The 144,179-nt window shown below is 35.3% G+C and overlaps 1 pseudogene; it reads left to right on the forward strand.

Annotated features, from left to right (window-relative positions):
- Positions 1-28,061: 28,061 nt before the first annotated feature.
- On the forward strand, positions 28,062-115,229 carry LOC101702792 (heat shock protein HSP 90-beta pseudogene; annotated as a pseudogene).
- Positions 115,230-144,179: the final 28,950 nt, after the last annotated feature.

Below are 144,179 nucleotides of genomic sequence, written 5' to 3' on the forward strand. Positions count from 1 at the left end.
TTTGCTCTACCAGGCCCTTCTACCATGATGTTTCTGCCTTGGGGCCAGCTAACCATGGACCAAATCCCTGAAACCATGACCCTAATAGATCCTTCTTCCTTGTGTGGGTCAGGTATTTTCATCACAGTAATAAAAAAGCTGATCAATATGCACTATTTATCTTTGATCACGGACTTCTTTGTGAGTAAAGTTTCTTACAGGATTTGAGATGCACTGGTCATAAACTCTGAAATGCTGATGTAGTATATGTAGAACTTTAGAGTTCTACATATCTAATGGTAGTTAAAGTGGATATTTGTCTTCTACTTGTTTAAAAAGTGAAAGAGCTTGGGAGAAACTGTAATTGGCTACATAAAAGGGATTCTGGGTCATCATGAAATAAACAAAAATAAACCTATGGGAAGAGATGGAGGGCAACTTAGAAAGGCTAAAAATGAGTTTGGTAGAAAGCCAGCTAATTTTAGATTTTAGAAATCAGCAAATGTGAGATTTGAATTGGCAGTAGACTATATGGAGATAGAACTGTAAAAAGGGGCACATAGAGAGGAGAGGAGGAAAGGCAATAAAGAACTAACAGCAGTATCCCAGGTGAGCAAAAAAGCTGAAAATAAAATAACAAAGAAGATAATTTAGACTCCAATGTTTCCATAAATGTGGGCAGAGAATGTGGGTACTACTGTGACTGAAAATGATTAACAAGAAAATTCAGTCTCTTGAATGAAATTAAATTAGGTCAGGTGGTTTTTGTGCATGGACCCAAAATATTGAAAAGAAACAAACTTAACAGAAATTGTGGGGAAGAACCAAGAACATAAATATGTCAATAAAAGTTCAACAGCCTGAGCTTTATCTTAGAAGAGAGAATTTGTGCAGTATAAAAGGGAGAATATAAATGATTTCACTGCTGGAAGTAGACAGTAGGCCGCTCATACTGTGGCTCATGAGCTCTAAAAAGTGTATTCACAGTGGAGGGCATAGGTGTATCATATGCCCAGTCTTCAGCAGTGAGTGGCACTAGGGGACACACTTATCCAGATGACTGTTGGAAGTGATTGCTAAAATAAAAATCTGATCAACTCTGGACTTGCCTTCCTGACAATTTCAGCTCTCAAGAGGGCTAAAAAGGCAATGAGGAGAACTGCTACTCTGAAATTAATTTTGACTAACAAGAAAGAACTGCTTGGTGAAGCAGAAGTGACAGGTACCCAGGGAGAAAGTGGCCATGTCATCTCAGAGTTCATAATAACCTGGGAAGGGAATGGTGAGTGGAGTGTAGGATACCTAAATCACATATGCTGGTCAAAGAAACTTCAAAATATTTCAGAAAGCATGGTCTCTGAAAGAAAAATAAATGACTATAAATATAAGTGTGAAAAGAGAATAACAATTTAAATTCAAGTTAATAATCCGTATATTATGTGTACATATATTTTATGTACTATATGTACAAATTATTTTTATACTATATTAGCATATACATACAGTGTTTGATGAATTAAGCTTATGTAAATTGGCTCATTAAATAACATTGAGGTAGGTATTATGTTTTGCCATTTACAAATGAAGTAATTGATTCTCACCAAAATTAAGAGATTAAATCGGGGTCACTGAGTGGCAAAGTTGATTTCTATGACTATATCTCCTCTTCTTGAAAGAGCACCTCTTTTTCTACAAACAAACACTCCCTCTTAGAGACTATTTTATGATCAAGTAGAGATATATTAGAAATAAAATCAACATACACAAAAGACATTAAAGGATGCCATAAAATGGTCGTAAATTGTCATAAAGACAAAAAACTAGGATGAACTTGAGTTTATGCCAAGGATAATTAAGAAAAAGCAACACTCTTAAATTTCTAAATAGAACAAGATAAAGAGCATATAAAGAGGCAAGTCTACCCCTTAAGAACTGATGGTGTCATGTTGATACATACCAGAGCCAGCAGGGTTGTTCAGTTTCACCTGCTCTGTACTCAATCCAGGAAGAAGCTCTTGTACTTGGACAGGAAAGAATAAATAGGATTATTACTGACTTTAATATCCAGGAGAAAGTAAGATATTATTTAATATTTTTATGTTCATTCAAGTTTCTATACTATATGAGTTAAATTTGAATACTACGATAATTTTCAGTTGTAATTATAAAACCATAAAGGAAGATCCCTAAATAATAATGGGAGAATCGAATTAGTATGATAAAACTGCAATTGGGACCAAAACATCTATACATGAGGAATACGTGGAGGGCATGATAATGGGTGCTGTACAAAAACAAACCAGAAAAACAAGGAAAAGGGAAATTAAGTTCAAGTCTTGGGCTGAATTGTTGAAACAATTCCGTAGTTAGGAAAGGAGCCATGATTATTAAGGGCCTACCCAGGTTCTCAAGAATTGTGTTTATTTCACACTTGCTTTAATTAATAGTGAATATAATTTGATAGTTTTTAGATTGGTAAACAGGGAAATGTCCTAATTTGGTTCTTAATTTCCAGACATTCACCATGAAAGAAAAAAATAATTTATTTTTTAGAACCCAGTATGGAAAGTTTACTCTGGGCAGGCCCTCCAGAGTACACAATGGGGTCATATTTATAGTAACCAATGAAGCTTGGAGTTTTTCAAATCATGGTCTTAATATTTATCCAGTGACTTTTTAAGATACTAGAGAGGTAGCTCACATATGAGGCAATATGCTTTTTAAGATTTTTCACATTTATCAAAATATAAATCACATAGAAGAAAGTTCCCAAAGTGTAAGGGTACAAATCAGTTTTCAAAATTAAGTATATTTCTGTAACCAAGTTGTCAGATCACTAAATATATTAACGGATCCCAGAAGCATCCCTTATGCCCTTTCCTAGTGATTGCCTTCCCCAGCAGAAAAATAGCCTGAGGTTTAACAGCATAAATTAATGTTTTCTGGTTTTGAACTTAATGTAAGTAGAATAAGAAAAATATACAGTCCTGTATTTGACTTCTTCGTTCACTATTATGTGCAGAAGATTCAGACAGCTAGCTCCTTATGGCAGTAGTGTATTTGTTCTCAGGTGCATATAGTATTATTTCATTTGATTATGTAGCAATTTATATAGCCATTATCCTGATGAATATTTTAATTCTTTCTAGTTTAAGGCTATCATGAGTTTCCCTGTGATGAGCATATGTGTACAAACAAACTATCAATGTTCACATAAGATAAAAAGTATGACCTGAATTATCTTCTAGCTATTAAAAATGAATTTATAGTTTAAAACTCACAAAAAATAAACAGAAAATGCTGCAGTTAAAATCCACTGATGACTGCTTAAACTCATGAGGCAACCCTTAAGGAAAAACAAGATACATATTTGTATAGTCTTAGAGTATCCCACTCAAAATATTTTATTAATTACCATGTTTGCCTTAACACATGTTTAAACATTCTTCAGCAGAAGGGCTGGGATAGTGAATTGCTCCTAATGCATAGCACATGGAAAGGAGAAAATTGTAACTTAGTAGTAAAACCAGGCAGATTTTACGTTAACTAAATGACCAAGGTTAACATATCAATGTTTTCTGCCTACTGAAGGGAAGCACCAAGAGGAACACAACAAAAATCCTATCCTAGAACCAATAAGCTAAACTGAAATAAGATAGCAACAGGCAAATTGATATTAAGGGCCATTCTACAAAGTGTCTCTTCACAATTACCCAGGGCATGAAAATCAAAGACATAGAAACTGTTACACATTGGAGAACTCATAACTAGGGTGGTAGTTCCCTTGATTGGATCCTAAAACTATATAAGTATAATTTTTAAAAATGAGTAAAATGGAAGTAAACACTGTAGTTTAGTTGTGGCTCTTTTGCCAATGTTAATTTTAGTTTTGGTTGAATGTGCCTTGGTTTCATAAGATGCTGATATTAACTGGAAGTGGATTGTAGAGTTTAGAGGTACTCCGCTATCTTGGTAACTCTTCTGTAAACTTTAGTTCAAAAACAACAAAAAAATTTTAAAAAGAGGAAAAGTGATTGCAAATGATCTCAGAAAGAAAAAGAAGTTCATTTATTTTCCTTAGGGAGATTTTGGTTGTAATGGTGTGTTTCTCTCTCACTTTGCGTTTGAGTTGCCAATTGCCGGCTCCTTCCTCTGTGGCAGCGTTAGGAAGTGAGTTCAGAGCTGTGAGCTGTCCCATTTTAAAGCTCTGTGGTTAGGCTGTTTGGTTCTCTGTGATGGCACTGCTTGTGCCATAGCCTAATGATGCTATGAATGTAACTGTTACTATAACCCGCATGCCATGAAGCTTAAAGTCACTTCCACCACCTTCTGTATAGTTCTCCTATCTGATGTCCAGGAATGTTCATGCACTCATTCTTTCACTTCTCTAGCCAGCAGGAGAAACATCTGAAACCCCTAAAAACAGATGTCAGAAGGGGTCACAAGTTTCATAACCTTCAAGGACTCCTTTACAACTATTTGGATTTAGCTAAAGCTTCTTGCACTAATCTAAAAGAACAGGGATATTTAACTAACTCATTAGTTAATTAATTAATGAACACATTATCATAAGCATGCAACCCATTTAATATTTTGAGTTTATAGTTAACCTTACAGCATCTCGCTGATCAGAAGTTTAAAATGATATGATTTTTAGAGCAAAACAATGATGTTACCATATTGAGTGGTTTTTTTTTAATTTCCCTATGTTATCTTTAAGTAAAATAAATGCAAGCAAGTTATATTAGAGGAATAAGCTATCACTCTATAAATACTAAAGAATTCTAGGGGATGAAATAGCCTCTAGTAGTATGGACAGATTGTGACTGAAGACAACTTAATACTGCTTTTCAAGAGCAGAGTAAAAACCTCAGGCTAGATTAGGTACATCTGGAGGGATAGTTTTTTTAGTCAGTAGGCTTTTCAAGGAAACTCTTAGAGAAGGTTTCTTGCTGAGCATGAGGATGTGAAGGAGCTTGTGTTGAAGGTACCGTGACAATTATCGGAGAGCGATTACAAATGTCCCCTGGGGTTGGGAGGCCTATAAAATTGAGTGAGAAAGGGCTGGGGATGTAGCTCAGTGGTATCATGCACAAGGTCCTGAGTTCAATTCCAGACACTAGGAAAAAAAATTGAGTGAGAGACATTGTTCTAAGTGCTTTATGTATCTATCCAGGCTATTCTATGATTATATTGTTGGGGAAATGGAGACCTTGAAAAGCTATATAACTGGTAAATTACTGAGTCAGATTTTGAACCCAACAACAGTACTTGAGACCCATTCCCTAATTCCCCACATATCCTACATTTTGAATAGATCCTTATTTCTCTCTCAGAGTCATACACTGAAGGCAATCTCCATGCTAAATTGTTCATATGAAAGCCTCAATTTTCAAATTGCTCTTTGCCTCTATAGCCCATTGAGAAAGATGGTTTTCCTATAATAGATACTCATTTTGTATCACAGGGTTGAGAATAATGCGAAATAAGAGATATCTTAAATTTCTAAGACTGTTAAAATGTAACAAGGGAGCTACCTTAGATGTCTAGAAGGAGGGTTCATTATGACTGAAAAGGTTCCTAAAAATAAATAAAGCTTTGAGAGAATGGTAGGGACTCTTAGAGTAAGGGAATCATAATTAGTTAATGACTAAAGCTAGTAGGAAACTCATGCCTTTGGAGGTTGTTCCTGTTACATATTGAGAGGAACTTTTTCATCTGAAAAAACTAGTCTTCTAGGGAAAGTTTCTTTGCTTCTCTTATAGCAACAAAAAGGGTGGATGCCATGTAAATATAGAGATGGGATTTTATTTCAACTGCATGTGCCATTAAAAATTAGGACTCTTTTATAAGGTAGAGAACTTTAAAAATGTTACATTAGTACAAAGTAATTAAAATATACAACTAAATCTAAATCATGTGGGCTGAGATGAATTAGAATCAATGTCTTTTTTGATTAAGGACAGGATTTGCTCAAAAAACTAATGAATGCACTGACTATTGAGTGCCACTAACAGATGATTATAGTGATGATCTTGTAATTTAGTGCTCAAAGACCTGAAATGTGAATATCTGTGTGGTTAATAATTTTTTGTAATTATTTTAGAAGCATTTTTGGTCTATCTTTCTAGCAGAACTGCTTCAAAGTTAAAGGTGGATGGGCAAATGCTTTCCATATCAAAAGCAAAGTCTATTAAGTCACAAAGGAAAGGAGGGAAATAAGAAGCCCATCAGCACTGATGCCACATTTTGAGCCAAAATAAAGAGAAAATATGCCTTAAGATCTTTGATTTTTTTTATGAATACCTACTTGCAAATATATCTAAATTCATAAGAGCAGTTATTTTATGAATCAACAAACCAAATGAATGAGTTTTTTTTCACTTAGAGGACTTTTTCCCCCTTAAAAATAACTATTGCTAATTTCTCTTCACAAGCTCCATCCTGTTCAACCCCTCATTCATCTTCAATTTGCTTATCCAGGCAATCACTGAAGCCTATGAATTACACTCCTGGAATAGTCTCATCTTCTTCAATCTTGTGCTGTTGCTTCTATCACAGTGAAAGGCCCATCACCCCCAGTCAGTCACTTATCACTAGTTTTATCTCTCCCTCATGTCCTCCTATACTAGTCCGTGTTTTTATCACTGAGAAGCAATACTGGACAGCCACAACTTAAAAGAGGAGAAGTTTAATTTGGCTTATAGTTTGGGGAGGTTTAGCCCATAGTCGTCTGGGTCCAAAGAAGAAACATATGGGAGAAGCACGCGAAAGAGGAAAGATGCTTCCTTCAAAGTGGTTGGGAAGTAGAATAGGGGAACAACACCAGATAGGAAAGGGTGAGTGACCAAAGATAGTATTCAAGGTTGTGCATCCATGAGCCACCCAGACATAACCAATGTGCTACATCAATCCCTGGGCAGCTCCCTAGCCAGTCTAGACACAATAAAACTTAAATTTCACACACTCCAATTCTGTCACCAGGATATGCCCTAGAGCATTTTACAATGTCTACATCCTGAGTGAGTGTGAACTACCTTGGCAACGCTGGTCCTGTTCTCTCTAGCACCATGTCTTATTACTGTTGTACTGAACACTGAATCTACTGAGTTTCTCAGCATCCCTGAACCTTCAAATATGCAGTGATGCTGGGCTGGGGCTTTAGCTCAGTGACAATGCACCTGCCTTGCAAGCACAAGGTCCTGAGTTCGACCCCCATTACTGAAAAAAAATGCAGTGATCCTGTAACTGTTGCATTTTATACCTTAATTATCACTAATTTTCAATGCCTTTAGCCCATTTCTTAAATCTTTCAGGACCCAGATGTAATCAGTCTTTGGTTTTTCGCCTTTACCTTTTGTCTCTCAAAGTCCACCATTAGCCCTCAGCTAATTCCTAATCTAATTCCTGATAGCTTTCCTATTTGTGCAGCAATAATTGAGCTCTTTCTTTACATTCACAATATTTTGTATCTTATGATACTTGATGAACTTCCTCATTCGCTATATTTGCATTTTGTACAAATTTCATCACAGGTGACAGAATCTTGAGGAAAGGACCTGTGGTTTATTACTCTTCACTACTTCCATAAAGTGACCTTTGATGTCTTATAAATACGAGTTGCTCTGTAAATAAGCATTGAATTTAAATAGCTTTGAATGATTACCAAAGGAAAACAGGATGTCATCCTTTTGGCACCATTTCTTATGCTATAATAAGGACCTCTTCTGTTTACACATTAAACAGAGGAGTTTAATCACACCAGCAATCTCTTTAACTTGATAATGAAGACCATACATTAATTTCTGAGCAAAATTAAAGAAGATGGGTTGAAATATAAAATAAAATCATCATCAGAATCTTCCCAGGCAACAATATTCTTGACATCAAATCATGACATTATGGAACTCAGTTGTTTATTTGTTCCTAGGGCAGCCACTTGTTTTATGTGCCGAATAGCATTTCCCTAAATAAAGCTGCATGAAACAAAATGCCATCATGATTTTTAACATTCATTTTCACTGAAGTTCCTGTTAGGTTGCAGCCATAACTATGATGGAAGGGGTGTGAGGAAAGCCCGCTGCAGTAATAACTGCGTCTCCATACATCAAACCAGGGGATTATAGTAGAAACATCTACATAGAACAGGAAACTAACTGGAGAGGGAATCAGGCTGGTATTAAAAGAGGATGGAAAATGATCAGAGAGACCATGTAGAGGCTTTCAAAGTTAGAGGAAAGGTAGGTCACTTTCTATGTATAAAAGCAGGGAATCTAATGTTTTTATCTCTTCTATAACTTCTGCCAACAGATACTGTAAGCATCACCCTGCAATCGCAGCTAGTTTATGAATCCCATAAAAGTGAAAAAGTGAATCTAGTCTAAAGGCAGACAAAAGACCATAGTCTCTGCAACACATATAAGTCTCAAAGCTCAAGAGCCGGACACAGAAATGATCTTTCTAGACTCCTGAAGGGAATTCCATGATCCCTTCTCTGTAACTTTTATTCAATGGCTAAATCATAAAAAATTGTATTTCTAATAAGCCTTCAGATTAGTCCTTGATCCTTCCTCTGTCTTGCTGACTCTTTAACTATTTTTCATGTTTTCTGCACTGTTACATCACTTTTAGCCTTCAATTCTGACTTCATCACACACAGTGAGGTCACTCTTATTCCAAAGTCTCCATAGGACCAGATTCTGGCCTGACTTACAGATTCTTACAAGTTTTCCACTGTGGAGGTCCAAGGCTGGGCCTCTTCCGAAGGCCTATCAGAACCAAGTCTTTGAATATCTTCTTTCTTCCTTCTTTGTCTACAGCTACTCAAGACCATTTTAGGTTCCAGAAATATTGATCTACCCCTAGCACTTTTCTGTTTCCTTAACACCTACCTGAACTCACTGTTGCTCTCTCTGTTCCTGCTATAGTCTAAGCTTAGAGTGGCAGTAAGAAAGAGCAAATTAAAAATTAGTTCCCATTTATCTCACAATCAAACCAATATCCTTACTAAAATCTAAAGAGTTACAAGAATTTGCCCTTGCCTACCATTTTTACTTTATATGCTACATTGACTAGTAGGTCTGCCTCAGGGGCCTCTGCCATTGCTGTTTGCTTTGCTTGGGAGGCTTTTCCTCCATCTAATTCACAGTGGTGCATTCTCAAGGGTTTCAATTGTCTACATAAGGCTTATCACAGAGACCTTTGCTGACACCTCTGTTACCCATCTTAGAATATATTTGTTTATTTTTTGTCTTCCTGCATGCTTTATGCAGCCAATGCCATTTTGTTCATTCTGCTGCATATGTAATGCTAAGTTTTAGTGCATGTATGTGCTCAATATATTTTTATTGAAATGCAAAAAGCACCTTTACTTATTGGTTTCTTAATATTTACTTTGTTAACTGATATCCATGACTTCAAAATACAATGTGGTCCATTCATTATCTCCCCTGTTAATTCACCTATGCTCAACAGAATTAAATATTCTAGCACTGCATCTCTACTTTTTCTATACATATCTATTGTGTGTGTGTGTGTGTTACCTGTGTTACTTTCAATTTGTTGTTTACCTTTGACCATTTGCTATACCCCTGAAATCCTTATTGAGAAAAAGATGATGTGCTTTATTTATTTTTTCCAAAATATAAAGCATTCAGTGGCTATTTTTAATTGAACACAATAAATCATGGCTATAGTTAAATAAGAAACATTATCTCAAATAACTTTGATTTGCCAAACACATAGTAATTACCTCTTCTTCTTATTCTGTGAAGCAAGTAAAATCACAAATGGGAGTAAAGAATTAGGGACAGAACTGTCTTTCCAGAAGCTGTAGTCAGCACCAAGTGACCAATATCTTAATACTTCTGAAGCAAACCGAAGTAGCTCCTTATATGGAAAGGTAAGGGATGATGACATTTGAGAATCCTCTTTTAAGGCAGACACTTGCCCTGAAAGGTGTTGCCCATCTATATATCAGTCTCCCAAAATAGGATTAACATTAAACTCCTTCATGACTATAAGGAAACAAAAACACTGGGCTAGTCTTGTAAGATAATGAGTGAAACCTAGATATAAGAATGATATAGGAGAAATATAACTCCCATACTGTTAGATGTCAGATGTGCTGAGATCATGTCCCTTGAAACAGATGAACTGCAAGGGGCAGTGGAGGTTAAGAGCAGGAAAGGTTTATTGAGAGATAGCTCTTGAGAGACAGGAGGGGTCCAGAGTAGGTGGCCACTGAGGCCCTATGTCAGGGGTGATTTGTACACCAAAGTCACAATGTGGGTACAATGTGGCTCAAACTATAACTAACCAATAAGATTATGATACAGACAGCTAGCTAAGTTGGGTAAAAATATTGTAGGAAGTCAGACAGGACTGGGCCCTCCAAGTCAATGTGGAGGATGAGAACATGTCCAAACTGTGGCTTAGAGGCATATCTGAAGAAGATTAAAGTCACAATGGCCAAATTTGCATACTTCCCTAAGGGAGGAACAGAAGCTTGAGATTATTAGTACCACTCTTTTGAGCTTTTCCATATAGATAAACCATTATCTCATTGGCAGTGAGCCATCCTTCTCTATCCACTAAGAACACTATGACTAAAACTACTAAGCCTAAGAAGACTTAAAACTAAGTAAGACTAAGAAGATTTCAGACTAAGACTACAGATTATTGGCCAAGGTTAATGATGTCATCCATATACCCTTGTTACTATTGGGTCAATGTTACCTAAGGCACTATACTTGTAATCTTATTGGTTGATTATAGTTTTTACCTACATTGCACCAATCCCTTCTGACTTTGCTCTATAAAACTTCCTTTGAGAAATAGGCTCATTGGCAACCCATTCCAGACTCTTCCTGTCTCCCAGACTTCTTATTCCCCATTCCTGTTCCCCCCGCCCCAATTTTTCTACTCTTAACCTTCATTGTTTCTTAGAATTCATTCTTTGACTTTGGGGAACATGAACTTGACGTACCTGATATCTAGTACAATGGGAGTTACATCTCTTCCCCCTATATCAATTAGAAGTATAGCCGCTTAGCTAATATTAATCCATTAGGAAAGTGGGAGACATAACTAGTTTATATGGCTAGCATCATTAACCTTGACTTACCTATGACTTCTAAAACAGGAGCATTTTTGGGAGGGGATGAGTCCAGGTGTTCTGGTCACCAACCCAGAATGGATTTAAAATGACCAATTGGGACTCAGACTCCCTAGTACAGTTCCTTCACAGTATTTACAGTAAACTGGGATCTCAGAAGGAACTAGTTAATTTGCATTATTTCCTCAAACTTCAAGGAGTAGGGAGTGGCTATACCTCCATTCTGGGAATTTGAGAAGGGAATGAGCTGCATTCTGTGCTGTCTGAGGAAATTCATCCTATGTCCAAAGTCCTAGTTCACTGTCTATTTTTTTTTTTTTTTGGTACTGGGGGTCAAACTCAGGTCCTTGCGCTTGCACAGCAGGTGGCGAAACCACTGAGCTAAATCCCTGGCCCCTCACTGTCTATTCTTAATTTTTATCAATATGCCTGGTCACCCACTCTGCTTCAGACCCTTCCAGTAGCTAGCTGACTGACACATCAGCCAGCTAAATAAACTTATCTTCTGTAAAACCACTTGGCACCATAGTAATGATAGCAAGAATGAGTGGCTCTTTCTAATCAGCTCCCTCTCTTCAATCACTTCTCAAACAGTGATGTCAGAGCTGCCTTTAAAACTGACTCAGTGAGAGTCCTTTGAGCCCCCTTCCTAGATCAGATGGAATATCAGATGGTTTCTGTTTTGGATTCTGTCATTCATGTGAGTGGAGAGTATAATTATGCAGATAGGAAAAATACAAAAACTCCCAGAAAGCACACAGGGAACCTCTGCTTGGGGGCAGGAGAGCTCCTCATCTTCCCTAGAGAGTGAAGATAGGAGAAATTGTCACTTTTTATTCCCCACAATCCCATGAATTACAAATCTGTAGAGTTAAGAGGTTCCTACTTTTCTCCAACCCAATGCTTTTTACTGTCTTTCTGTTAGAACTGGAGAGATTGAAAAAAAAAGGCCTAAATAGTACTAAGTACACTCTTTATTTTTGTGCTATCTTGACATCAGATAGTATGGTGTTTTCTATTGTACAAGCAGGTCAAAGACAACCAAGGAGCAGTCAGCCCAGTCACTGAAGATAACTATCATGAACTTGGTCAGGAACAGAGTCAATTTATGTTACAGGCTTTTCTCATTTCTGAATGTGAATATAATGGCATCAAATAGTGAGACCAGTGTTAACATCTGGGAAACCATGAGAAATAATCTGCCTTTTCTTCCTATTTCACATTATCTATTATATATTTTGATCCTTATTTACACTTTCAGTTTCTCACACCAGAGAAACTATTAGGTATTTACACATGTGTGTCCTATTTATTTCACTTAAGAGTATCACCTCAATGTGCATCCATTTAGCTATAAATATTTCTAGTTTCTCATTCTTTATGGCTGAGTAGTACTCCATTTTATATTTTTAAAAAATCTTATTTATCCAGTCTCCATTTGATGGGCAATTGAGCTGTTTCCAAGTTTTAGCTATTACAAAACTGTGCTGCTACAAACATGGGTGCACATATAGCCCTGTGGTATGATTCTCTTAATTCTTTTAGGAAGTTACCCAGCAGAGGAATAGCTGGGTCAAATGGGACCTCTAATTCTAATGTGAAATAGAAAGAAAAGGTCCAAAGGGGAAGGGGAAGGCAGAAGGGTAGGGGAAGGGAAAGAAGGGAAAAGAATAAATATAAGAAAAGGAAAAAACAGAAACAAAGTCTTTGTAAATAGGGAGGGGTGGAGGGGTTCAAGGGAAGGCAAGGGAATGGGGAAAAAATAAGAACCAAGATATATCATGTAAAGGTACAAATTCCCAATGATGAATGTCCTCATATTTTACACCTAAAATGTACCAGTAAAATTAATGAATAGAAGAAATGGAGAGTGGCTAAAGATTTTTGACTTGAAAAAAGTATATACTTTTAAATAAACAAATAAACAAACAACAGAAACCCAAACTGAAAATCTACACAATGTGGTTGCCTCTTTGTCCTATGAAGAGGATATTTTACAGGGGGAAAGAAATGTTTATTAAGAAAAACTTAGCAAGCTGCTTTCTCTTAGGAAGGAATGAAGAGAGGTTTGGGTCAAGAAAATCCTTGCATGTTGCTTTTGCAAAGCCTGAATATATATAAGAAAATAATGTTTCAAAATATCTGGGTCATCATCAGGTGGTAGGGAACAAGGGTAGGAGAGTGTCTCTAAGCAACTCCCCAAGTTGATTTAAAAGTAATACACTGTTATGCTTCATCCTTGATAAAACAAATGCTAATTTTTTAAAAAAAAATTCTGGTACACAGGGAAGTGATCTGAATCCTCTATACCTTTGAGAGATTTTTATCTTTTACATATTTCAATTCGACTTAAAATACTGTGCAGTTGCCAAACCTCATATTTAAAATATGTGCTTATCATTCAATGTGGGGTAATATTAGCACAGTGAAAATTGCATTCTAATTAATAAATCAGAGCCTTAACCACTGAAACATCATTCACACTTATAAGATAGCAACAGTGAGAACCATTAAAAATGGTAGCATGTTGTCACCTTTTCAGGAAATATGGAAATATGCCTTTTCGAGGTTATTGGTCTACATTATTTATCAATGTTTCTCTTTAATATATGGATTTATTCAACATTGAATGAATATCATATTTCTCCTAGAAGATACAGCATTAATTTGTGATCCTCAACAAACATGTCAATAGGATAACAAGCCCACTAGGGGTGCATGCAATCAATAATTTGTATCCAGTGATTTCTTCCCTTAGGTTGTTTTAGGAAAATATTGCTTTTCCACTTTCACTCTTGCTCATAAGCACAAAACAAGCAAACACAGAAATTACAGAAAAAAACCTGAACAAAACAAAAATACCTCTGGTCTGGCTAGATGAGATTTCAGAAAGCAAACTACAGCTTTTACCAATATAACAGAAGCTGGTAGTCAATTCTTGTTCTATCTCAAAGGAACAAACAAAATAAAATGAAATGGAAAGAGAATAGAACAAATGAAAAGATTGGTACTAAGAGAGAGAAATCATTGAAAAATTGGAAGTAAACCTAAGCCACTCGACTACATTATAGAACAGAAAACAAAACAGAGGTAATCAATCCTTTTGTCTTCGTTCTTATTTCCTCTCATCAGCCTTCTAAGGCTGTGACTTAGGTGTGGGCTATCAGACTTTAGCCTCATCTATAATTCTTTCACCCAAGCTTATGTTCCTCAGACTGCTTGTGTTTCTGTTGTCGTAGCTAAGCTCCCAAACCTAGGTGCCCTGCCTAGATCTTGAATCTCCAGTTGGTTGTTGCTTATATTTCCTGGTTTCTCCTTCCAAAAAACTGTTCTTGGACTCAAGATCACTGTCAGCTTGGCTCCACCTTGCATTACTCTCAGTATCTATCAGGACCAATTCCACCAGTCTAATAACCTGCCCAAATCTCTTGAATAGAGTTTTTAATGAGTTCTATCTTTTCATCTGGAGGTAGAAAAAAATTGAGGCATATACACTAATAAAAAAAATAACAGTTGTTACAGAGTTATTGCTTACTCAGGTAGATTTGGGAACATGGTTGACACCCAAAAATGTGGCTGTCCTATGTTCTGGTACCCCATACGCCTAACCAGGAATGACAGGAGGGGAAGCTCACTTTGCCGTTAGACAGCTTCATGCCATCACCTCTCCAAAGGAAATACATCAAACAAACACAAGCAGAAGACAATGCCAGATACATAGACAATTCATTTTTCACACCTTTCAGCAGCTGATAGAGAAATGTGGATTGTTGCATACTAACACCAGGCTTTTACTTTCTCACCTTATAACCTGTGATTCTTCCCTGCAAAAATAATAAGGGAGGGAAGCAGGTTCTTTTTAGTACTTACTCTAGAGAGTAGGAAGTATTGGGGGAGATTTCTGTTTCATAGGCTTAGGGATAAATGCATGGAGAAATTAAGAATGATTTTCTCAAACCTTCCAAACAAATTCACTTGACCTTTCTGCTGCTCTCTCTCTGGACATAAATGCATTTGTGTCTACTGAATTACTTCCAACTTCAATTTGACCACAAAGCATTTGAGGAGAACAGGTACTCAAATAGCCAGTAAAATTTCACTCGATTATAACCCTAAGCAGAATTGAAACTCATCTTCTAATTCTTCTGTAACATCCACAGTACACTTATGCAAAAATGTGTACATAGAAGAGATCTTTCATAAATTATGAGAAAAAATCCCCCTAACTCAGTGTCTTTTGGCTTATAGTCAGTTTTGGTATAGGAGTAAAGAGTTACTGAAGTTTATCCCACTGAGAATCTGTGTGTAAGATCATCCCAGGATGAGTAGGAGCACCTGCATAGGAGCTGGAGGAAGGGCAGGGATTACAGTGAGTCAGGCTGCAGGTCTTTCCTGCTGAACAATGGTTTTCAAGGTGTGCGCTGTGGGTCGGCAGCTTTAGGGATCTTCTGAGAATGTGTCTTTCAGCTTCTAGTGATGTCTGGTCTGTAGAGGTACAAAAATCACTGCTCTGGTTCATCACCATTATTTAGGACAACTCAGTTATTTTCTATAGATTTGTTTCTTTTCCATTTAGACGTAACCTGCATTTTTCTAATGGCTGGGGCTATATTAGCATGGGTGGTGGACTGAATATATTTTGGTCTATCTAAATGATAAATATTGACACTTTCAAGATCACAAGCATATCATACAAATATTGTATGAAAATGTTTCCTAGAACATAATGGGTTTGGGACTGTTCACCCTGCCTTCTTTCTTCAAACAGTGTGGATAATTGAGAGTTTACAGTAATTGAACACTTTGAGCCTGGCCTCCTTATAATGGAAGGCCTCACTTCTTCCATTGCAAAGGGTTGTCTCTGTGAAGGAAGCTGCTTTGATGTGTAGGGAGAACTGTCCCTGTGGAGGAAAGACATTTGACAGGCATATATTTTAGAAATGTTTTGCAGGTAAAATTTTCATCCATAAAATTGTATTAACATTTCAAACATGCAACCTTCCAGAATTCAAAGATGTAGTCTCCAGAGAGATTCTCCTGCCTTGTAGAGAGCTATATTTTTTCTAGGGCAGAGAGAACGTGGTTTTCTTCAATTGCTTTAACCACACTCTTGACCTCCATTTCAAAGGTGAATCTTTAACAAGCTGAGGGGTTCTGATATTTGGGATGAAGAATGAGGGAGGGCAAAGACAGAAAGAAATGCCCCCCCCATTACATTGTCTTTCTGGATGACAAAAATAAAGTGTTGCAAGATCTGCATGGTATCATTCAAAATGCTTACTAATAAATCACAATCAAGAAGCAGCAGACCAGAGTCCTACCAAACTTCCAGCTCTGCCATGTTCTGCTGTGAATCTGTTGAACATTCAAAATTGCTCACTTCATCTCCTTTGAGCACCTTATAAATTATAGACCTATCCACCATAAGATTGCTTTGTAATTGTGAACAAATAGAATGTGGCTGCCAACAACTAATACCCAGAAAACAGAATAAGGAAGGGACATAGCTCAGGTACAGATGAACAGAGCTTATTTGGTACATAGAAGAGCACATTTTATGAAGGAAGCTACCCTGCTGTTGCAGAAGTGACTGATGTATTTCTCAAAGCCAAGTTGAAATTATTAATTTTAATGTGGATATCTTGGTTTACTTAATATTTTTGACATCTATTATGATGAGCCTATGTTTTATTGGTCTGATTGAATTAAAGAAAAGAAAATTGCACATGTTTGAGTTTGGTTAAATAAACCAAGTAAAATTTATTATTATAATTTTATTATAATTAAAAGCACTATCCCCTTCTAATGACATATTTCCTTTCTTTATGTAGCTTACTTAGTACTGTGTGGTCAAAACTAAAGAGATGCTAACTGAGGAGGCAAAATAGTTTGGCAAATGATAATATTGGCTGACATTCTTAGAATGCCTTCTCTGGGCCAAACAGTGCTAAGAAATTGGCATACATTGCTACTCATCTTTATAAATGTATCACTTAGATGTTATTGTCTCTGGTAATATTGAGATGTTATTGTCTTCTGGTATAAATGTCCACCTGTGATTGTGCTTTCCTTCACTGTATAAATATTTACATTAAGCCCCTACCAGGTGCCAAGCACTGTTTGAGGCACTGCTCTTGTTAAGCTTATAATACCACAAGTTATAAATGAACAAGTGAGGTAGTATCTGTTAGTTGTAATCCCATCTAGAAAATCGCAAAAAGACAATAATGGAGAGTAGGTGGCTGAGGCACAGTAGTGGTCAGGGAAAGCATCTTTGAGATTTTGAGATAAGGTGAAGCCTGTAGAGACCTGAACAACTAGAAAAAACAAAACAAAATAAAACAAAACAGGAGGGAAAGGACAAAGGGCCTTTTGAAAAAGAACATCTAGGTCCAGTTCCTTAAAGGAGAAACATCCTTTTGGATGCAGAAGTGGTAGCTATATCTTTACACACCCTAAAGAAGACATAGTTAAAATTCTGGCTAAGAGATAGAGATTTTAATAAAGAGACAAATAGAAATTTAACAACAAGCAAATATGACAATAGACATGAAGGACTTTTCTGATGAGCTTATTGTAGATTCTATCAAGTACAGGAAAGAATTATGAATCTTGAGCATAATTTAATACAAATTATTCCCACTAGAATTCACAGAAAAAAACTAAAAAAGTGAATAATGAAACAGAGGATGGGGGCAATAGGGCTGGCTTGTTAGTGTTCAGACTTCCATTCATTGTGTGCAAGCTCTGAGAATTTTTAAGTTATAATTCTCTGATTCTTTTTTTACCTGGATGTGTGAAGATTTACATTATATATGTGCAGCATTGTATCAAGCAAGGTATCCCTAAGTATATTCATACAGATCTATTTTTCCTGCATTTTATTTTCTTTTTCAAAATTCTACCTTGCAAATTATCTTGTAAGTTCCAGCCTCTGTAATCTTTGATCTCTGCTCCTTAATTCAATGAGTTGATAGTGTTTTAACTTGGTTCCCTTTATTCTCAGGGAAGGAATTACAGTGTTTACTTATCTTTCCATGAGCTTTATAATCATGCACTGCCTTCAACAAATCTCTAAAAAAATTTCTTTATATATTTTGTGAATATGGCTTTTTGACTATGCTGGGATCAAGTCCAGCAATTTGACTGCAACATTCCTAGGAAAAAAAGAACATGTTGTACTTTCTTGTTTGGAATTATGTTATTAGCACCTTAAATTTCTACTAGGGCTGAATATTACCTGGGAGGCTGTGGAGAAGTCAGAAGTCCTGGGTTGAAGCCATGGTTTCCCACCTTGCCAGCTACCTGGCTTTGAGCAAATGTGATGTCCTTATCACAACTCAGTTTCCTCATGTGTAAGCTGATAATGTTGTACTTAATTGTTTCTAAATTTCCAAGCTACCCTGAATCTAGCGTAGTGAACCATTTGTAAGTCTTTAAATTGATAGATTGACCTTTGTGCTGCATACCTGATGGTTGATTTTCAACACCACTGTTTAGAGAGAGACAAATATGAGGCTCCCAAACAGCTCTGCTGCTGCTGAAACTCCTGCTCACACTGATAGGAATTACACACCAGCATCTCAGATAATGGAGCCGTCAGTCTCTTTTATGGACCATGACAAGTATCTAAGGAATGGTCAATTTTAAAATAAACACCTAACATTTCAGCACCGAGTCACCAAGGATCAGTTCCCAGCCTTTTCCACTACTTCTTCCATCCCCTCCAAAATCAAAACAGCCATGAAATTCATCTCCCTCTCAAGCACCTGTTGGCTGTCTCTATTGGGATAAAGTTAACAAAAAGTAAAAGGGCAGTAAAGCTGGAAATAAAATCCAAATGGTTAATGACCTTCCTCTCTGATTTCAGGTTCCTGCTAATCAGATGATTGCAGATTAAAGGACTCACTCTGTCTTTTTGAGGTCACAGCAAAAGCATTCAAGCATTTCTGTTGCTCCTCAGAGCAGAAGCCAGAGAGGAAATCACATGTGATGTGAGCTGTCCCTAGATGCCATTTCCCAGTGCTCTGGCAAACTAAACATTCTCTGATTTTGCTGCCCTTCTATGGCCTCGCTGAACTGTGTCTGAGCCTTTGCATTCTACTCTGCCACCTTCTGAACTGCAGAGAACTTGACAAGACACTCTTTTAAATAAACCTTGAATGGAAAAGTTGTTTTGAATAAACATGGTATTGTGGAGCATGTGTGGGGTTTTTCTTATCTCTGTTAGGTTGTCTATGGTGTCAGAATCACACAGTACTCAATATGGCAAGGAGTTCACAGATAATTTGTCCTACTCTATCACACTATAAAAAAAGTTAAAGTGAACTTTGGGTTACAATTTTAATTCATAAGAGAAGAAAGCATGCTCATACATTTTAAGCAATAAGAATAAAAATGAAAATGTTTTCTAGTTAACCCACAGCTAAAGCAGAAAATTATATTAATTAGATTTTTTTCATCCCTGGCTATTCCAGCTAATTTTCCTTTAACTGAAATAAGACACAAAACAAATCTCAGGAGAATTTTTTTCAAAGATTGCACAGTGGAAATGCACTGCAGGTTGAGATGAAAGAATGGGCCCGAAAACTTCCTAAAGTTTTGCATAGAATGGGTGACGGTGACTGGGGAGTATTGTCCTATTTGCCCTATTAGCTCACTGTCATCATTTGCCCTATTAGCTCCTGAGATCAGATCTGACTTTTTTTTCTTTACATAGAACACCCTCTTAATGTTGCCCCATTTTGGAAAACTTAAAACAAAGTTGTTTAAATTCTAAGAAAGCTGGGTTACTTTGGATACTTTAACACAATAAAAAGCTCCCAAAGAAGAATCCTACAAGGAGAGAAATAAGCAAGATTTCATCTGTTCAATGTAAAAAAATGTATAGTTTACTACAACTTTGGATATATAAACTTGAGGTCAAGATGCATTCTCTATAATTTATGTGCATCTTACATGTTAGAACTGTTTTTCATGAAAGATGCCTGTTTACCTGCTTGAAGAAAGTATATTTTATTTTAGTATATTTTATCAAATAACTGATAATTCTTTAAAGAAATCTGTCTTTACATTGCCTAGTAGAAAAATAGAATCTTGGAAATGAGTTTCCAGTTTTATATAATCCCAAGATCATTATAGGCTGAAAATACAACAATTATTGTGAATAATAACGTTTGAAATAATGGTAATAAATATTATTGGTACATCTATGTTTGGAAATTTACCAGATGTTTTATTTATATTATTTAATTAAATCCTCATAAATATCCAATGAGATAGAAGCTAGTATTTGACCAAGAAGTTCATTGATGTGTCCTGGGCCAGAAACTCTTAAATAGCTGAGTTGTGATTCCAACTTGGCTCTGGCAAATCAGGGAATCATGATGGGATGCTGATGCTTTAACAGTTTAGGGTAGGAGGAAGGAAGAGGCAAAGGTGGTTCTGGTGAAATTTAGAGTAAAATAACGTTGTGCTACCTCTACTGCACCTTAATTTCACAAGAAGTACTCTGACTTTAGTGAAGATTTTTACTCCCAAATTTGTAAACTTGCATAGACCCAGTCAGTGGGATGCAAAGCCCAGGAAAAGGAGGACATCCATGAAAGCCTATTTCCAAGGTCAGAACTTGGCATTTGGAATTTCTGATTGAACTACAGGATGTTTCAAACCTCCCTCTCAGACAACTCCCTTGAGGCTGCCCAAGCTCTAGGGCATAAATTAGTTGAGTGAGTTTCTGCTTTAAATTACCATGCACACTTTGTCATTCCCAATTGCCTTGATTTTCATGCTTACAGGAAAGAAATTTTATACATTTGGTGATATAGCCTTAATTTTAGCCTAACAAGTCCTTCACCTGGAGTTTTTGGAGGTTAGGTAATTTAAATCCAGTAGCCAGCAGTATTTAACTCCATTGTCACTCAGATAGTATTCTAGCAGGGTCTTGCCCTCTATGCAAAATTTGTTAAAAATGTACATCTATGAGGAATTTCCATTGCCCTCTTGGAGCCACAGGTGGCCTTGACAACCTCTGTGCTCCCTCATTTTCTTCCTTTGAATATTTATGATTCTCTTACCCATTGATTTTGAGAGAAGCGTATAGAAATTCATTGGCAGTGCCAGCAAATAGCTAATGGGAGAATCTGGCCTCAGAATTCGAATGAGTCACTAACGGACAGAACTGTGCCTAGTGTGACTAATGCATATGGAGTGAGGAAGCTCTAGGGCCTGCTCTATGCATTCAGTCCTTGGCAGTGTTGATGTCATCAGACAGGAAAGAGTACCTTCTTCCACTGTGAAGAGGACTTAAGGATGTTCATCATTCTCAGTATTCAGTGGAACATACCAAGTCAAGCCTTTAATTGCAGCATGGAGTAGCTCTATGGAATTCTCAGAAACATTAGTTCATTTGAGGCATTTTCACTGCTAGGTATGTTTGTAGTCTGATCAGTAGACTTAGGATAGAAGCAGTATGGCTTGCTATAATTACAGGGCTTAATTTTCCATGCAGAATACATGATCATTTCCACCACTGAAAATCCAGCTGTTTCTCACCTACTTCCCTTTCAAACTCTGTATTTTCCATAGGATTTTTTTTTCCTTTGGTACCAGGGATCAAACTTGAGACCTTGTGCTTGGGAGGCAGGCGGTGGAACCACTGAACTGAATCTCCAGCCCTTCCATAGGTTTGTTGAAACAAAGAATAATTGTTGCTCACGTAACTCTGAACATAATAGTGAACCTGGTAGTCACAATATGTGAAAAGCGAAAAACTCAGTCCACGAATCAGTGGTTCATTTCATGGGGATCAAAGGAAGCAAACAAAATGCTAGATGAGAGTCCCTTCTCACAGTCCTACATTAAATTAAAGAACCACAGTATTTATAATGTAGTCTTTCTATCTTACAGTCATTTTTACATCATTGGTACTTCATAAGCACTGGTTGAGTGGATAAGTAAAAACACACATGCATTCACATATAAATTGGTATCCTCTGGGCCTCTGGTTGGGGGTAAATTGAGGTAGGGAATGTAAGCATTACTCTCTATACAGAAGAAGAACAAACATGAGAATATAAGGCCACAGAGGAGGAAAGCAGCAATAGGTATTTGTTCACAATTGCCCATTGTGTGTATGGAAGTAACTAATTATCCAGCTGAACAGTTATTTCAGCAGCACAGAGGTACAGCCTATGTCCTGCTGAGGGAAAAGCTTACAATGCTAGAACTCCTAGCATTGGGAGAAATTTGGACAAAGACAAGAAGCAAAGAGGGGGAAAACAAACACACCAGGTTAGTAGGAAAAGGAGAATGTGGAATGACAGGAAGAACAAGTCCCAGAAAAGAAAAGATGACAAGAGACTGAAGAGTTGTATATATTGACTTCATGGGGCTGCAGACAAGTGACTCTTGAACAGTAGACATCATTTACCAGCTGCCTCAATTTTTTCTTAGAACCATCAGCTGCATCAAAAACTTGTACCTCATTATTCATTGGGGTTGTGACAGAGTCACCTCTAATTTCTTCTGTCTGTTTTGCCAAAGGAATGAAATGGAGATTCCAGGAAGTTCAATGACATAAAGAAAAATGACAATGTCACTATTTGTACTAGGGACACATGACTTCTCCTTCCAGTTACAAGGACATCTCTGTGACACTTTGCTGTGTGGTCAGGCCATGTTGGAGTGCATCACACATTTAAATCCATGATAGGACTAGGGCAACTTCAAAACAGTGTCAAATGTTGAAAGTGTCCTTAGAAAATATCATCTGGAAATAGAATGAATGGCTTCAAATTCAGAGAGCAAGATTTTAAAACAGAATTAGTTCAGTGCTCTTCCCAGCCACTGCTGTGCTTTTTTTTTTTTTTTTCCATAAGTAGAATTAAAGCATAATGTCAGGCCCTGAACATAATTTTAAAGTAGGCAAAATTAGCTCTTTTATTTTAGCCCACTAAAGTGGGAAATGACATTTGCCTTTATTCTCATATCATTGATTTCTATTTTCAGAGCCAGTGCCAAATGCCAGATAGAGCAGAATACAGTCAAGTGTAGCTGGGCAGGCTGAAGTTGGTCCCTACTGTGAAATAAATGTCTGCCTCGGACAACAGGTGACTGCAGAGTGCAATGTAGGAGTCAGGTTTTAATGAATGGTATTGGCTAGATTAGGTCCAGAGAAAATGTGATACATTACCTTTCTCTGCTACCTAGTCTTCTGGGAAGGACATCTTTATACCTTTTGGATAACTTCTTGGCAGGTTTCAGCAAGAATGCTTTCATAAACATGACACTGTTTAAAGAGGGATGTCCCTTCAGACATGAGTTTTAGTTCTGATATTTTCTATCAATATTGTGTGTACTTCACATTTTAAGGTCCTCAGTTTCATCATCTTTACTCTGAGGATAACAATAACTTCTTGGTTGAATGGTTGTATTAATATGAATTACACATGAAGCACTGAAAGAATAAAATTGGGTATCAAAAATCATTTTCACTAGGACTATCATTATCATTGTTATATATTCTTCTGACTTGGTACTTGGCTTTGTTTCCTTTTATTTTATTTTATTTTATTTTTAAAAAATTCATCTCTCTATTGGTACATGCTTACAGTACATAATGATTATATTCCTCATGGGAAGTTGGCACATGTGCATAACTCAACTTAATTCTTTTTTTATTCTCTTCCCCTTCTCCTCCTCCCTACCTATTTCCTATTATCTGTCTTTTATTTTTGTCTTTATATTTAGAGTTTCTCATATAATAGAAATCATGTGATATTTAAGCTTGCATGTCTGATTTAACTCACTTAACATTATGGTCTCAAGATACATGTATTTTTGCACAAATAACTCAAGTTTATCCTTTCTGAAAGAGTAGTACTCTACTGTGTATAAATGCCACATTATCTTTATCCATTCGTCTGTTGTTGGACATGTAAGCTGTTTCCAAGATATAGATATTATGAATTGTGCTACTATAATCATGGATATGCATACATCACTGTGGTATGATGTCTTTAACTCTTTTAGGAAGATACATAGAAGGGGAATAGCTGGATCAAATAAAATTTCTATTCTTAGTTTTTACAAAAAGTGAGATTATCATTATGTATATCTAAAATGTACCAATAAAATTAATTTTAAAAATGAGACCATGTCAAATTAAAAATCACAACAAAGGAAACAACCAACAGAGTGAAGAGATAACCAATAGGAAGGACTTGAACTCATGATCCATCTATTTCTGCTCCCTATCTGATACGATTACAGGCTTGCCACATGGAGCTGGACTTTCAGAAGTGCTTTTAAATTCAACCTTTAACATGTTTTAAGAGTTGTTTCTTTTGGTTTGCCCTGGGATTGGTTTTCAATCCTAATCCAATGAACTTCCAAGGACAGTAACTATGCAATGCCTAAAATAGAATCCAATATGGAGTTGAATGTTTTCTTAATTTTTTGTTGTCAGATTAGTATTTTGTTATAATTAGCTGCCCCATAATTATTATGCTCCAAGCACTATGCTCAGTGTTTCAATTATATTTATAATTACCTTAACTGAGGTTTCACTTTAAAATAAGAAATCTGAAGCTAAGAAAATTAGAGCATATTAAGCCCAAAGGTCATGCGGATGATCCATGACAAAGCTTGAATCTGAACCATGATCATCAATGTTCTCATTCAATTCTCAGATCAGAAATTGTTTAAAAATATAAAATTCACAGTTCAATAATATGAATAGCTGCAACTTTTATTTCTCTGATCTTGTTCTTTTAGTTTTGTTGTTTATGAAAGTTTGGCTGTAGTGAAGGGAAAAGCAGTAACAAGGAGCAGCCGGGCATGTATCACAAAAGCAACATCAAGCCTCTGGGGAAAAAACATGGGAAAATACATGGGGCATCCTCTAGTGACCCTTCTATGCCACTCTCCATCACTGTAGCTTTCTCCTTTTTTGTTTTCCTCCTGTGTCCTTCAGTTCTTGGAGAATTTTAATCCCAATTTTCATAAACTACCCACTATGATTTTAAGTGATAATAGCTTAAAAGTTTCTCTATCCCTCAAGGGGCACATTCGTTTTAATAAAAGATATTTTGCACACTAAAAATATCTCTAGATCAAATGGAATGAGTATTTGATGGTGGGCTTCTGGCACCAAGATAATTTGTGAAGAGTAAACCTCGGCACCAATGGCCAGAATATACAGCACTTTTTCTTGTTATGATCTTGGTCATGGCTTTGAAACACAGAATTTAAGCCAAGGAATCAGATGAAGAAAAAGGAAGAAGAACGGAAAAGAAAGGAGGAGATCTGATAAGACTGAGTGGTCTGGCTTCATGTCCTGATGATTTTCCAATATGCACAGCTAAGCCATTTTATCCCTTTTGGCAAACTGAGCCCTACACAAAAACTAGAACCATTCCCATTCTTAACCAATGCTGGAATCCCGGGCTGGCCAGGAGTCCTGTGTTTCAGCATCACAGATGACATGCTCCTGGTTCTCAGTCCTAGACCCTTAGCTTGTTACCTTTGCATGTGCATTTAATATCATTGGGACACAAGCAGATTTGGGTCCCAGCTATACCATTTATTAGTTGAACAGACTTGAGTAAATTACTTGTTCTTTTTCAGCCTCAGTTTTTGGATCACCTTAATGTGGAAAATAATCTGCGAATTTGTATAAGTATCAGTTTCTTTAGAGACCAGAATACTGGAGTGAAGATAGACTTAAAAGCTTTCACCAGATCATACAGCTAGGTGGAGGCTTTGTTAAGATATATTGAGGTCTGTCTGGCATCAGAGTCCAGAACAGTACAGACTGGTGACTGGCCACTACTCTTCTCTACCAAAGCTCCATTTCATTACTTCAATCTGGCAATCTGGATACAAACTGGCCTTACCCAATATAAATGTGCTGTCCTGTGGATGTTGGAGCTCTGTGCCACTGATCATCTGCCTTTTCAGATGTCACTCCTGATCCATGAGACTTGTCTTGGGACTACGTGATCATACTATCACATACACCTCATTCTAAGCAAAGAGTAGCTTGTGTTTGCCCCCAGCTCCACAAATGGGGATGAGGGTTGGGGGAGAGGGAGGGAGGGAGGAAGAGAGAGAGGGAGAAGGAGAGAGAGAGAGAGGGAGAGAGAAATTCTGTATGTTTATTTGTAGACCACAGAGCTAGAAATCAAAGATGTAAAATTAAATCACAGCATGGTCTTTTGCCTTTAAGTTATGACAATCCAGTCAAATAGGCAAGATGGTAAGGAACATCTCACTGAAAATCTGAATGATCACAAAGGACATCCTGTAGGAGATGGAAAATTATTTTGATCTCAAAGACTCAATAAATATTAGACAAATGTAAAAAAAAAGTCACTGATTTTATAAAACTTCTCCCCCTTGGCTTTTGTGGGAATATGTAGTAATTACCTGAGAACAGTATTTCCCAAAATGTGAAAATGTGTTTCTCCTCAAAGAATCCTTTTTCCTGGGAAGAAAATGAGGCAGACCTGCAAAGCTGTGCTTGGAGACAAGTACATAGACTTGGAAAGAAGACAATCCTCAAAAGTTCCAAAAAGTTTTTACAAAGATGAATCCATTTTCTTTGAAACATAACACAATCAACATTTTTTTCTACCTATGCAATTATATCCCAGACCCTGTAAATACTCTTGGATAATTGAAAAGTGAACTACACTGGTATTTAGACAAACAATATATTTTTAATGAAAGTCTTCAAAGTGAAATTAAGCCAATGCACAGTTTCTTTGAACAAGCATGTATTAAGTGAAGCCAACACATATTTGCCACCGCAGACATCGATACTGGAGCAGATACAGTTATAATCAAAGCCAGAGCTCTCACTTTATTTTTTCAACTCAACCCATGCATCCTAATTAAAGCCATATGAATGAACTTCAGCTATTAATTTTGCATAACTTGATATACATGCACTTCAGAATAAACCTAGGTTCCTTTAACCAAATTAGAGAAGTTAACTGCAACCAATATATTTGTTGGCTGGGGCCTAACATACAATTTACTTAAACCAATATTAGAATTGAAACCAATGTATCTGTATTTCAACCACATACATTTTCCCACCATATGTTATTGTTGTATAAATAGATACATATTCCTCTAGGCCACTTTATATTCATGAAACCAATGAATTAACTGCATTCAGCAGATGTGACAGAACAATCATTCCACCTTCCACTTCCTTTTTTCCATATTTAAATGCAAAGTTTACAAAAACACTTTTGAGAAACACATCAGCTAGGGAAACAGAACAGAGAATATGATGCCTCGGAATTAAAGTGAATGCTGCTGCCTACAGTGCAGAATGCAAGGTTGGGATTTGGAGGTTACAGGTTCTATTCCAAATTTGCAATGAACTTGTATGATCTTGTATAAATCACTTAACTCAACTGGACCTCATTTTTCTCATTTGTGAAATTGGACCTTATACTTCCCTAATCAAGTAGAAGACTGAAAAGGAGGTAAATATATAAACTTTGAAACAGCCTTTTAAATCATTACACAGATAATTGGTTTATTGTTACTGATAATTCTCACATCATTAGGTTCAATAAATAGTTGTCAGTGACCAAATAAAGTCATAACTTAGAAATCATATCAAATTCCATTGTATGTTTCTCCTTTTTCTATGACAACTTTAGGGTAGAATGACATTCAGAATGGCCAGCTGTTTGCACTGTATCTATTCGTTTATTTAGCCTTGCTGCACGTTTCCTTGGCCTCTCCAACAGGCAAGAGTCTCACAGCCAAGACCAAAGAGCAGCAGGTGATCATTACCTATTATCAGTCATCTTTATGGGCTCCAAATGCGTGGAAAATGTAACAGGATATTTTTTCCCTGAGCAAGTAAGAAAATAAAAAGCATATATCTCAGCGAGTCTTGAATAAATGATGAATATGTTCTTCAAGGGAGAGAGAATAAGAAATGCCTCATCCATTTTGGACAAAACCTGATAAAGAAGAAGAAGAAGAAATTGATGTTGATCCTGCATGTACGGAAATACTGAAACAGTCTAATAGGTAGTTAACAGAAGATCCAGGTGCTCCCAAATGATCAGTGTCCTTGGACTTCAGGCTGACTTTGCCACAGAAACTTTCCAACTCTTCCTTTCGATGATGTTATTAGTGGAAAATGAGGGAAATGACCCTTCCTCACACCCATAAACTCTGAAACTTCACAATGTTTTCTGTAGTGTTTCTTCTTTTATGACTTTTCTGCAGTTCTCTTTCTGAGAAAAATCCCCGCTTTTGCAAGATTCTTTTTTCCAGTCCAAGCAGCTTCCAAATTTTTCTTTTTCACAACCAATGAGATTAGAAAGCACATTATATCTTCTAATTCTTTATACATATCCATGTGTACATCCATGCAATTGAAAAAAATTATTTCTATAACAATTTTTATGCTTACTGAATGTAATACCTCATGAATTTTAAAATTTGATTACATTTCATTGTATATTAATTCATTAAATATTATGAATTGATACCTAATGAAGGTCATGATTAACTAATGAGTAAACATCTATAGTTAAAAGAAGAATGATCTACAAAAGAGTTGCTCTTCAAAGTATCTCTCAAGTCTGATGAAGAATCAGAAGCAAATATTCTTTCGCATGAGCATATTGAACATACCAAATCAATGGTTTCATTCCTAGGAATGCTTTTTATTCAAATATGTATTCTATAGGAATGGAAGAGTAATGGTCTTCAGGGTGAGGCTTAACCAGAATTAAATTGAAAAATTATTCAAATAATTTCTGAGTTTCAGTAATCTCATCCACAAAGAAGAAATTATGCCTACCTAATTGTATTATTCTGAGAGTAGTTGTAATAATATGAGAAGGTACATAAGATATAATATGTGGTCAGTAAATAATGGTTTATATCTATGTAATCCTCAATTTTTCCCTTTTCTTTTTTCATTCTTTTTTCCTTTTTAAGAAAGCAGTGATGTAGAAAAACAGAAGGACTGAATTTGGAACAATTATAATGCATGTAATATAGGTAGTTATTGCATTTGGAAATAAGTAAGGCCAACTTTTCATGCAGGATCTCATCAATTAGAAACCGAAAGAAGCAAAGGAAAATATTCTGTCACTGATCTGAGAAAAATCTTAATAGAAAATGTGGTAGAGAAAGAGCAAATGGCATTTATGGCTTTGGATAACTACAGTGGTAGAAGTTACAGGATCTCCTGTTTGCTTTATATTTTATACTTACTATCTTTCTAGCCTAGTGGAATCTCAAATTGGAAGTAAGTCCTGGCAGTAATTATCTTTAAACTGTACTAATCCAAGCAACATGATTCTCAGAAACTTTTAGCAAGGGTTAGTCCTAGAAAAACATGAGATATTTGTTTTCCTACAACCCTTTACTTGAGTCTCTCTCTCTCTCCCTCTCCCTCTTTCTCTTCTAAGACCCCAGTGTTTGTTTACTGTCTTGAATTTTTGCTGAGATTTTTTTAAGACTTTTAATCAGAATCCAAATCTGTGTCTCCCACATTACCAATGAAAACTTAATTTATTTTCCTGCCCCACATGCACTTAAATGACAATTTTTTCAAGATTCTCTTTAAGAGTTAAAAGCAAGTACGACAGTTTACGCGAATGAGGAGATACGTATATGATTACAAGCAAAAATAGTTTTTCAATTTTTGATGGAGGGGATGCAAAACAAGTTGTAGTTCTTGAGCTTATGTTTGCTTCTGAATCACCTACAGAGCTGCTTTAATTCTGGACTTTGCTCAGGTTACAGAGTTGGAGCTTGAAGGGTACTGGAGAATTTATCTTTTTCGCATTTTTTACAAGTACTACCAGGTTGTTTTGATTTTGTTTCTGATCAATACTTTGAGAGTTTCTGCCTTATTGATGTGCCTTATTTATGAAAGAGTATATGGAGAAATATTTAGGGAGTCTTTTTCCTAAATTTTCACTAGGAAAGCGCTTACAAGATTTTCTTGGACTCTGTCCTACCTTTGGGTTTTCAATGTGGATAAAGAAATCAGGTTTGCCTGTTATGTGCATGTTAAGACCTTCAGAGGGGATCTGTGTTGTAACAGAAATGACTGCATCAGGACTCCTCAGAAACTTCTGGGACAGGGGATGTACCCTGAACTAGATGCTTCAGTGAGACTACCGGCATCACCACAAGTAATCATATCACAAAATCTTGGAACCAGATTAATCTTTGAATATTCGGTTGTGCAAACCATAGAGTCTCCTAAGTGAGAAAACCAACACCAAGAGAAGGCAAAATGGGTCTAAAGCCACACAACATAATTTCAAATTTAACTTTTCATTTACATTGCTTTATGCAGCAGGATAAATTATGAATTCTTTTATTTAAGAACAAGTTTCTGGCAGAACAGCAAAACTGATTATACAATATCTACCTCTTGGTGTCTTTCAACAAAGTAGATTTAGTTTATGATTTTATGGGTTAACAATTTGGGTTCAGCTCACCTGGGCTGGGTTTTGGTCATGGCTTTCTTCAGCAACAGGTCAGGTCTCTGCTCTGGGAATTGGCTGCTGTCAGTCAGGTCAGTGGAAACAAGTAGGCCAAATATGTCATAGTGGTCCATGATGTTTACGTGGAAGTTTAATTGTTCTTAGAAAGGGACAGAAGCTGTAACAGACCTTCAAGCATATGCTCAGAAGTGGCACATTTTTGGGGGAACATAAAGGTGTTGAATAACACTAAGTTCAAGAGATAGAGAAGTAGATTTCACTTCTTGTTGGAAAGAACTTCAAATTGTAAAAGAATGTAGAAGGAGAAGATTTGGGACCACTGTGCAATTTACTACAGCTGATTTAGAAATAGTATATAAGTGAACAAAGGGCTTATAAGTGTTTATATATAAATACACCTATGTACATATATGTAGATACAGGTAACTGGTCAAAAATTATCATTTTATGTATTTTCCTTACTACTTTTCTTTTCATCCTAATTTTCTACAGTTAAAAAGGTGTATTAAAACCATTTAAATTAGGGTAATTTAGATTATTATTATTATTATATTTTTGGTAGCCGGGATTGAACTCAGGTCATTGAGCTTGTGTAGCAGGCGGTGAAACCACTAAGCTAAATCCTCGGCCCTAATTTAGATTATTGAATACAAGAAAACCCTGAAGTGTGGCTGGAAAAATCTTCATAATTATGAAGACACACATTAACCTTTATTTTATTGTTATGATGGACTAAGTATAAATATGATTCTGTGCACTAAAGAATGTTGAAGTTAGTGTAGACATTCTGATGTGAAGTTTGTGAAATTCTTGAGTGGGTTATTGGTGGTATAAGTGGGTAGCAAGTGGTGATTTTGCATAATTTTACTTTTATTTTCATCTCTTTGAATGTAGGGATGCTCAAAGAAAACCCTTATGTAGAAAGAATTTGGTTTAATTGACATCTGTGTTACCTGACAGTTGTGTGACTTGCCCTCATTACTCCATAGATGTGAATGTTAGTTTTCTCATCTGTAAAAAAGGGTTAACTGCTCCATCATGTTATTATAGAATTAAATGCAATTGTATACAAAAGGATTTTATAACCTAAAAAATACTATGAATTGTAAGTTATAAATTTCATCAGAAATTATTTCATCAGTAGCAACAAGTAATATTTTTCTACACTTTTAAGGTCATAATAGAATTATTAGGTATAAAGTGGCAGTTTTTAACATTTTTATTTGTGGACATTTTGCTTGAGGACAAGGTCAGTTTGTCTACTTTCTGAAGATGAATATTTTATTTTTTTCAAACTTATTTTTGTGCCAAATGTCCCAACATAAAGACTTTTTGTTTTTTTGTCTTTATCCAAGACTTATATAAATTATATTTTCCAAGACAAAGTCTCAAAACATTTCTCCCTATGAAGCGTTACCTCCAATTACAGTCCTAAAAGGGGGCAAAGAGTCTTGACTGGTCTGGAGATGAGACCCTGGAAAGTCTTTGGATCAGAATTACTGTTGAGATCCTCTTCTATAAAAAATCAAATTGTGACCCAAGTTAAGTAGATAAGATATCCAGGGTCTGTCTACATTAGCACTGACCAAACCAAGTTTTATTATGCTGCTTTATGCCCTGTACAGTAAAGGAACTGAAGGAAAGGGACAAAGTCTAAGGAGAGTAAAGTAGGAGGCTTAATGTAGATGGGAAGTAGGGTTAGGGAAGTCTACTTTGAATGGATGACTGGGAAAACAGAATCTAGAGAATAAGGAAAAGCTTGGTGACAAGATAGACATAAGTTGAAGGAAGGATATGTAGCATGGAACAGCTTTGACACTGTAAGTGAAAAAGACTCAGTGCTGAGGAAGTACAGAAAGTGAAAAATTAACACAGTACTTGGTCTTTAGCCCAAGCTAAAACAAATAAGAGACCTTCAGAAGAAACTAGATGTATTTTGAAAAGTCATTCTTGATAGATATTAGGAAGGGGACAAAATGGACTCAGGAGAAAGTACTGTGTAGCATAAGCAAGTGATGGATGAATTGTAGTGGGTTAGTCATAAGCTCTAAAGTGACAGGAAACTGGGTGAACTGAACATTTACTTTAAAAATGAAATTGATGGACCTTTTTGAAATGTTGGAGTTCTAAAGTAATTTCCCCTCAAGTTCTTTCTCTACTAATTATCTAACAAATCTTGTATATTTTTCTAATACCCTTATAATCCTATTCTTTTTTTTTGTATTAAATTCTTTTATTGGTACATTGTAGGTATACAACACAATTACATTTCTCATTGGGAATTGTACCTTTACATAATCCATCTTGGTTCTTATTTTTTCCCCATTCCTAGCCCACCCTTCATGCCCTCCACCCTTCCCTATTTACAAAGATTTTATTTCCATTTTTTCCATTTCTCATCATTTTTCCTTTCCCTTCTTTCCTTTCCCCTGCCCCTCCCACTACCCCTACTGCTTTGGACCTTTTCTTCCTATTTTGCATTATCGATTATTCATTCTAATCATTGGTACATTTTAGGTATACAATATAATTACATTCATCATTGGAAATTTGCACCTTTACATAATCTCTCTTGGTTCTTATTTTTCACCCTTGCCCAGCCCTCCCTTCAACCCCTCCAGTCCTCCCAATTTACAAAGATTTTGTTCCTATTTTTTCATTTTCTCATATTAATCCCATTCCCTTCTATCCTTTCCCCTAGCCCTCCCACTTCGTTCCCCTTTGCCCCTTTTCTTCCTATTTCACGTTACCTATTATACATTTAGTCCTTATTTACACTTTCAGTTTCTCACACCAGAGAAACTATTCGGTATTTACACGTGTGTGTCCTATTTATTTCACTTAAGAGTATTGCCTCAATGTGCATCCACTTAGCTATAAATGTCTCTAATTTCTCATTTTTTATGGCTGAGTAGTACTCCATTTTATTAAAAAAACCACATTTTCTTTATCCAGTCTCCAGTTGATGGGCATTTGGGCTGTTTCCAAGTTTTAGGTATTACAAACTGTGCTGCTATGAACATGGGTGCACATATATCAACGTGGTATGATTCTTTTAATTCTTTGGGGAAGATCCCCAGCAGTGGAATAGCAGGGTCAAATGGGACTTCCAGTCCTAGTTCTTTGAGGTATCTCCATACTGATTTCCACAGTGCTTGCACCAGTCTACACTCCCACCAGCAGTGGACCAGGGTTCCTCTTTCCCCACAGCCCCACCAGCATTTGTTATTGGTTGATTTCATGATAGCAGCCATTCTTTCTGGAGTGAAGTGGAATCTCAGGGTTGTTTTCATTTGCATCTCTCCAATGACCAGTGATGTTGAACATTTTTTAATGTATTTATTTGCTATTTCTACTTTGTGTGAGAAATGTCTGTTCATTTCAGATGCCCATTTTCAGATTGGGTCTTTCCATTTGGGAGGTCTGATCTTTTTAAGTTCTTTATAGATTCGAGATAGTAGACCTTTGTCTGAGGAAGAGCAGGTGAAGATTTTTTCCCACATTGTGGGTTGTCTCTTCACACTGCTGGTGGTTTCTCTTGCTGTGCAGAAGCCTTTTAATAAGAAGAGATCCCATTTGTTGATTGTTTGTGTTCACGGGCAACAGAGGTTTTGTTCATAAAATCTTTTCCTACACTGATGTCTTCAAGAGTTCTACCTAACCTCTGTTCCAACTAGTTCAGATTTTCTATTTTAAATTTAGATCTTTAATCCATTTTGATTTTAGTTTAGTGCATGGTGAGAGATACAGGTCTAGTTTTAATCTTTGGCAAGTTGAAGCCCAATTTTTTCATCACCATTTATTAAAGAGGCTATCTTTCCTCCAGTGAGGGTGTTTGGCTCCTTTGTCAAAGATGAGATGGCTGAGTGTGTCTGGTGTTGCTTCTGCATCTTCTAATCTGTTGCACTGGTCCTCAGGTCTGTTTCTTTGCCAGTACCATGCTGTTTTTATCACACTAGCTTTGTAGTATAGTTTCAAGTTGGGGATTTTGATACCCCCTGCCACGTCTCTGTTACTTGGAATTGCTTTTGCCATTTTGGGTCTCTTTTTGTTCCAAAGGAATTTTTGGACTGTTTTCTCAAGTTCTGTGAAGTATGCTGCTGGGATCTCAATTGGAATTGCATTGAATCTATATAGCAGTTTTGGAAGTATAGCCATTTTCACTATATTAATCCTTCCTACCCAGGAGCAGGGGATGTCTGTCCATTTTCTGATACCACCTTCAATCTCTCTTTTCAGAATGCTATAGTTTTCAGAGAAGTGGTCTTTGATTTCTTTTGTTAGGTTGATTCCTAGGTATTTCATTTTTTTGGATGCTATTGTGAAAGGAATTATTTGCCCTATTTCTCTCTCAGTGAGTCTGTCATTGGTGTAGAGGAAAGCTATTGACTTTTGTGTGTTGACCTTGTAACCAGTTACTTGACTGAATTTGGTTATTAAGTCTAGAAGACTTTTGGTGGAGTTCTTGGGGTCTTCTATATAGAGTATCATGTCATCTGCAAATAATGACAATTTGACTTCTTCATTACCTATCTTTATTCCTTTTATTTCTTTCTCTTGTTTAATTGCTGTGGCTAATGTTTGCAGAACTATATTGAACAAGAGTGGTGATAATGGACATCCTTGTCTTGTTCCTGATTTGAGTGTGAAGGATTTCAGTTTTTGACCATTTAGTACATTGGCTGTTGGTTTTTCATAGATGGCTTCTATCAGTTTGAGGTAGAGACCATCTATTCCAATTTTGTGTAGGGTTTTTATCAGAAATGCTTGTTGGATTTTGTCAAATGCTTTGTCTGCATCTGTGGAGATAATCATTTGTTTTTTGTCCTTGGCTCTATTGATATAGTGTATTACATTAATTGATTTTCATATATTGAACCATCCCTGCATCCCTGGGATGAATCTCACTTGATCAGGGTGTATGATCTTCTTGATGATCTTCTGCATTCTATTTGCCAGTATCTTCTTAAGGATTTTTGCATCTATGTTCATTAGTGAGATTGGCCTATAGTTCTCTTTTTCAGTTGGGTTTTTCTCTGCTTTGGGGATCAAGGTGATGCTTGCTTCCAGGAATGAATTTGGGAGTATTGCTTCCCTTTCAATTTCATTGAAGAGTTTAAACAGTAGTGGCAGCAGTTCCTCTCTAAATGTCTTGTAGAATTTAGGAGTGAAGCCATCAGGGCCTGGGCTTTTCTTAGTTGATAAGTTTTTAATTACATTTTCAATTTCATTGGTTGATATTGGGTTGTTCAGAATTTTTAGGTCCTCTTTGTTCAACTTTGATAATTCATATGTATCTAGGAATCTGTCCATTTCTTCTGTGTTGTCCATCTTATTGGCATATAGGTTCTGGAAGCAGCTATTGATTATCCTCTTTATTTCTGCTGGGTCTGTTGTAATTTCACCCTTTTCATTCCTAATTGCATGGATTTGGGCCTTTTCTTTCCTTTTTCTGACAAGATTGGCTAAAGGTTTGTCAATTTTGTTGATTCTTTTGAAGAACCAACTCTTGTCTTCATTGATTTTTTGGTATCGTTTTCTTAGTCTCCATTGCATTGATTTCTGCCCTGATCTTTATAATTTCCTCCCTTGTATGAGCTTTGGGGTTGTCCTGCTCTTCTTTTTCTAGAAGCTTGAGGTTCAGCATCAGGTTGTTTAATTGAGCTTGTTCTGTTTTCCTAATATGTGTATTCACTGCTATGAATTTCTCTCATAAGACTGCTTTCATTGTGTCCCATAGATTCCGATATGTTGTATTGTCATTGTCATTTAATTGAAGGAACTGTCTGATTTCTTCTTTAATTTCCTCTGTGACCCATTGGTTATTCAGAAATGTGTTGTTCAATTTCCATGTGTTTATGAAATTTCTTGAGTTTCTTTTGCTATGGATCACCAATTTCATCACACTATGGTCTGATAATATACAGGGGATAACTTCAATTCTTTGCACTTACTTAAACATGTTCTTTGTGTGAGTATGTGGTCTATTTTGGGGAATGCCCCATGTGCAGCTGAGAAGAATGTGTATTCTGATTTTGTGGGGTAGAAGACTCTGTAAACATCTGTTAAGTTCATTTGTTCAAGAGTTTGATTGAGTTCTAGTATTTCATTACTTATTTTTAGTCTAGTTGATCTGTCTATTTGTGACAGTGGGGTGATGGTAATACAATTGTATTAGTGTATGTATGACTTTTCATGTCCATTAGTATTTGTTTTATATAGTTGGGCACACTAGCGTTTGGTGCATAGATATCTATGATTGTCATCTCTTCCTGTTGGATTCTTCCCTTTACAAAGATGTAGTGTCCTTCTTCGTCTCTCTTAATCAGTGTTGGTTTGAAATCTACTTGATCTGCAAAGAGGACAGCTACTCCTGCTTTTTTTTCAGGTTCCTATCATATGGAGTATTGTTTTCCACCCTTTAACTTTCAGTCTATGAGTTTCCTTTTGAGTGAAGTGTGTTTCTTGTATGCAGCATATTGTTGGATTTTGCTTCTTGACCCATTCTGCCAGTCCATTTCTTTTGATTGGTGAATTGAAACCATTAACATTGATGGTTATAACTGAAACATATTGACTTGTCATTGCCATGACTTTTTCTTTTTGTTGGGTTCTCCCCCTTTACAGTTAATTTCTTGTCATGCCAGATGGGTACATTCTGCTTTGCTTCCTGGGGTTGTGATCCTCAATGTCTGTTTCTAGGATATTGTGTAAAATTCTTTGGAGTCCTCGTTTGGTATTTATGAAGTTCCTAAGGTGCTCTTTGTCATGAAAGTATCTTATTTCTCCATCCATTTTGAAAGACAGTTTTGCAGGGTACATCAATCTGGGTTGGAGGCTGTTTTCTTTTAGGGCTTGGAATATGTCACTCCAAGCTCTTCTTGCCTTGATGGTTTGTGTTGAGAAGTCTGCTGTGATTCTCATGGGCTTTCCTTTGTATGTGATTTGTTTCTTTTCTCTGACTGCTTGGAGAACTTTGTTCTTCTGTTGTGTTTCTGGAATCCAAACAATTATATGCCTATGTGTAGATTTTTTTTGGTCAAGGCTATTTGGAGTCCTATATGCCTCACTTATCTGTATGTCAAGCTCTTTTCCCCTGCTTGGGAAGTTTTCTGCCATTATTTCTGTGAAGAGATTTTTTATGTCATCTCCACTCTCTCCTGTTTCTTCATTGACTCCAATCAGTCTTATGTTATTCTTCTTTGCATCATCTAGCAGCTGCTGGATTGATTTCTCATGTTCCCTTAAAATTTTGAAGCAATTTTTCTTTTCCTAATCACTGATTGCCATCTTATCTTCTATATCTGAAATTCTGTCCTCACATTGGCTCATTCTGCTGTATAGACTTTCAGTGGAGTTTTTCATGTCCTGGAAATCTCTTTGCATCTGTTTTATGGATTTCATTTGTTTCCTATGTTAGGATTCCATCATGTTCCTCAGCTCCTCTCTAGATTTATTAATCGTGTCTTGCACTAGGGGCACAATTTCTCCTGTTATCTGAGAAATTATTTCTGATTTCATTTTTTCCAGATCCCCTTTTGTTAGCAGTTCAGTGGGTCCAGGTGGTTGAGTATCATAGTGTTCCATCTCATTTCCCTTTGGGGTTGCTGTAGGTGATCTGGAAGTCTGGTTTTGAGACTCATTTATGTGTTTTCTCATTTCGACTGGGGCGGGGGGCTGTTAGCGCCTGCACGGATTACCTCCTCTGAGCTGGGTGAGGTGGGACAGAGGCCAGGAGCAGTGGTGGGGTGGTGACCCAAAAGCCCTTTCTTGTGGGCTGGGAACAGCGGGAGTCATGGTGGCCGGGAAGCCCCTTCCTCTGGACCAGGAGTAATGGGACGGTGGCTCAGAAGCCCCTCCCTCTGGGCCGGTAGCAGTGGGAGGGATGGTGGCCTGGAAGCCCCTTCCTCTGGGCCAGGAGCAGCAGGATGAAAGGTAGCCCAAAACCCCTTTCCTCTGGGCTGGGAGCAGCGTGAGGGTTGGTGACTGGGAATCCCCTTCCTCTGGACCAGGAGCAGTGGGACGACGGCTCAGAAGCCTCTATCTCTGGGCCAGGAACAGCGGGACTCAGTACCTTGGTCTGGTGGTCTGGTGTCTTCTGCCTCTTTGTAGTGTGGAACCAGGTGGCTGCCTGTCTGCAGTGGGGTGATTCATTGTCTTCTGCATGACTCAGGACCTCGGTAGGCCGTGGGCAGACCTGCCTGTCTGCAGCAGGCTGATTTGGTGCGTTCTGTGCGACTCAGTGCCTCAGTAGGGCATGGGCAGACCTGCCTGTCTGCAGCGGGGTGATTCAGCATCTTCTGCGCAACTCAGGACCTCGGTAGGGCTTGCATAGACCTGCCTCTATAATCCTATTCTTACTAGTCGTGTAAGAGCACCATCTTCTGCACTAGTCTCCTTTCTCATCCCCAGGTGGCCTAAACACATTCGAAGACTGTTAAAGTAAGTAATCTATTAGCATTATACATCACACATGGGTTTTTTAAATTAGCAGGGACGGCAGCAAAACAATTCAGTATTCCAAAGAGCAAATGTTTGTTGAAAGTTATATTTTCTTTTGGTCTCTGAGAATGCTTAAAAACTCCAATCTCTAAAACTTTGCCTGTCAATAGTAATATGAGATTACATAAAAAATGTTTGACCTTCCTAGCATCCTCCTGGCTCCAGAAATTATGTTTATATAAGACTTAGCTTAAAAATTAGTTCCTCCTTGCGTATGGATTTAGTTTCTTTTTGGTCTAGTACCAAAAGCCAGAAATGGTTTCTATGTTCAGTTTATTTCCAATAATAGTGAAATTCTGAAATATCATGTACATTTCCCTAGGGGTTCTTCTTTATTATTGTAATCCACTTCACTGGTAAGACTGGCCTAATATGTGTTGAGCCCATAATCCCATACTAACACACACAGACCCGCACACACTGACACAGTCATATTCCTGAACCATCACAAGTTGAAACTGCTAGAAACAATACATTTCCAGTTTGTGCTTTGACCTACCAATGAAATTTGGAAGAGTTAATTTCCCCAGAAATTTGAATGAAAAGAAATTACTACTTTCATTGGTGGCAGGGTGATGTACTGGAGGCAGACTTCAGCCTTGTTTTATGGTTTTTTCTTCATTTTCAAGCACCATGTCCTCCATTTACATTTCTGTCACCTGTCTGACCTGTCTTGAAGGGTCAAACCATCTCAAGCTTCCCACTAAGGTTTTTTCCTCATTATTCCCACATTTTCAAATAATCTCTGAAAAATTTGAAATGCAAATCTTCTCAAATAAAAATAATATTTGAAAGGATAAAATACCTACATCTTTCACTATGTTCATATCCAGTATTATTCCACCAATGGCCCTGTATAGAGTATGAAGTCTAAATAGTTCTCAATTGATACATCATTGTCTTAGTTACTTTCTTGTGGCTGGAACAAACTACCCAACATTCACAAGTTAAAGGAAGAAAGGTTTATTTTGGCTCACAGTCTGTAGAAGTTTCATTCCATAGTCGACTGGCTCCAAGAAAGTGGAATGGCAGAGCTGCATGGCAGAGGAGAAAAAGCTCATGGTAAGGCAGGCAAAAAGCAGTGGAAGGAAAGACCAATATCAAAGGAGGAGGAAGGATATATATCATTCCAGACATATTCACAGTGACCAATCTCTTCTAACCTGGATTCTCCTCCTAACATCATACCCAGCTATAAACCCATCCATCAGTGGACAAATGGAGCATCGCACACTCAAAATTCAGTCACCTCACAAAAGCTATACCTATGAAAGCATGAGGCTTTGGGGGGACATCTAAATATGAGCCATGCTAGTCATGTCACATCAAATGGTGTAGTGAATCAGGAGTGATATCTAAATAAGTGTCCAAACACAACTTTTCTTTTTAATTTTAGCACTCATTTTCATATCATTATGCAAAATACAAATTTTTCTCAAGCCTAGGCCATCAGTTTTATATCATGGCCTTAAAATATGCAGTCATAAGCCTGGTTTGGTTCACTTGAGTTCTCTGTCCTGAAATTCACAAGGCTAAAATCAAGATTGTGACTTGCTAGGATCTTATTGGGCGATTCTGGGGAACACCCATTTCCAAGCTTACTCAGGCCTAATTCAGTTCCATGTAGTTGCAAGACTGTGGTCAATGTTTCCTCACTGAGTATTGGCTGGAACTTATTTGCAGTTTCTAGAGTTTGATATATTTCCTCATTTCCTTGGCAAATGCCCCTTTTCTTTAAGAATAGCAGTGGCACATCAAATCTTTCTTTAGGTTTAGATCTCTCTGACTTTTGCTGCATCTTGTTTCATTTGTATCATCTCTTTTGCATTTCTCTTACTCTTTAGGTTTGCAAGATTATACTGGGGCAACCTGAATAATCTGGGTTACTCTCTGTATTTTAAAATCAACTGACTACATCTCTAGTATTTCCTTACTCCCATCTCTGGATGAATAATTTGTTGAGTTACAGGGGATAGAAATACTGGAAGGAGATCTTTAGAATTCTACCTACCACATTCAAGAAATTTAAAAAAAAAAACTCTTCTTGGATAATTTTGATGATTATCCAGGCTTGTAAACTGATTGGCCAAATAATTAGTGACAGAGGTAGTTAACTTGGGATTTATAGAAACAGCTGATTGAAGACTAGAATCATAAATGATGGTCACACAAATTGGCAAAGTCTAAGCTGATTTTACCAAGTCAACTTAAATTGATCATAAATATATTTATATCCTAGTTCAAAATGAAGGTGCAAGAAAGAAAGAAGGAAGGAAAGGAAGAAGGAAGGGAAGAAGGAAGTAAGGAAGGAAGAAAGAAGAGAAAAGGAGGAAGGGAGGGAGAGAAAAAAGTAATAAGAAAATTAAAGAATGTAACATTTTTCTTTCTTTCCAATGCTATTGTCCTCAGTGTTTCAGCCAGCTGGATATGAGTTTATTTATATCTTGCCATTAATTTATCAAATTTATGTGCAATTTAGTTATACTTGCAGAGTAAACATTGCACAAATATTTTCTTGAAGTTTTCACTGTAGCTTCCTATATGTGCTTGATTTAAATTTATATTTCAGCTATTGCCATATAGTTTTCATGCTCTTGTTGAATTCATTCCATATTTTTTTTATTCTCAGTTTTGACCCTTTGTCTAGATTGTTGAACTAGGTCTACACTAATCTAGATGTTAAAAAAACTCAGACAACAGGCTAAAAGACCAGCTGTGTGTATTTGATATTTGTCATAATTCTCTACAGAAACAAAACCAACAGGAAGTATACACACACACACACACACACACACACACACACGCACATACAAAAGCACAAACTACTCCATGATGATGGAAGCTGGCAAATCTCAGTATCTGCAGTGGCAAAATAGAGACACTACACAATGGATAATGTGGTTCCAGTGTGTGTCTGAGCACCTGAGAACTCACAGAACTGATGACATGGTAGCCCAAACTCAGAAAGATTTGACATCCTGGAAGAACTGATATTTCAATTTGAGTACAGTGTGAGGAAAAAGGACAATATCCCAACTAAAGGCAGAGAAAACATGGGCTGCTTGAGGCAGTCAGGCAGGAGGAACCCTCCTTTATTGGGGGAAAATTGGAACTTCTATTCTATTCAATCCATAGAAAGGGACCCATCCACAACAGGAAGGGCTGTTGGATTTCTTTAGTCTACCAATTCAAACACCCCCAAACTTCTCACTGAAAATAATGTTTGTCCAAGTGTCCAGTCAAAATGACCCATAAAATTAACCATACTAGGTAGTAGGTAAATACTGTAGCCACCCCAAATACATCTATGTATTAACTTTCAGAACTTGTGAATTTTTAGTTAATATAAAGAAGGACAACTGGCAGACTTGACTCAGGGTGTAGAGGTATGCAAATTATGCTAAATTATCAAAGTGGCTCTAATTTTAATCACTTGTTTTTATAACAGGAAGGCCAAGGGAAATTTGACTAGAATTAGACAACCTAATCACTGAAGCAAGGTGCTGTGCTGCTGGCCTTGAAGATGAAGAGAGGAGCCAGGAGCCAAGGAATGTAAGGAATGTAGCTCCAGAAGCTGGAAAAGCTAGGAAATGGGAGTCTTCCCTGAAGCCACTAGAGGGAGTATGGCCCTGTCATTACCTTGATTTACACCCAGTGAAACTGATTTTGGACTTTAATCTCTAAAACTGTAGGAGAATGAATGTATGTTTTTTTTTAAGGGGCTAATTTTGTGATAGGAATAGGAAACTGACATTCCACCTTATATAGACATATCATCAGATAGCGTTACGAAGAGTATATTTCATGGGACTATCATACATCATGTTCACTATTCCACTCCCATGTTTTGCCAAGCAATGCCATCCTAGCACAAGGCCTACTTGTATGCCAGGCAAAGGGAAGGGATTCTGTCTCCTGACGCTTTCATAGTTCTGTGATGTAGTCCTGATTTCAGAAAAAAAAATGAAGTTCCATCCTATTCAAACAATTTTATATCATAGTAGTTTTTTTTCCTTTAAAACTACTAGTAATATTATGTAATTATATATATCAACCTAGAGCACTGTAGGAAACACAAATCCAACCCAAATGTGTCATTAGAACAAAAGAATTACCTGTACTTACAGTGACTTGGGAAGAGTTCAGTGAATTGACAAGGGATATTGTGTGACCAGAGATTAGTAAGAAGGGGAAGAAACCACCAAACATGAGCATAAAGGAGCAAGGGAGGCAGCTAAGAATACTGAATTATATAAACTGTAGAGCTGGGGAAGACATGTTACCTGACAAGAGCTGTAATTGTGAAGAGATGTGGCTACTTCCAGAGAACATGGCCCAAAGGAAGCAGAGAGCAGGCAAGACATACATACATCGATTTCTCTTCCTTCCCTCTGTGCTCCTGGTGAGGCCTCTTTATTGGCCAAATCCACTCCAAAACTGAAGAACACACAGTCAAGTAAATGGAGTTGGTATTTTTTTTTTTTTTTAAAGAAGAATGTAGCATGTATCTGGTGGAAGTGTGTAGAAGGTAAGAGAGCAACCAATATACCAGAGAAATGCAGAATAGTAGAATTGTAAGAAAGCAAGCACATTTGGATCCACCACCTTTGTTTGATAGATGAGAACCTAGAGGGGAAGAAAGGCCTCCTGCAAGGCTTGGATAATATCGCTGTTGTTTAGAAGTAGTGCAGATCTCTTTCTCATCTATACGGAGATGCTGAATTATGTGTACATGGAGTTGTTTTGCTAGCATCGATCTGACTTCTTATCACAAGTAGTTAAAACCTGCTTGCATTTGTCTGTTGGTCAATTATTCTTCTGAGACTATCAGAGTCTTTGAGGTTTCTGAGGTATTTTGAATCAATGGGATGGCATTTTACTGAATTATGTAAGTGGCTTGCAAGCTCTGGGGTCTGAGTTCTTTATTAAGATTCTGAAAAGGAAAGAACAATCCATGCAGGGTTTTGAAGACATGTTCAATGGAGATAAAACCACCTTGCCCAATGAGGAAATTTTTGCTCTATCTTCTGGATGCATCCTGAATATTAAGATTGCTGAGAGTTTAGTAAGTATAGGCATCACTTGTCTGGAATAGATTTAGATGGCACTAGAAGAAAAAAATTAGAGATTTAGATCCAGTGGCTGTGACGATTTAGGATATCTGATCTCTCTTCATCAAATACAGATGCTTTGTAATCTATGTCAGGGTTTAAGTCTAACATATGTCACCTTAGTTACTCATTGCCTTGGCCTCCTTGAGGTAGAGAAAAACAGGTCTTTCAGGAAACACTGAGAGAATCACTGCCATTAATTCATTGCTCTGTTATGGTCCAAGGAGTTGGCAGAGGGTACATAAATCAAAGCCTCTCCTTGGGGTAGCCATCAATCTCTTGTAATTAAAGAATTCAACATGACTTTAACATGTCATGATTACCTGTGCTCTAGTGTCTGTGATTGTAAAAATGGCTCCAAGAAATGAAGACTTTAGAGTCATCATCAGCTTTAAGAAAGACTAGATTTTCACATATATTTAGGAGATATATATAGTTGAGAAGCTGAAATGCAAGAGAGAAGACATATATATATATATATATATATATATATATATATATATATAAATAAATAAATGTATGGCAATGAGAGTGGAGTGTTATCTTGATTGGTTTTGGGATTTACCCCAGGATTGGTGGAACATCCCTCAAGGCGTGTCTGCGTGTGTCCTGAAGGCTTGGCCTTGGGGTCTATTCTGTTTCCTTGCTCCTTCCTCTCTGAGACTCTTCCCCTGCTTTTGCTCTGGGATCTACAAGTAGCACAGGCTTTGCTCTGCCGTGGCCTGGGGTCATGATGTCTTAGAGCCAGCTGATCATGGACTGAAACTCTGAGCAAATTAAATCTCTCCTCCTTTAAGTTGTGGGTGTCAGGTATTTTGTCCAGCAACAGGAAAACTGATTAATACAGAATGAAAAAAGTTGCAAGAGAGACTTTAGGGGCTAGGAAGCAATGGAGGGATGGTAAGAATGGAATAATCCAAGAAGCCTATTAGTTTATGGAAGTACAGTTGTAGGAAATGAAGCCAAATGAAAGTTTATGATTTTGGCAGTGACATCACAAAGGTCCTGTTAATGGAAGTGAGTTCACCAACTGTTTGCTGAAAAGACTAGAGGAGATAATGCCAAAGGGAGGGAAGCCAGATGAGAGACTGCAACTGTAAACTACTTCCTCAAGGTTTACATACACACAAAAATGAATTATAAAACTTTAAGAGCACGTTGTACTTCTATCCCACATTTTATATCTCACTTGATCTCACTTTGTTTCAAAGGCAGCAGAAGGCTCCATAAATGGAAGTTTCCCCATATTAAACCTACATATTCTTCTCCAAGGTTCAATCAAAGAGCAATCTAGACAGGCATCAGGGTCTGAACACACGGTGCTGAGGTTTCTGCTTTGGTTCTAGCTTCTCCCTAGGGTCTCATCATTGTGATTTGCTGTCACTTTCTAGAACACTCTTCAGAAAGACATGGCAAATATTCCTGTTTTAAAACTCCAGACCCAGTAAAGGCACGTGCTTCTTACTGTATTCTTATGATAAGAGTTGAGATGAGCTCCAACGTTAGGGGAAAAGACAATAAATACAAACTTATTGAATATCAGAGGATAATAAAAAGAAGGCAGTTATAGGCAGCTATGCTTGCAAAGCTCAGGATTTTAGTCCTGAGTTAACTACCCTTGGCAAAGGGTTACCTTGTTTGTTCATTTGTTTGTTTGTTTGAGATAGTGTTTTGCTATGTAGTTCAGGCTGACCTTGAACTCACCATGTAGCCCAGGCTGGCTTCAAATCACAATGATCCTCCTGTCTCCGAAGTGCTAAGATCACAGCAAGTGCTGGTGTGACCGGCAGCACGGGGCTAGGACAATGTCGCAGTACCTCTGATTCCTTAGTTGTCAGCCTGTCAGCCTTCAGCCTTAACTTCCTGCCTTCATATTACTGGATACATATTACATTTCTCTAAAAAAAATAAATCTCTCTAGGTTTAAAACTCATAGGCCCCTTGATATATCTCACTTAGTTCTGGCATCTTAGACTACTTCTTTATCATTAGTTACCAATAGTATAGGGCTTTTTGACACAAGAAATACTCCCATATTTTTTTTGGCTGTGATAATTCATGAGAACTCCCCTCACTTCATGCAAGAAGGAAACACAAGCCATTACTGACCCATATGAATCTATACCTTCAAAAGGTTAACAAACATAACACTTATGGAAATAAAATAGAGTGACAAAAGAGCTTTTATATCACTTCCTCTAGTTATAGTGAAGACTCCAGACTCTAACAGGGATTGAAAGCACCACTGACCAACTGACACTATTTACAAAAATCATAACTTCTTTACAAAAATCATAATTTCTTAATGTGGAAGATAAGGACAATTTAATCAAACATATTAAAATGAGTATGATGCATGCAGTTTGGATGTCTCCTCCTAAGATGTATGATAAGTAAGCTAGTGTGTATTTAGTCCAATATACTTATATCCGTAGAGGGGAAGGTGTAAAAGAAAGATGACCTGGACATCAAAGAGCATGCTAGGGAGAAGGCAAAATGGACTAATTCGATTCGTCATACAGAATAGAATATGGTTTTAAAATGAAGTAGTAATCATCTGAAGAAATAATAATTAGCAATAAGTGCTAGATGCTGTGAGAAGTGCTTTCCAACCTGTCCGTCATCTATCTATCTAACATCTATCTATCTAATTATCTACTTATTTACCTTTCAAAAGGGAATATCAAATATTCTTGAAAAAAGATTCTAGAGGAAAGAAGAATTCTTACTACTATATCTCCTAGAAATTGCAATGCCCTGTAAATTTGAAACAAGATTTTTCACATAATCAAAGCATTTAGCACAGTTCTTTGTACATTGCCAATACTTAATAGTCACTAAATATTAAGTGAATTAGAAAAAGTATCTTTGGATGCATTTTTCCAGACTACTTCACTTAGCTGACAATAATATACAATAAGTCCCTACCCAGCAGGCTTATTTAGGTATTGTGCACACTGAAGCGTAAAGAAAAACAAAACCTATATATTTTATTTCATTGTCTGAGAACATTTAGAAAAAGACAAAAGTTAGTATGTGGTAAAATAATGCATGAATATGAAAGCATTTAATAAACACTATGCAAATATTAAAATTATTACATGTCAAATGGAGTGAAGTCTATTCTGAATTCTGAAAAATATCATACTATTTGTAAGTCAATGAGTGAAAGAATTCCTAATATCACCATTTCATCACAAGGAGGAAAGGAATGATTTCCTTTTCAGATACCCAATATTTTGGTATATATGAGAAGCTCAATACTGCAGATCCTTGCATTGAAGTTCCCTGGTATCAGTAATGAAGGCTTCTTGATAGATTCAGCATTTGATCTTAGTTGAGGAGGATAAATAGCATTGAGATAAGCAGGGAGTCCACACTGGGGTGAGGTGGAGACATGGCATGGGCAAGAGCAGATTGTAGAGTAAGTTGTGTGGAACAGTTACTGGAGAAGTGATTTTGTTCTGGGGGCATGATAGGAAGACTCATTAAACATTTATCTAAATGTTGATTGTATTAACTTAAGATAGGTCTACAGAAATGGACTATCAAATGACAAAGTGGTACAAAATGCATATTTATTATCCTTGGCCCAATTTACTAAATGTTTGGCTTTTTGATGGTCCATGCCTTTTTTTGCTTCCATCTTTGCTGTCAGCAAGTCACTGTGGGAAGGATGTTCCTTGCCAGTGTATTGGTCTCAAACTAACATTTCTTCAGTTTCATTTCCAATAGCTCTGTCATTCCCTGCAGCCAATTTTCCTTTTGATATTAAAGTCCCTGGGTTCCTTCCCAGGACCTCCCACATCTTAGCTGAAGGGCTCTGGCAACTTGATTTGGATTCAACCTTGTACTCTTCCCCTCCTTTCTCAGAGTTTTCTGCCAGGGATGTGTTGGGAGAGAGCCAAACTTCCTGTGCTCTAGCATTGCCTGGCTGCCAAAGAACCCTGCTCAAAGCTGGCTCCTCCTGAGGGATACTGGCTGTCCCTTGGTGGGGTGCTGTTCCATTCATGCTCTCTGCTTCATCCAGCTGCCACAAGTCCAGTCCCTTCCCTGCAGACAGGTACATTTCTCTAAGGAACACTTGAGTAGAAGGCAACAGGAGGCTTAGTAAGTGAGCCCTTTCTTCTGTCTGTCCCAGGAACATAACTCTCCAGTTAGCATAGGTGGGTCAGCTAGCAGGATTTCCCCATTTTAAGGGTAAGTGGGCAGAATTTGTTTACCTGCATATTTAAACTACTGTTCCTAAGAAGAGCTCCTCAAAACTCCAGAGTCTAGATTTTTCTGTCATTATTACTTCTTTTCTCTGAACCCTACCACTTCCATGCTGTCTAATATTGAACAAATACTATTTCACGTTATAAGAGTTAATTTCTCAGGGCAGGTAAAAATTTTGCAGTATCTCCTGCACAGGGTTTTAAGAAGCATGAAATGTGTTAATGGAAACTAAAGTGCCTTGCAAACTGTGAAAAGGTACTGCATATGTTGACTTTTTTATGTAACTGCTGAAAGAAAAGATATGGTTGTTGCCTGCAGAATTAGTCATGTAATACACATGTTGCTTCACTTATTTGACTTCCAAAACTTAAACTACAGAATGGATATTAGATTGTGAGATCTCTGATTTTCCATTTATTATTAATATTTGATAAATGTATGTTGTTTTCTTCCTATGGAGAGAGCGTGTTCATATTTACTGTGGGATTCAGAATTTGTTCTGATTGTCCAGCATGTTCACTTCAACACTAACTTTTCATTCAGCCTCAAAAAACATTTGGTATCTGTTCTATGCAAAGGAATGGGTTCATTCAGTGAGAACCATGGTAAGTGAGCTACATCTAGGGTCATCAATCAAATATCAGAATGATGGTAAGAAAATCTTTTATAAACTATTAGGTGTACTCTCTTTGACCTGGATTACCTCCTGTACCTAACAAGGTTCTACCTACAAAGTAGGTGCAATTGATCTATGAATCAATGAACCGTCTGATATGTCTTTGCAAATGCCAGGCTTTCTGCAGACATATTAACCCCGGAGGAAGATAAATAGAGGTGATCGCAGATGATATGTAGATCATGGGGTAGTCTAATTGTATTACTCTTAAGTTTGAATTTAGATCTAATTAGTTTGGCCATAGTGTGTTTTAGAAACTATATTATAGAGGTACATTTGTTTTTATGAAATCAGTTAGCAGCCAAGGAAGCCCACTGAAATGAATACAAACTAATTGAAAGTAATAGAGAATTACCTGAACATATATTGCCAGTAAATTAAATTAATTGAAGGTAATTGATAGTGACTGAAATTAATAAAAGTAATGGAAACAAATTGTACCTAATTGAAATTTATTGAAATTGAATTAGGCTCAATAACTCAAAGTCTATTAAATTTAATAGATTCTAATTGATATTAATTATAGACAATGCTTTATAATAACAGACCATTCTTAAAGGCTTCTTACTGCATCTGCACCATACAATTGTCTTTAAAATGACAAAATAAATCTGAAAAAAGATATTCATAAGAATAAAATGTGCTTTAGAATTTTAGATTTCCCTGTGGAATACCTGAATTAGAAGAATTTGATTTTGAAAATAGCGCTTCCTCTGTAGACTTAGAAAGATAAAAATGGCTTTAGTTCCTTCAATGAGGAGACTTTATTATTAGAGACTAAAGAAAATGTTTTACCTATTAAAATATTACATTTGATTTGATAATTAGTCTTGCAGTATATGTATTTAGCATGTTTAGCTATGTCATCAGAATCTTTTACGTATTTTTTGTTTTTCTCTCCCTCAGTTACAAAGCATCCAGAAACTCACAAGGTTTTTCATAGGTATTTGTTGGAAAATTCAAGGAAGGAGTTACATTTTCAGCTTCCTCTTTCTCAGCTTTGGGAATTTGGGGTGTGGGGCACAAAAGCATACTAGGTTTCCTATTTTGGAATGTGGATTCTCTCAGCAGGATCCCTCCACTTCCCTGCCAGTACATTTGGTGATGTTCCTTCCATTCATGCTTTCACCAACCTTGCTCTTTACTGAGTAGCATTGTTTTGTGAAAAATTAATTTCCACTCAAAGGAACTGCATCAAACTTGTTATCTTTTTTTTTTTTGGTACCGGAGATCGAACTTGGGACCTTGAGCTTGCAAGGCAGGCACCAGAACCACTGAGCTAAACCCCTGGCCCGGATCAAACTTGTTTTAGATGAAATAGTTATGAAATGGTTAGAACACGTTTGGATGAGGTTCACCATGTGGAGTGAGAATAAATGCCAAATCATTCAATTTAGGAAAAACCAGGATTCAATAAGCAAATATGCAAATATGCGAACATCACATTAATGATCATTGGTAATCCTTCTTGTGTGAATTCTGATCAAAGTGAAGATCTATGAATCAAGAGTGCCAGTACCCAATAGTCAGAGAGAATGGACATTTCAGGGCAAGAAGAGAGCAAATTCTCCCTCCTCTGCCTTTTTGCTTTACAGATTGGCTGATGCCCACCCACATTGGTGAGGGCAAGCTTCTTTACTCAGCCTACTAATTCAAATGCTTGTCTTCAGGAAATACCCTCATAGACACACCCAGAAACATTATCTAAATTTGAGAATCCCTTAGCTTAGTCAAGTTGACAGATAAAATTAGCCATCATACCTTCCTATAAAATTGAGTGTATATTTATGTGTTCTCACTGTGTATTTTATAAATGGTTATTTCAACACTCGTAGCAATTTAGTTCCTTTTAAATTCTCATGTAGTTGATTCTACTAGCAGCAGTGCTGGGTAGAAGTGGTCAAAACACAGGATCCAGATCTATATAAGTAAAATCAAAGCTCTATCCCTTACTTGCAAGTTTTGTCACCTTGGTTACATTTCTTCAACACTCTGTCTCAGTTTCTTTGAATCAGATCTAAAGATAATAATATCTATTCCACTGTTTGTTGTGAAAATTAAATGAATGTACTTACGTAAGGAGTCTGACATGAAGTAAGAGCTCAAATATATAAGATAATAAGATAGAATGTTAAACTTTTTGAGGGCAAAGACAATATCTGATTCCTTACTGTGTTCTCAGCACCAAATTGAGAACTTTATTACACCACAAATGAGACCTCAGCATGCCTGAAACAATCTCAATCACAGGTATTTGATGACTCTCTCATGTTTGTAGTTCCCATATTCCAATTTCTTTCTTACTTTCCTTACCGTTCACTCATCTCATGCTTTACATATAACAGATAAATTGTATTCTAAGAGAAACCACTTAATGCCAAATGCACATCATATCTTTATCTGGATGACACTGATGTAAGTCAGTTTGAAAAAACTGAGTTTTTATATGATTATAGACTCTGAAATTTTGTAAATTATTCTGAACAAAAATAGTGCACTAAAAATATTTACCTACTTGTTAGATATTTGGAAGTTCCAAAATTTTTTTCCAAGATAAAATCATCAGTCAGTGTCCTGGAGTTTTGTCTATCCAGATATTTTAGATTCTTTGATGGAAAAGGCAATTTGGAAATTTCCTCCTTTTATTTAAATTTTTTTGTTATAAAAACATCTTTTGTTTATTGAACTGATTTTTATGGTAAGATTTTAAAGTTGATTCCAATAATTCCTCTCTGTACTTGCTATACTTCTGTCAAACTGTGAAGCAAATTCAGGAAATCACTTTACTCTGCTTGTAGAAAGTTTTATTTTCAGTTCCTCATACATGAGAAAATGTTTGAATTGGTTTACTTATGAAACACACAGTTGAAATCTCCTGCAGTTTAAAAGAAAGAGCTGTGACTGTGGTCTAGTAAACAATTGTTTTTATCACTCTTATTTTTCTTGTCAACCAAGAAATTCAATTTAATCACGATTTAACTATTTAATTCTTAGTGGAAGAACTTAGAAGAACCTTCTTTTCTTCATTTTTTGCCACCAAACAATGTCAACAGTGGCTTGCTTGATGACTCTCAACCTACTAGCCTTGTTCAGATGTAGCCAAAGAATGTAAAGCTCAAAGGATGAGCCAGCTGGAAATGGGTAGATCCACTGACCACTTTCTTAACACTGAGACCAGGCTAATACACTACTTAATGTGCTTCTGAATCCAATCTTGTTTCAGATAATGACTTAGAGTGGCCAACTGATTTTCTGAAGACACAGATTAACTTCCATGTATAGCTTGGCTCATTTCAAACTGCTGTTAAAATATTCCAAACTGCCATATCACATCCTCATATGAAATATACGTTTGCCCTTTCCTATAAATTTTGTATAACAGAATACAACATTATTCATTGAATTTCTCTCTTTCTCTCTTCTTGAGATAATCACATCCTTAGGGCATTATAAGGAAAGACATGTATTCAAGCTTCTCGAATCCCCAGTAGGGTGATTGCCATGCGGTAATTATACTCTCTTTCCAACATGTCTTATGCTATTATTGTGGTGCCTTATTGCTCAAATATGACAGATATCAGATAATGTAATTACTTTACCTTATCACACTTTAATAAATAATGTAGAAAGGATGGCTTCTGCAGAGATCTTGACTAAAGAGGCCAAGCATTCAAAGGGAAGGGGTCTGTGATGCAGTTCATATTAATTTGCAGAGCTGAAGGTAAGCAACAGAAACATTAATGTCAGACATTTCACCATGAATGATTAAACAAAAGCATAAGGCAGGGTATCTCAAAGCTGAGTTCCCTCTCCAGGCACTTGGAGAACAGATTGCCCATCCAAGTGTGAATATTTGGCACTTACATGTCTTTTGAGGCATGAATAGATGCCAGAAATTTGTTACTCTATTCCAAGGCTTGCTCCTGCCCCTGTATCTAGTATAATTATTTTAAAGGTGAATCAATATGTTTTTGAAGCATTGGCTATTGTAGAAAGAATGAGCTTCCTATGGTCATTGATTTAATAGTATCTAATGATTGCTTCTCTCACACACTGTCTTGAAGATTCTCTGCTTTTCCCCTTAGCTTTTTAAATATACAAGTACTATATTGATCTGTGCTTTGGCAGATAATTTTGTTTATAATTAAAAAATATCTCTGTATACATGAAGAATTCGTTCTTCTAGCCAGATAGTTGTGTGCCTGTTATTTGATTAAGAAATAGTCTTTAGAATATAGATATTAACTGGAAAATAACCCAAGAAACCTTGACCTCTGTCTATTCAAAGAAATATGAACAGAAAGAAGCTTCATGGGGATATTGCAGAAAATCAATTTAACAATGTAGGTTGAAGTAGCAACCATGCATGAAACACTGCATTAAGTACAGTGTTCTCCAAACCAAGGACAATGCCTGGCACAAAATCAGTATCCAAAGAATATGGAATAAAAGCATGAGTTAATGAAAGAGCCAAATCAGCTAGAAAACTTAGAGGAAATTAAGCACTACATCCTTTACTTAAAGATTAAATGTGTTAACTCAAACACATACAAACACAAAACACATGCAGGATAAATGTGTTAAGATGTACTGTTATCATTATACTATTATTTTGTTCTTTCTCTGCTATATTGTGATTGACTAAGCATGTTTACAAAAGAAAATAAATCTATTACAAAATGGTTGAAAGGAGAAAACAAAAGAAGAGGAAAACAATTGTTAAAAAGAATGTGTTAATTACCACATAATAAAGAATATCTATAAATAACTTTGGCAATCTAGATCTTGAAGGTGAAAATATCAAGGCTCCCCATTCTGGTACATAGCCTAAGATATTTTCACAAATTAAGTGGCTTAACACATAATCTTTTTATTACTTACAATTCTGGATTTCATAAGTTTAACATAAATCTCAGTGGATTTAAATCTAGTTATAGGCAAATTTATGTTTGTTCTTGGAGGTAATGAGGAGAATCCATTTCTTTGCCTTTTCCAAATTCTACAGGCCACCTACATTCCTTGGCATATGACCTCTTTTCTCCTCATTTACAGCCATTGGCTGTGTTGAATCCTTCCCATATCAGATCATTTTGATCTCTTCTACCTCTTTTCACATTTAAGGAAACTTGTGGTTATATTTTGTGAACCTGGATAATCGAAAATAATCTATTTTCAGGTCAGCTGATCAGCAATCTTAATTTTATCTATAAATTTAATTTCTCTTTGTTATGTAATACAACATCTTCACAGGTCCTGACAATTAGTGTGCACATTTTCTGACCTAGGTGCATTATTCTGATTAGTACAAGCAGAATCTCAGTAACTGTTTTAAGTATAGATTGAACATTGTACTTTGGACTGTGTTTTCACATCAGCTAATCTCAAATAGGTAGAGAAGAAATTAACATTCAGCTAATTTCAGGAATTTCTCTTTTATTTATCCAGATGTGATATCATGGGAAAACCCTAGACCTGGAGAACAAATATGGTGACTAAACTCCCCTGGGATTGATGATGGAATACACTCAGAGAAATCTGAAGAAATATAAGAGCCCTGAAATGGAAACAATTAGCACAATATATTGGGCAAATAGTTTAATCACCCATCAACCTAAATTAAAAAAATAAAAAACTTTTGTAACCACTACTTTGTTTTAAAATCATAAAATTACTTCTGCCCAGTAATGGGAAGATTACCATTGAAGTGTGGTGTATAGCCAAATGTTTTCCCTAAGTAATGGAAAATTCCCAACTACTTCAAAAAGTGAATTCACTGAATTAAGTTCTTGTGTCTCAAGGAGTTTCTCTCTGACATAAAAATATATAGAAAAGGTAATGCCTAATTAATGTAAACAGTATAATTAAAGGAAATATTTTAATGCAAACAAAAAAGTGTTCTATTAGTTAGGGTTCAACCAGGGAAACAGAATCAGTAGGAGATACATAGCAAGAGATTTGGTGCAAACAACTGGCTAGGCAAATCTGAAAGTGAAGAGTAGACTGTGAGGAAGGGAAGACCAACACTTGGTTATACTAAGCAGCTGCTATTCACATATTGCATTTCTTCATGGACAGTTAAATATATTGAAAACTTCTAACACTGCCCCTAATAAGGAAACCGACCTTCTAATACTTTCAACATGCTAGATTTTAAAGTATTCTGATAAAGAATGATTCTGAAATGTTTTAGGCAAATTCACATGATTTAAGAAAATCTTTGGCAAATAAGACTGACTAGTAATTTTGATTAAATAAAACAGCTATGTTTTCTCTGATATATTAGTGTTAAGTATAACAATTTAAAAATTCTATTTGGGTGTAATATTCCCAAACATATACAGACTTATAAATTAAAAATATGTTAAGATTACTTCTACTTCAGGTTTAAGCTTACAAAAGAAATATTGCTTATATTTAACCACTGATTGACTGTGCTGATACAATTTTAATTCTTCAGGAACTAAGCTTTGCAGAAATGACAGATTGAAGATAATGTCCAAGATATTTTTGCAGTACTAGGGGTCAAATTCAAGGTCTCACGAATGCTGGGCAAGTCCTTTACCACTGAGCTACAACTCTAGCCTCTGAGATCTTTAGTTAACTGGAAACCTTACATTAAAATTAATTTGAGTTAATTAACAGGTGTATATTAGCTATTTTGATATTTTTAAACTATGATATCATGCTGAAACATTGATTATAAAACAATGATTTTAAATTTGTGCGGTTTTGCTTCCTATTTTCATGTGCAATAGTGAGGCTGTACCTTTGGGTCTCATTGTTTTTGCTGCTTTGAGATATTATATGAAATGTGAATGTAGAAAGCCATGTCATGAGTTTTCATGAGATTTGTTGATTGCCAGGACACTGGTGTATACCATTCGTGGATGTTCAGGGCCTTTTCTGGGAAATAAAGTTACTCTTGTTAAAATGTTTTACTTAGGAGAAATAGTTTCAGAGAAATAACAATTGTGCGCATATTTCTATTTTTCAAAAAACAAAATATTTTTTCTAAAAGAGGGATTTTTTGTTATACACCTTTAAACTGAATCCTCTTTATACTCTTTAACTTTATGACTTAAAGAGCTTTTTGGGGGTTATAGCTACTGATATTTTCTACAGTAGAAATTGAAGTAGAGCTCGGTGTGGTGGTGGAGAGGCCTGTAATCCAGTATTCGGGAAGGCTGAGGTAGAAGGATTATAAATTTCAGCCCACTCTGGGCAACTAAATGACTTATGAAGATCCTCTCTCAAAATTAAAAAAAAACGGAAGCAGAGAATTCTGTAATCTTTACTGTGTTCTTTGAGGATAACATGAACAGATGCTAATAACAACTTAGTAATAATGTAATATTAGTTTTTAACTTGTGAATACTCTTAAGACTGATCCTGGATGGAAGTTCAAACTTTCCCAATGAAAGTTCAGTAACTGAGTATATAGTGGAACAAACTGACAATGGACTTACAGGAGAATTAGAAGAGAAAATGTATATAGCTTTATTTAGCATGCATATATGTCCACAGGAGACAAAGTGTGAAACTCACAGTTGATGGAAGCTTAAATACACCCCTTCCTTTTTATTAGTGTACACTTGCAATATATGATAAATGCATTCATCACTGGGAATTAGTATAAATACATTTTGCATCTTCATATTCTTTTCACGGGAAAGTCCTAAATTGGTGACTCTAAGCAATTTGGGAGAGAGGTAAATATTTTTAGGAGAAATAAATGGGCCAAAATTTTCTAGGTATGCTGTTTGGTTTTCAGTCTCTGCTTTGGTGGCTATCATTCCTGGTTAGTTAGAGTTCATAGTAATTTTATTTCTTTTTGAGAGAAAACTTCCCTAGTCAGATAAAGGAATTTCAGAGAGAGCCTCTCCCTGTGCTTTGCAAAAGGGGATTAGAGAGGACAGAAGGATGGGGATGGGGTGCTGCAGTGTAGGGGGTGAAGAAATGTAAAGAGCTCCGGGTTATGAGATTGTTTCTGAAGCTCATTGCCTTAAAGCACCCCATTCTGAGGTATCGTTTTTCTAGCTCCCATAGTACTAAGATAAAATGTTTAGTAATTGATACTCAAAGAGCTCAGAATATGAAAAGCCATAATGAAGTAATTGAAAATTAATTTTATTTGGCATGGTTTGCAATACCTGAGTTTGGAAAGCTATGACGTGTTTAAACCTTAACAAATGTGTTCAATTTTGTTACACTCGTCTCCTTGTTGACTGTTGATAGCCTCAAAATACAACATGGAAAAAATCTTCTTTTCTCTCTAGGTGATATGCCTAGAAAATTGAGATTTGCTGTCTTCTCAGAGTAATCTTCTATGGTTTCTATGGACATTTTTATAGCTCTGATTATTTAAAAAAATAGTTTTCATACTAAAGATATGAGCTGAGTTTCTATATAAATATCTTACTTTCTAAGTTTATTTTTATATTTTATTGTACCTTTGAATAAATAGCCAACTAATTTTAAAACATCAATGATCCAATTCCTATCTTACATGTTAAAATTGTGTGATATCCTTTGATTTTTGCCCCACTTGGGTGAGAAAAGCACATTCTTCAACAAGATTTATTTTTATATCTGTGCATCAATCATAATTTTACCTTTTCTTAAATACTGAGGGAAATATATTTTATTTACATTCTTTTTTTTTTTTTTTGGTTCTGGAGATGGAACTCAGGACCTTGTGTTTACAAGGTGTGCATGGAACCACTGAGCTAAATCCCTGGCCTATATTCTTATATATTATCTAAAATTAAAACTGATGCAAATATTAAAATAGAGTAATTTTAACATGGCATTCTTAGTTTTTGACTGACATAAAGATTACTCAACTTGCTTAATTCAATTATTATGTTGTTAACTATTTGTCTTATCAATGGATAATACACACTATTTTCAAATGTACATGGAAGTTTACAAATTGTTCATTTTTTATAACATAAAGCTCAGTAAGTTTCCAGATCACAGACATTGTATACTTCATAGCTGATTAGCATAAATATGGTATGCAAACAATTAAACTCTTAAAACTGTTACCCAAATAAAAGAGGGAAAGAAATTGAAACAAAATCTAACTGGAAAATGTTACAAATTTTAATGTTGAGAGTAAATTATTTTTATAATCATTAACAATTTGATGTATGTTTTGTGCATACATATAAATATTTGCTTATAAATATTTAATGGTAAATTTTACACATGAGCACACACATGCATATTTTATATAAATACATAAGGAGTGAGTCAACAAGTATTTAAATACCTCTTACTATTCACAGATTTGTGTAGATGCTGTGGAAGAAGTAGATATCTAAACATTATGCCAACTGTTACTCTGGTATGTGTCACATAGTGGAATGACATTCTTTAAGGTTGCTTGTGACCTTACAGAAGTCTCAATGTGTGGGCTGAGATCAGATGATGTGGGAGACAAAGCTTTCACCACTTTCTGATTCACAAAGAGTGACAGTAGAACCAGAAATGGGCAATATCAAAAACCAATTCAATGGAAAACAATCCATATGTATTTATTTACTTCTCAGTATAAGGTTAGTCTAAGATGTAAACCAGGACCAGAGGCATCAGCAGATAATACAGAATGAGACGATGTAGAATTTTGAAGTGAATTTAGACAAAAGCATAGCTATTTCTAGTTAGTTTTTCATCACTGAATGATAAGACTCAAATTTCTGATTCCTCTACATATGTATCTTTCCATAACCAAGAACTATGGTTAAATCTAAACTTTGAGTAGTTTCAGTAATAATATATTTTGATTTTGCACAAGAGGGTGGCTGATTCAATGATCTCCAGCCCACACCAATCCTGAGACAAATTAAAATTTATTCATGTGGTGAGCATAAGAAATATTCATTTTAGACATCAGAATTCTCTTCCTTTCTTAGGAGTAAAAGATGTAGAGCTCTAAGGTGGTCTTTTTCCAGATAAGTGGTATCATAATAAGAAAACAAAGATTAGAGAAATGATGCAATGAAAAAGTGGACAGTGGTAGCTACAGTCCTAATGGTTATAGTGAATAATCAAAAGAACTTAATAGTCAAACTTCAGTCAAACACAATGATCTAGCTGCTAATTATTTCTCGACAACCAGGATATTTACCTAAAAAGGCATTCATTTATTGGAGAAACCACAAGAGATTTTGGCTGAGAAGTACTGATTTGCAGAGAGACAGCTTGTATGACAAAATATTTGTGGTGCACATATTTAAGACACTGGTAAAATTCCCCCTGGTAAAATTTGGTGAACCAATGGAAATATTGTTTTTTAATAATACAATGTGTGATTGGTGTATATTAGATCTGGACATGTACTAAATGGACCCATCCAGGAATTATCACCGCTCTAAGTCAGTTGAATGAGTTCCTTATGTCTATTTGACCTACCATTTAAAGGCAGTGATAATCGGTGAGTAGATCTTTCCAAGTTCAGGATTCTTCCAAGTGACTGGAAATTTCCTGGGATGCTAGTTTAACTCTCTTCTCAAGTCTAAATTCACCGATGCTGCTACAGTCAAGAGGTGGAATCATTTCATGGTTAAATGCTGTGACTCCCAAGCTCTCTGAGGACTGGTCAGAAAACTCATCTCTACTGCTCTCCTTTTCTAGCAACAGAACTACCAACAACTTGATGTACCCATATAACATGTGAAGGAATGCTCTGTTCTCAAATAGAAGTCAGGTTCAGACTCTGTTAGGATTTGTTAGTCACTACATGGTGCATGGGGATCCTGGAATAAAGACTCTGGGTCAGTGATAGATACTAATTCCTGGAGGGAATTTGAGTCATGTAAAAACCATGGTCTCTGAGATGACCATGTGTCTTGAGTCCTGGCAGGGAACAATCAAACAGATATCTGGCAGATAGATTCCTTCTCATCAAGTGCCAAAATTCTTACACCTCCTCCCATGATTCAAGGGATTTCCTTTCTGGCCATTGAGTTTGATTATAGAGGGCAAATAACACTCTGGGGAAAACAAACACAAAGAACAAGTAATTGGAGAAAAAAATCCCCAATTATAGCATCCAGAACAGTGTAGTAAAAAATAGAACTGCTTAAGAGATGGATATTTTCTTTAGCATCAGAAAAATTAAAATAAGGCATTAATGAAGAATCAATTAGAAAATAAAACAAACAATGTCTTGCAGGAGAGTGGGCTTGTTTCAGTGGGAACATCTGAGCAAAGAATGATCAGTGTTGGGAACAGTGGCTGATATATAGTATCAATCCATCAATTCATTTTTCTTTTCCAGTAGGTATGTTATAAGTTACAAACTTTGTTCTTCTCACTAAAGAGTGACATTTATGAGCCCCCTCCTGGAATCTAGGCTAGGCTGCTGGCTTGTTCTGGACAGTAGAATGAGGCAGAAGCCAAGGTGGGCTCGCTGTGGGATTTGGTCCCCATAACTTTAGGAACGTTGCAGTTGAGTGGGCCCAAAACAGTCCAGGTTCTTGTGCACAACATGGAAAGAATTTCCAAGGGGACACTTTGTAGTATGTAGTAAGTTTATTGAAGAATGTGGAGCAGCAGGAATATGCAAGGCAGAAGGGCAAAGTAGGCAAATAAAAGGCCTTTGTAACTCAGTCTTCTAGTATTGATCGGGTCAGACATCCACTGGTCCTAGGTGTCTCCCACTGTCTCTTTTTACCCCTAAGCTTAATCCTGGATAATCATTAGGATGGTGTGATGTTCATGGTTGAAGGGAGACAGGGAGCTTCCCCATCTCAGAATTATGGAAACATAGATAATCCTTACCATGGTGTGGCATTTACAGTAGAACAAAGGAAAAGGAGTGACTCAGCTCCTTGGTTTCTAACTGGACTCTATCTTCTGCCTTCACTATCCAACATACTTTGATGGAAATTGAAATAAATACAGCAGAGATGAGTTGCCAAAGTCATTCTAGTCAAGACCCTCCCATATCTGCCAACTCAGAGGTAACTGCTGGACAAAAATCTGTGAGATCAGAAGAACTAATCAATTGAGTCCAACTTAAATCATTGAAATCTGCAGAATTATGATGAGCTGAAAAAAAATCTATATTATATGCCACTGAGATTTTCTGATTGAGTTTGTTTATTATGTAGCATTAAGTTATCTATAGATTACTTGTATAAGACATTAAAGATCTCTTAGAGGATTAAGTGGAGGAAAATAAAAAGGAAAAAATGCAAAAGATGGAAGCATAAAAAGAGTCACAATACGGGGAAATCAATTATGCAGAAGCTCTGAAAGATCAACAATGGGAATTTTATTGAAGATAAGGGAGGATGAGGAGGAAGAGGAGGCAACACTTATCTAAATAATGGGAAAACATTTTCCTAAATTGTAGAACCACTCGGGCATACAGTTTAAAATGTCACAATTTCAAAGTAGCAGTAAAGAAAAAGACACATGCATTAGCACATTTTGTCAATCTTCTGAATGAAATGAAGATAAGATTTTTTTTTTTAAAGAACATCTTACTTGCAAAAACATGAAAGCAGGAGCTGACAAACATTAGCCTATGGGCTAAATACAATTTTCTGCTATTTGTGAATAAAGTTATTGTTTATAAATTGCTATGATTGCATTTTTGCTGCAACTGTGAAGATGACTAAGAAAGATGGAGCCTTGTTTGTAAAAGGTCAAACTTCACACCAAATGGTTGAAAATTTGAAGATAATAGAAAACTCAGCTTCATCTTTGATACTGAGTTGAAATTACTCAGAACTTTCAATCCTATTCCCGGGCAAGATATCATTCATCTATTAGATCCAAAAATTAGAATATGCAGAGTCAGATAATATATTAATGAAGCACCCATAGAAGAAATAAGCTGAGGAAAAACACTAAATACCAATGAATTGAGCAGAAAATAGTAAAGAATTTTGCAATAAATACAATTAAATCTAAACTGATTGTGAGAAAATTATTAGTTATAATAAAATTATTAAATATAAATTTGCAAAACAGAAAAGATAGGGCTGGGGATGTAGCTCAGTGGTGCTGTGCCTGCCTGGCAAGCTCAAGGTCCTGAGTTTGATCCCTGGTAAAACCAGAAAAGACATATGACAAGGGGAAACATAATAATATAGTTATATATCTCTGGAAAACTTAGGACTTATAAAATGGTAAAGAGAAGGGGAATTAAAAAGATTGTAATCTTTCATGTAAGGAATGAGAGCCCTAATGGGGAAAGGAAGAGAACCGTTACATTCAATGTGGGCAAATGTTTATATGTAAATGCAGAGAAAGTGAAAATAACAAATAGAGGAACAGATAGACAACAAATGAATGAAACTTCTGATTTAGCAAAGAAAAGAGTAAAATTAATAATAATTCCAGTAAAATTGAGGAAAATGAAGACAAAAAAGTAAATAAAATTGTAAAAACCAGATAACGTGGTATTTGCTTCTCTCCAATTGAATAAAAAAATATTTAACTACATGTTGCTTGGAAGAACACTTAGTAATAAAAATGTTTGAAAAGAGAAACTGGGAAAAGAGTCTGGACAAATGCAACAAAACAAAGCAGGAGCATTAAATGTAATAGCAGAGAAAGTGGGAAGTAAAGTTAAAAGTACTGAAGAGGATACTGAAGGACATTACACAATGATAAAAGGAAAAATTTATGAAGGAGATATAAAAGTCATAAAGTTGCATGCACCAGGAAGATAGCAGCTAAATATATAAAGCAAAATATTAGAAATGAGCGTTGACCTTGATAAAAATGCAATTATGGGAAAAGATTTTATTGTACCATATTCAAGAATTGCACAGATATAATAGATAAGAAATAAGTGAGGGCACAGAAGCATAGAATAATACAGTCAATAAACTAGATTTTATGTGTGGGTATACATAACTATACAATATGTATAACATTGCCTTCTACAAAAGGAAGAAAGACATTTTTGCTTCTGTTCAAGATATATTTACAGTAATCTTTAATATCCTGCTCATAAACTAAACATTCCTGAAAGAAAAAAATTTTAGTTCACTGTCTTTGATCACAATCCAATGTAATAGTTAATGTAAAAATATCCTTCAAATAGTAACTTCTTATAAATTAAGGGTTATCTATCTGTATATTCCTTTGGGCTAAAGAAAAGTCAAAATTGAAATTATAAATAGTCTGTAAAGGAAAGACAAAACCTTCTCTGTTGCTTAGGATTATTTATATAAAATTATCAGAAATCCCAGGCTGTAATGTCTTTAGAAATAATTTCCTATAACAAGGAAAGATGAGATGAGACATTTCAAGCTTACTTCGGCAGCTCAAGTACATCCTTGGGGCCTGGCATTTCTTCCACTGTCATGCCATGACAATCTCGCTTTGTTGGATTTGTTTTCAGTCCTCTTTGACTCACGTTTGGAAGAGGATTGTATCATTTAAATATATCGCCATTTTCCATGGTTAGGAAACTGGATAAGTTGGTTTTTAATAACATCCCAAAGCTATTAATGAACTTATTTATCAATGTATAGCTTTATCTTCCTTTGTCAAATAGTCCCTTGAAACAATAGCAAAACTGTGTTGATGAAAGTGGTCTTGGTTCTCATTCCTGGTAGTAAATTTTGTGGAAATAGGTGGTTTTAGCTCTTGACAAAATACTACCCCAAAAGACAGAAAAAAATCTTACTAGATAATTTTCTTAATATGAACCAGAAAACTTGAGGGAAAAACAGTATTTTCGATTGTTTGCACATTTAAAGAATAGATGAAATAGCATTACACATAATATTTCAGAATATGGGTGGGAAAAGTAATTTAATCAATTTCTTGTTATGAAACAAATATCAATATTAAACTCCAGTAACTGCAAAATTTCCACACACCAATATTACTCATGCATTTATGCAAAAATCTTAAATGCAAAATCCAACAAAACATTAAAAAAATCAAGAGTAAGAAAAATTTGCTCTAAAAATGTGAGTATGGTGCAGTATTGGAAAGTCTATTAATATAGTTTATCTTCTCCTTAATAGTTTAAAGAGAAAGAAGTATGTGAGCATTTTCACAGATACTGAAAACATGTGGCATGAAAAATTTTTATAAAAATCTTCAGTAACATAGCAGGAACATAAATATGATCTTAATGTATCTATCTCATACTCAAAACCAGAAATATGTTAATGGAAAATTTTGGATTTTATGAAAATATTAATATACAGGCAAAATATTATAATGTTTTTCTACTTCTAGATATTTACCCAAGAGAACTGAAAATATATGACTAAATAACGACTTGAAGAAAAATATTTTTATAGTAGCATTATTTGTAATAGCCAAAACTTGAAAGCAAGCCAGTAGTTTACCAAGAGGTGATCAGATAAATGGATTATAGTCCACACATGAAATGGCAAACAATTCAGGGACAAGAAATAAACTATTGATACACACCAAAATGTGAATAAATCTCAAATTATTCTTACTAGCACTGAGAACAAAACTGAACAAGCAGAAACAAACAACCATCGGAAGAGTGGATACCATAGGATTCAATTTATATTAAACCCTAAAAAATGCAAGCTGATTTATAATGTGAGGAGACAGTAGTTATTTGGAACAAAAAAGGAATGAATGTACTGGATTGCAATGAATGTGAGGAAACTTTTGTGTAGGGTAGATATATTTATTATCATAATTTTGGTGATAATTTCACAGGTGTACACAAATGTCCAAAATTCTCATGTTGTACATCTTAAGTATGTGCAGTATATCAGTTATTCCTGAATACATTTGTTTTCAAATGTTAAAGTTAGCCACAAGTGTCTAATGGCTAGTATATTTGACTGCATAGCTCCAGGTTTTTGTATTAGCAAAGTAAGTATAACTAGGAAACATAGGCTACATATGAGGGTAAAATCAAATTTTGTTATGGTGAAATCTCTTTTAAAAATCTACTTTCATTCCTGTACATCTCTCTGTTTGGTGCATCTATGAGTTTTAAGGAAGCAGTAGATTGTGGTCCTTTTCTGCTACCTGTCTGCAAGAAGCATATAACCTAATAGAGATATGCTACTATAAAACAACACCTGGAAAGAATGGAAAGACAAAGGACCAGCAGAGAAAAGTTTATAGTTCCATTTCATAGAAAAGAGCTGATCGATTTCAGAGGACCTCTGAAGTTACCTGAAAATGTTTTACAAGTGGGACGGGACATAACCAGATCAGGAATAGAATAATAGGGCAATCAAAGGTTGACAGAATGGCATAAACACTAGTTACAGACTAGTTAGTAAATGTCCCTAAACTTTCTCTTCTTTTTACTCTCTCGTATCCTCTTCTTCTTCTATCAAACATCCTGTCTCCTTTATAAATTGTTATACAATAGTGCCACATTAAAAATTGGAGTCCATTTGTTCTAGTCCCTTTGTTATCACTTGATAGCTGTGCCTTTAGGTAAGCTGCAATCTCTTTACACCTCAGTTTCTAAGGTCGAAAATATATGTATGAGGTAACACTTGCCCTACTTATTTTATAGGTTTTCTGTGAATATGAAGTGAGATCATGAATATAAAATTGCTTTGAAAATTGTCAAGTGCTTTACGGGGGAAAAGGATTATTCTTTGCCTTTATAAGAGTAAAGATTTTATTTCTAAAAGCTCTTAGAACAATTTGAATATTTACATAATAGCTAAGAAAGTGCACTTGTGGCAGTGAGAAACAGAAAATCTAGATTTCCACTTCTAAATTCCTTTATATCATTCACAGCAGCTACTTCATTGTCCTACACAAAGTGAGCACTAAGTAATTTTTGATCACATAGTTTTGATTCCATGTTTGATTACCAAATGCCCTACTTATGAAACACTTTTCCTAAATTATTGTATAATGTTAAAAGTCTCTTCACATGAATATATTAACTTCCAAATTTGATGGAAAATTCTTGAAGAACAGGAACTAAACTATGTATAAATTTTTTAAAAAGGAAAAGAAACATAGTCCAGCAAATCTCTATCAAATATCAAAGCTTCAATAAGTGAAATTTCCAGGTTAAATTAATCAGTTTTCTAACAATTAGATGGGGCTGATGGAGAATCATGAATTTACTGTCTTCAGGAAGCCGTTATATTTGAATTTAAATATTCAACATAGTCACATTTTCAGAGTTATTAAAAAGAATGATACCCATGTTCCTCAGAAGGTGAATTTCTATATTTCCCCTCATAATTCTTTATAGACAGAAGTAATAGTTATCAAGAATGATTTCCCATTCTCTTAAAAAATAAGCTTTTAAAGCATAGTTTTCTTTTTGCGAAAAGACATATTTTTAAAAGTCTTATTTATAAGTCGATGAAAATTTGAAAGTTGGGGATGTGGCATTCCACAGCTCCAGATGAATCAAGAGATTCAGCTCTTCTTTTTGTCTTCCAAACAAGAGGCTAAATCATATTATTTGGGTGCAGTAAGAGTTTGACAAGATATGGCAGCAACTTAGATGGTATGTTGTAGGACTTAAGGCAAGGGATAAGCTGCACAGGGATAAGCCTGGATTCCTGCCTTCTCATTCTGAAGTGCATCGAAGTTGGTGTTTAGTATGGAATCTAGGGTATCTGACTTTCAATTCCCAGCACTAACCATTTCATGACCCTTATTCATCACACTACTCAAAATGAGACATTTAATTAAGTGTGCTCGGATTTTAATACTCCACTTGATTGGCTATAAACCCAGGAATGCGTGCAGATCATATTGTACTCGTCTTCGTTATTTTTTGCACCGTACATTACTTTTCATGTGCAGCCATAACTTTATGCTCCATTATGAGGTCTTCAGCTGGAAATTCAGGCATTCTCATTCCACATCCACAGCAGGATGCTTGCTGCAATCAGATGAGCAGACGAGACTTCTGACATTCCTGTTAACATTACTCATGAAACTTTGTCAAACTGGAACTCCCTGGCAGAACTGAAAATAAATTCCATAGCTGTGTTTCTTTTCCTGAATCTATTATCTAAAATTCTCATCTTCCTAAATTTACCTTCTACATGTCCTATTTATTTGTAATGAGAGTAACTTTTATCCTCGAGAAGCACCACGGCTGCCCTGCTGCATCTTACTGCTACATGGAGCCGCTGCTGGTCAGCATATACAAGACATTATGGTCATCGGTGTAGGTTGACGGTCATCCTTTTTCAATGTATATATCCATTTAACTAGAAATATACAAGAAATGACTGTGTTCGTGTTTGTAAATTCCAACTCTGCTTACTCTTGCACACAAACCATTGAGATTTCTTTCCTTCTTTTGTATTAGAAACTATGGCAACCTCACAAGAGCACAAGATTTGAAGTTAGAGTTTTCTGGGTTTTTTATATATATACTGATGATTCTACTCTGGACCTTGAGCTTCCAAGGCAGGCACGGTGCCACTGAACTAAAGCCCTGGCTGGAGAGTTTTCAGTTTGAATCACAACCCTGACATTGCCTATGTGATCTCAACAGATTATCTTATGGTTTCTGGAAATCACTTCATTATCTATAAATGGGACAATAGTGCCTATGTTAAAGGGTGCTCATAAAGATTATACATTAATTATTTATGTATCTAGGTACGTTATTTTTACATTGTTATGCTTTTTAAAATCACACATTCACAGCAATCTCCCTTCAGTCTTCTGCAGGTATGTTAACATTCTCCTGAGCTTAGTATTGCAGTTAACCACTCATTACTGACCTGTGATCTGACAAAAAGCACAGTGTAAATTGGAATGTTATCTAGAGACTAGAAAAAACAACATTGGATATTAGTCCAGATGACTCTTATAGTATATTTATATAAAAATTAAGTTGAGCTCAGGATGGTGGCACATGTCCGTAATTCCAGCATTCTAGAAGGCTAAGGCAAGAGGATCATAAGTTTGAACCCAACCTGACTCAAAACAAAAAAATGTTTCAAAATCCAATGGAAGAAGAAGTTTGCAGCATTGATTTGGGGGGCATGAACAAAGGTAAGATTTCACATGTATAGAGCCTAGAGAACCACTTTTAGTTATGCGTTTTTGTTTCATCATGCTGTCTGAAAGTTCCTGTAGTTATTCTTCTGTTACTCTGAGGCAGAAGCAGGCAGTGGCAGCACCTCTAAATGCCAGGCAAAGATGATGTGTGTCATGGTGTGTGGTAGAGAGGAAACAGGTCTGAGACTAAAAGGGGTCACTATGTTCAAGAAGATCCACAAAGTCCCAGACAATACTTACTCATACTCACTTGTTCCTAAGCAATGAATGATGGCAAAGAGGCAGCAAGTCCTGGAAAACTGTAGTGTTGGGCATAGGGCAACAAAGCTCCTCTGAAGGACAGAGTTTCCTGCAGGAGAACATCGCAAATAAAACCTAACTGAGCTCTGGAGATAGTATCAAAAAGCCTCATCCTGAGGCACATTTCCCTTACTCTTACCTTCCATAAACCAACTAAAGGATTCATGATAGATTCAGGGGCTTCACACTCTTCTCAGAAATATTAACATAGTCTCAGATATGTGAGAGGACTATGAGCTAACAGAAAACTACCCAACTAACAAAATATATACAAGTAGCACTTGCTTTATTTATGCCAAATAGAGCAACATATACCAAATGAAGAACTAACAACTATTTTAAATTACTATGAAGAAACTTCTTAATTAGGCAGAGGCAATATTTGACGTAAAATTTAAGTGAAAATAAAGAATTCAGTAGTTGAATAGAATAGCAATATATTAAAAACAGAAATAAAGTAATAAACTTAAATATCAGATCAAAGAACAATTTGGGACATGAAGAATCCATAAAAACAAAGCTATAGAAAAATTAAAAGATGTCCAAGATATGAATAAAAACTCCAATATTTGACAAGCGTATTTTACAGAGAGAAAGAGGGAAATTTATTTGATGAAGAAGAAATAATCAAAGGAAAAACATTAAAATATAACTTTTAATAATTAAATGATAAATTTTAAAAATCTCATATTAAAAGTATTTAACAAATAGAAATAGAGGAAAAAATTAACAATGAAATATTTTATTGCAATTTAATAATGTCAAAGATAAGGAGAAAAATTTGAGTTTTCAGAAAGAATGAGTGGATATCTATAAGTATGAAGTATCAGTTTTAGGTCAAAATTTTAATTAGCAATTAAAAACCCCAAGAATAAGATCTAGTAATGTGTTTCAAATGTTCAGAGAAAACTAATTTCAAGGGATAAGTGTATATGTGGCAAACAATTATTTAAACACAAAAATCAAATAAAGATATTTTAATATCTACAAAGCTTTAGACAAGACCTTAGGTATGCAGAACCTCTGATTTTCTAGGCTTCAAATAAATTGCAATTTTCTTTGCAAACAGTTAAAAGTATTCCAAAAAAGAAGTCAATCTCAGAGAAATCTTCAAACTGTGTACAAAAGTGGGTAGTAAGTAATCATAACAACCAGAAATTAGGTTTAATGTTAGTAAATAACTTCTTGAGAAAATCTAATTTTCCAAGTAAAAAATATCAATCTTTGATTTTTACAAAATCTTCACCTGGTCGTATTTCATTTTTAGATGGATCTGAAGTACATAAATCAAGCTAAATAAAGTATCTCCTTGTTGTCACTTGAGGTGGCTTATACTTAATGCCTGTAGAACTTGTCTTCAGAGACAGTAATAGCAGAAATAAAGTAATCTGATTCCTTTAATCTAATTTAAATTTTAGATTCAGAACTATACCACCTAATATGGCCTTTTAAACTCCTCTGGAATAAATATTTTTCATTATTATTATCCCAAATCAAATTAGTAGACAGAAAACTTCATCACTGAGGATATCAAAAAAGTTTACATGATAACCTTAAAAATCGTGAAGATGCCAGTGTATACAATAGTCACCTCCAAATCATATTCATTCATGAATCTCAGGTGCTTTGTCTTTGAGACTTCAAATTAATCTCTCTTCTACTCCCAGCCTGCTTATTCTGGCTTTCCCTTTCAATGTCTAGTCTCCTATTCCCGCACATGGCACATCTCTTAACTGATTCCCTTCAGGTTTGGATGACAGTCATTGACAACAGTAGGTACTTTTCTATTAGGAAAATAATTTTTAACATTAAGAGAGTCAAATGTAAGTGGGTCAAGCACAGAAGTTTGTTTATTCCTGTAAACTGGTGTGTGTGTGTGTGTGTGTGTGTGTGTGTGTGTGTGTGTGTATGATATGGGTATTTAAACAGGGAAGTAGAGAGCTTCTTGAAATATATGAACTCTTCACACATGTTTGAATGTAAATCTGGCTCAGAATGCATGTGTTTCTCCTTTCACAAACAAAATCATTATGGCTTGTGAGAAGCTGGTACTTATGTCCATCTGTGATGAATCTCAATAACTCTAGGGAATGAAAATCCAATACATGGTTACATAATCATTAGCATGACACATAAGTAAGAAAGTCAGATATTTACCATAATAGATTGAGCAAAAAAATCCCAATACATTTCATGGAAATAGATGGATAGGTTTCTAAGAATATAGGTCACTCTAAGCTATAGAGAGTAATCAATTCCTGAATGTGTCAATGGTTTAGTTCCCCAAAATAAGAACTCAAGTAATCTGTTAAATACCAGCCTCCCAAACTTCACCAGAATATCTTGTTATGGGAAAAGCGGAATTGCTTGTATACCAGGTGAGCAAGGCTTCTATCTCCAAAAGCAAAAGGGGAAATGACTGTACTATAGAAATGTGGATTCTGGTTTATTTGCTGAGAATTTATTAGAATTGAGTACAAATCATGGCATAATAATTTAGGATTGGCAAACATTTGAAGAAAAAGGTTAAAACCATCAGGGCTTGATGCATTCCACTGAAGAACTGATGGTTCTTTTGAAAGGTTTAGGAATGATCAATAAAGTTATTTGTAACTTTCCTCTTCCTAGTAGGAATTACATGGAAAAATTAAGTTCATTTAATGAAAACAAGGTGGTGGGCCAGTCGTGTTTATCCTGATAGTAAATTGCATTGCATATGCTTTTGGTTCCCAAATCTTCCCAATTCTCAGTAATCCACATATGCCTCCAATACTATAACATTAACTTTCATATCACCTGACTATTATATTGCTACTATTGTATTAAAACTTTCAATTGATGATGAACACGAATAACTGATTTATAAATTGAGCCCAGCCTGGGCAACTGAATGATTGAAAAAGTCCTTATCTCAAAATAAAAAGAAAAAAAAAGGGCTTTGGATGTGGCTCAGTGTGAGAATCCTGGGTTCAATCTGCAAAATACTCAAAACACAAAATACTTAAATACTCTATAGTCAAAAATATATATTGCTATGAGAACTGATAAAATTACTTACGTGTCATAAAGAAATGTGGAAAGAACTGCAATGAATAAGAGGAATGAGTTAGAGATGAGGAAAAATACAATATTTATATTGCCTAATTTCACCAATTTTCCACAAAATCTTTACCCAAGTCACTACATTCTACTCACTACATTCTAAAGATCACTAGAAGTCGGTAATGGCTGATCAATTAGTACTAAGTTACCTAAGTGGGAACAAATTCTGGTGTGCTATTTCACAGTAGGGTTACTATCAATGACGATACTGTATGCTTCAAGAAGCTAGGAAAGAAAGGATTCTTTTTTTTCCATTAAGTTTATTGGTACATTTTAGTATAAAATACAGTTACATTCATTATTGGGATCTTGTACCTTTACATGAGTATCTTGGTTCTTATTTTTTCCCTTCCCCTGCCCTCCCTTCACCCCCTCCACTCTTCCCTATTTGCAAAGACTTTGTTTCCATTTTTATCCTTTTCTCATATTTTTTCTTTTCCCTAAAGAAAGGATTCTTAAAGTTTTCACTATAAAGAAATGACAAATGAGGAGATATGTTTAAATGATGCAAACATTACACAATTTGTACATGTATTAAAACATCATGTTATCTTCTTTATATGTACTGTTTTATGTTTTTTTATATCAGGTAAAGATAAATATAATTAAAAACAAAATGAAATTTTAAAAGACAAATAAATAAATTAATAAATAAGCACATAACTATTAAATCAAACTGGGTCAACCAGAAAATATTTTGAAAGGTGGGAAGATACGATATGATTATTCAATATTTTATTAGTTTAACTTATAACTTTGAAATATTTAAATAAAAGATATGTTAGACCTCTATTTATACTATTACATTATTCCTTGCACAAGTTTGAGGTGGGCCTGTACTTGTGTATGTGTGTATGTAAATAGTGCAAATGGCTCTGGTTTAGGTAGTTTTGGTAGGAGGTCTCTATGTATGAAAGCAATGCAACACAAATTGGGAGAAGTATTCCCAAGAAAAACTTTATCTTCTTACCGAATTTAAATTTTTTTATTTTTTATTGCTGTTTGCAAACACAGGAAACTGAATTAAACCAAATATGAGGTAGTATCAGTCTAAAATACTAATGGATGGTGGCAGGGATGATGGTTAATTTTGAAATTAACCACCTTGAAACACAACTCTTTGTTGAAACAATTGATTCTTATAGACATAGTTCACATTTTGCTTTTACTATAGGAAGAGCTTAGATTTCTAAAAGTTTTCAAGACTTTAATCCCCAAGCCTTCTGCAATTGAATTATCTCTACCAAAAATATAGTACATCATTGATTTATAAATGCATGGTTTCTATATTTTCTTTATCCTATTTTCTAGTCAGGTAAGAAATAGAATGTATATGCATATATACATACATACATACATATATATATATATATATATATATATATATATACACACACACACACATATATTTGGTTAGAAAAATTTGTACTTAAACTGTCCTGACATTTAGGAGAAAGTTGTAGCTAACCTCTGCTATTGCTGACTATTGGTGAACCAGCCTAAGTGGAAATTGAAGACAAGAATGAATAATTGCTTAGAGTAGTGACCAATTCTACCTCGACCATAGAGACTAATTCCTGGGATATAATAGTCTAAGATATGAACAGTAAACACACTAATGGATCCTGCATCATTCTAATTCTGGAGGCATTTTTTATTTCCACTGCAGATGCCAGCTAGATTCCTTAGGTATCTGGCAAGACATGTAGCTGGAAAAGTGTGTATTGCGTATTAACCTTATTCCTAGTAAAGTCATAAGCTTGGAAAGTAAAACAAACAAGAAAATCTAGAACTCTTTTTTTCCTCCCAAACATGCACAAGTGGAAAGCAAAAAAAGCTATAATAGCCCATAAGGAATGGTAGGCATTTCAAAAATAGTGTTTTATTAAAAATGTGAGAAACTATGAAGAATAGTAAGAAGTAATTGGAGCAATTCAAAACCAATTGCCAATGTAATTGCTTATGCAGAAGCAATGGTAGAAACATAAATCTGTGGCTGCTTCAGATTTCTTAACTAGTAGGGTAAATCTAATGGTAAAATTAATGTTTCCTTTCAGATCTAAACCTTTGGCTTAGGAGTTCTTATAATAAAAAAATTCTTAGCAATTGTTGGGGTACAATATGCAAATTGGCTAAACACTCCTGTAATAGTAAATTGCCCTCTACTACCTCCTTTGTTCAGTGGCTTGCTTTAGCTCTATTCAAAAATTACCCCTTTCCATCTATAAAAAAAAGGACATTCCAAAGAGGCTTGAATAGTTTTTACTATCCCTTCTCAACAGTTTCTTTTTTTCTGTGCTTTCTAATAGGCTCGGAGTAATCCCTGTTTAAGTGAATATTCCACTACTAGACATAATGGTAAAGGACATGGGCCATTGCTTTGTGTCAGCTCCATGGCATATCACCTATGAGCTAATCTCTGTGGGAGATAAACAAAAAACACAAGAAATTCCTTACCTCAGTGAACCTTGGTGTCTACTTGCACTGCAGTTGAGAACATAAGAAGTGAGAATTCTACCATAACAGTCACTGTTGCTCTTTACCCAGTTTATACACATGTCTAGCTCTCTTATCTTCTCATACTATTAAGATATTTTAGCAACAACAGGAAAATATAAGTAATACATTTTTTAAAACTTTGAAAAATACTGGTTTTTGAATTGTACACTGGATTCATCCTTAAACCAAAAAGGCTGCCTCTTGTCTCCATTTTATCCCTGCTTTCTGCTTACTATCACTTGGAGGAAGATATGTTATTTCTAACCTATTCATTTATTTATTTAGCTGTATATTCATTTATTGAGTGTTTTTATCAATTCAGTATCCAACCCATGCCAGTCACCCTGACTCATGCTGGGCACCCAGGGTGGGTGACAAACCAAAAAATATTAAAGGAGCCCCTGGGATGTAAAATAAGGGACATTCTAAGGTCAAGAGAAATGGATCTGGTGCCACAGCTGAGAAGGTAATATTAATTAAGATTTCTGCTGGTACAAATATTTTTAGTCTATATGTTGAGTAGAGAAAAAGGTTGAGTTGAAAGAAAAGAAATACTGATTCTAGAGGGCAAAATTAAAAATGTTAGCTGGCATTTTTCCACTCCTCCTCCAGGGTGCCATGACTGTTAAAGTGGAATTGAAAACCATCACTCCCAGTCTGGGGCCATTTTGATCTGACAGAGCACAGCTACCCACTGTGCTAAATGTGCTGCCATTATTTCCCTGCCCTCATTCTTGGTTACAACTGCTTTCCAATTAATATCTTGGGTGCATTATAAGTTTGCTCTTGATGCCTTTGCTTTAATAAAAACTAAGCTTAAACTAAAGTCAGCAGTGAAAAATAATTTTGTGATAACTTTATAGAATGCTTTAAATTAGCCAAGACTTTTTCACTTTTATAGATTCCTTTGCCTCCAAATACCCTAAAATCCCAGAGCACAATTCTATTTCTTACTTATTTTATGTGATGGATTTCATGGCAAACTTCAGTTCACTCTTCAGGATCTACCCTCCATCACTTTTCAGCTGCTTTGTCCTTTGGAAAGCTGATTTGCATGAACTCTATAAATAGAATTCATTCTCTATAGCTTCCTTTAGTATTTGACCAATGGAAAATGCCAGTAGGAGATATGAGTTATTGCTCTACTTTGCTTCCTGTTGAGTCACCTCAGGCTGGCCTTTGGCCTCAACTGCTAGTCACTCCTGCACAAAACAGGAGTGAAGACTGGGAGGGTAATGGAAGGGGAGGTTCCTCTTTGTCTCCAGGTCCCAGTAACTGTGTCTTCCCTTCCAACCCACATCTTTATGAGAAAAATGTATTATCCTCATGATTTCCCTGAACCTGTGACTTAATTTCCTTTGTAAACTGTCCACTTATTATTATTCCCCCAAATTAGTGCAGTTGGAATATACCTCAATTCTTACTGAAATAATGACACAATGGGAAAACTGAGAGATTCTTGCCAGAAGAGGCCATGTTGGTAAAAGTAACTGCACTGTCACTGAAAAAGAATGAGAGATTATGGAAGTCCTGACTGAGAGTCACTGTGTGACCATGGCCTAGTTACGTAGTTTTTCCCTGTCTGAGTTTCTGGATCTGTAAAATAAGATTTCAGATTTCCTGTAAATATGTAATTTATGATAAGTACTAAGGACTGTGTCTGGGGCACAGAAATGTTTCTTACTATAGAATAATCAATGCAGTCATTCAGGTGTTCCTGAAGCCAGTAATCCAGTTACTGTGATGGCAAACCTCAATCCTTATCCACTGCCTTTTTCCACCTTTAACTCTGAGTAGATATAATTCATTGATTCAAATAATATTTATTGATTGCCTGTTATTTAAATGAAATTATGTTGGAGGTCATGGAGAATTAAAATGAGATAGTCTTATTTCTGAAGAACATTGTATTCTCTTAGGAAGACAGAGACAAAGAAAATTATCAACTGGAAATATGAGGCTTTAGCCATTGTCTCAATACTTCAAATATTCTTGCCCAGGAATGTAAATGTCAGAGAAGGGCAGCTATATGGGATATATCAAAGGGACCAGAATACAAACTATTTCAATGGAGGGAAGATTTCTTAGATACTGGAAGTGGTTAGCTTGTAAATGACATAGATGACTATGAGTCTTACTTCTAGACCATGCATTCAAGGAACATAGGTATCACTATTTTCATATAATAGACCATTCATCTATTCACAGGCTTCTTTTATTTATCCAGAGTTCGGTATTCTTTTACACAAACTCTGACTTGACCATTCACATCATGATTTCAAAGGAAATCTATTTTAATTAATTTGTTACTTAAAAGATCTAAGTAGTCCACTCAATGTTTAATTCTACTCAGATACTAAGAATTCTCTGATTTCTCCAAAGGCAAATTAAAAACATTCTGTATATTGGTCTATCACACTTAAATGACTTATTAAAGTGAAGATTGCACAATTGTCAGAGTGCATGCTATACTCCTGCAAAGGATATTTGATTTACTTAGCTGGGATCTCAATTTTCATTTTAGAAAAATAGGAAAATGCTAATTTATTTTCAAATAACTCCCCTTTTATATACTCTCAATATTAAGCCATTAAATATATATTAAAGTCTTTAAAGTGAACACTTCTCATTCATTAGCCAGGTGAGAAAGATGAAAAATTTGAGCTCATCAGGGAGATAATTTTTTCTAACTTGAAAACAAACAAGTGACAAATGTTTGATCATAATATCTATAATTTCTAGTTTTAGAATTTTCCAGCCTTTAGAATCTTCTGAATTTCTTAGGAATCCATTTATGCTATGAAACAAATGTGAAGAGGCTTTGGAATAATCAGCTGGTATTGAAGAATCTGCTCATGTGAATTAGGATGGGAATAATAGTCTTTTATATTGCCTCTCATTTTTCCTATTGGCTGGAGTGAGTTTCATGGACCCAGTTTACTGCCATTTGAAACTCTCTGAGTGTGCTTAGATGTGTGAGTTGGAACATTAAAAATACATCAGACTCTCCTGCTGCTCCTGGCCCAGAGGTAGGGGCTTCTTAGCCAAAGTCCCACTGCTCCTGGTCCAGAGGAAGGGGCTTCCTGGTCAACATTCCTGCTGCTGTTCCCCACCCAGAGGAAGGGGCTTCCGGGCTGCAATCCATCCCGCCACTCCTGACCCAGAGGTAGGGGCTTCTGAGCCGCCATCCAACTGCTCTTGGTCCAGAGGAAGGGGCTTCCCAGCCACCATCCCTCCCGCTGCTCCAAGCCCAGAGGAAAGGGCTTTGGGGATGCCTTCTGTCCCTCCACTCCCAGCCCAAAGGAAGGGGCTTCCAGGCTACCATCCCTACCGCCACTCCTGGCCCCTGTCCCACCTCTCCCAGCTCAGAGGAGGTGAGCCTTGCAGGCGCCAACAGCACACCCACATCTCCCCAGTCAAAATGAGAAAACATGTAAATAAGTCTCGAAACCAAACTTCCATATCACCTACAGCAACCTCAAAGGGAAATGAGATGAAACACTGATAGTCAACCACCTGGACCCACTGAACTGGGAACAGAAGGGGATCTGGAAAAAATGAAATCAGAAATAATTTCTCAGATAACAGGAGGAATTGTGCTCTTGTGCAAGACACGATTAATAAATCTACAGAGGAGCTGAGGAACATGATGGAATCCCAACATAGGAAACAAATGGAATTCATAAAACAGATGCAAATAGATTTCCAGGAGATGAAAAACTCCACTGAAAGGCCACACAGCAGAATGAGGCAATGTGAGGGCAGAATTTCAGATATAGAAGATAAGATTGCAATTAATGACCAGGAAAAGAAAAATTGTTTCAAAATTATAAGGGAACATGAGAAATCAATCCAGCAGCTGCTAGACGATGCAAAGAAGAATAACATAAGACTGATCAGAGTCAATGAAGAAACAAGAGAGAGTGGAGATGACATAAAAAAATTCTTTGCAGAAGTAATGGCAGAATACTTCCCAAGCAGGGGAAAAGAACTTGACATACAGATAAGTGAGGCATATAGGACTCCAAATAGCCTTGATCAAAAAAAAATCTACACATAGGCGTATAATTGTTAAGATTCCAGAAACTCAATGGAAGAACAAAGTTCTACATGCAGTTAGAGAAAAGAAACAAATCACATACAAAGGAAAGCCCATCAGAATCACAGCAGACTTCTCAACACAAACCATCAAGGCAAGAAGAGCTTGGAGTGATATATTCCAAGCCCTAAAAGAAAACAGCTTCCAACCCAGATTGATGTACACTGCAAAAGTATCTTTCAAAATTGATGGAGAAATAAGATACTTTCATGACAAAGAACACCTTAGGAACTTTGTGAATACCAAACCAGCACTCCAAAGAATTTTACACAATATCCTGGGAACAGACATTGAGGATCACAACCCCAGGAAGCAAAGCAGAATGAACCCATCTGGCATGACAAGAAATTAAATGTAAAGGGGGAGAACCCAACAAAAAGAAAAAGTCATGGCAATGATATGTCAATAGGTTTCACTTACCACCATCAACATTAATGGTCTCAATTCACCTATCAAAAGAAATAGAATGGCAGAATGGGTCAAGAGCAAAATCCAAAAATGTGCTGCATAAAAGAAACACACTTCATTCAAAAGGAAACTCATAGACTGAAAGTTAAAGGGTGGAAAACAATACTCCATGTGACAGGAACCCCCCAAAAAGCAGGAGTAGCTATCCTCTTTGCAGATCAAGTAGATTTCAAACCAACGCTGATTAAAAGAGATGAAGGACACTACATCCTTGTAAAGGGAAGAATCCAACAGGAAGAGATGACAATCATAGATATCTATGCATTAAACGCTAGTGCGCCCAACTATATAAAACAAATACTAATGGACATGAAAAGTCATATATGCAATAATACAATTATAGTGGGGGACCTCAACACCCCACTGCCACAAATAGATAGAACAACTAGACAAAAAAATAAGTAATGAAATAGTAGAACTCAATTGAACTGTTGAAGAAATGAACTTAACAGATGTTTACAGAGTCTTCTACCCCACAAAATCAGAATACTCATTCTTCTCAGCTGCACAAGGGTCATTCTCAAAAATAGACCACATACTCACACATAGAACATATTTAAGTAAGTGCAAAGGTATTGAAGTTATCCCCTGTATATTATCAGACCATAGTGTGAAGAAATTGGAGATCCATAGCAAAAGAAACTGGAAAAATTTCATAAACACTTGGAAATTGAACAACACACTTCTGAATACCCAATGGGTCAAAGAGGAAATTAAAGAAGAAATCAGAAAGTTCCTTCAATTAAATGACAATGACAATACAATGTATCAGAATCTATGGGACACAATGAAAGCAGTCTTATGAGGGAAATTCATAGCAGTGAGTACACATATGAGGAAAACAGAATGAGCCCAATTAAACAACCTGGTGCTGCACCTCAGGCTTCTAGCAAAAGAAGAGCAGGACAACCCCAAAGCTCATACAAGGGAGGAAATTATAAAGATCAGGGCAGAAATCAATACAATGGAGACTAAGAGAATGATACAAAAAATTAATGAAGCCAAGAGTTCATTCTTCGAAAGAATCAACAAAATTGACAAACCCTTAGCCAAACGTATCAGAAAAAGGAAAGAAAAGGTCCAAATCCATGCAATTAGGAATGAAAAGGGTGAAATGACAACAGACCCAGCAGAAATCCAGAGGATCATCAATACCTACTTCCAGAACCTATATGCAAATAAGATGGACAACACAGAAGAAATGGACAGATTCCTAGATACATATGAATTTCCAAAGTTGAATGAAGAAGACCTAAAAATTCTAAACAATGCAATATCTACCAATGAAATTGAAAACAAAATTAAAATCTTACCAACTAAGAAAAGCCCAGGCCCTGATGGCTTCACTGCTGAATTCTACAAGACATTTAGAGAGGAACTGCTGCCACTACTGTTTAAACTCTTCAATGAAGTTGAAAGGGAAGCAATACTCCCAAATTCATTCTGGGAAGCAAGCATCACCTTGATCCCCAAAGCAGAGAAAGACCCAACTGAAAAAGAGAACTATAGGCCAATCTCACTAATGAACATACATGCAAAAATCCTTAATAAGATACTGGCAAACAAAATGCAGAAGATCATCAAGAAGATCATACACCCTGATCAAGTGGGATTCATCCCAGGGATGCAGGGATGGTTCAACATACGCCATTCAATCAATATAATACACTATATCAATAGAGCCAGGGACAAAAATCATATGAGTATCTCCACAGATGAAGCAAAAGCATTTGACAAAATCCAACATGTATTTATGATAAAAATCCTACAAAAATTGGAATAGATGGTCTCTACTTCAAACTGATAGAAGCCATCTATGAGAAACCAACAGCCAATATCACACTAAATGGTCAAAAACTGAAATCCTTCACACTAAAATCAGGAACAAGACAAGGATGTCCACTCTCATTCAATATAGTTTTGGAAACTTTAGCCACGGCAATTAGACAAGAGAAAGAAATAAGAGGAATAAAGATAGGAAATGAAGAAGTCAAGTTGTCATTATGCGCAGATGACATGATACTGTATATAGAAGATCCCAAGAACTCCACCAAAAGTCTTCTAGACTTAATAACCAAATTCAGTCAAGTAACTGGTTACAAGGTCAACACACAAAAATCAATAGCTTTCCTCCACATGAATGACAGACTCACTGAGAGAGAAATAGGGCAAATAATTCCTTTCACAATAGCATCCAAAAAACTGAAATACCTAGGAATCAACCTAACGACAAAAATCAGAGACCTCTTCTCTGAAAACTATGGCACTCTGAAAAGAGAGATTGAAGGTGATATCAGGAAATGGACAGACATCCCCTGCTCCTGGGTTGGAAGGATTAATATAGTGAAAATGGCCATACTTCCAAAACTGCCATATAGATTTAATGCAATTCCAACTGAGATCCCAGCAGCATGCTTCATGGACCTTGAGAAAACAATCCAAAAATTTATTTGAAACCAGAAGAGACCTAGAATAGTCAAAGCAATTCTAGGTAACAGAGACATGGCAGGGGGTATTACAACCCCAACTTGAAACTATACTACAAGGCTACTGTGATGAAAACAGCATGGTACTGGCAAAGAAACAGACCTGAAGACCAGTAGAACAGATTAGGAGAGGCAGAAACAACTCCAGACACACTCAGCCACCTCATCTTTGACAAAGGAGCCAAACACCCTCACTGGAGGAAAGATAGCCTCTTTAAGAAATGGTGCTGAAGAAATTGGGTTTCAACTTGCCAAAGACTAAAACTAGACCTGTATCTCTCACCATGCACTAAACTAAAATTGAAATGGATTAAAGATCTAAATAAAACAGAAATGCTGAACTGGCTGGAACAGAGGTTAGGTAGAACTCTTGAAGACATTGTGGTAGGAAAAGATTTTATGAACAAAACCTCAGTTGCCCATGAACTAGCACAAACAATCAACAAGTGGGACCTCTTTTTACTAAAAAGCTTCTGCACAGTAAGAGAAACAACCAGCAGTGTGATGAGACAACCCACAGTGTGGGAAAAATTTTCACCAGTGGTCCCTCAGGCAAAGGTTTACTATCTTGAATCTATAAAAAACTTTAAAAAATCAGACCTTCCAAATTTAAAGACCCAATCCAAAAATGGGCATCTGAAATGAACAGACATTTTTCACACAAAGAAGTAAACATGGCAAATAAACATATGAAAAAATGTTCCACCTCACTGCTCATTCGAGAGATGCAAATGAAAACAACACTGAGATTCTACCTCACTCCAGAAAGAATGGCTGCTATCATGAAATCAACCAACAACAAATGCTGGCAGGGCTGTGAGGAAAGAGGAACACTGCTCCACTGATGGTGGGAGTGTAGACTGGTGCAACCACTGTGGAAATCAGTATGGAGATACCTCAAAGAACTAGGACTGGAAGTCCCATTTGACCCAGCTATTCCTCTGCTGGTTATCTTCCCCAAAGAATTAAAAGAATCATACCACAGTGATATGTGTGCACCCATGTTCATAGCAGGACAGTTTGTAATAGCTAAAACTTGGAAACAGTCCAAATGTCCATCAACTGGAGACTGGATAAAGAAAATGTGGGGTTTTAAAAAATAAAATGGAGTACTACTCAGCCATCAAAAATGAGAAATTAGAGACATTTATTGCTAAATGGATGCACATTGAGGCAATACTTTTAAGTGAAATAAATAGGACACGCATGTATAAATACCAAATAGTTTCTCTGGTGTGAGAAACTGAAGGCGAAAATAAGGACTAAAAGGTGTAATAGATAAAATGAAATAGGAAGAAAAGGGGCAAAGGGGAAGGAAGTGGGAGGGGTAGGGGAAAGGTTAGAAGGGAATGGGATTAATATGAGAAAATGGAAAAATAGGAACAAAATCTTTGTAAATAGGGAGGAATGGAGGGCTTGAAGGGAGGGCTGGGCAAGGGTGAAAAATAAGAACCAAGACAGATTATGTAAAGGTGCAAATTTCCAATGATGAGTGTCATTATATTGTATACCTAAAATATACCAATGATTAGAATGAATAATCGATAATGCAAAATAAGAAGAAAAGGCCCAAAGGGGTAGGGGTAGTGGGAGGGGCAGGGGAGAGGAAAGAAGGGAAAGGAAAAATGCTGAGAAATGGAAAAAATGGAAATAAAGTCTTTGTAAATAGAGAAGGGTGGAGGGGGTGAAGGGCGGGCTAGGAATTGGGAAAAAATAAGAACCAAGATGCATTATGTAAAGGTACAATTCCCAATGAGAAATGTAATTGTGTTGTATACCTACAATGTACCAATAAAAGAATTTAACAAACAAACAAAAAGAAATACATCAAACTACTCTTAAGTCGTTTAGCTAGTCCAACAGCTGTAGGCTCCAATGCTTTCCTAGCTATATAGATGATTTCCCATCTATTACACAGCCATTATTATTAAAGACAAGCTATACGATTCCTAAATCTTCCAAAGATAATCCATCTGGGAATGCAAGCAGACTCAACACACACACACACACACACACACACACAAACACATAAATGCACAAACATCGACATACAAACTTAGAGACTGATACACACCAACTGAAACACTCCTGATCTTTCTATTTTTCAAAATATTGGTAAACTACCATGTTTTGATTGGTGTAAGATAACACGGCAGGATGATATGAAACATGAGAGGTGAAAGCTACATTGATTGTGAGATTTGTCCATATATTCAAACTTACTTTAGGCTGGAATTTGAGAAGCAATATAATTGAGACAAGAATTGCAAATTCATTTGCTGATCAGTAGAAGTTAAGAGAATTACTGTTAGTTTTACCATAGTTCCACTTTACTGAGATTGCAGCCTTTGTTCCATTTCCTCAAAAGAAAATCACATTAGCATACCTGTTCCCACTCTTTTCACCTGCCAAGTGCAATGCCCAGAGCCCTAATCCAGCCTGTATTCAAGAAATCAAAATATGTTAATAAATTCTTTGAGAGACTGTCTGTAATCATGATCATAATTTGCAGAAATGCAATCTTGGAGCTTTAGGAGAAAAGATCTTAGACAGTGTTCTCCTTTTCTTTCTTTCTTTCTTTTTTTTTTTTGCCATACCAGGGATCAAACTCAGGACCCTGCACTTGTGAGGCAGGCTGGGCTCCAATGAGCTAAATCTGTGGCCTGACAGTGCTCTCCTTTTAAAACCAATGTAACTGAAGCCCTAAGAGGCACCTTAACTATCCAGGGTCACCCAGCAATGTCAGCATAGCTTCTCCTCTCTCCTCCCAACTTGAGACATCTTCTCAGGTGTTGAGCTCCACTCCAGTGATCCCTACAGTCTATCATATCATTTACTTAATTATCATAAAAAATCTCATGAGATGACTATAATCCTATTTTACAACTTAGAAATTACCTTGCTGGTAAATGGTGGGTATGAATCAGATCCTAGGTCTCTGCACTACCTTCCCAGTGGTGGGTCCATGCCAAATCTGCTTCCTTGGAGTTATTGGTTAAAATGCAAATATACCTGGGAATTACGGTCTTAGAAGCTAATATCCCAGTCACTAATCCTGCTTTAGAGGGGATTAGTCTCTAACTCAGTGAGAGTAAGAAGTGAACTCTAAAGTTGTGCTTGAGGGCTGGTTTGATGATGAAATGGCACGGTATAAACTACCTATTTCATAGCTTTGCCTGGAGCTATTGCTGCTCCATTTACCTAGCAGCTGCATGGCAGTCTGGCAGGGGAGCAGATGGAAAATCCATTGCCAGATAAAAGATAGGTCTGTCATTATTAGGAAACATGAGCCCATCCCTAATTCATGCCCTCCCCTAGTCCTATTCAGAAACATGCTTGCCTAGAAACTCTCACCTAAGGCACATTTTCTGAGCCTTACAGGACAAGGTTCCTCCAGGCAGCCTCATGACTTTGTAGCCTCTATAATGAGAATATATTTGTGCCTAATCCATAATTAACTGGAAAGAGCATAATATTAATTATTTTGCTCAATTGTTAATCAGTGGGGTGTTTGCCTCCTGCATCCTCCCCTTGCACACTAACCTGTCAGACTCTAGTAATTGTTGGATGAACAGGTTTGGGTAAAAGTCTCCAAGGAGGACCAATTCTCTTGTTCCATTAGTGAGAACACATATAGATCATTTTCAGCACTAATCTAGGGCTAAAATCAATTATGTCTCTTGTATTTAAAAATTAAATTGACTCACCATGGGAGTAGGATGAAGGAAAAATACATTCCTCCTATTATGTGTAATTACAATTGTAAAACATTTTCCTTCGGAATGTAATTGCTGCCTGCAGAGGCTAAAGCTGGTGAGCCTGAAGTGTTTAGTGGAAATGCTCAGCTTTCTCTCAGATTTTTCTTTGGACTTTTGTTTTCCTCTTCTCTTCAGATATATTTTTTTCTTTATTTTAATACCATTATAACTCTGTGAGGTCTTCTAAGGATTCTTAACTTACAAAAAACAGAATTTTGGGGGGACAGCTAATTATGCTTGTAATCTATATGATGAGAATTTCAATATTACTAGTATTTATGTTGTGTTCATAATTAATCTAGACCTGAGCTAGATGCCATGGGAACTTCATACACAAAAAACAATGACTCTATTACCAAGGTCTTTGACTTTGAAGAATGGCCCAGTATTCTATAAGAACAATAACCAGGTTTTTTTTTTAATTGAAAATATGATGACTTGACAAAAATAGTCAGTCCAGTACTTTGAGGATAAGAAAATTAGGATATCACAGAACAGTATCACTCCTTCATAAGGCTCAATTGTCAGTCTTGTCTTGTTTGCTTCAAAAATGCCACCATTTCTTATAACTCAACTATTTCATGGTAGGAGTGTTTTGGTCGTAAAAATAATAGTAATGAATATTTGTAGATAGCTCACATATAGCATGACTACAAAAATACAAGCAACAAAAATGTTAATAACAGATAAACAAGTAATTATTTTAAGCATAAGTTTGTATTAGATACTACAGGGAATATATTCATATTAAAAATGTACTTATATTTTACCTGACATTCAAATTTAAACCAGAGTTGTACATTTTTGCTTGCTAAATCAAAAAAACTTATTATATAAAGAGAACCATTTATTATTAGGAAATAAGATATTTCCCAGACCTCAAAGAGCAGGTGATAGCTAAATCTCAGAAACAGATTTAAAAAGTAACTCAGGGTATAGAATCTTCTTTCGTTGTCTCCCATAGTTATAGCTTGTGTCTAGATGTCCCCCAAAAGCTTCATGCAGTCTTAGGTGGGGCTTTTGCAGAGGTGGGTGAATCTAAAGTGGGTGATACTGGAATTGATTCATGGTGCAGTGCTATGTTCAAGGGCACTAAGATTAAGAATGTGAGTGCTACCCACCCTAAGTAGTCTGGATAAGATATAAGAAATAGAAAGGGCTATGGTCATCTCTTTTTGCTTTGCAACCATTTGGCTGACATGAACTGTATCTCCTCTGCAATGCCCCTCTGCCATGCCACCCTGCTTTGGAGTCAGTTGATTATGGACTGAAACCTCTACAAAATGTGAGCTGAATAAACCTTTCCTTCTTTAACTTTGTGTGTTGGGTATTTTGTCTCAGCAATGAGAAAAGTAACCAAGACTATATACTTCTCTTTATTTTTTGTTTTTGTTCCACACAAAAACTCAAAATAAGCCATGGAAAATAGATAATGACTAATGTAATCCCTTCCTTTAGCAAGTGTTTTAGTCTGTTTTATGTTGCTATGACAAAGTAGCTGAGTCTGGGTGATTAATTAAAAAGAGGGTTTATTTTAGCTCATGGTTTTAGAATTTCAAGATTGTGCTATTGGCATCTGCTTAACTTCAAACAAAAGCCATATGCTACTCTATGAATGGCAGAAAAACAGAAGGGGAAAGAGGTGTGCATGGAAGAAAAATGGAGGACAAAGAAACTGACCTGTTTTATAACAATTTGCTCTCACCAGAACTAATCCTTTCCTGAAAGAACTAATCCAGTTTTTCAAGAAAGTCACTAATCCTTTGTAATGACCTAATCACCTCTTAAATGCTCCACCTCTATCAATACATTACACTAGGGAGCAAATTTCTACCTGAGTAATGGAGGGAACAGTTCACATCCAAACCGTAGCAAGGAGATGAGCCAATACTTTGGAATGACTTTGTCTGTATTCCAACTTTGTAGGGAAAATCTTGATTAACTCAGGTTGTGTCAGTTGTCCACTCTGTGCAGGGTAGTCCTGGACAAATATTATATTTTACAAACATGGCTACTCCTGTGAAACCACGTGTCTGAATAGAAGGGTCCATTCCCAGAAAAGTATTGCTGAGTGCAAGAGAGAAATTGGTTAGCAAATAATTAGGTGTCCATTATAACCTTCCAAAGTAGTGAATCTTAAACATATACTGTATCATTTTTAAATCTCATTTTGAGTTATTAATTGCTAGAATTTACCTGAAATCCTTTGCCATTTTTAAATCAACCTAGTTAAATTTATATTTTCAGTCTTTTATTAAAATTAGCATCTCTTCCAATTTTTTCTTGTCTGTGTGTGACATTGTCACACTCTCCCCATTGTCTTCAAGTCATTGATTATTGTATTTAATCTTTGTTTCTTTTATCTTATCAGTCCTTTATTTCAAATAGTATTTATATCATGCCTTTTAAATTTATTTTACAATTTCTGTAATTCTATTTGTACTTTCTCAAACCATTCATAAATTATTTAGGTAGCATATTGAGTCTTACAAAAAGTTTTCTATATTAAAACTCTTTTCATTTGAAACATTTTACATATTAATTAGTTTAATGCTAGGTCTTTTTTAATAGATTAAACAGTTTCATTTTTAACTCAAAATTCAGTCACTACTAACTATATAGATCTTGAAATTGTGCTTTTTATATTCTTTGCTTTTATTAATAAATTTGGGTGATAAAAACAGATCTGTATCCTACAGTTTGCACAAATTACAGTGTATATCTTGATGGTGTTGTTTTAAACCCATAAAACCTCTTTCAATAAGTTTTCACAACAAATTGGCCATCAGTCAGTGAAAAGACAAACTAAGGCAGGTTTAGAAGTAATCCTTTTGATTCTTATCCAAAAAAAAAAATCTCAAGATGCTCCAAAGATTCATTAACATAAATTGAGAAAAAAATGTTTTTACATAATAAATCTAACTACTGATAGTAATGAATAATAATAATTAATAATAAATACTAATAATAAATACTAATAATAAATAATACTACTAATACTAAAGAGTAATAAATATTAATACTACTAATAATAAATCTAACTACTGATACTAATAAATACTGATACTAACTAATAAATACTGATACTAACTAATAAATACTGACATTAACTACTGATAATGATAAATCTAACTACTGATAATTTTTTTTAACTGATAATGTTTTTATGTAATAAATCTAACTACTGATACTGATAATGATTTATTACATAATAAATCTAACTACTGATACTGACAATTTTATGTAATAAATTTAACTACTGATAATAAATCTAACTACTGATAATATTGTTATGTAATAAATCTAACTACTGATAATAACCACCTGTCTTGTAATGAAGTTGGCTCAACTTAATGCTTACTGCCCTTGAAAATATGACATGCTGTTCATTTGTAAAAACTCTTCAGTTCCTAGAAAGACTTACTAATCATAATGAAAATAATAATGGTAGTGGAGCATAAGTAGCAATAATATTATAAAAGTTTGAATATTCATTATTAATGAAATAATTAAAACAATCTGTGAATGCTAGTTAGTACAAGATTATAAATGAAATCAGTGTTTCACCCATTGTAATTGTAAATCTGGTGGGATTAACCTGGCCTCTTCAGGCCAGTCTTGGTTGACCTAAGGTGTCAGGCTGATCCCATCTTTCCTGTGACAGGCCCAGTCCAGTCAGTGTCCTTCACTCCTCTGACCACAGAGACGCTTAGTGAGCCTCAGTAGTAGACAATCAGCACAACATCCAGAAACACATTTGCTAGTTATGGTTTTGACCTCTTCTTCCCACATCCCTTAGACACTATTGAGAAAGCAGATGGTTCAGTTTGCTTCTGGCAGCTACTATGAAACTATAAGGGGACTAAACTGAAGATGGAGCTGGCATTCACGATGGCAGAAACATTACCAGAATAGTAGAGAAAGAGAGCAAAGACTCTGATGGAATTGAGCCTGAATGTGTAAATCTTGGGCTTCCTATTATGAGCAAACAGCCACCTCTTTTATTTAAACTAGTTTGATATGAGATTATTACTTCTTGCAATGAAAAAGAACCCAATTAACATATATAAGCAGATCACTTTATATTTTATGAGCAACTTTCATAAATTTTATTTATCTTGATCCAACTGAACAAATGTATGAGGTGAACACATAGTGATTATTATTTTATAGAATTAAGAGGATCAAAGAGATTAGAAGTTGTTGAAATAATAGCGATAGAGGTTATACTATGATTTTGGAATTCTGTCAAAATGTCCTTTCTTCATAAAGTTAGTAAACTAATTAGTGGAGGCATCACAAGGGTCATATAAAGCACAAGAAAAAAATATACATATATTTAAATTTGGTAAGTTGATTGGGCCAGTGAGTTGGTTAGGTCTATACAAATAGGAATGAGAAATTCTATGACTAAAGTATAACAAAGTAAAGGAATATGAATGTTATCCAGAGTTCTGTCAGATTGCCACATCTTTTTGGTAAATACCTTGTACAATTTTGTTCCTAATATGTACTTTCCCTCTCCATTTTTAGTAACACTTGTACATCTTATACTTCTCCCAGAACAAAAGGCCATTTAGTTAGCCTTGTACCTTTTTGTCAAGAAGAAAGTCTTGGATTGAACTCATTAACCCTAAAGTATTTCAGGTTTAATTAAAATACAAATCCTACCCAGAAAGATTTGCATTTCAATGACAAAGAACCAAGTGAGTGATACTTACATTAAAGAAATAAAGTACTACATATATTTCAAGCAGGAGTGGAAGATTATTTGGGACAGGAAAGCATTATCATCACTTTACAAACCATACTATTAGATAACTGACTTCAGATCCTTTGTAAAGTACACCAAAATAAAAGCCAAAAGGAGAGCATTAGAGGAGTACTCCACAGGGTTGAAGGCTGTAGTGCAGCAATGTAAGAGGATGAGAGACTTCCATTCAGAGTTTAATGAAATAAGTCATATAGATGATTCCAGGTAATCAGCTACAGGAATAAAATAAGTTAGTAGGAGATTGGAAGTCACCTGTGTTTCAATTTTGTTTTAGTAATAAATTAATATATACGGTATAACATGTATATTTAATAAAATATTTCAAACTTACTGAAAAGTGTAGCAATAACTAAAATTAAATACCTATGTATCTAAAACTTTCTTTTTTCCATTTTTTCCCAAAGAATTAGGCCTAGCATGAGCACTGTATGTGTCCATGGTCTCATTCACCTATCTCTCCCCATAGACAAACACCTCTACAAGACTTTTTATTTATCTTTTCCTTGAAAGCTTTTATAATTTTACAACATATTTGTGCTCAAATAAAATTTCTAATAAATTTTTTCAGATTTTGAAATATTCAAAAATGATTAATCAAACATCATTCACCTATTTTTTGTTTGATATTAATTCTTATTTGATCACAGCAGAAACAATTTATAATTTATGTACCTATTTTCTTGGTTTTGAACAATTAAGTTACTTCCATTATTTTTTAATAGTGAATATTCTTATGTTCAGCGTCCTGTGCTATTATGCTGGAGTTTCCCAACAATGTTCAGGTAGGTAGTTATACCAAATTATACTTCTTTGGGCAAGTATTCTAATCTCTCCATATGCTTATCAATACTTCCTTTTCATCTAATGGAGAGGGATGAAAGAGTTTTAATTTGTATTCTTGCATTACTAGCGAAGTTCAACATCTTATATATTTGTAGATGTTCTTGTTTTCCCTTTGGAAAGGACTGTTCATAAACTGCTTCATTTATTACCTTGGTTATTCTTTGTCATTTCATATTTCATGGGAATTCTTTATATATTTAACATTTTTTTCATTAAGTTTATTGGTACATTTTTTAACATATTTTTTAAATGAGGAAAATACATTCTTTCCAACATTCTATCTTGTCCTTTATTTTTGTAGTACAAATATTTTAAATTTCAATATAATCAAATTTATCAATCTTTTGCTTCCTAATTTATGTTTATTTCTATCTGGTAAAGAAAATTTGTCCTATCCCAAAGCCATATAATCTCACACTTTTAATAAAACAAATGGAATTCAATAGCATGGGGAGAGACTAGAAAGTGACAAAAGCAACTCCATTGAACAAACTGGAAAGGGGCTTGGCAGTGAAAAGACCTTGAAGCATAAGGTAGGGACAGCTCTGGTTTCAAACTGAGAGCTGGAAAAAGGAAGGGGGAGAAAATAATTTATTAGTAATGTAATTGTATGTAGTTTTAATCATATGAACCATCTCAGATCTCTCATGAAGCTAAATTCTGGCTGGTTAAGAAGGTAGAAATTGGGAATAGAAGGAAAGTTTAGACTCCCTCCTACTTTCCCAAGAGAGTAGACATTTCTTTATTCAGCTTGACCCTTTGCCAAGCATTCTTGCCCCCAAATAATTTCCAAATCTCCTAAATAAACTTTGCACCAGAAAACAAAAGAGAATGAGGGTATAGTGAGTCTTGCCTAAGCTTTCTAGATTCAGAATTGACATAATGGTTGAAGAGTAAGGATGGAGAAAGAAGGAATGAAATTAAGGAAAGAAGTTAAATGCAATTACTACTGTTGTGTGTCTGGCATTGATCTTGGAAATGTACATTGTCTGTAAAGTGAAGAGAAAACACTTTGCTTCTATGAAGCTTACATTCCAGTGTGGAGAAAGACAAGGGAAACATAAACTATAGTATCATGTAACAACTCAGGTGAAAATGAAAAATAGAACAGTTGTGGATAGCTTTATGTCTCTGAGGATGTCATGATGGATGCACGTAAAGTTATATGAGGTGAGGGAGTAAACTAAGGGAGTGTAAAGGGTTAAAGAGTTTCAGAATAAAAGAAATGGTCTTGAGACAGGAGCATACCTCGCATGAGCAAGAGGTAGTGCCCTATTTTTTGAGCCTTCACTTGTGGCTTTCTTGTGTACATACTCAGAATTTCAGCCCAATCACATGACTTGGTTTGAAAGATTGTGTCTTTATAAATAGACATTATTATTATTAATTATTATTATTATTATTATAATTATTTGGTACTGGGGATAAAACTCAGGACCTTGTCCTTGCAAGGCAGGTGGTGGCACCACTGAGCTAAATCCCTGCCCCAGAGATTATTATTTTTTATTAATATATGTTTGCATACATAAGAAATACATTTGTAGTGGGATATTGGTAAATATACCCTCTTCAGATCTATCACAAACATTGGAAAATATATAACACATTCTTACTTTTTCCATGTTCCTTTGCCTCTTGTTTTTTAAATCCTTCCTTCCATATTGATTGAATGCATCATAAGAATAGGTCCAAGTGTTACTGGTAATGCTATTATTTATGCCTCATATTTTTTCCTGACAGAAAGTTGGCACTTAATATAAAATTAAATTGAACTCATCAGTTATAGTGAAGACTGGAATCAGTACAGGGACAATATTCTGATATCCTTCATTTACTGGTTTTGTAGATCAAAATTGCCCTACTTTAGATGTTTATTGTGGCTCTGTAGGCTGCATTTCCACCTGTTTTAAGCCATGTCTCAGTGTTAACATAAACACTAGATTTGTATGTGGTGTAAAACCTTACCTTAGGCAATACTACCTGATCTATTGCTGCTGTTCTTGGAAGAAAGACACAAACATTAAGATATCATATGAATGTCACAATTTGTTATCATGGGAGAGAAGATGAGAAGCCCATTCCATGGTCAATATCTCTAGGTAGGTGAGAATTTAGTGGAGGCTTAATGTTCCAGTTTTCCAAATAATAATCCTTTCTTAGCATGCCATGGAGATTCTTTTGGGAATAGAATGAGGATAAATCTAGTATGAGATTGTGTAGGAAAATATGCCTTTTTTCTCTTTCTATATTTTCTTCAGAATGTTTGTTTATGAAGTACCTATGACTCGTCTCCTGATGTTTATTTAAATTATTGTGTTACTAAAATGCTATCTTAAGATTTTAGTAGCAAATATGGTCTTTATCCAATAAAATTTCTTGACTCCTTTAGCATTTAATTGCATACTAAATACTGTCATATGTACACTTAAGAGAAACCAATTTGAAGTGACCCCTTATGCCTAAAGCACAGTTATATGGCACCAATATTCAGGGAAGAGTAATTAGCTATTTAAAAGGGAATTTTTTCTTCTCTATCTGTCAAGGGACTAACCTAATTAGGTTGAAATATATATTTGCTAGTATTTCAACCTATTTAAGTCAGTCCCTCGATAGATTTTATATGTATTTATGTATGTATATATATTTATGTATATATGATGATTCTTTTGTGTCTATTAATATGAGTTTCACATATGTAGGTTTTTATAATCCTCACAAGTCTATGAGGATATTTATCAGTCATAATGACTTATATTACTCGGTAGTGACAAACAGCTAGAAACTTTTGACCCATAGATAGCACTGGTACATGGCAAGTCTGAAACTCTGCTAAGGTAGACAGATTTTGAGTACTGTTCTTTAGGTATATGAGACCAGATTCTACTCTTTGGGAGTAGCTCCCTTGAATGTTTTTCATGTAGCTCCTACTCCAGCTCTTGGAGGTTGTGTCCTTCCATCATTCTCTTTGACCACATATACAGCAAGCATCAAGGTGAAGTTTTACTTGGGTCAGAATAGCTTTCTTTGTTCCCTCTATGTCTGTGCATTTTGATGGACTTAAGGCTCTTTTAAATCTCAAAATTTCAGCTTTCATAGCACCAGCTATTTATTAGTAATGAACTCTTTAAAAATTAGTTGGTTCCTTGTTTTCTTGATTCCATTCATCATAATGAGAAAAGCTGTGGTCATGGGGTTAGTTTTTTTTTTTTTTCCTGAGTTATTTCTTTGATCCCAGTTAGACTAAACTGGATAGAAAAAAATCACATCAAATACTCTCTATTTCTTTGTAATAATTAGAGGGAACTATGTTTTGGACATAGTTCTAGCAAATGCTATTTTCCTAAATTATCTTTAAAAATACAGTGGATCCTCAAGTTACAACCACCTTGACATATGAACAACTTGGTTAATTAGGTTGACGGAAGATTCATCTGTCTCTTGTTATCTATGGCATGTACACAAGTAAACATCCAGATCTCAGCTGTATTAACTTACAATGAACTTGAGTTACAACCAGCCCTTGGGAACCAATCACATTTGTAAGTCAAGGGTCCTCTGAACCTGTGAACAATGCCAAACCGAATTTATTGCTTGCCATGGAAGAGGGAAAGGAACACTAAAGCAACACGTGTCTCACTAGCCTCTCCAAAGGGGAAGGAGAAAATGTAATTTTATTTATTTATTTTTTTAGCTATTAAGTCTTCTTTGAGTGAGGTCTTTTATGCAGTCTTGCTTAGACTGGGTAAATATCATGAAGTAGTAGTTGTGGTCAGTGCACACAAAAGGTGAAGATTTTGAGGTGAGTTATTCAAATGTTTTGGTGATAAAACTAGTGTTTGGTGTTTTCTATTAAGACAATGGACAATAATGTTATGGTAATGTTTCTCCTCCTGGATAAATACATAGTATGCAGACAGTATGTTTAAGTTGATAGGTATAAATTCTCAATCTTATGCCACAGCATAAAGTATATGTATTTTCATTTAAATTAGCCTAGTGCTGTTTCAGTAATATTTTTACTATACAAATCATTTATATTAATTTTAATAACTAAATAAAACATAAATGAAATGTGATCTATAATCCTACTTAATAATAATATGGTACTTTGCATTTGTGAAGTCTTATTTTTCTTCTATGCACAGAGCGAAAAATTTTGTGTAAAGGATGACATGCTTTTAATTACTTAAGGGCATTTTTCCAAGTTATTTATTTTCTATAATTAAATTTGACCCTAGTACTTAACATTTGCTTGAGTTTGGGCTAATTGCTTAATCTCTGTACCTCAATATTTTCATGTGCAATACAGAAATACCTTTGCATTGAGATTCTCTTCCTAGATTAAATAGTATGATAAAATACCTGGCTGTGTCTTACACATTATATGCTTAACTATATGTTAACACTCATCTTGGTTCTATATGCCTTCCAAAGGAAATCTGCTCACACGTGAGACCTGCCAAAATTTGTATAGCTGTGGAGAAAAAAAGATAAATTGCGACAGTTCCTGCTTTATACACCTGTTCTCATGAGAGTAGGGAAGCTGTGGTATAAATCATGTTTTACTTAGTTGAGAAATTGCCACCTCGCAATCTTTTTCTATATTTCCTGGTGAATGATTTTGACACCTGTGACCCATATTCCCAGGCATAGCTTGGGGCACTACTCACAAGAGATTCACCAAGGAGGACTCTGTACTTCTACCTGGTGAGACTTGAGTATTAATTTTTGCATTTAGTTTGACAACAGCTTCAAAAATACCCCACAGTACTAACTTACCTTGGAATCACTATGTTGAATTAAAGTCTGTTACTATTTTAGATCCTCAACATAGCGATTGGTCCCTTCTGTCCCTAGAATATATGATTTGCTCCCGTTTTACACTGGCCTGTGAAATTTAAGCTCTGGCGTATCTTATATATAAATCTTAGTGATTTGGCTTATGTAAAATGAGCTTTTTGTTTCAAGGAATTTCTCAGTTTGACTGGTTTTCTAAGCTATGGAATAAAAATGCTCAAAACCTAAATTTATTACAAATGGCCTCTGATGACCATTTTCTTCATCCAAGTAAGATATCAGAGGAAATGTTTTTTTTTTTTTGGTACTGGGGATCAAACTTGGGACCTTGTGCTTGCGAGGCAGGCATAGAAGAAATTTTTAATTTGGTTTGCTAAAAACTGTTACAGTAGGTTGCTTCTCCTGATAATTTTGATTAATTTCTAGAGAGTATCTTGAATTTGTCCTGCATTGACATTTTCATTTCCCATTGAGAGAAGGTAATTGATAATTATGTTGCTAAGGTCAAGAATTGGGTTTCTTTTGTGGTACAAATGAGGAAAGAAAAGTATTTTCAAAGATATCACCTGTCTTTGAAAGGAGCATTATTGCAAAGTCCAATCAAGTCAAATGCTAGTAAGATCAAAACTAAGGAATAGGGCAGGGGCATAGGCTGGAATCATAGTCTACATAGTGGGTATGCAACATCCCTAGTCATGGAGGAGCCATAATTACTAAGAGAAGGTTTAAAAGAAGCTGGAAAAGGAGAATGTGAAGTTCAAAGGAGAGTTTTGGAATCACTATTTTTTGGCATTGCCTGGTTCATCATGTGGGACTGCATAACTCTGTAATCATAAAACTCCCCTAGCCCCAACTGTGAATGTGAGTAAATAGATAAAGATGCTTGTTAGTTCCGGGACACTAGATAAGATCTGTATCAGCCATAAGGTCCCAAAGTAAATTACTCAACTCTTTGTTCGAAACTGATGTTCCAAACACCGCTATCTATAGAACAATCTACAAACATCTGCTGACCATCAGTACGTGTCAGCTGACCACTCACCTTTGTTCCTTTTCTGTAAATTTCGCCTGTTAACTTCCCCTGCAACCCCCTGTAAAAAAGAGCCTTGGACTCTGGGCTAGTCGCCTCTCTAAGCTACTTTGCTTTGGGAGTGCCATCTGGCCAGACTAAGGTCTGTTTTACTTTCCAACTTGTCCGGTTTGTTCCTTCCCGGGTGTTCTTCGCTGCAGTCAGTTCCTCGGAGCGTTTGGTAGGGCCCTCGGTCTTACATTCTGGAGGCAACACTGGGATCCCCGGGTGTGCTTCACTGCAGTCGGCTCCTCAGAGCGTTTAGTAAGGCCCTTGGTCTTACAATCATACTTGGGACAAATTAGACACAGCTAAGCAAGGTCTGAAGATGAAGCAATTCAAATAGATTTTCACCAATTACATGGAAGTAACTATCCTCAGATGGGAGCTGCTTATTAAGAGGAGAGCAAGAAAGCTTCTGTCAAAAAGATGTCTGGATAATAGTTACTTACTTTGTATACTAGAATCATATATAAAGTTTTAAAAATACTGATTCTTGGATATTAGAATCACTTATAGAGTTTTTTTTTTAAAAAAAACACTGATTGTGGTGTCTGACCTCAAGAAATTCTGATTTAATTGGTTTCATTAATGGATAGAAAATCCTTGCTGGTTAATAGTATTCCATGTGATTTTGATGTGCAGCCAAGTTGTCATTTCCTCCTCTGATCTAGAAGAAAACCTGACTCATTACTCCAACATGAGAACAAACCTTTGCACGGAAGAATTAAGCTGTCTTTGATGGAGATATAAATTTTAGAGATATAAATTTTATCAGGTTTTTCACATATCCTAGTTGCCTTAAGGTTCTCAATTAGTTTTAATCTAACAGATGTATTTCAAGCAATATTAAGTAGATCAATAGTCTATCTGATTCAACTAACTGGATAATTATTCAGTTGTCCATTCCCTAGGCAGAATCTAAAACCGTACAGGAGAGAGGCTATGTTTTTAAGACTGGTAATACATAATAATAAGAAAGAAATTATGGAGGACTATGGTTTTAATTGATTAATATGACAAAATGATGAAACCTAGGCTTTTTTCAATACTCATAACTTGTCATTACATCCTGGAAATATTGTGACCTAGAAAAGTTCATGGATTTGAATTGCTCCATAATGAAAGACAATGGAGTGAAGACATCGTATAGCTCATTTACCTCTTTATTGTGTCTTGGAAGGCTCAAATCATAAGAAATGAATATTCCATAGTCTTTTCTGGTTATGACACATGAATCTCACCTTCACTGAATTTCTTCACAAAGATGCAGTGATGGTTTTTTAAGGTCTTACCTCCAAATAAATGAGTTTTGTGTACATGCATTTTCAGCTCAATAAAGCTTCATTAATGTAGGAGACTGGGACACAACTGGACTGAAACCCAGAGAGCTGAATTCTGGTATCAGCTTGTATTTTTGAAGTGACTTTGATTGACTACCTTAATCAATGAAAGACTAATTTCCTTATTTATATCAACAAGATTAATCAGACTCATATTGCTTATCTAGCAAGTTTCTATCAACAACTAAACCACAGCTGCATTCACCTAAAGTTTTACTCTATAGCTCAGTTGGGTTCATTTACTCCTGACCTCTGAGGTAAACATCATTTTCTTATCTAGTTATTTATAGAAGACTTAGATCTAACCAAATTTTTTGTAAACTTTACACATTATCTTCACGGCAGTATAAGACATAGCCCATATTTTGGAAAGGTGTTCAAACATGATCAGCAGTCTGAGCTGCCTATAATCACTGTCCTAACCTGATCATAATAGACAATTTATTAGTAGCCCCATTCCCACCAGCAGATAGAGCCTACAATTAATCTTAGTAGCCTTTAATCCTTTACTTGGTATCATGCTTTCTATCTAGATGTCCCCCCACCCCCTGAAAGCTTATGTGCTTATTGGTGGAGTTTTTAGGAGGTAGCTGAATCTAGGGTGTGTGAATGTGGATTAAGGGTGTGTGAATATGGATTAAGGATGTGATAACTAAATTACTCTACTGATTGATTTGGTATAGTTTTGGGTGTGGAAAATTGGAAGGCCCATCCTGGGTGTGGGTGGCATCACCCAAAAAGTTTGTGTCCTGGATGGGATTAAAGGGAAAAGGAGGCTTGCTGTTTCATTTGCTTGCTGCTGCTTTTGCTACCTCCTGCTACCTCCTGTCTGCTCTGTCTTGGACTATTTCTCCTCTGTGATGCCCTTCTGCCATGCCACCCTGCCTTGCAGCCAGATGGTTATAGACTGAAACCTCTACAAATTGTGAGCTGAAATAAATCTCTCCTTATTTAACTTTGGATGTTGGGTATTTTTCTCAATGAGGAGAAAAGTAACTAAGGCAACTGGTGAGTCTTGAATCAATTTCTCTCTGTCCCTTTCTGTCAGTAGCCCATTAAATATATTCTACTCTTTAATCTCAATTGTGTAAACCAAATTTGTGAAGTTCAAATTAACTTGTCTCTCCTGTATTATACTTTAGATCTCTTGTAGGATGAGATTACTGCCCAGAGCTTCAGGTCCATGACACAGGGCCTTGATAATCAGATGAGTATTTGCTAGCATGCTTTCCAAGAATTAGAGCTACATAATTGCACAGCTATGTGAAAATTGAAAACGTGGGACTAGTTGTTTGAAAATTATAAAGAAATTAAAGATGGCCACAGTTGAGCATTAAACTGAGTACCAAACCCTCTGAGTACAAAGCCATGTGTCACTGCTGTGACCCCATTGCTGCCTGAACCATGTAACCTAGCCACTCTCTTGGATTTCCTTTTTTTAAACAAAATAAAAACAAAAACAAATAAAAACCTAACAATATTTGTGTAACCATGAAAAGAAATGGTACCACCCACCTAATTATAAAAACTTTCATACTCAAAGCTCCTAGTTTCCTTTAGGCTAAGTACAGAACAAGTTCTTTTATATCCCAAAGCCTCCTGGATATTGCTCAGTCCTCTTCAGTTAGAGAGCTAGAATGTTGGTCCTCTTCCTAGGAATGTGAGCTCATACAAAATTAGTTCATCACTCCTGGTTCTCCAACTCATATTATTTGTTCTCTTAGTTCTCTGCTCTTCACACTTTGAGCTAAAACATCTCTGATGAGCATGAAAGTTTTTATAATTAGGTGGGTGGTACCATTTCTTTTCACAGTTACACGAATGTTGTTGGGTTATTTTTGTTTTTATTTTGTTTAACAAAAGGAAATCCAAGAGAGTGGCTAGGTTAGTCACAGAAATCTTAGTCTTCACTTTAAAGTGATTCTTAAATTTTATTTCCAAATCATTCCTGAATTCTGTTAAATCTTTCCTGAGTTTTTCTAAGTATCCTTCATCATGTTCTTCCATATTATTCTAAAGCTAATTTTGAAAGAGAGCATTTCAGTTTTAGTCCTTTATTTGAGTATGTAATTCAGACTGATTCTATTGCTTTCAGGAATATGAATTTCTTTCCTTATTCTCTTTTATCTTGTAGAATCTTTAAAAGGAATTTGACTTAAGCTTGTTCTTGGTGCACATGTGTTATATAAAATTAGTTTTCCTGGAACTTTAGAAAGAAGCAAGGTTAAAGAGTACCTTCTTGACTACAATGAGCTATTTCGTCTGTTCTACTTGAATGCCCTTAAAAATATGGCATTTCAGATTTAAATTTCTTTTCTTGTTCTATTTCTTCAACTTCTCTTTGAGCCTTCACTTTCTTTCCTGTCTCTTCCCCCACTTCTCAATTTTTTCCTCATTGGTTGCTATGACTGGGGTGGACCTGTGTGTCCAGTTGTAAGAGTAGAGGGGGCCAGATTGCAAATGCTATAATTACTGGTTATTTGAGTGTGCAGATTCCTTCCATTCTCAACTGCTCTTCTCAAGTTCACTTGCCATGCTTTTCAGGGAGCACCTACTGACTCTTTGGGGTTTATGGTGATCCTGTATTCATTAGATATCTTGTTGTTTATTTTACTTTCTTCTTTTTAGTTCCTCAAAAAACTTTGTTCTTTATTAGCTTATATTCTGGATTTTGAAGATATTCTTTTACACAGTTTTGTCATAAACATTCTCTTTTGTTATTGTTTTGCAATCTCATTGCTATTTCTATCTTCATAGAGAATTTGGGAAAAGTGGTCTTCTACTGCTTATTCTATTTTCTTAGAACCCTTTCAGCTGTAAGTATTCTTGCTTATTTATAAAAAGAATCCTACTCTGGCTATTACTAGGTCACAATCAGTTATTTTTTTTAATAAATTAGATGTTTATTGAATCGTTTCTGTTATAATAGATCTTGTAGTCTTTTCTGAGTATATTCTGGAAGCTATATATATAATATTAATTTATATGTATATATTAATATTATAAAATATATATTTTGACTATATATTGTCATAAATATTCTGGAAAATTGGATATTATAAATTTCAGATGGCTCATAGATATATCAGTTTTTTTCTAGTTAGTTCATATGGGTGAATTTTGACTACATTTGCATCATTTACTCTTGGGATAGTTGCTGTCATATTCCCTGGCTTAGTTTTAAAACTTCCCAGTGTTCCAGTAGCAACCAGAGAATTTCTACATTCTTAAATGAAAGGAAAGCTTCAGTAGAGATACAATTTATGATACTGCATCTTAATTTTTACATTATTGTTTAACATAGGAAACTTCTAAAAAATATAAAATATCAGGCCATATCATAAATCTCACATGATAGGTCTGGGGGTATGTATTTTGGAAAATCTTTAAGTATTTTCCAATAAACAATAAAGTTGAATGACATATTGAAGAAGAAGAGAATTTACCCAACAATGGACCAACTAGGTAACTGTAATAAAATTCAGGGTAAAAAGCTGCAGAAATTGGGCTGGAAATTGAGAGGCAGAGTGGAATGAGGCAGGGATAACTAGAATGGAGCTAGCAGACCCTGGGAAAATTCAGAGGGCTAGGTGTGGCTTATTGGGAAAGGCAGGTATATGGTATGGTATTGTGGCTCTGTCTTGCAGGATTTCTCAGTAAATTTAGGGCTGGTGTGGGTATAATCTGTATCTATTTTTTTATTTATATGTGTGCCACAATATCAGCCTTTGAGGTTCATATAAGAGTTGCATATTTAGTCAAAAATATTTTCCTGGTGAAAATGGATATTGACTCATAATTCTCACTTAGAAACAAGAATTGCAAAGCACAAGAGCTCTGTGCAATCATTGTCAATTTGAGGAAGTTAGCCTGTTAATCAGGAGGTACTTGCCAATTTTATTTAGTATCTGAGCATTTAATACATACAAAACCATTAGTCTTAGAGTAAACAAGACAGACAACAAGTGGATATCTAGCAGGTAGCTTAAGATACAACTAACAATGCTATCTGAACAAAGACTCGGGATACTTAATTAATATCACTTAGAAAAAAATAAGATTGGCCTAAACTTGGGTTTCTTTGTAGGCTGTGCATTATGTGCATATCATGCCTTTTAAAAAATTTAAATAGAGGTATCTTTATGATATTTTGATGGCACAAACCATGCAGAATCAAGTTATGTCAGTTGAGTTCTAGAGATCTTAACAGGAAATAACCACCATTTCCCTGAATATTGTTAAAAGGAAATTAATTCATAAGACAACTTGTTACACTTTTTACCAAATCATCTCTGTCTGTGTAAGCAAGTATATAGTAACTTAACTTTTCTGATTTTATAATAAAATGAAAATTGTAGTAGATATGTTTTGTTGTTGTTTTGTTTTTTAGGCAGGGTCTGGCTGTGTAGTTCAGGCTGGCCTTGAACTCACTATGTATCCCAGGCTGGCCTTGATTTCATGGCAATCCTCCTGCCTCAGCCTCCTGAGTGCAGGTATTATAGACATGTGCCACCATGCCCGGCTAGATACATTTTGTGTTTTCACACTGTGTTCAGAGAACCTCTAACATTTTCACAAGCCCTCAGCATAATTTCGGGCAAATGACTGAATATAAATACCATTTCCATGACCATCATCCCCCAAAAGAGAGAAGCATACCTGTGCTTTTTTTTTTGTTTGTTTTAGAAAGATTTCTTCAGTAGGATTAATTCATCCTTTGTTCCCATATAGTTCTTACATATTGTGCTCCATTTACTCAAACTCCTGATGTGATCAGCAAGACCTAGGAGGATGTTACCTAAGAAGATGAAAAAAAGTAATCGGTGATAGGAGCAGATGTGCTCTGCTAAGGGCTTATTGACTGTGGGAGAAGGATGTTTATCTTGAATTTTCTGAAATTGAGAATATTCAAGGACTCAGGCCACTCTGACTCTTTGTCCTTTAGGGTTTTCAGAAACCAACCGTTGTGGATATCTGCCATGAAAACTATGCATAAAAGACATTTATCATGATAAATAACATGCACTTAAATTTATATACACAATTTAACAAATAATAACCTAGAACACTTTCTGAGTCATGCCCTGGAAATGATAACTGCATTTAAATTTGTGTACAAAGTTCTCTGGAATCCAGCAGTGGATATTTCCCCTCCCTTTGTTTAAGACTGAGACTACAAGAGGGAATAGTTAGGGAAAGATCATCTGGAAGATTGCAGACAATTGAATGCCATCTGCTTAAGCTTAGGCTAAAGTTTCTACACATGTCAAAATATACTGATATAGTGTGTTCAAGGAAGTCCATTTTGATGTGGTGGGTATTTGAGTGGATAAATGAAAGAAGGAAAGGAAACTTGAGATGTGTGAATGTGAGATTAAAACACTCTAGACAGCAGTAGTAGCTTGACAATTTTAATTTTCAAGGTTTTATATTGACCTACTATGAGGTTATTTTTGGCAACTTCTCTCATGAAAAAAATTTCAAGTCTTTAAATGAATAATTTATTATGTTCTTGCTGATTAGCAATATAGTCCATGTGCTAGAAATGTAACAAAAAAATTTAAGTGGCAAAATAAAGAGCAATCTTGTAAGCCTTTGACTCAGAATATTCCTTCTTATGATTTAAGTGCTTCCTATTTCATAATCATTTTCTAGGCTTATCTAATACCTACTTCCACCAACATAATCTTTAAGTATAAATTTATTTTTATATTGCTATGTCTCTATGGAGACCTATATTTATATGTATACTAATATTTATATAACCAGGTCCTTATGTATTACAATATCTAGATATGTTTTTTAATTAGCTACTTGTCTTCCTTTTGTCACCTCTTTTCAAAAAAAATTAAATCACATTATCTTGATAGGCACTATTGATAATTCCAACATTCTCAAACATTTTTTGATTTTTTCCATATGAAGATGAAAAATACAAATAATAATTTTCTCAACTTCCATTAAACCCAGGAAAGACTGACTGCTTAATTTTCCAGATAAAATGGAAAATTAAATTTATGTTGCTCTTAATTGTATACTCCACATAATAATTTATCTGTTTTATTTCCATTTAATAAATATTTCATGAATATCTTTCCACATTGATAAATATGGGCCTTAAATTACACATTCCTTACATAATTATTTAAATAAATTATACAATTTAAGAATGCAATTTTATAGGATTCTCCCTGGTTTATACACATAAACATACTCATCACAATCAAAGGATTCATGTACTCCTTTATTATACCTCCCTCTGACTCTTCTCATTGCATTGTATCCCAACACAACTACTGATCTGATTTTCGTAAATTAGTTTGCATTATCTATAATTTAATTTAAGTAAAATGATGCAATAGACATTTTTACTCTAATATATTTCACTCATCATAATTGTTTTGAAATCTATCCATGCATTCCATTATGTGCTGTGGCTATATAGAAATTATTTATCTATTCATTTGCTATAGACCTTTGGCTTGTTTCCAGAATTTGACTATTTCAAATGAGTTGCTGTGAACTTTCATATACAAGTCTGTGTATGGACATGTTTTTTCTTTTGGATTAGATAAATGCATGGTCTTGGAACTGCTGGATTGTATGCTAGGCACGTGTTTAATTTTTTAAAGAAACTAACTATCTTGCAATGCACCTTTACTGATTTCCGTCTGATTAGCAGTGCCTAAGAGTTCAAGTGGGTTCATTCTCCCATTCACACATGGCATGGGGAATCTATCTATTAAACATTCATGATAAGTGTTTAGTGTCATCTTGCTGTGGCTTGAATTTGCCTTTGCCTAATGACCAATGATGTTGGATATCATTTCATGGGTATCATTTGTCATCTGACCAATCTTTTTAGTGAAATAATTGTTGAAATCATTAGGGCATTTTTAAAATTGCATTATTTTCTTATTGAAATTTAGAAATTTTTAACTTACTATGGATATAATATCTGCAGTTTGTGATTTACCTTTTAATTGTTTTAGCACTGACTTGCAGAGAGTAGAACTTTCTAAATTCGATGAAACTACCTTTATAATTTTGTCTCTAAAAGATTACACTTTTGATAATGTATCTATGCAAACTTTAAGACAAGATACCAGGGCTTTTCTCCCATGTTTTCTTTTACACATTTTAGAACATTCATTATATTCATAATATTTTTGTTTATCAACTTAATATCTCAATATCTCTAATGACAAGTTCTCTCTCATTCCTGATGACATTATTTTTTTCCACCTCATCAGTCTAGTTAGAGGTTTATGAATTTTACTTATCTTCTCAAAGAAACAGCTTTTGGTCTCACTGATTTTTCACTTAATTTTTTCATTCCATTTCATTGATTTCTATTTATTTTGTGTAGAAGCTAAGGTCACTGGTTGCAGATCTTATTTCTTTTCCATTGCAAGTGATTGCTCCTATATATTTCCCTCTGAACACTTTCCCAAAAATCAACAAATTTTCATGCTGTGCTTATTTCCTTTTAGTAGAAAACACATGCTAATTGGCTTTTTTGGACTACTATTATTTGAAAGTATGTTATTTAGTTTCCAAATATTCGGTTGTTTTCTCGGTATTTTTCTGTTACTAATTTCAAATTATTTTCATAGCAACTAAAATTTTATTTCCTATGACATGTACAGTTTCCTTATTAACTTATTGAGGCTTGTTCTATGGTCTACTATACAGTCCATTTTTGTATGTTTGATATGCACTTAATAGAAATCTATGTTGGGTAGCATATGGAAGTTCTACTTTGAACCTTGCAATATTTAAATTTTCATGTCTTTGTTTATGAGTTGATCACTTTATCATTATAATGCGACCCTATTTACCTCTAATAATAGTTTTTAGTGTGAAATCTACTTTCATTGATAATAAACAGCTATATCAGCTTCTTTGTTGTTGTGTAATGTTCGCTTGGGTGTATATTTTTTAATCTATTCATGTTTCTATTTTCAAAATATATTTCTTTTAGATGGATGTGTTTTTGTTTTAAGTAAGAAATCTGCCCGTGGGCCCAGGGATATAGCTCAGTGGTGCTGCACCTGCCTGTTAAGGGCAAGGTCCTGAGTTCTATCCCCTGTACTGGGAAAAAAAAGAAAAAAAGAGAAGAGAAAAGGAAAGAAATGAAAAGAAAAGAAGAAAAAAGAACTCTGTCCTATAGGTAAGATGTTTAAATCATTTATGTTCAATGTGACTATTGATACATTTAGATTTAAGTCTATCATACTACTCTTTCATTCTATTTGTCTCAACTCTTCCTTCTTTATCTGCCTTCTTTTGAGATAGTCATTAATTTTGTAAAAGAAGTGCTGTTTCATCTCCTTTTTTGTCTTATTTACTATAATTTACTGCTGTGTGATTTTATTATTTGCTTATTATAACCAACTATATATAAAAATTACACTATAGTATAAAATTTTTATGGTAGTTTATTTCTATTTCTTCCTTTGTAGGTTTTGTTTGCTTGCTATTGTACATTTTCTTTTTATATTTGTCATAGCCCCAACACTACATTTTTATTATTTGTTTAAACAGTTAATTGTCATTTGAAGAAATTTAAACAATTAGAAAAAGCTTATGTATTTTATACCAGTGTGTAAATTGTATATGGCATTTTTTTCTTTCTAGTATTAGTTTCCTTTTTTACAGTCTAGACTTGAATTATTTAAAGATTTCATTTCTGAAAAAGTTTTTATTTTGCTTTTATTGTTAAATTATGACTTAGATGGGTTTAAACTTTTGGGTGAAGGCTTTTTCTTTCACCAATTTAGAGATGTTGTTCCACTATAATTTCTTTTAAATTATTTCCTACTATCCATAATTATTTTTATCTTTATTTCTTATTATGCAGGTGCTATTTGAGTCCTTTCAAGATTTTTATTTTCTCTTTTCTTTTAAAATTTATGTTTTTTGTGTCTGTGTTTTTAAACTTTTCATTAAGTTTCTTGGTACATTTTAGGTACCAATAAACCTTCCCTATTTACAGAGACTTTGTTTCCATTTTTTCCTTTTCTCATATTTTTTCTTTTCCCTTCTTTCCTTTCCCCTACCCCTCCCACTTCCCCTACTCCTTTAGACCTTTTCTTCAATTTCACATTATCAATTATACCATTTGAACCTTATTTACACTTTTAGATTTTCACACCAGAGAAACTATTCAGTATTTACACATGTGTGTCCTATTTATTTCCACTTAAGAGTATGCCCTCATTGTTCATCCATTTAGCTATGTCTCTAATTTCTCATTCTTTATAGCTGAGTAATACTCCAATTTATAGAAAAACCACATCTTCTTTATCCAGTTTCCAGCTGATGGCCATTTGGGCTATTTCCAAGCTTTAGCTATTACAAATGCTATAAACATGGGTGTGCATATATCACTGTGGTATGATTCTTTTAATTCTTTTGGAAAGCTACCCAGTGGAGGGATAGCTGAGTCAAATGAAACCTCTAATCCTAGTTTTATGAGGTATCTCCATATTGATTTCTGTAGTGGTTGCACCAGTCTGCACTCCCACCAACAATGGAGAAGGGTTCCTTTCTCCCCACAGCCCTGTATTTTTTTATTTTAATAATTTTATAGTGATGCATTTTTATGTGCTTTTCTTCATGTTTCTCATGCTTGGGCCTTTTGGAGCAGGGATTAATATTTCCCATCAAATTTTTTTTGAGCCACTTTCCTATTTTGTTTTAAATAGTTTCTTATGCCATTTCTGAATTCACAATATATTTCAGTAATATTTAATCTGCCATTAACACCATAAAATGTGTTTTCGTCTCAGATGTGTCATTTTTACCTCTTCAGGCTGAAATATACACTTACATATAATTATATATATATGTATACATGATGTATCACATCTGTCATATACAATTATATAGAACATAAATATATATTAAATAATACATACATATATAAGATATATCTTCTAGATATTCCAATACAGGATATTTAATTATTTCTCAAGATTATTGACTAGATGAGATACAATAATAATACACTTTTAGTGTCTCTATGTGGTAAGTTCTATATCTAGGCCAGTTTGAGTGACTACTTTTTGTATTCATTATGGATAATATTTTCACAATTTCATACATTGTAAATTTTACTTTGCTGAGTGGTGTTATGTTTTTCCCATTCTCATAAATATTCTTGAACTTTATTTTGAAATGTAGTTAAGTTGGAAACACAGAAGTTTTCAAGTCTTGCTTTTAACCTTACTTAAGCAAGAATAGAGCAGCATAGAATTTAGGGCTAATTAATCCCCACTAGAGGGCAAGACCTTTATGAATTCCATGTTCAAGGTCTCTAAGTTATGAGGTATTTTTCCAATACCTGGGAACAAAAATCATTTCTGATCCTATGAGAGCTACAGGTACTGTTCCTTCTTGTACTTTCCAGTGCCTCCTACTCAATCCACCCCTGCAAGCTCAGGTAGTTTTCTCACAGCAGGTGCTGATGTGCATGTGCCACTATCTCCTTGCTTTTTCTCCAAGTGAAGGTGTCCTGGGAACTCTTCACTGCTTTGGTCTCTTCCAGTTTGCTTATCTCAGTTTACTTCACCAGACTGTGCTTGGGTTCTTTCCTGCTCCATGGCTGAAGAATCTATTAAAGAGTAAGTTGGGGCAATCATAGGGTTCATCCTATTTTCTATCCTTCAATGACTATTGTCCTTCGTCACCTGTGTCCACGGACATGAAAGCTGTTGTTTCAAAAATTATTATGATTTCTGACTTGTTTTATGCAAGTCCCTGTGTCTTCATCTAGGTAAAAAAGTAAAAGAACTTGCATAGTGTTTTAAAGCACAAGAAAGTTTCATTTTAATGAATCTTATACTGAGGACTTTTGAGGGTAGTATTTTATATCTATTTTCTCATCAATACAAATAACATCATCATTATAATTTTCTACACATTTGTTTTGTATTTGAGGTACTTCCTTACTTTTTCTTCATTAGCTTAAATAATTCCTATTTTAAACTTTGATTTTGCATTATGATATATCATGGTAATGTTACTGGATTTTGAGAATGGAATTATAAGGAACTGACTTTTTAAATATACTTTATGTTAAAAAAGATATTGAAAAGTTTCAAGCTCTAGTGAATAACCATTTTTTTTCATATTTGCTTTACAAGGAACCCCTGTTTGTAACTCCACAATAGATAAGGGAAAGTTGTCATTATTTAAGTGAATGAGTGAATTATATCTTTTTTTATTAGAAAATGAATACTACGTGAATATTTTATTATTTGTTATGGATAGTAAGTTACTTTGATTAAATATCTTCAATATTCTCAAATTAAATATTTAAAATATTCCTTTTCTGAAAAGTTGCTCAAAATGAATATATCTTAGTGATTTGATATTCTTTATAATTTTACTTTACACATTTTAAAATAGTACTCAATATAATTAACTCTCTTGAGATTTTTTTCTTCTTTAGCATGGGATAGCTGGGTCAAATGAGACCTCTAATCCTACTTTTTTGATGTATCTCCATATTTATTTCCACAGTGGTTGTACCAGTCTGCACTCACACCAACAACAGAGAAGGGTTCCTTTCTCCCCACAGCCTTCTTTAGCATGAGGTTAAATTTTTAAAGGAGTCAAATATAGTAAAAATACCTTATTTACTCAAAGATTATGATGAAAAATTATGACTAATATTTTCATTATATCTGACCATGTGAATGGTGAACAACTTATAGGGTATAGTTGTAGAAAGCAACCAAGAGAAGGTTAATAGCAGAACTTTTGAAAACAGATTGAGTAGAATATCAAAAAAACTTGTTCCAGTTCAAGGGTATATTGTATGGTAAATATTTTGAGTGCATAAGAAAGTTAATTTTCAGATACATTTGAAATTGTTACAGTAATTTTTAAATCCAGAATTTCTAACTATTGTTTTATATTTTGTGTAAAATTTAACATCATGGTAAACCACACAGATTATGGATTGAGATAGTTTAGGTTCAAATCTTGAATCTACAAATTACCTTTGTGTTTCAGTTGTCTCATCTATAAAATCAAGGATTATAATAATGCTTACCTTACATGCATGCTATAAGGATTAATGGTTTACTACACACAAAGCATTCAGAAGACTGATTGGTAGATTGAGGAGCTAGAGAAATGTTAGCTGCTAGTCATTAGCCCTGAGTTTTCCATTAACTGTCTTGATAAGTAACTTGATAACGTTCTTTAAATTCTTTCAATCTCTGATTTCTCATTTGTACAGTGATGTAGTTTTATGTTTGCAAACAGATTTTATCTTAAATGTCTACTCTGATTGACTAGCATTAGGCACCTAGATCATAGTATTCATAAAAATCTTGTCTGGCCATAGCAAGGAAAAAAAATATAGCATCATTAGCTTTGCCTGCAATGGGTTTAGCCATTAGGACAACATGAGCACATGTGGATAAAAACACACATACCATTTTATTTCTATTTTATACATCTGAAGATGACATAATTCCTTGGCACCTGATTGATTTTTGGGTTTTTTTTTTTTGCAGCTTCAACATAGTTGAATGATAAGATTTAGCAACTTTCTCAGAAAATAAAAAAAATAGTTTATTCTTAGCTAAATATGGGTGACCATGACCTGGATTCAAGTTACCCTGAATGACATACTGTACTGTGGAAGAAGTTACATGAACTTTTGTAGTTACAGAGTAAAAGAAAATCATAAATCAATTCATTCACCAATTACATTGGTGGGAACATTGGGTGGGGAAGGGGCTTCAGCAAGACAGGGAGATTTAACATTTTTTTAAGAGTCAAAATCTTAATAAATTTGCTCTGGAATTTGCAATACTATTGTCTTCCAAACACTCAGCTCCATTCTTATAATTGCAAAGTTTTCCACTAATGTGACTAAGTCTGAATCTCATGCCAGAGAGACAGGAAAGCTGTCTGCTGCTCACTGATCCATTCTTTGCAGCAAGAACATGGATATGTGCCCTGTGTTCTGTTAATGTAATACCTCCACTCCAGATTTGGATGTTAGATGTCAAAAAAATGAGAAAATAGGTTGAAAGTATATTGGTGAAGTGAGAACTAAGTTTCAATTTACGCATTTAGTATCTATTTCTCCAGAGTAATTCTGTGACATGGCTTCACATTTGTTTGTAACAAGACAGATGCTCAGCCCAACTTTCCAACTTCCTAAATATTCTGAGAGTTGTCCTACCTGAATGGTATGACTTATTCCATTTCTGTTACCCTGTGTTGAGTTTGGCTACTTGCAATCAAGAAGCATGAAGGTTACCTGGAATTGCAGTCTCCCTGTGTAACAGTTAACATATGCCAAGTATCCACAAGGCACTCTATGGCTCTAAGAGACTATACCTCTATCAAATGTTCACACTTAAGTAACATGAAATATAAACAGCTCTTAGTACAAAAAAATAGAATAAGGAAAAAATGTAATTGATAAAGGAGTAGGGAAAATTTTTTCCTCATATGTTGAAATATCTTGAGATCACATTTGCCTTGTGGTTTAGTCCATTCAGGCTGTTATAATAAAATATCATAAATTTGGTGGCTTATAACCAATTATCTTAATTACTTTTCTTGTTGCTGAGACAGAACACTATACACCCAAAGTTAAAGGAATAAAGGTTTATTGGGCTTACAGTTCATAGAGGTTTCAGTCCATAGTCAGCTGGCTTCATAACAGAAGGGTATTGTAGAGGATAAATAGTCCATGGAAGGGTAGGCAGAAGATTGTGAGCAACAAGTAAGTGACAAAGGACTACCCTCTTTCTCTCTTGCATATTCTATCCAAGCTACCCACCCTTAGGGCAGGTAGCAATCACCCCCAGTGTGGGGTACCTTTAATACTACCCCAAATTATGCTAAACCAATCATTGGATTAACTTAATAATGACAAACCCTTAATCCCAGCATCACACATCCCAGATCCAGCCATCTATGACAGAGCGAAGACTTGGGGGGACATGTAGATAAAAGCTATAACACCAATCATCATTTGTTTTTCCAGTTCTAGCAGCTGGGAAGTGCAGCATCAAGGCCTGGCAGATTTGGTGCTGATACATACCTGTTTTCTTATTCACAGGTGGGCCCTTGTTTTATGATCACATGGTGGAGAGGGTAAGGTCTCTCTGCAGACTTCTTTATAAGGGGACTACTCTTATTCATGAAGGCTGTGGCTCCATGACTTAATCATATCTCAAGGACTCTCCATCCTGATATCATCAACAGGGGATCAAACTTTCAATGTATAAACATAAGGAGATATAAACATTAAGACTTGTGGTGGTTCACTGTGGTGTCAACTTGTATAAAAAATGCCTACCTGATCAGTTTAGCACAGTTCTGTGTGTGTTTGAATGATTGACTTCGTCCTTCCAACACAGATGCTTTGGAGCCCCAGGCCTTTGACTTTTTATTGACTCATCTGGTTTTCCAGTGTGTAGACAGCTCTTTTGCATTCTTCCATCCTTGGCTCTGCAGGTGTCCATTTTAAGCTTACATCATAATATATTGTCTTAGTTACTTTTTTCCTTGGTGAGACAAAATATCTGGCACCCAATGTTAAAGGAGGAAAGGTTTATTTAGCTCACAGTTTGTAAAGGTTTCAGTCCATAATCAGCTGGCTCTGAGCAGGATGGCATGGCAGAGGAAAAATAGTTCATGGCAGCCAACAAAAGGAACAAGGGACCTTAACAGTGCCTTTCTGCCCCTTTTATCTTATCTAGACTACTTAGAGTGGTAGCACTTACACCCTTAATCCTAGTGGCCTTGATCCTAGCATTGCACCTTGAATCAATTCCAGCTTCACTCACTCTAGATCCAGCCACCTCTGAAAAAGCCCCACCTATGACTGCATGAGGCTTTGAGGGGGGACATCCAAACACAAGCTATAACATGTGTGTGTGTGTGTGTGTGTGTGTGTGTGTGTTATATATGTTATATATATATATATATATATCTGGGGTTTTTTTCTATTGAAAATTTTCTGATAACCATAGTGTCTGTCCTTTAAAATGGAGCAAATATCTACCCACTTTCAGATATTATTTTTGGAATCTTAATTTATTCTCTCTTTTGATATGTGTTTCAGTACTTGGATTTTGTAGCTCATTGAATAATTAGCATCAATTTCCTTATACAAAATATCAACTATTTATTTATGTATAATTAGTATTAGCCGAATAATAAAACCTGTAATGCCAGATATTACTCTTAAAAATACTTTGTTATTAAAGTTTTTATGTGTAGACCTTGCCTAATATGCACAAGGCTCAACATTCAGTTCCTAGCACTGCAAAAACCAAAAGCAAGCAGACAAACAAACAAAAAAACCAAAAACTCTCTTGAGTCAATCCTGTGCAACTCAGGTTCTGTGAGCTTGTCGGACCTGGTCTGCGCCACCTTTCTCGCTTGTATTCCATCCTTTTGCAGTCAAGATACCTGAGGAGGTGCACCATGGAGAGGAGGAGGTGGAGACTTTTGCCTTTCAGGCAGAAATTGCCCAGCTCATGTCTCTCATCATCAATACCTTCTACTCCAAAGAGGAAATTTTCCTTTGGGAGTTGATCTCTAATGCTTCTGATGCCTTGGACAAAATATGCTATGAGAGCCTGACAGACTCTTCCAAGTTGGACAGCGGTGAAGAGCTGAAGATTGACATCATCCCCAACCCTTAGGAGCGAACCCTGACTTTGGTGGACACAGGCATTGGTATGACCAAGCCTGACCTCATAAACAACTTGGGAACCATTGCCAAGTCTGGCACAAAAGCATTTATGGAGGCTTTTCAAGCTGGTGCAGACATCTCCATGATTGGGCAGTTTGGTGTTGGATTTTACTCTGCCTATCTGGTGGCAGAGAAAGTGGTTGTGATCACAAAGCACAATGATGATGAGCAGTATGCCTGGGAGTCTTCTGCTGGGGGATCATTCACTGTCCGTGCTGACCATGGGGAGCCCATTGGCTGAGGCACTAAGGTGATCCTCCACCTCAAAGAAGACCAGACAGAGTACATGGAGGAGAGGCGGGTGAAAGAGGTGGTGAAGAAGCACTCGCAGTTCATAGGCTACCCCATCACTCTCTATTTGGAGAAGGAATGAGAGAAGGAAATCACTGATGATGAGGCAGAGGAAGAGAAGAGTGAGAAAGAAGAGGAAGATAAGGATGACAAGGAGAAGCCCAAGATTGAAGACGTGGGCTCAGATGAGGAGGACGACACTGGTAAGGATAAGAAAAAGAAAACCAAGAAGATTAAGGAGAAATACATTGATCATGAGGAACTGAACAAGACCAAGCCAATTTGGACCAGAAACCCTGATGACATCACTCAGGAGGAATATGGAGAATTCTAGAAGAGCCTCACCAATGACTGGGAAGACCACCTGGCAGTCAAGCACTTCTCTGTAGAAGGTCATCTGGAATTCAGGGCATTGTTATGCATTCCTTGACAGGGTCCCTTTGACCTATTTGAGAACAAGAAGAAGAAGAACAACATCAAACTGTATGTCCATCATGTGTTCATCATGGACAGCTGTGATGAGTTGATCCCCGAGTACCTAAACTTTATCCGTGGTGTGGTTGACTCGGAGGACCTGCCCCTGAACATCTCCTGAGAAATGCCCCAGCAGAGCAAGATCTTGAAAGTCATCCACAAAAACATTGTTAAGAAATGCCTTGAGCTCTTCTCTGAATTGGCAGAAGATAAAGAGAACTACAAGAAATTCTATGAGGCATTCTCAAAAAATCTGAAGCTTGGAATCCACGAGGACTCCACTAACAGGCGACGCCTTTCTGAGTTGCTGCGCTATCATACTTCTCAGTCTGGAGATGAGATGACATCCCTATCTGAGTACATGTCTCGCATGAAGGAGACACAGAAGTCCATCTACTACATCACTGGCGAAAGCAAGGAGCAGGTGGCCAACTCTGCCTTTGTGGAGTGCGTGCGGAAACGGGGCTTTGAGGTGGTGTATGTGATTGAGCCCATTGATGAATACTGCGTACAGCAGCTCAAGGAGTTTGATGGGAAGAGCCTGGTCTCTGTGACCAAAGAAGGCCTGGAGCTGCCTGAGGATGAGGAGGAAAAACAAAAGATGGAGGAAAGCAAGGCCAAGTTTGAGAACCTGTGCAAACTCATGAAGGAAATCTTAGATAAGAAGGGTGAGAAGGTGACAATCTCCAATAGACTTGTGTCTTCACCCTGCTGCATTGTGACTAGCACCTATGGCTGGACAGCCAACATGGAGCGGATCGTGAAGGCCCAGGCCCACTGAGATAACTCTACCATGGGTTACATGATGGCCAAGAAGCACCTGGAGATCAGCCCTGACCACTCCATTGTGGAGACGCTGCAGCAGAAGGCTGAAGCTGACAAGAATGACAAGGCTGTCAAGGACCTGGTGGTACTGCTGTTTGAAACTGCATTACTGTCTTCTGGCTTCTCCCTGGAGGATCCCTAGACCCACTCCAACTGTGTCTACCGCATGATCAAGCTAGGCCTGGGCACTGATGAAGATGAGGTGACCACGGAGGAGCCCAGTGCTGCTGTTCCTGATGAGATCCCTCCCCTCTAAGGGGATGAGGATGCATCTCGGATGGAAGAAGTTGATTAGGAGCTTCCAGTATAGGAAACCTGTGCCCTCTGTATAGTGTCCCCACGGCTCTCCCAGAAGCCTGAGTGGCCCTGTCCCACCTTGCTCCCTCTGCTGATGTCTAGTGGTTTCTCCTGCCCTGTGTGGAAAGCAGGAAGCAAGGGCCTCAAGCCCCACCCCTCCATTATTTGACAGCAGGGTTGGATGTTGTGTATTGTGATCTTATTTTTTGTTTATTTTGTCCTGAAATTAAAAGTATGCAAAATGAAGAAAGATGAAGTTTTATACAAAAAAACTCCCAAAACTATTTGTTATTGATAAACTTTATTGAAAACATTTTAAAAGTGGAAAAGTATAGTGATAGTGATGATTGAAAGTGTTACCCTTGACTTCCAAAACAATTATCATTAATTGCCCAAGTATTAAATATGTATATATTTAGTATTACACTTAGATTTGTCATTGTTTATGTCATGTATTTATATTATGTATTAAAAGTATCTATATTAACTGTCATTTTTTATTAATTGTCTAAGCTTTTTCATACAGCAAAGGATGCCAATGCTTCTTGAGTTATGGTTGTGTTACCTTCCAATAAACACATCCTCAAATGAGACATTTCATGTCAAAAATGAGTTTAAAGGAAGTAGGGCTATAGCTCAACTTGCTTAACATGCATGAGGTCCTGGCTTCCCTGTACCCCCGATTAATCATTGGTTGTGTTGTATGTTTCTCTCATACCATTATGAATTTAAAAATTCCTCACATTTCTCTAACTTCGAATTTCTTGTTATAATAAAATAATACATTATTTAAAACATTTTGTTTTATGATGATATGCACCTTGTAACCAGTCTTCCTAGTTGATATAAATTCAAACTATAGAATATTGAGATATAAAAACTGTAGAAAGTTGAGATATAAAACTATAGAATATGGAGATATAAAATTGTAATCTGATGCAAACTGTACTTTATTGAAATATAAAAACATAGTTGTTTGAACTTAGACTTAAAGGTAGAATGACCTTAAAACCTTAAAAATTTTATACATTATACATTATTTTATTACATTATACATTATACATTATTTTATACATTATACACTATCTAAATGTTACATATCTCTATTTCTTCATGTGTTAATGAAAAATATTCACAGAACTTACTTCCTTAATTCACATCGTTTTTGTTTGACCTGCCCCTCAGATTTATTTATCTATTCACCTTTAGAATTTTGTCAATTCTATTAATTTTTCCACAGGACCCATTTTCAGTTTTGTTGATTTTTCCCTGTTCTAATGATTTTGATTCATTGATATATTGTTCAAATTTGTCAGTTCTGTCTGCTTACTCTGGGCTTAAATTACTCTTATTTCTCTAGCTTCCTGAAACATTAAGATTTTAGGACTTTTGATTACCTATTGATTTTAGAACTTTTATCTTTATGATATAGTATGTATTTAATACTATAAAATTTTCTCTAAGCACTGTTTTCACTACATTCCACACATTTTGATATTTTATTTCATTTTTATTTACCATAATATATATTTACTTTTCCTTGGGATTTATTTTTGATCTATGTGTTATTTAGAAATATATTTTTAGTTTTCAAATATATAGGGATCTTCAGTTGTCTTTTTGCAATTGATTTCTAGTTTAAATTCATTAAGGACACCTTTCAAATGATTTTTAGTTTTCTAAATTTGTGAGTGTGTGTTATATACCCCAGAACATAATTGTCTTGGTGAATGTTCCATGTGAAGTTGAGAAGAATATGTTATAAGGATGAAACTATACAATTCAATTAGATCAGTCTGATTGATATTGCTCTTTAAGTTATCTGTAGCCTTACTGATTTTCTGCCTACTTGATCTATCAATTATAGACAGGAATTTGTAGCTTTAAACTATGGTAGTGGATTTCTGCATTTTTCCTTTTAATCTTACCATTTTTGCCCCATGGATTCTGATGTTCTTTATGAGGTCACACATGATAAAATTGTCATATCTTCCTTGAGAACTGACCTGCTTATCATGATACAGTCCTCTTATCTCTGCTAATCATTCTTGTTCTGAAGTCTGCTTTGCCTAAAGTTAGCACAGCTCCCATAACTTTCTTCTGATTAGCCAAATTGTTTATAATTTTTAGTATTAGCATGGTCTATGTTTTTGTATCCCTTTATTTTTAACCTGAATTTTAAAATATGTTTCCTGCAGACAACATACAGGAAGTATGCTGGTGATGGTGGTGGTGGTGTGTGTGTGTGTGTGTGTGTGTGTGTGTGTGTGTGTGTTTCAACTTCTCTGATAATCACTGTCTTTTAATTGGACATTTAGATCACTGATTTAAAGTGATTACTACATAAATGGATTAACATCTATCTTCTTTGCAACTGTTTTTTACTCATTGAATTTTTGTTTCTTTCTCGCTATTTTTTCTGTCTTGTCTACTTTTGAGTATTTTATATAATGCCATTTCCTCTAACTTAGCAATATAATATACATTTTTAACTGCACACACCTATGTAAAATAACATTACCCTATTTTATTTTTAAGGTAGTAGGTGCCTTCTAAAAGTTTTTCAAATTCCTTCCTCTTTTCTCATGTGACATTCCTGACATTCATTTCACTTACCCACATGCTATAATAGCCCAATACACTATTACTATTATTTGTTTACAAAGCAATCTTCTAGTTTAGTTAAGATTAAGAAAAATAAGAGATAGGAACTTGTCATCAATTATTTATTTGCCAGTGAACTTCTCCTTATGTAGATGAAATGTTTTGACCTAACCAAGTTTTCATCTACCTGAAGAAATTCCTTTAGCATTTTTTTGGAGCAAGTCTCTAGGAATGAATTCATCTAGTTTTGGTTTGAGAAAGACTTCCTTCACTGGGATTATTTCTGTGGTTATAACTATGTGGGTGAGTATTTCTGGTTTTTTATTGTTTTTGTTACTTATTCTTGCTGGCATTCCCACTGTGTATATATGTGTATATGTTGCACCTGTGATTGTTCTATGGTCCTTAGACATTATTTTCTAATATTTTTATTCTTTCTACATTTTGCATGTATGCCTGGAAAGTTTGAGCTAGTATGTCTTCAAGCTCATAGAATCTTTTATTATTTGTGTCCAGTATACTGATGAAACTATCAGAGAGAGCTCTTTATTTCTGTTATAGCATTTAATAGCACTTCTTTTTTTTCTTATCAATTTCACTTTTTCTGCTTACTTTAACCATTTGTTCTTGCATATTGTCTACATTTTCTAGTAGAGACTATAGCATTATTAATCATAGCTATTGTTAAAGTATGTCTGATGATTTCTGCCTGTGTGTGTCCTATCTGATTCTGTCCTGAAGCTTGTTTTTTCTCTTCAGATTATGTTTTGCCTTGCTTTTAAAACAACTTGTCGCTTTTCTCCCTCCTCCTTTCCCTTCTCTTCCCTTTCCCTTCTCTCTCCTTCCCTTCCTCTTCCTCCTTCCCTCCCTCTTCCTTGTCCTCTTCCTCCTCTTTCTGCTGTTGAAAACTGGACATGATGTAGCAAGTAGTAGGGGATGAAGCTTTTACAAAAACACTTAGTGTTTCATGTTAATCTGGCTACAAAATTGATTGTATTTAATCTTTTCGATAGCTGTTGGTGACAGAGGCTTCCAATTCCTCTGGTGCACGTGATTCTCCTCCATCATCCATCTGGGATCTTCTGTAAGACACCACTTTAGACTAAGGTTTGAAGGTCTCCTGTCAGTGGTTACTGTACTAAAATTTTGTGGATGTGCTGCTATAACAAGATTTAATGTTATGATGAAATCTCAGGCTTATCATTTCCCACTTATTTCTCCTTACAAAAGACTAGAAGGAGCTGACAAGGGAGTGGAAATGCCATACCCTTGAATAGATAAAGCTCTAATAGTCCTTTCCTTCAGGGAGTACACTTTTGTTGTATGAAGACTTGGGATAGATATAATAATACGTATTTGTCTGCTCACTGTTCACTGTCAGAGTCCTGAAAGCTCTTCCTTGGATCTTTACTTTGAGCATCTAGGGGAAGTTCTGATGGTAAAGCCCATGGAGTGTGCAAAATTTTTTAAAAAGACTTATCCTAGGAGTTTTTCATTTAAACTTAGGCTCCAGCAGTTTGTCAAAACTACTACGAAGTGTTTCTACTAGTTTATGGCTTCCCCAACTTCACTCTAGTTATGCGGAACTCAGCTTTGACTTCCCTGGTGTACCCCTCTGTCCAGATTTCCTAGTGGTTGTTTGCCCCACAATTTCATTTTTCTGGTGTATCCACACACAAAAAATTTGATTTCTATTATGTCCATATTTTTCTGGTTGTAAGGACAGAAGTGATGATTTCCAAACTTTTAACCTTTCAAGCTGAGGGCCTAAGTTGCGAATACAATATTTTCAAGTTATTTCCTATAATGATGTGGAGAAAAAAAAGTAACACTACAGAAAAAGCTTCCACACATTTAGAAGGTCCACATTGATTTAGATGAAAATATCAGCCTTGGTAGCGAACTACAGTATACTTAACAATGTGTATCGAGTTGTCAACTGTAAGCGGACTCTAATGACCACCACATAGCAAAGCTCAATTTTTCTACTGAATCCATTAGCTCTTTTGAATTAATATTCAGAAGTGAAAATCTTTTTTGTTTGTTTGTTTCCACTGGTACTACAACTCTTTCGGAGAGTGGGACCTGGAAAAGCATTACCCAAGCAATTAAATGATAGTATGTTTTACATAGGTGAGGGCCTGGGGAAGTTTAGTCATGTTTGTGTCATAGCAGAGGGAGGCCCCCACAACTAATCTGGAAAATTCCTTTTTCTTATAGACAGGGAGATTAAAGTCCTGTGAAAGATAGAGAATTGTTCCTTTGAAGCTAAGATCTACAGAAGTGCAAATAGAGATTTCTGAGTTCTCTTAATGGGCAAAATCAGAATAGTTTTGCAATGGTAATAGACTTGTTATCAATTATAACAATTTTAAATATCAAATGAAGCAAAAGATACATCTCTTTTTAAAGTCAGGAAACATTTAAATAGCAAAAATTTTGAAAAGCTTGCATTACATTTATCTCACAGTCATTTATTGTTAATTTTGCTTTATATTTTGTCATAATACCTGTCATTACCTTAGAAATGATTGCTTTTTGGGATTCATCTTGTGGTATATGGAACTTCTTTTCTCTTCTCTCTTCCCCCTCTTTCTCCTTGTCAGTTTTCCTACTTTCTCCTTTTCTCTTTCTGTGTTTACCTTCCCAGACACAAATTCCTCACTGATGGAAACTGCAGCTCCATTTCCTTTCCTCTTCCCGCACTCTGTACTCTCATTCTTCACTCTTTCTCTTTCTCCTAGAACATGCAGAGCACAAAGCACCCTGTAACCTTTCCAGTATCTGTGATTAACATTTGGATCAAGTTTAATGCTGCTCTTTCAAAATCCTAGTGTCTCTGTCCAGGGCTTTGTAGCACTGGGGCGCTTTTTTATTTAGTGTTTCTTTTTTCTTTTTTTTACTTTTTATATCTTTTCTATTTTTTGTTTTTCATAAATAACCCTCCTCAAACCTGTAGTTTAGATGTCTTTAGTTCACATATTCCTTGTCTGAAAGCTGAAGAGCCTATGAGTTTTCAGTCTAGCTTTTGAAAATTGGGCCGCTGATGAGGAAGCAATTCCTGACAGCAGCATGCAGCTGTCATTTTCTCTGACGACTTTACCCGCACTTGAGTGTCCTTTAGCAAAATGACTGGAATAAGTGATGCATTTTCTGGGACACTTTCTTCTATCTTGTGCATCAGGAGAAAATCACAGCAGTGGTCTCAGTGGACAATGGTTAAAAACAAGACAAACTGCTATTATAAATGCAAAAAGACAATTTGGATGTAAGCAGATAAGGTAGGGGAGGCAAACTAAAAAGAGCTGTAGTTTGAGAAAGGAATTGTATTATATCTTGTTCATGCTTCAAGCTGTATACAGGAGCTACACTGAAGCATATTAGAGTAAATGATTTTCATTGTGCTTGGCTCCTGTGTTCCTTGGTTTCCTGCAGGGACCACATCCTTGTGGCTGGTAGTATAAACTGTCCTGAAACACGAAGTTCCTCAAGCACAGAGGTAATTACTGGAGCCATGTTGGGAAGTGTCATTTACTCATAGAGACTGCTTGTTCTTCAAACCAAAGGCAGGAACCTCATACTCTTGACAATCTTGAGAGTAATTTATTTTGAGCAATTTGTTATTTGGTAAGATCTCCTTTTCTTTATAGCTATTCTCTGAAAATCAGCATAGTTTTCTAGAGAGTTTTACAGAAATATTTATTGACATATTAATAGGAGTTATTCAATTAAAGGATGCAGCATTGGAGTGACATGGGATTTCTTATAGCTTAATTAGCATTATAAATTTCCAAGAGGGAAATAAAATATATGATATGTATAGAAAAAAATATTTGACCATGGAATTCTTATAATTTTATTTTGCGATAGATACATACTTATTTTAAAAATTCAAACAATAAGGGATTATATAGAGTAAAATTCTTTCTAAATTACTTCAACTCCTGTAATAAAATTTCTTCTTTCGGAAATAGCTTTTGTTAAAAATTTGTTATACTTTTCAAATTTTTTTATTGACTAGGACTAGAGGTCCCATGTGACCCAGCTAGCCCCCTGATGGGTATCTTCCCAAAAGAATTAAAAGAATAATACCACAGAGATATATGTACACCCATGTTCATAGTGGCACAGTTTGTAATAGCTAAAGCTTGGAAGCAGCCCAAGTGCCCATCAACTGGAAACTGGATAAAGAAGATATGTTTTTTTTTTTAAATGGAGTACTACTCAGCCATAAAGAATGAAAAACTAGAGTCATTTATAGCTAAATGGATGCATATCGAGGCCATAATCTTAAGTGAAATAAATAGGATACACGTGTAAATACCAAATAGTTTCTCTATTGTGAGAAACTGATAGTGTAAACAAGGGTTAAAATGATTAAAATGAATAGTTGATAATTTGAAATAGGAAAAATGGTCCAAAGACGAAAGGGTGAAGGGAGGGGAAGGGGAAAGGAAAAGAGGGAAAGGAAAAACTATGAGAAAAGAAAAAAAAATGGAAACAAAATCTATGTAAATAGGGAAGGGCGGAGGGGGTGAAGGGCGCACAGGTAATGGGGAAAAAATAAGAACCAAGATACATCATGTACAGGTACAAACACCCAATGATAAATGTAAATGAATTGTATACCTAAAATGTACCAATAAAACAACTTAAGAAAAAAAATTTATTGATAATGAAAAACTGCGCTCAAAATTTTTTTTTCCATTATTTTCCCACTAGTACTGTGACATGATATATGTTTCCCTGTGTCTATGCTATGCCAGGTATCTTTAATTACTTCCACGTTTTGACAATCATGAAGAAAAACTTATTTCAAATTGTAACATGTAAAATATATTTCATTATTTTGTAATGAAACACTATGATGTACCTAGCTATCAATAAAGAGATAATTATAAATATGTCCATGTCTTAACTTGTTAGAAAATAAAACATTTGCATGTGTTAACATATGATCTCTATTGAAAAGAATTCTATGACTTCTATGACTGTAAAAGAAAAAAAAAATCAAGATTAACACTTTACCTTTAGAAAAATAAGAACTATCATCACCACAACCCATGATTCTCAATGGTACTTGCTTATAATGCTCAATGGTACTTGCTTATATATATATAATATGCTTATATGTATAGTTATTCATAAATAAAAATGCAGCAAAATAATTTCTGTACTTCAAAACTAGTTACCTGAAGGGAAAAATACATTTCAATGAACACACATTTTTTCTATAATTGAAATAATATTAAATAATTAATATCATATTTAATTGCTCATCAGATTTTCATTTCTCAATTATAAACAGTTTCTTTACAACATTGGTCATAATTTGTCTTTGTTCTATAATTTGCTTTTATGTTATTCCTTTTCACATTGAGCAAATTTTAAAGTTTTTTTGTTTTACTAATTTTTAGGTTTTTAAAAATGTAATGACACCTAAATTATAAATAAAGAGCAAAATAAAAGCTAAATAATAGGAAGTAGGAAGATCTTTCTCAAATGAGAAGGGGATCAAGAAATGGAGGGGGAGAAGGGAAAGGGAATGAAGAAAGGAATTGATGTTATGTACGTGTGTCAAATACACACAAGGAATGTAAGCACTAGGCATTGAAAACATGTACTAAAAAAAGTCGAAATTAATAAAACAATGAAAAATTATTGCACCAAAAAATTATGGATACTTTCTCTAAGGCTTGTGTTTCTGTGTTTTGCTGTTCAAAACTTTGGATTTTATATGTACTCATATATTTTTCTTTTTATGACCCCCTAATTATTTTTTTAGAAAAGTCTCTGTAATGTATAATTATGAAAACTTATTTTTATTTTAATATTTTTATAGTTTTAAAAATATACAAATTTATAACCCATTTTGGATTGCTTTTTATGTTAATAGAAGCAAAGATTCTAATTCCATTAAGTCTTCTTCATTTTATTTCCTCCCCTCCCTTCCCTAGCTATCCAAATGAATAAAACTATTTTTCTTTACCAAGTATATAAAAAACTTATTATCATTGCTGTAGTTTAAGAAACACTATCCAATCCTACAGTAAGCCAGAATTTGGGGTTCGGATGTATGCATAGTTTGCTCTAAAAAAAAAAATGTATCCAGAGAATAGTTCAGGCTTCACATGCAGTTTTTATAGAGGTCTCTGAAACTCTGTGAAAGAATTTAAAAAACTGAGACTCATTCTTCAAAGCCTACAATCCTTCAGTAACTGGTCCCACAATTTGATCATCCCAGGAAAGATTGGAAACTTCTTATTCCCCTTACATGGCCTGTAAGTTTGAGGCTCTTATTTCATTTAAGTTAGTTTAAACAGATAATTATTTAATCCTCGTCAAAGTACTTTCAATTAGAATTTTATATTATATTTTGTATGCCTGGATTGAAGAAAGTTGTCCACATTAACAACAATCATTGGTAAAGTCAGTATTAAACAGAAGCTGCTTATCAGTTCTCCATCTATCTGTTGATTGTGCTTATTTTAATGACCGCACTGCCCATGTAACTGTAAAAATTCAGTTATTGTTTCGGTTATTCACTTCTGTGGTACCTGATCTTTGTCTAAAGAGAATGCAAGTATTTTAAATTAATTTCCAGTCCATATTTACTAATTTAGAGACGAGAATAACCTCATAAAACACTCAAGAATTAGAAACTTCGTATCCATCTATCATCTTTCTATTGGTATGTAGACATCTATTTATATCATCTTTATCTATATCTGTATCTAACAGAGAGAGAGAGAGATTCAATTCCAACCACAGCCCTCAAATTCCATGAAATTGCATATGTGAATTTATTTCTGAGTAGTTTTTTGGCATATGTGAAATTTTCTGTTCCAGTATACACAAAATGTGATTTATTTGAGTACAGTTAGAGCAAAAGAAAACTAGTGGTTGTTTATAAAAAAGGAAGGTAGAGCACATGCCAAAATTAAATTTTTACAAAAACCTTGGCAAAGAATGGGGATGATAAGGGGAACAATGTTAGGTTTCAAAAAAGCCCTCTGAGACTAGTTTTTGTGAGGAGAGAGGTGAATCAAAGCACCAGAAGTAACAGAGGAAACAGGAAGGGCTGGAGTTAGGACCCAATCTAGAGCTTAAGACACAGAAGCTAAAGGCTCTCCAGGAATAAAACCAAAAGATACCTTGAGGCCATACTCTTAAGCGAAATAAATTGGACACACATGTGTAAATACTGAATAGTTTCTCTAGTGTGAGAAATTGAAAGTGTAAATAAGGACCAAAATACATAATAGATATTGTGAAATAGGAAGAAATTGTCAAAAGGAAAGGGTAACTGGGGAGGAGAGAGGGGGAAGGAATGAAGAGAAAAGAAAAAAATGAGTAAAGAAAGATAAAATAGAAATAAAGCTTTGTAAATGAGGACTTGAAGGGAGGGAGGGGAATGGGAAAAAAAGAGGAATCAAGATATATCACATACAGGTACAAATTCCCTATGATGAGTGTGATCATTGCATATATCTAAATTGTACCAATAAACTTAATTTTAAAAATCAAGACTTCCCACCCTGTAGAACAACAATAAAGTAAGACTTTATTAACGTTCAATAAAACTTCAAAAAACAAAAGATACTGAGGATCAGGCACACAAACATACCTTGTGCAATTATCAATAAGTGTTTTTTATTTCAAAGAAATAAACATAATTTAGACTACTCTGAAATTGTAGGACAATAATAAAAAACTTATAAAGAGAAAAGAGATAATGGAAATGGAGAGTGTTCTTCCCATTATTCTTTCCAAAAGATATATAAAAAGTGTTGATATTTTCTTAATTTGGGGTACATTTTTGACAATGATGCTTTATTCCCTTGCTTTTGGTAAAAAAAAGATATATTCATGAAAACTTTCCATAGGTTAACCATACATATTTCCTCTCATAATCCTATTTTCCCCAGAAGATTTTAAGTTTTTTAGTTGTCCACTATGGTGGATGTCAGAAATCTGACCCCTAGTGTTGGTGAGAGCCTCTTTCAAATCTAGTTCCAAGTGGCATTTTATGAGGAAATAGAGAAAAATCAAGACTGGAAAAATAGGCTGGAGCAAGTCTATGTGCCAATTGTTTCTTTTTACCCTTTAACATATAATTAAACCTGGCAGGCATATGGCAAATGCTTTTCCAGCGTACTGTCTGTACACAGTTTTCAAAACCACTTCCAAATGGTAATTTCTGGTCCATCCTTTCTGGCCCCTCCGTTGTCTGTGTTATGTGAGTGCGCTGTGTAATTGTGACCCCTAGTGGCAGAGGAGGCTAGACCTAAGACACGTCAATAAACATGCTCCATAGGGTGCCGTGCACCAAACTGGTAAACTAGTTAATTTGTGTTTTTATTTTAATTTTTGCCTCTACACCTGATTCAAAGCCATCTCTTCTCCACTATTTTATCAGCGTGTCTCCTACTCCATTTATCATGTGATAGATAATTATGAAAGGAAAAGCCACTTTGACTGAAGATTGAGAGTGGGGTACAAGATTTAATACAAAGAAGAATAGTACAGATTTTATGCCCAATTAAGAGGTCATTCCTTTCTATAAGATGCTGACAATAAAAACTGAAATATGACATTAAAAATCACTACTATTTTCCTTAGATCTACTTTTAGAGTTGCATTTTATACCTTGAAGCCTAATATCAAAATCCAAATATATTACCTGTATTGTACCAATGTTTACAATCACGTAAGGACCTATAAATATTTCCAAGTAGTTATCATCAGCAGCATGAAGCATAACAGAAAGCCTAACATTTCCACATCACAGAAGTCAAGTGCATTTTCACACATAGGAAAATTTTATTGCATACAATCTTTAAAAGTACCTTGTGATATAAAGAGGGGTTTTCAACCCATTTTATGGTTATATTAACTGATATATATATATATATATATATATATATGTGCTACTTATTTTGACTAAAGTTATGGCTCTAGTTTATGGCAGAGCTTACAATCAAGTGCAGATTTTCTGATGATATACATGGCATCTTTTTTTACATTAACATATGCACAGGCATCTTTCTGTGGGGTCCTTTGATCTTCAAGTTATTCTAAGAGCATATAGGGCAGTTGGAAGGGTACAGGATGAATCAGAAAACATAAAATAAACTAAAATATGATCATTCTTCTATTAGAGAGCCAACTGGATCACATAGAAGCAAACGTGGGATTTTCTGGGAAATTTAGGGTTTGAGTGTTACTAATTAGTATGGTAGGAGTTAAAGGTTGAAATTTTAGTCTCTCAGTTTTAAAATCACCAGTAAGTTATTGAGGCCCTTATTATTTTTAAGCACTGGGTAGATAGTAGAAAATATGATCAATCAATAATACTTTTTAATCAAAAGTTTAGTCAGTATCTCTTTGAAATAATTTGTGTCATATAATCTTATGATGAATCTATAAGATGAATACTATAATTCCTTTGTAAATGAAGAATCTAAGATTTGGAGATGTTAACTAAGTTGTCCACGGTTTTCAGCTTATAAACAGCACAGTTCACTGTATTTTCCATATCCTTTGTCCCTAACTGTAAAGACATGTGAGTAAGTCAAGGAGTGCCTGGCTCCTTCTAGAGGCTTTCAAAACATACACATGAAGTACAAATTAAACCAAGATCCACTGCAAGATAGTCGATGATAAAGTAGATACATGGTCAAAACAAAGACCAAAGCAGGAAAGTTAGCTTGAATTTCAATATATAATAAAAACAGACCATGAAAAATCAAATTGTATACAAAGAGGTATTTCATCATGCCTTTTAAGTAGATTCAAATTATTTTGGGATAACTTTTTAAAGAAACACAAGTGAAGAGAATATCTAAGGGTCATTTCTAGCCATATGAGATATGCCAGGGATTTGCTTACAGTGCGACTTGGCCATCCCCAAATAGTCTAAGAAAGGAAAGCAACTGGAATGGGAAAGTGTGTGCCTGTGATCAGTGCAGTTAGTGGGTCGTGAGCAGACACTGCCATGTTCACTCCGAGGAGAAAGGAAAAGGGGCAGGAGTTGAAGAGAAGAGAGGTGAGAGGTGAAGAATCTACTGGGACACTTTTCACTATTTTAAGAGACTGAGTGTGAGGACCATTAAACAAACAAGAACGGAGTGCACAGCGATTAGCCATTTTTAAATCACTCTGATTGAATACTACATTTTTCACTTGAGAGTTTGCAGTGTCTTCAGGATCTCGGAATTAAATCAAACAGGATTTCTATCCTTGAGCACAGTACAATTTGTAGTTTTGGTCTGTGTTTGAATTTGGCCAAACTGCTTTCTCTAAATTAGGAGTATCATGCCTGTAATAAGATTAGAGTAGTATTAAGAAATTCTTGCATGCCATTTATAGATCTATTATAATGTATCCCATCAAGGAAGTGGTTACCAAGCAGCTCTGAAAGTCAAAAATAGAACCAAAATTAGATATTTAAATTAATTTAGCATCTTGAACTTCATATTCATGATTTATGTTGAATATATTTCTTGATTACTTGGAGCCTTCATCTCATTTGTTAACTAGAATGAGTTAGTTCAGCAGAGTCTTTGTGAGGAATAAATGAAATAAACATATGAAAACTACCTACTACTCACATACTAGTTGACTCATCTGATATGCGTGCCTGTTTAGTCCATGTCGCAGGCTCTTGAGCAATAGTGCTGTTTACTGTACACCGAAAATCTTCTGAGAGGTAGAGATTCTTTATATTTGTGTATTTATTGTTGTTATTGTGTGCATGACTTTTATAATTTATTGACATTGTTATTACTGGTTTTGCATCTTCCCACTTTCCATTTTTCTTGTCTGTATGCCTGTTAAGCATCCCTTTTCTGTTTATTTCCTCTTCTTTCCAAGTACTGAAGATTGAGCAAAGGGCATTTCACTGATATACACCACCAGTTCTTTTTATTTTATCTTTTGAGATGAGATCTTGCTAAATTGTAAATTGCCCAGGCTGGGAGTGAAGTTGGGATGTTCCTTCCTCAGCCTCCCAGAGTGCTGAGATTACAGGTGTGTGCCAACATGCCCAGCTAATTTACCACTTGTGATTTCTGAAGGACAAAGAAACAAGTCATATCCTTTTTTATCTTATACTTTAAGAGGATACTGAGGCATTTGTGGACTTCAGTGAGTGGCTCTGGGGCTCATATTTTAGCCAGTCCCATTAAGTTTAGCTAATCTTTACTGTGCTTCTCACTGGGCTACAGGTGTGTTAGATACATAAGTTAAGAAAAGTTTTATTTTTTTCATCCATGTTTCTGGAGGCCAGGAAGTGTATCCTGTAAAATTCTTTCTTCCCCAATGCCAAGCCACATTGTTGCATGGAAGGAATAGCATAAACATTTCTCAAATCCAAGAATTACTTGAAGTTTGAACCCTAGAATGCAGACTTTTCTGCTACTATTTGGACATCTTGTTCAAATGACATCATCAATCCCCCTAACTGTGAGTCCTTTTATTGTATCTCCCTTTGACTTACAGTTGTGCCTGTCCTAATTCAGCAATAAAGGGAAAAATAATATAAAGTAAAATACTGTGTAAAAACAATCTACATACAGTATTCCTCTTTCTTCATTTGCCTCTTGCAGATACTCTGACATTACCTATCCAGCCTTTTGCACTATCAGCATAAAGTTGGAAAGTCACTAACAAGATCAGATGGATTTCTCTTTGAAACTAATGATCAGCAACTTTAAGAGGAATGAAGCCACAAGGTATGAAAAGAGATTAAACACTAATTCTGCAACCCCAAAAAACTAGAACTCGTACTATGCTGGAATAATTCTAACAGCTCCATGCTTATAACTTGCTTTATGTCAGGAAAATTGCAAAGTCAGACTAGGAATATAGAAGAAATTCCAGATAGAGATGAGTGTGGGGAAATCTTTTCCTTAAAATAAGAGCCATTTCAACTTTATGATGAGTATTTTCTGGGTAGGAAATGTATCTTCTCAAAAGGTTTGAAATTCTATCCACAATCACATAAGGATGATGAATGAGATGTCCTTGAAATCCCTGACATACGAGTAACAAGGACCAGAGGTTGTTGGATGGCATGTAATTATGCAGTTCAAGCATGCAGGTATTCAGATTCTCACTACTTGTCCATATCTGCTTCAAGCTCTGACATGTAGGACATCCTCCCTTTTAACTGATAATCTCTGGAGATGAGATTAACATGGATGAAAATTTGTCAAACATCAATTATTAAGGATAATGTAAATGTTGAGTTGGAAGAAAAATCTGTCAGATAATATAAATTTTGAATGCTATGCCCTTTCAAAATAAATATCACTTTGAGTTATGTGGTAAGGTTTTAGGAAAGAATTTGGAAATTGAAACCTTAAAGCTGGAAGAAAAGTTAGAAATTTGATAGACAAATATTTTGAAAACCTTTTTCCTAACAAGGAAACTTATCTTTAAGTAAATTCTTAAGCAAAAAATTAACACATAGCATGTTAGTATAAAGCATAATTTTGTGGCTGAAGTTAGCGTGGGGATCATTATACCTAATGCCTCCTAACTTTTTCTTCCCCTATAACATTGTTAACAAATCTCTCTGAATCTCTAGAGCCTTCTTCATCCACTCCAAAAATTCCTGGAAAACAAAAGTTGAAATCTTATCACTTAGAGCTAATATTGAAAGTAGCTAAAATAACATTAAATGGGAAATTATATTTCTCCCTTAAAAACAAAAAATATTAAATATTGCTAGAATTGATTTTGGTATTTAACACTTTAATTATAAAATGTTAGAACTTTATTTTAATTTTGCAATTCTTAATATATTTGGATCTTTTTCTTATCTCACCACCAAAATAGGCTGCTGCTGTTCTAGATATAATACTTGCCTTTGAGACAAGAAAGGATCAAAAATGGTAGAGCCAGAAAAATATCTTTTATTTTCACTGAAACATCATCAAAATCCAAAGCTCATCCAGCTGATGTTACATCTCTCTCCTTGGCAACAACTGTGTCCCATGGTTATGTCTATCTGTATAGGTAATTGGGGGGAAATTTATTTCACTCGACATTGGGTGTATTTATATAGCCCTGAACAAAAGCAGGTTTCTATTTTCCAATAAGAAAAGGAAGTGGTTAATCAACAAACGATGTTTGCCACACTACCTCTAGCCACATCTTTATTCCATACCTAGTGACTCAGCTGTACTTAGAACTGGTTAGGTTACCAGTGAATTGATAATGAGCCTGTTCTCTTATTCTCAAAGTAAGTTTTGATAAATAAAATTGGGAAAAGTAGAGAATACAGAAAGAATCATTCAAATAGAAGAGAAGTAGGTCAAATACATGGAATTGACTTCATATCTAATGGGTTACTAATGGGAGGCAGGCTGTCTTACTTTTCTTAGTGCTGAAACAAAATATCTGATACCCAAAGTTAAAGGACAAAAGGTTTATCACTCACAGTTTGTAGAGGTTTCAGTTCATAGTTGGCTGGTTCCAAGGCAGGGTGTCAGAAGGGCATGGCAGAGGGGCAACAGTTCACGGCAGGCAGAAGGCAAGAAGGCAGTGAAGTAGTGAAAAAGCAGCAATTGACTTGCCTTCTTTCTGTTCCTTTACATCCATCCAGGTTACCTGGCTTTTGAGTGGTGCTACTCACACCTACAGTGGGCTTTTCCATTATCCACACCCAGAACTATGCCAAACCAATCAGTGGACAAATTTAGCAAACACACACCCTTAATCCCAGCATCAAACATTTAATCCCAGCAGATCAAACCACCTTTGAAAATTCCCACCTATAACCAGAGGAGGCTTTGAGGAGGATAGCTAGACATAGGGAAAGGGAGTGGGGAGAAGCAGGAGGAGGAGGAAGAGGAGGAAGAGGAGAAAGAGGAAGAAGAGAGAATAGAACAAATGCCATATTATAAGTGCATTAATATTATCACAAGTTCCTATCCTCATGACAGTATTACATTAATTATCTCCTCAAATTCACATCTCCAAATCCCATGTTGGTATTCTGGCTTCAACACCTGAATGTTTTTAGGACACAAACATTCAGGCCATAGCCACTATCACTACTAGATGGTGAATTTCTAGTTTGTTGCAATTCACTTTCTGTATGTCTTTTTATAATAAGTGTTAGGGTTGACATAATACAAAACTCTAAGCATTGGAAATTTATTTTTAATGAAAGCTATCATTTCTTGTGCCTCTTCTCTCAGACAAGCTAAATTTTTCTCCTTTATTTTTCTTAGTTGAAAAAATATTTCTTCTTAATTGAAAAAAATCCATATGATGAATTAGTTATTTCACTGACTTTCTGGCTTGTTGCATTCACATTCAAATATAAAGTTGTAGGCAGTGAAATATGTCCAGGAAAAATAAATAATAAAAGAAATGCCAGCAGTGGACTTTCAGGTAACAAAGCAATACTAGATGAAAGTAGCTTTCCCATTTTCTTCCAATTCTGATTATTTAGGTAATTGTGCACTAACTGTATATGTAAATACCTTCTTTACAAGTTTAGGAACACTTCTCATAAATAGTGATGTAGGAGCAAACAGAACTAAATGATTACATAAAACAAGAGGGTTTTATTTCTAAACAGCAAAAAATACAAGACAGTTTTCAAGAATTAGGGATCATCCTTACTAGTACTAAGAAAATAGGCATTCTATTTTACTCTTAAAGTCAGACCTTTCAAAACTCTTTGTTTACTTGACTGAGCTGCAATTCACCAGGGTTTTACTAAGATAGAAAAGGTTAAGGCAAAGTTACCTGAAGCCTTCAGGTATTGTTCAAGGGATCTTGAACAATAATATATTTTGGCAAGGAAGATCTGATTTTGTTTTTCAATAAAAAACAAACCATTGACTTGACACTTTTGTTGTTAGAAGATATCGACATCTTTGTAATATTTCAACTTAGTTTGAATGGACAACGTTTCTGAAAATTCATTATTTTACATGTCCCTGAGTTAGTCCTCAAGCTTCTACAGAGTTCTCCTGTTTCTCTATATGCAAAGGATGGCCACAAGAGAAAGTTCTGCAAGATGAGCAGAAATGAATAGAGGTCAAGTCCATTCTTTGCAGGTGGGTGTAGGTCTGATCCTGTGATTGCACAACATTCTTGATACTGCTGGCTCACTTTTTCATTGAAGCAGCAGCAAAGTCCATGCCTCGTCAGATTAACTTAGACCTCTTCCTTCAACCTCTCCACTCCTAGAACAGGTGTAAGGACAGCTCCTTCAGAAAGATGACCTCATGAATTTAGAGATCTGGAGATGGGAGAGTTGACCATTGGTTCTAGGAAGAGATAGACCTAGACTCTAGGTGTTCCTGTTCTCACCTATGTCCTCCCAACTCCCTGGTCTGTGACTTCGGGATCAGGGCCAGAGGTAGAAGTAAAAAAATTGCTGAGCTAATGCTGATATGAGTAAAGTTAAATTTTTATAATGAGTCTATTATTCTAATCATTTATACTGGTTCTACTTCTCAGTGTCAACCTGTGTTGCTCTATTTGTTAATGTACTTCATTTGTAGTACAGTAAGCGGTGAGAATTTTTGCTTACAAGTTACCCAAAGCTTCTGATGGTCATTCTGGCCTTTTTTAGATCATACTTCTATTCTGCATCTTCTACACTTCTAAAATTTTGCTGCTAATGAACATTTCTTATACTGCTGATGTTTTCTGATTATTTAAGTGCTTTTATTTTCAACTTTCAACATCTCTTCATTTCCCCCATATCTCTCACTTTAGTTGATACTTACCTTAGGATCATAATATGAATTTCCTTTGTAGATAGGAAAATTCTTAGCCAGTTGTACTTGCTTAGGATGGGGTAGAAAGCCACAGGAGTGCAAGCTGATTTGACGTGGGGCTGAAATGTCCCTGTTATCTAAGGTATAGACTGCCTTGCCTTCTAGTTTCTTAGCATTATGGGTATCTAAAACAAATGTTGAAGATCAAGAAAATACTTTGGAGGGTGTTTGTAGTCATTGTTTAGAAGTTCTGGATCTTCTTTGATTATTGATTTAGGTTTCTAAAACCTGAAGAGAGGAAGACATCCAAGCTGTACCAGCATAAGCTAGCAAATGCCTTTTATTCAGATGTACAATACTGGGAGAAAAATGGTGAATTCCAGAGATATTCAACTACAATGTTGTTATATTGGGGCTCTGTGAGTTAATTCCTACAATGAACCATTGTTGGAAATATCTAGAAAGCATAAAGAGGGGTTGTGAAATTGGGAATATATTATGGCATTGATTGAGAACTTTAACCATTAATAGCTCTACATTTCAAAAGTCTTCAATGCAACTTAAATAAAGGTCATATAACGTCCTAGCTGTATTTGTGAACACTATCTTCATTTGTTCTTCTTCTTTCTAAGATTCCAAAAGAGAGTCTACATTATGTTGTTTACCTAGAAGCCCTCATCTATCCTTTGTCCATTATCTAGTGAACATCTATGGAAATTTCTTCTTTCATTCCATAGTTTCTTATAAAACAGTGATATTTTTCACTTAGTGTTATATAAACCTATTAATCCAAAGTTACTTCTGCATTGTGACCTGGGTTATGGAAAGAAATAGCTAAAAATAGGTACATATTTATGAATGAAGTATCTATCATCTCTGACTCACACAGTGCTACATAGTCTCTTGTATTGGCTTGAAAGAGAATGTGTCCAAATTTAACTGAAGGCTCATTCTATAACATTGGCACTGAAATGTTTCACTGCATTCTCTAGCTCTTGCACCTTTATTTGAATCTCATCAAATATTCTTCTACACATGTAATATGTGCAATTTTAAGGACTTCAAAATGTTCTTTCTACAAATATTTAGAGTTCATACTCAGGAGAACACCTTTCATCTCTTAAAATGCCCAATCATGTGTCCCTACCAGATCTGACATCTACTATGTCATTAAAAAGTTCTCACAAAAAATTGATTACTAAACTTTTCTTGTCTGAGTATGTGTGAAAACTGTGGGTTCTGGTATCCATGTTTACAAAGAGTCTTGTAGGAGTAAAGGGAAATCTCCTCTACCCTCTCTGAGTACTCTGAAAGGAATTTACAACAGGCAGATTAATAGGAGAAAAAGACATTTGAATTTATTAACATGTACAAGCTCAAGAAACATAAAATATGATACTCAAAGAAAGAATAAGATGTCAAAGCTTAAGTACCCTCTTCCTTAGAAGAATGGGAATGGTGCTATAGGCAATTTGAGTAATAAATGATTTTTTAAATAAATGAATGAATGCAAAGAGCAGAAAATGGCCTGGAACAAAGCTCCTCCCCTCAACAGAGAAAGTAGAGACTAATTAAAGAAGGTAACGACTGGAGCTCTACTGAGAATGTGGGGTGTCGTTGTTCAGAGAGTCTCCCATATAATCTCTCAGAACTGACCTCAGAAGGAAAAATGAAAATTATTACTGGTCATAGTAATGACTGTAGTCTCTTTTTTCTCCACTAATTAATCTTTCCTAGTTATTTGAATAGGTTAACTATGTAGAGGTCTTAGGACAATTGCATTTCTTTTATGTTTCCTAAACTAGATAAGGACATTTTAGAGACAGCTTCTCACCACACTTCAGGGGAAAAATAGGGACAGTTAGAGTGACTTTGCTTCTAAGGTAGATTCTAAGGCCTCCTATTTAGAATTAATTAGAATGTCTTTTAATTCACAGTTTTTAGCATTTTAAAGTATAATATTTTGGATTATTGTTTTCTGAGCCACAACAATATTTTAAAAAGATATATAAGCTTTGTTATCATGATTAAGAATGTGTATAGAATGTAATATTTTTATTTGGGTCAATATTTTTATTTGATAAACCTTAAGTGGACTAAAAGAAACACATGGAAATTTCTCTCTGTTTTCTCTTCCTATATAATCTGAAATAAGATGCTGAATATAAATTAAAAGAACATCTGTCCATTAGAGCTATGTGCTCTAATAGGCACTAACAGAGATCTTGAACTGGGGAAATAATCATTCAGTATGTGAGGGTGATGAAAAGAACACCAAGAAAACAGAATATTATGGTTCTGGTATAAAAATTTATTTGAGGTTTAGAAAAGGAAACTCATCTATTATTATTATTATTATTATTATTATTATTATTATTACTTTTTATACCTTTTCTACATATTTCTTCCAGCTTTTTGTCTTGTATTCCTTCCCATTTGTATTCCTAATGTAAACTTTTAAATGAACAAATAAGTACAGATCCATTAACAATTAACTGTGACCACCTATCCTAACATACATACACACACAGAAACACCCATATATACTATAAAAACCACAAGGAAAACTGACGTCTGTTCAGTTTTAATCAAGCTGAGTCCTTCAAAGCTTTGGTGCATAGTCACCTCTTGGTGGATTTTACTCCTTTGCTTTCTCCGTTTTCTAATCAGGCTTCCCCACTGCTGTCAATACCACCAACAGGACACTCACTCATTATTCTTGACAAGGTTGTCCTTTTCTAAGTTCATTGAACATGTGTTAAGTGTTACTTAAAGTGACTTCTGAAATGTTTCAGTTGATTACAATACCATTTTTGGAAAGATGTTCTTCCTTTAGTTCTGAGTCTTTTATTTTCCTTCCTCCTACTCCTCAGTCTCTTTGGATAGATGGTTTAAATGTTATCTCAAGGTTTATCTTAAATATATTTTATTTTCTTTTAATTATTTCACTGTGATAATATAATGTGTCCTTACTTCTGTTATCATACATATGCAATTCACCTCAAAATGAATCTGTAGTTTAGACCACACCTTGGAGCTACAGACCTGGTAATCTAACTGCCCACTCAACACTGCCCATTAGATACATATGGTCATTTGAAACCAATGGTTTCCAAAACTTTCTGTCTTCCTCCAACCTTACAGTTTGATATTTTTTTAATGTCCACCTATTTTGAGTTGGTGAGGAAAAAATGTGGTGGCTTTTTGGGTTGAACAGTAAGTTATTCAGTGGGATTTTTCACTACTGTTTGGGTGAGTATTACACTTCTGGTCACAGAAATGCAGTACAGAAAAGAAGAAAAGATAATATTAATTGTTTTCTGAGAATTTCCAAATTAAAAGTGGCAAGGAAAAACTATTCATGCCTTCTGAATTTATGCTTCGAAAATAAAGAGATCCCTATAGCCAAGTCATTCATGGAATGAGTGAAGTCTATCTACTCAACAGGAAAAAAAATCACATAAACAATTTAAAAGAATCAATAATAAGTGTTAAAAAGAAAGATGCTTCAATACAGCCTAATATTTAATTCCATTAAACCATACAATTAACTTTAGTTTTTCCAAACTTTTTGTTATTGAAGCAAATACATTCTCTAATTTTGCCTGTTTTTTACTTTCATTTGCTTAGTGTTCTGTAATGCATAATCAAGAGTCTTTGTAACATTTAACAAACACTATTACTCCCCTTCTTGTAATTGCTCTAACAAATTCTAGGATCATTCTTGACCCTCATTTCTCTTTCATCTTTTAGCCATAAAATATAAATTTGTCTAAATAACTCTCAAATACATTCACTCATTTTTTCAATGTCTTTTTATTGCTCTAAGAATGAATATCTAGAACTTGTTTGAAATGGGGCCAATGTCCACTTTATAGACTCTTTTCCCACTGACAGCTCCCTTGCTTTCTTGTTTACCCCAATTGAAACCCTTTCAAATCTTGGAACATGTATGTGCATTTTTCTCAGTCTTAGAGCTCTGCGATGTTCCTTCCTTTGGCTGTGATAGTCCTCTGTTAGGTGTTCATCTTTCAAAGCTCATTTCTGACTTCTTCAAGAAAATTTTCCCCTAATTTTTTATGGACATCTTATTTTACTTTTAATTATAGAACAACCATAAAACAACTAGGTGATGATATCTTGTTGAGAATATTTGTTATTTCCTAGAGTGTAAATTTTATAGAGAGATTATTTGTCTTTTTAACGATGTAGTCCCAAACCCTTGTATATTATACTATATTTTGGAACTTTTCAGTATACAAGTTGAATAAGTACATTAATGTACACTGAGACTAGGATGGGATTCAAAAGATGTTTAGAAAGACAAATTCACAAAAGCAGAATTCCACAAAGAGCTTCCATTCGTTTGTTATCTCTTCCCCCTTTTTTGGACCTGTTTCTTACTCCCCTTCCACTCTTGGGTACTGTAATGCATCTGCATGTTAAATAACCAAGAGTTCACAAAAATGACTTAAAAATAGATAAGTCCTTTACTTTAATTCAACTCTTTAGAAACATGTGATCCCCTGAGCTCAATCTTTAAAATGTAGTTAATATCTGCTACCAATCTGCCTCTTCTTAGTCTACTTTAGCATTAGAGAAAGAAACATTTTATGAGTAAAAGATGGCTAAAGTCCAGGCTACTTTTCTTCTAAGATGATACTTTATTGAATTGCTTCATTTGAGATATAGTCCACTGGACTAGAACAAGTAAAGGATACTAGTAAACTGTGTTGTTATAGTCCTAAAACAGGAAACATATTTGTGTTCATTGCAGCAATCATTGTAGTCTATTGAGGATGAGGATATAAAATTGGAAGAGATAAGGCAAAAGGACAGAAAAAACCTTCCACTGCCTCAGGCAGTGGGCATGGGAGAAGAATGATAAACACATGCATCTGTCTCTAGTTAGTTGGATGCTGAGGATATTTCTGTTTGCAGTGTTCTTTAATGGGATATATTTCCTTGAAAACCACACAAAGAGTTCCTTTCATTGGGAAAAATGCAATGTTCCTTTAATTGAATAATTGATTTTTTCTTTCTCTTAAGAGGGTACTTGGCTTTGGTTCGTAAGTGAGAAACTGCTACCCTATATCCTCACTATATTTCCCAAGTGAGGAATCTAAAAAATTATCTGGAAATAAATTATTCACATTACCTTTGTGAGCTAACTTTTGACACTGAGACACGGGCAATGTTATTTCAAACCCATATCTAACTATATATAAAAGCAAGATAAATACTGCCTTATATGTATGATTACTGGGTAAACTTTTTCTTTGTCCATATGATAGGGTGCCATGCTGATTACTAGGGCATTTTTAATTGACACAAAGCATTATTAACCAGGAAGGCAACCCATTCAACCAAGCCCAGTTGCTGCTCCCATTCTCATTGCTATGAAAATGACGGTGTAAGCCAATGCCACTTATCACACAGCTAGGATGACAGTACATTTCTACAGATCATGAAATAAGATAAGTGTATGGACACTGGGCAGGAATTAGGAGTGGAGGAGAAAACAAAATGAAGCATTCCTAGGGTAGAGAAGGAACCCCTAGTCATTAAAAATCTGTAGACCTCAATTACTCCAAAGTTTAGTCATAGAATTTACTTCTATTTTTAACAGTTAATCTACTGTTGGCACAGTAGACTATTTCTAGATGTTTGTTCCATAAATGATCAGAAATGAAGAAATTGTGGATAAAATGAAATAATCAATTTGGTAATACTTATAAATGAATAAATGTTAAAACAATGGTAATGTTAATAGCAGGATAATTAAGTAAAATATGATAAATACCTGTTTTTATTCATAACAAGATAATATTTAATCATTTTGGTAAAAATGATGTTTAAAAATGTTCAATAAAAATACCAAAAGCTACATGTCATGATATTCATAGTGTGTGGGGAGGGGGGTGGAGAAAGGTGTCTTATATGTAAGGTAGACTAGGTTTAATGTTTAGTTGTCTCAGTGCAGCAAGAAGTGGGATTGTGGGTAGTCTTTTTCTCTTATATTTTTCAGTTTTTGGTTCTGTAGCCTTTCAATTATTTCTGTGACTGCATCTCCCATTGTTCAGTGCCTCTCTTCTCATAACACCTCATCTTACCACTTTAACTTTGCACTGAAATTCTGAAATTATTTCTGTCTGCTTTTATGGACTTCAGAATTGATTAAGAATCAATCATGTTTATCTTTATATTCTGTTTAGCATAAGAGGTACATGGTAAACATGTATTTCTTAAGCTGACCTGAACAGCCTTAACTCAGGTAGCTTTTCTTATTTCTCTTCCCCTCCTTTTGCTTCTCTCTCTCTCCTTCTCTAAATCCCCCTCCCCCAGTTTTATTTTTAATTCACATTTACAATATATGATTACATTCATTTTGGGTAGTTGGTACATGTATATGACACATCTCAATTCTTTTTACTCCCTTTTCCCCTACCACCCCCTATCTGAGGTAGCTTTTATAATTAGAAATAAACACAATTCTAAAGATATGAAACCAATTAATTTTGAAATTCAATTTAATGTGCAGTTCTGGGGAAGCAAGATGAAAAAAGCAGGGAAATACTCTATGATCTTGCAGCCTGGCAGTGTCAAACAGAATAAAAGTTTGAGATAATAATATTGGAAGGACATATGTAAATAATCAGAGATGCAATCAAAGATAATCATTCTAATTGCAAGTGATACAAACTTAAAAATCTAAGAAGGCTATGTACATGACTCACTTATTAGCTCAATGAACCAACCAATAAGAAATAGCTTAATCTTATTGGATGCTCCCAAGCATGGATCTTCCCAAATTTTCTTTCTCTCTAGCTTTCATCAATCTATATGTGAATATTTTTCCTGTTTGTCAGTGCAAATCAAATTTTTGTTTCCAAGTTGACCTCCCTTGTTATCCAGGAATATAACTAATGTGTTTAGTCTAGGAATACAGGAAGATAATGAAATTGTCTTTAAGTTACAAATTTTAATGATGATGCTTAATTAGCTTCCTTTCATCAAGTGTCACTCAATTATGGCTGTGAATCTACAATGCTATCAATATGTTTGTTGCAGGAAAAGAAACCTCTACCAATGACAGCGGTCTGTTTACAGATCAATAAATAGTAGTTGTTTGCTACAGAATGTTGGAAAACTGCTAAGATTAATAACTTGGTAAACTTAGAAATGTGGAGTAGATACTTCAAAAGAACAAAAACTACTTTTAGAGATAATACATTAAATAGAAGATGGAAGCAGCATAACATTCTTGGAGAGTCAGTGTAATTTGCACTATTGCTGGGATAAAAGGTGAGAGGAAGCAGAGCTAATGAAGGAGGTAGGATGGGATCATGTCATAGAGGGAATATATTTTAAATATACAATGGGAGTGTTTTTGTAGTTTTAGGATGTAATATAATATTTGTAGCAAAAGTTTTCCATTTTAATCATTTTAGACCCACAATTCAGTGTCATTAATGATATTCACAATGTTGTACAACCATCATTACTCTCCATTTACTTAACACAATGCCTAATGAAACTTTGTACTCATGAAACAATCCCACCCACTTACATCATCTGCAGCACCTGGAAATCTCTATCTCTATTAATTTGCCTATATTAGGTACTTCACATGAGCATAATCACACCATATGTATCTTTTGTATCTGGCTTTTTTTATGTAGCACAATGTTTTCCAGATTTATCCATGTTGTAGCATAAATCAGAATTTGTTTCTTTTTTAGGTTGCATAATATTCCATTGTTGACTTAGGTCATATCTTAATTGTTCAACCATTTTGTGAAAGGAATTAGGTTATTTCTTCCTTTTACCTACTCTGACTAATGCTGCTTTGAATTTTGTGATAAATGTTAAGTCCTTGTTTTCAGTTATTTTGGAGATAGATCAGCAATGGAATTGCTGAATCATATGGTATTTTTATGTTTCACTTTCTGAGAAACCACCATACTGTCTTGCACATCAGCTGCACCATTTCATGCTTGTACCAGTAGTATAAGCAATGCACATCAGATGCCATGTCTCCACACTCTCACCCCTTGTTACTTTATTCTTTTTAAAACAGCTTCCCTAATGTGAAAGAAATATACCTCATTCTGGTTCTTTTTATAACTGGTGATAATAAACATCTTTTCACATTTCATGGCCATTTTTGTATTTTCTTTGGAGAAATGTTTACACAAGATCTTTGCAAATGTTTAATATTTAAATATTGTTTTTTAGTTGTATGTGTCCTGAATATATATTTGGTATTAATGTTTTATCAGATTTTTTGTTTTATTTTAACAGATTTAAAGTTTGAGTTATTTTCTCCTATTCTGGGGATTGCCTTTGTACTCTCCTGAAAATGTCCTCTGATGTACAAGTGTTTTTAATTTTATTAAAATGCAATTTTTCTCTTTTTTAGTTCATTATCTGATTTTGGTGTTATATATAGGTTATTGGGAATTTTAAGTGGAGGGATGACATGATTAAATTTGGATATTAGAATCTCTTAAATGAGACAGTAGAAGTTATTTCAGAGGAGAAAATCTCAAATAGAAAGAGTTGATAGTCCATACCATGAAATTATAGGTAACAGATAAAATTAGGAGCCATAATTCTCTCCCTCACCAACTTCAATATCTGATAAAATGAACAATAAAAAGACAGAAAGGTACAATGAAGAAAATATTACATGCAGCAACAGTATACTAGGCCTCATATCATTCATTTTTACATAGTTAAGAAATAAAGCAAAACGGGGTCCAGTTTAGCTACACAACTCATATATACTTCCTTTATCCTCATGAAGCAGTATAGAAGAAAGAAAATGACTAAAGAAAAAGCCAGTAAATTCTCATGAAAAATTCCCAGAATGCAATTAAGTGGAATTCATGTGATTAGGTAGTCAATACATACTGATAGAAGAATCCATGTAAGTAGAAATTCCTACAAAAGTTCTTTTTTCCTCATTAATTTTATTGGTACAATTTAGGTATACAATATGATGACATTCATTATTGAGAATTCGTACCTTTACATGATGTATCTTGGTTCTTATTTTTTCCCCATTCCCCTGCCCTCCCTTCAACATCCCCCCCTCTTACAAATGCTTCATTTCCATTTTTTCATTTTCTAGTATTTATTCTTTTCCCTTCTTTCCTTTCCCCTACCCCTACCCCTCCCACTTTCACTTCCCCTTTGGAACTTTTCTTCATATTTCACATCATCTATTATGCATTTTGATCCTTATTTACACTTTCAGTTTCTCACACCAGAGAAACTATTCAGTATTTACATGTGTATGTTGTATTTAATTCACTTAAGAGCGTGTCCTCAATGTGCATCCATTTAGGTATAAATGTCTCTAGTTTCTCATTCTGTATGAATAGTAGTTTCCTATTTTATTTTTAAAAAATGCATTTTCTTTATCCAGCCTCCATTTGATGGGCAATTGGGCTGTTTCCAAGTTTTAACTATTACTAACTATGCGACTCTAAACATGGGTGCACCTATATTGCTGTGGTGTTGATTTTTATTTTTAAGAAAGGTCTCTCTTGAGGGAGACCTGGAACCCCAGAAAGCACCAACTTTTAAAGAAAGAAAAGGACACAGCTTGGGGGACGAACAGCAGTTTAATTCCTCTGGCACTATTTGGCAATCACAACAGGAAGAAGCAAGGCTTGTATACATGTAGGAAAGCAGCTTAGTTACTCTGGCTATCATCTTTCTGATTTTCGCCTCTGATGATAACCAGTGACTTTAAGTGACTCATAAAAGCTACAGGAGAATTCACAAGTCCCCTGCTTCCATTCAGCAATCCCATACATCAAAGAGCGCACCGCAGCTCTCTTCTTATCAGATAGTATCAAGAGAGCAGGACGATTTCAGCCAAAATCAAGCCCACCGGCCCACCATAAACATCACAGATGTGCATAGTGAGTCCTATCTCTCTTACCACCCATAGAGTCACTGGGTCATGGTCCTCTGATCCCGGAAAATGGTAAATAAGAAAACTAGGAAAACCTGTTTTTCTCCAGTGAGACTTTTACAAGGTCTCTTAAAGTTTTCTGGCATTCTTTTAACAAACAGACTTGTGGAGTTTCCCAGAAACGACTTAATTCTCTTAGTTAACAAACTTCTTGTGATCTATTCTTACAACTATATAGCTGAATTCTACCATTTCCCACACTGTGGTATGATTCTTTTAATTCTTTTGGGAAGATACCAAACAGGGAAACAGCTGGATCAAGTGGTACCTCTAGTCCTAGTTCTTTGAGGTATTTCCATACTTATTTCCACAGTGGTTGCACCAGTCTACATTCCCCCCAGCAATGGAGAAGGGTTCCTTTCTCCCTACACCTGCACCAGCATTTGCTATTGGTTGGTTTCTTGATAGCAGCCATTCTTTCTGGGGTGAGCTGTAATCTCAGCATTGTTTTCATCTGCATTTCTCGAATGAACAGTGATGTTGGACATTTTTTCATAAGTTTATTTGCTATTTCTATTTCTTTGTCTGAGAAATGTCTGTTCATTTCAGATCCCCATTTTTGGATTGGATTTTAAATTGGAGA

The sequence above is a fragment of the Heterocephalus glaber genome, unplaced genomic scaffold, assembly GCF_053883595.1.
Source record: "Heterocephalus glaber isolate CG9 unplaced genomic scaffold, H.glaber_assembly_v1.0 deba00000331, whole genome shotgun sequence".
Classification (NCBI taxonomy): Eukaryota; Metazoa; Chordata; class Mammalia; order Rodentia; family Bathyergidae; genus Heterocephalus; species Heterocephalus glaber.